This window comes from Chrysemys picta, chromosome 5, assembly GCF_011386835.1.
Source record: "Chrysemys picta bellii isolate R12L10 chromosome 5, ASM1138683v2, whole genome shotgun sequence".
Taxonomy (NCBI): Eukaryota; Metazoa; Chordata; order Testudines; family Emydidae; genus Chrysemys; species Chrysemys picta.
Window position 1 is genome coordinate 135207021 of NC_088795.1, and position 137660 is coordinate 135344680.

Below are 137660 nucleotides of genomic sequence, written 5' to 3' on the forward strand. Positions count from 1 at the left end.
TTAGTAAGCCTGCACACGGCTTTGGCTGGCAACATCCTGGCAAACCCCAGCATCCCGCATGAAATGGTGCTGGTAGTTCAGTTTCTGGGATTCCACCTTTTGAGGTGGCACTGGACAGAGTTGGTCTGGTCAAAATATTTTCAATGAAATCTCAGACATTTTGGTTTCAACAAAGTTTTCATCGAAAAGAATTAGTTTGGGGAAGTTCTCTGGCCTGTGTCATACAGGAGATCGGACTAGATGACACAATGGTCCCTTCTGGCCGTGGAATCTATGACTCTATAGAGAGTGATTTGGTTGAAAGGGGCTATATCAGTGGAAGTTATTACTTTTATCAGGCAAGGCTATTTATGAAGAGGAAGGTTTTAAAGCAGCAAGAGTTGACTCAAGTTCCTGTAAAATAGATGTGGGGTGGTGGATGGGGAGAAGAAAGAAAGTCTTACAGTTTCAGAGGGTGGGTGAACATCTCTGAATTATATGCTTTACAATATTCCATACAGTGAAGGAAGGACGTGTGGACTTCCCTCAATGTCTCCTAATGAGAAAGACAGGCTGGGGGTTGGATGTTTGTGTCCCTTCAGGGTGATGTTCTAATATAACCGCTACAGCCAGAAAAATGGGTGCCCCCATGCCCCGACCTGCTCTGCCCGCCCGCTTGTCCTGCCCACGTGCCCCTACCCCATTTCCCTGGAAGAAGCACCGGAGGGGGGAGCACGGGGGGACTGCAGGTGGAAGGGGTGGGGAGAGTTGGATCAGGCTCTGCATTTGCCCAATTTAACTAGGGAGAAGATTTCATTTTTAAAATACCAATGTTGCTGCTTTATCCTGGGACCTGAGATACAAACCGTGCAATACCTCACTCTCAGAATGTAATTGTTTTGCTGATACACAAGACAGATAGAATCCAGCTTGCCTTCCATGGCTTTGTTGTCTTTGCTGTGTATAAGAGCTGTCAAAACTTGTTTGTATTTGTCCCATAAACAGATCTAACTCACAGAGACCCAGGGAGCAGGGCATTAAGGAGGAAGGTGCCATTTTACATAGGGTATATCAATACTGTAACCTAGTGAGGTCTGGCACAAGTCCACCTGGAACCCCGGGGTAATTACTTGTGAGGCTAGCCTGCACAGAACCCGATGGTATTGCAGCGTTGCTGCTCCAGGATCTGTGCTAGCTAGATTAAAGCTAGCTCCGGTATGTCTACATGAGCTGCAATCAATACCCTAAGTCATTTTTCTGACCACAGCCCCGCTTTAAAGGTGCAATAAAAGCCACAGTCCTTAGTGAATATTACGCTGTTTACATACATGATGGGGTACTTGCCTTCAGAACTTGATCCATGTCATGTGACTTGTGCTGGCAATTAAAGTACAGTCCCGCCCAAGCACTCCTGCGTGTGTCACACTCTCATTACATAAGCTAGGCCGGTGATCAGGTCTAATCGACTCACTAGGGTCTCTTAAAGCACTTTGGCAACTCGCTGCTAACAAGCTCACATGGGAGTTGGAGTGCAACTGCTGTGTCATAGAGGGAGGCCCTGCTCCCAGGAACTGGGAAGGTTTTGAGTAAGATTTGGCGTGGCAGCTTGTCGTCTCTCATCCATTCAGAGGGGAGCATTCTAGAGCTGGAGTAGAAGTCACAGACAGGCTCCAGCTTTTCCCTTTCCCCAGTGTCCCAGACTTTGTTTTCACTTAGTCCAGGCCAGTGTGTGTAGTCCTGATTTAGTAGCAATTGGGTATCTAATACAAAGAATGCCAGTGAAAATGAGGTAAGCTCTGAGGTTAAAATAGGAAAAGAACAAGTTAAAAATTACTTAAACAAGTTAGGGGGGGAGGGATAGCTCAGTGGTTTGAGCATTGGCCCGCTAACTACAGCGTGGTGAGCTCAATCCTTGAGGGGGACACTTAGGGAACTGGGGCAAAAATCAGTACTTGGTCCTGCCTAGTGAAGGCAGGGGGCTGGACTCAATGACCTTTCAAGGTCCCTTCCAGCTCTATGAGATAGGTATAGGTAAGTCACCAGGGCCTGATGAAATGCACCCTAGAACACTCAAAGAGCTCACTGAGGTGATATCGGAGCCATTAGTGAGTATCTTCGAAAAGTCATGGGAGCGATTCCAGACTACTGGAAAAGGGCAAATCTAGTGCCAGTCTATAAAAAGGGAAATACTGTAAGGACAATCCAGGGAATTACAGACCAATCAGTTTAACTTCAGTACCCAGAAAAATAATAGAGCAAATAATCAAGCAATCAATTTTCAAATACCTAGAAGAAAATAGGTTGATAAGTAACAGTCAGCATGGATTTGTCAAGTACAAATTGTGTCAAACCAACCTGATAGCTTTCTTTGACAGGGTTACAAGCCTTGTGGATAGGAGGAAGTGATAGATGTACTATATCTTGACTTTAGTAAGGCTTTTGATACTGTCTCGCATGACCTCATAAACAAACTAGGGAAATACCACATAGATGGATCTATTATAAGGTGAGTGCATAACTGGTTGGAAAACCATTCCCAGAGAGTAGTTATCAGTGGTTCACAGTCAATCTGGAAGGGCATATTGAGCGGGGCCCCACAGGGATCAGTCCTGGGTCCAGTTCAATATCTTCATCAATCATTTAGATAATGGCATAGAGAGTATCAGGGATGGTGTCCCTAGCCTCTGGCAAACAGAGGCTAAGAGAGGTAGCGGGGGATGGATCACTTGCTGATGGCCTGTTCTGTTCATTCCCTCCGAGGCACCTGGCATTGGTTGCTGTTGGAAGACAAGATACCGAACTAGATGGATCTTTGGTCTGACCCAGTATGGCCGTTCTTATGTACATTTATAAAGTTTGTGGATGATACCAAGCTGGCAGGGGTTGCAAGTGATTTGGAGGATAGGATTAAAACTCAAAATGATCTTGACAAACTGAAGAAATGGCCTGAAGTAAACAGGATAATATTCAATAAGGACAATTACAAAGTACTCCACTTAGGAAGGAACAATCAGTTGCACACATACAAAATGGGAAGTGACTGCCTAGGAAGGAGTGGTGGAAAGGGATCTGGGGGCATACTGGATCACAAGCTAAACCTGAGACAACAGTGTAACACTGTTGCAAAAAAAGCAAACGTCATTCTGGGATGTATTAGCAGGAGTGTTGTAAGCAAGACACAGGAATTAATTCTTCCACTCTACTCCGCACTGATACGGCCTCAACTGGAGTATTGTGTCCAGTTCTGGGCACCACATTTCAGGAAAGATGTGGACAAGTTGGAGAAAGATCAGAGAAGAGCAACAAAAATGATTAAAAGTCTAGAAAACATGACCTATGAGGAAAGAGATTGAAAATTTTTTGGTAATTTAGTATGGAGAAGAGAAGACTGAGGGGGGACATGATAACAGTTTTCAAGTACATAAAGGGTTGTTACAAGGAGGAGGGAGAAAAATTGTTCTCCTTAACCTCTGAGGCTAGGACAAGAAGCAGTGGGCTTAAATTGCAGCAAGGGATGTTTAGGTTGGACATTAGGAAAAACTTCGTAACTGTCAGAGTGGTTAAGCACTGGAATAAATTTCCTAGGGAGGTTGTGGAATCTCCACCATTGGAGATTTTTAAGAGCAGGTTAGACGAACACCTGTCAGGGATGGTCTAGAGAATACTTAGCCCTGCCATGATTGCAGGGAACTGGACTAGAAGACTTCCCAAGGTCCCTTCCAGTCCTATGATTTCTCACCAAACACAAAGGGCCAGCCATTGGCTTTATATCAGGATGTGCCATAGGACTACCTGCATGCAGGGCCAGCTCCAGGGTTTTGGCCGCCCCAAGCAGCCAAAAAAAAAAAAAAAAGCCGCGATCGCTATCTGCGGCGGCAATTCGGCGGAAGGTCCTTCGCTCCGAGCCGGAGTGAGGGACCGTCCGCCGAATTGCCGCCGAATAGCTGGACCTGCCGCCCCTCTCCGGAGTGGCTGCCCCAAGCACCTGCTTGCCACGTTGGTGCCTGGAGCCGGCCCTGCCTGCATGCTAGGCAACGGACAGCAAATCTGACCCCATGTGCCTTTGGAAGGACAAGCTCATCCCTGTGCTGCAAACAGTCCTCAACCCAACAGGGGGTGAATAGCGAAGTCCAGTTACGAAAGTCCCAGTCCGGACACAGAGGTATACTTCAGAACAAGAAGCGAGAGCCTGCTAGAAAACCTAAAGCCGAGTGGGGTTTCTGGTCTCCAGCAGCTTGCCCTCTCTCACCTGCCTGCTCCCTGTAAGGTTTCTGGGCTATTCTCTCAGTGTAGATTTCCTTCTAAAATGTGCTCTCTGGACAACAAAGTTAACGCTGCAAAAGAGGCTGGGAGGCGAGGGGCCATCAGCGCTAGGAAGCCAGTTTCAGTAGTAACAGCTGAAGTTAGGGATGGGCAAATCACCTCTCAACAGGCATCAGGTGCTCTGCTGCCCTTCCTTCCTGGACCCTGCCTGGGAGGCTTCCCTCGCTCAGATTAGGCAAAAATCTGGGATTTCCAAGGGGCAGGGGATAGGACACCAGACTGGGAGGCCAGATGCTTGGGTTCTATTTCTGGCTGTACTATTGACTCAACGTGTAACCATTGGCAAGCACCTTCATCTCTCTGTGCCCCACCTCCGCACTGGAAGAATGGGGGCAATGAATCTCACCTGCCTTTGGAGAGCTGTGGATGGAAAAATGTGATTTAAGTGCTAAATGTTATTGGCAGGAAAGTCCAAGAGGCCAGATATCACTGCAGGGGAGAGGAATTAGGCTAGAAAAAGGGGCCCAAACTTGCCCAGAAAAGCTTCAGACTCCGTATGAGGAATGGGCAGAAGTCCGAGTCGGCTCTTATTTTAACCCGACAGCCATTGTTAATCAAATGCCCGGTTGCCACTAGTCAGGAGAACAGGAACTGTGCTTAGCAGATGGAGCACACCCATTGTCCAGAGCGGTCTGAACCGCTGTAAATTCCCTAACCGCGGGCACGAGAGATTAATCACACACTGCTGATTGGGCCACTTAACCAACAATGTGATACAGCCACCGCTCCCAGCCACTGGGGCTGGCCAGGCCCAACGGCTCGTGGGAGAAAAAGGACGGGCTCTGTTGAACTCTGCCAGTTTCCGCGATGCGGAGAAGCAGCCCCTTTGTGTCCCACAGGTTCTCAGTACAGCCCCACAAAGCATGCATTGTGCATGAGCGGCAGCCGCAGCAGAGCTGTTTCCACAGTCCGGGACTCAGCACTCAGCTGCCAGGACGAAGTTATTGTGCTTTCGCCGTTTCATTTCAATCCAAACAGGAAGAAAGCCCAGGAAGCTGGTTATGGGTTCCTGTGTGTAAATCTCAATTGCCTCCCTTGAACTAAGTGCTTTATCTGCCACTTAAGCCAGCTGATAATTCAAGAAGTGACTCTGGCTAGAAGGCTGCTCTGGACAAAAGGAGGTTGGGGCAACACAGAGCTTGGCAGGGTCGCTCCGAGCAGGCGGGAAGTGCATTGCCTGTGCTAAGAGATTGTTCGGGGCACTTTCTGATGGGTCAAGAAAGGAATCAGCAGCAGAGAGGTGGAAAGGTCAAACACAATATTCTCTGGCTTGCTTCCCCATAGCCCGGGCCCATCAGGGCAAGGGACGGGAAATCAAACTCTCTTTAGTATTAATAGTATTACAGCAGCACCTAGCGTTCTCAGACTGAGATCAGGGCCCCCCATGGTGCCAGGCATTGTACACAATCCAGTGAGAGGCAGCGCCTGCCCTGAAGAGCTTAGAGTCTGCACAGACACGGGAGAAGGGAAGTATTAGGCCCCAATTCACAGAGGAGGAACCGAGGCACAGAGGTCATATGACTTGCCAAGGTCACACAAGACATCAGTGGCAGGGCTGGGAAATGAAGAAAGGCAGCCTTGAACTGGCAGCGGAAATGCCTTCTAGCTACTAGGATGTTTTTTCCTTTTAATATTCATTTCCTAAGTCATTTCAGAGGCAAGTATAGGGCTGGTGATCGGCACCAGCCCTGAGCATACAGAACAGGCAGTGATAGCAAACTCCCCTCCACTCACTACCCCAGATGCTTGCTGTGCCTTCCAGGGAAGGGATGCCAGCAACTTAATTTCATGCCAACTCAGCCCTTGGTGTCTCCACTGAGACAGCCAACAATGGTGCCAGTTACTGGTGGGTTCATTTGTCCTCCAGTAACGACAGAGACCCCACACACACATTTCACTTAGGCCACCCCGCAGGTGTCAGATACCAAAGACTTTGGGTCACCATCATCCTAGAGCTGGATTTGAACCGCTGCCCGAGAGCTGTTTGAAGCAGTGACCTAGAGGAACGCTGCAGTAGTTTATCCAGCATGGGTCTTTGGAAGGTGTGGTTTAGATAAGGGTGTCTGCCCTGGAAAGGAAAATCAAGGCATCCTCTCTGGAGCCCAGTGTGCTGCCTACCACTCAAGCAGATGGGCGGGAGCCAGACAACATTGTGCAGATGGGCAGGCAGTAGCAATCACATGTCCTGCAGAGGAGCTCAGATCAGCTGCTTGTGTTACCACACGACAGCTTGTCACTTTATTTTTAGCCCGTTTGGGGCTGGATCACGGTTTGTTTGGATCCCTTCGATGTATTTTTAGCTTCATCTAAGAGGGGTTATAAACAGAACTAATAGCTGGTTAAATGGTGTGTAAACACATCCCAGCTGTTCTGCGTACGCATGTGTTTGTGTGACTGGGAGGAGGAAGTGGGTGTTAGGATAGCTTCCCAGCAAGGGGCATTATATCAGGCTCATGTACAGAGCAATGTCTAGGAACTTAGAGAACTCTGCTCCCGGGAAGTATTTGGTGAGAGTACACCACATGTGGGGGAAGGAATAAAGCTGGAATATTGCACTAGGGTTGCCACTTGTCCAGGTTTTATCCGGACAGTCCGGTTTTTGGCTGCTGTGTCCAAGTGCCATTTACGGTTGCCAGGTGCCTGGTTTTTGATTGGAAAGTCCGGTCGAAAAGGGGACCTGGCAAACCTAAATGGCACCTGAACCAAAAGTCTGGTTACCGCAGGACGGAGGGAGGTGCCAGGTCATCAACCCATTCCAGCCTCTGCTCAGCTAGGGCCACCTCCTACCAGGGACAGGGCCCTGGGGGGAAGAGGCGGAGCAGAGGTGGGGCCTTGGAGGAGAGGCACAACAGAGGCGGGGCCTCAGGAGTCTGATTACCAGCAATTAGAAAGGTGGCAACCCTATATTGCATGTTCTTGGCCCTGCCCTTGTGTGCTTGAACAGTGAGGAGTAAAGCCGAGGACTGACTGTTGCTCGTGAAGAAACTCGGGCACCTCTGCAGATGCAAGCCACATACTTGGGATTTAGCCTTTGCACCCTCAAGCGCCTTGGCTGTTAAAATCCAGCCTTTTGTTTTGGGTCCCTGTCTGCTCTCCAGTCTTGCGCTAGTCTGCTCTGGCTGGGAGAACCTGAACAGACTGGAAAGCAGCTAGCATTTAAAGGGGAAGAGGGTCCGGAATTTTGACTCTGAAATTCATAATGAGCTCAGTGTTTGTGGCAGATTCCCGCTCCCATCAGAAGACTGATAAAGGAGAGTACAAAGGCAACAGCTACTGGGAGGAGGGACACATGGAGATCAGTGAAAGGAAGGCAGGCCGGAGTGGCTGGGATGGAGGCTAGCTTGCCGCACACAACCCGGACTGGGAACAGGAGAGCTGACCAGGAAGGAGATTAGGTGGGCCGGGTGGATGTTTCAGGGCAGCTGGGAGGATAGTGGGGGCTGCCAGGAGGGGCAGAGGGACTGGAAAGGAGTGGTGGGAAGCCAGACAGGAAGATCACAAGGCGCGTGAGGAGTTAGAGAGCTGGGCATATGTTCAAAGCCACCAGAAAGGCTTTGGCCCATGGGCCAACCCACCAGGAGCAGGCAGCAGGAGGAGCTGACAGCAGTATTCTAAGCATGCTAGACGGGTGGCACATGCCAGCATGAAGCAACCACTTTAAACTCCCCCCAAGATTTGAGGATTATTTTGTCCAGCCATTAGTGAAAGGCCTCTGCTGTAGGGAGCTTGAGAATTCCCAGACTAGCCAAAGAACAAACACCAGTCGTCCCAGATGTTGGCTGAAGTTTGGGCGTGAGGTGCCAATGGAGTCCTCTTTCCTGTGTGTATTCCAGAGCATGTCCCTTGGGCTAAGGGGAGAGAGCAAACATGTGCCACTGTAGCCACTCTAGGGAAGGCTTTTACATTGCCAGGATGTTCTCTTTCCCCGTGACCCGCTGCAAGGTAAAAACGGCTGGGCCGGTGAAACACCAGGCAAGTCACAACCCTAAGAGCAGCAGATATACAAAGCCATGTTTTTCTCCCAAATGAGCAGCGAAGCAAAATTCTGATCTGGTCTGTGCCCTGGGTGAAGTGAGCTGGGGAGGGGGACCTCAGCCCAGCGCATATGGAGAGACATCCCCATCACAAAGCAGCCGCATCCCACTTGGCAATAGTCTGCCCCTTTGTTGGCAAGCTCAGCAGAAAGGCCAAAGACTCAGTGGGCCACGTAGACTAAGGTCCCCTGCTGCTCAGAGAGGTGGCCCCTCTAGTTTGTGGAGGAGGCAGGGAGGAAGCTTAGGCTATATCTATTCTCTAGGAATGGCCACACTGATCCTAGTGTGGCAAAAGGGAGTGCAGCGCCGTATAACGCTGGGAGCCAGGGCTGGAGATCTCACAAGAACAGGCTTTCCTATGACACTGGGCCAGAAGGTTCTGAAGAGCAAACCGTCTTTCCTGGGGTCTTTCATCACTTTTTACTTTGTCTCAGCTGGACCCAGGAAGGACTGAGCTGTATGAAAATGAAAAACCTCCATAGAGGTCCAGTCCTGATCATTGTGGTGGATGAAGCTCTGGGCCAGTTCCTACTTTATCCAGGAGCTTTGCACATCTCCACTTCAAGCACCAGCATAAGATGCTCCAAGAAACTTTCAAGTAGCAACTGGGTTTCCTGCCAGAATTCAGATTGCCGAGATTTCCTTATACAGATTGCACTGCCTCCCAACCCTGACGTTCACGGATATTGTGTCATCTGTGGGGCCCACACAGTTCGCTGCCCTGACTTCATAGTTGGGTTGCTGGGAATACACTTTTCATAGTATGTAAATTCAGCAACTAAAGAGTTAGAACAGAAGAACGGCCATACTGGGTCAAAGCAACAGTGCATCTAGCCCAGTATCCTGTCTTCCGACGGCAGCCAGGTGCCCCAGAGGGAATGAACAGAACAGGCATCAAGTGATCCATCCCCTGTCATCCACTCCCAGCTTCCGGCAGTCAGAGGCTAAGGACACGCAGAGCATGGGGTTGCATCCCTGCCCATCTTGGCTAATAACCATTGATGGATCTATCCTCCCTGAGCTTATCTCGTTCTTTTTTGAGCCTCATTATAGTTTTGGCCTTCACAACAACCCCTGGCAGTGAATTCCATAGATCAACTGTGCGTTGTGTGAAGTACTTCCACTCATGGGCTGCACAACAGACAATCAAATATTGCAGCAGTCACTGAGGCCTCCATTAAAGGTATGCAAAATAAGGTGTTTGTAAAGTGCTCTCCTTTTCCCCCAGAAGCGAAGGCCTTTCAGCTGTAAGGTGCCTCATCTTACATGCAGCATGTAATTATTGTGTTTTGCTTCCCATATAGAAAGTGCTCTGATGGAGCGAAACTATTGTGAAGTACTATACAGCTGAGATGATCAGCCGAGGAAGGGGAATGCAAGAGTTAGGAAGCTAAAGTTCTACTAATTTCTAGACACGGCCCAGTCCTAATTTCAAAGCTGCTCTTATATTTCATGTTTGTGACATTTTATGGAAGTCGTAGCTGGGACAGGATCAACCAGAAGTCATTCCTGTCTGATGGCTGCATATTTTCCCCAATGTGAAAAGATCTGATGTCAGTTCAGTATCCTTGGCAAGGGCTTTGGATGAGTAATAAATCGTTTACAATAATTAATCGCTATAACAGCAAGATACGAATAGGAACATGTTTCAAAATGAGAGAGAATTCATTGGTGACAGGAGCCCCTGCTCTTTGTGACCTCCGTTAATCCTTGCTATTACTGCTGATAGGAGAGAGGTGGTTGAAGGGTTCAGATAAGAAACCTTAATTTTCCTCCTGGAGCACCCTCGAGTCAGGCAACTGGAAGGTGAAAACTGCTCTTAAGGTAATTACAAATTGAAGATGTAATTATGATGCCAGGTCAGACAGAAAAAGTTAAAAAGAGCCTCGTCCTAATTAAAAGGTGCTTCTGTCTCGCTTTTCATCTCTGGACGTCTACATGCTTGGCAGATGAAGGAGCCTCCCACCATCCTTATAAAGTAGTTATTTAACTGAGGGAAAGTTCTCTCTGACTATCTGCTTGAAATTGGATTCGCTTCACCCATCTTCTTTCCCCTATCTGTGTGAATATTTTGGCAAGTGAGTTCACCAGCAGGAATGTTGGTGGAAATCCTGAATTTTAAGAGAATATTTGTGGAAACCCAAAAAACTTGCACCATAAGCCTGAACTAAAGAGTTACATTCATCCAGCCAGAGAATCAAAACACCAGCAACAACACATGGCCTCTGTGTCCAATCAAAATGTACTGATGTAGCCCACATTTGGATATCAAAGAGTACCAGCAAACTCCTGGCCAAGAATTTGTCTCAATCGTTTATTCAGGAAATACAGTTGAGAAAATTTGTAAGTGGCTCACACAAGATATAACCAGGGAAAGTTAGGCAAAATCTGTCCAAAAAGTATTCGCTGAATCATTTGATGATTACCTGTTCTGTTAATTCCCTCTGAAGTACCTGGTACTGTCGGAAGACATGATACTGGGCTAGATGGACCTTTGGTCTGACCCAGCATGGCCGTTCTTATGTTCTTATTCATGCAGTGCTAGTAAAGACTGTTGTGAACTGGGGCTGAACAGAGGCCCAGAGAGGTTAAGTGACATGCCCAAGGGCAGAAGACAAGTGGGAATTATGTTTTTGTATTATGGTAGTGTCTAGAAGCCCCAGCTGAGATCAAGGCCCCAACCCATTATGCAAGACACTATACAAATACACAGTAAGAGACCGGCCCAAAGAGTTCCCAATCTAAATAGAAAAGACAGAGGGTGAGAGGGGAAACAGAGATGAAGTGACTTGCCCAAGGACTCACAACAAGTCACTGGCTGAGCCAGAAATAGAGCCCAGGAGTTCTCGTTCCCAGTCCTTCCGTTTTAACTACTAGACAACACTACCTCATCAACAATTATTTCCCCACTATCATGCGGGCCACACACTGCAGGTAGCACCTCCTCCTGGCAGCTCTGGGGATTAGCTGTGGCCAGGCCCTGCCCTCCTCTGGCAATGTCACTACCCATCATCTCTTTCACCCTGCAGCCCCCTCTCACTCCTGGAGGGGCAGCTTTCCTGTTTGTGGCTTGACTCTCCAACCAGGTCACTAAGGTCCTCTCCTTCCGGGGAAATCAAAGTCCTTCCAGACCATCCATCTGGCTGGTGTCCCCAACACTCTGTGCCACTTCCCAGTGCCTGGTAGGGGAACCCAGGCCCACCCTCTACACTGGGTTACAGCCCAGGGACCCTATAACAAGCAGCAACGGTCTGTACAGTGCTACCCCTTGCTGCTGTTTCCCTGGGCTTTTTCCTACCTACCTGGCTTCCCCCTCTTTCTAGGTTTGCCAGCCCAAGCTCCCTCCTCCCACGGAGTGACTGTAGATGACTTTCTTGCAGCCCCTTGTTGCTTACAGCTCCTGGGCTTTATACAAGCCCCTTCTCTTCCTGCCCAGCTGATCCCAGTTCCAATTAGTGACCTGCTCCCTGTCTCCTTCAGATGTAGCCTGGGCAGTTAATTGGCCTGCCTACCCACTTTAACCCCGCCAGACCTTGTGTGGGGTGGGCACCCCATCACACCCACATATGAATGTAAGTTACTAGACTGTCCTCTTTAAAAACAAAATGAAAAAGATTTGTTTGGGTGAAATATATTAAGTAAAGTTGTACCCTTATGAAGTTCCTTAACGTACCTCCTGCCTCTTGTCTCCAAATATATGGTCATATTTCAACACACGCTCCCATGCCTGCATCTGAACTGGTGGCTCAGGGTAACTGTACATATCAAAAACTGCTGAGCTTGTAAAACTCATAAAGCAGTGAACATAGGAACATCAGTGGCCAGATCACACCAGGAGTCCATCTAACTTGGTATCCTGTCTGACAATAGCTAATACCAAATTCCAGAAGGTAAAGGAAACCTCATCATTGATAATTATGGAATAAGCTGCCCACAGGGGGAAATTTCTTCATATCTCCAGGCAGTCAGTGGTGTAATCAGTTTCAAATTCTTTCCTATTGAAGCCTAATTAGTGGCAGATGCACAACTCCAACCCTGACTGTACCTAGTAGGGTGATGGAACCAGCGTCCCCGTTCCCAGCCTTTGGCCGGAATTGTTCTAACGGTGTGTGTCTAAAAAAAGAACTTTAATCGTGTGAACTTCCCAGAGGAAACATAGTTTCTACTGGAGAGGATAGAAGATGTGTTCCCTAGGAGCAGTTATAAAAATGCCACCGGGAAGTTCCTTCAGGGCTTCCTGTGCAGGAAGGAAGATGCTTTGATCTATTCTAGGTGTCAAACTTGGCAAGGCAGACCAGCCAGATGTTCATGTTGGCTTCGTTTCCCATCTGACTGTGCTCCCCTCTCCCTCTCAAGTCATACACTTCTGAGTCACATTAGGAAATGCCCTTTGAAAATCCGGGGGCGTGCGCAAGAGAGGGCAAGCAAAGGCATGGGCCCCCCAATCAGCAGGGTCATGGCTCAGAACTTCTCCGGGGTGGGAGTGAGCTCCTCCGACTTTGGGCCGGGGCCAGAAAGCCCGTTCCTCCAGCTGCCAGGGGAGAGCAAGCTCCTCCGGCCCTGGGGATATGGGGCGAGGGGCGGCAGGGAAAGCCAGCTCCTCTGACTGTGGGGAGAGAGCCAACTCCTCCGGCAGCGGGGAGCACAGAAAGTGCCCCTCCAAAAGCGGCCACATTTTTATTTCTGTGCACACACCTGAAATCCACTAAAGAATTCAAGTGGTCCACAGGGTGGGCTACAGGAAGATGTGTTCCATAGTGATCGGGACTCAGGTCTGGGAGCCAGGAATGCCCCAATTCTGTTCCCAGCTCTGACACTGATGCCCTCCTCTGGCCTAGAGTCAGTCATTATGGTTAATGTGGGACTTGTTAGGGTGAATTGTGCGCTGGAGCTCCAGCCAGGTGGCAGTTCTGCCTGCTTCCGGCTGAGTTAGGCAGAATGCAACTGCGGGAAGAGCGTTTCAGCTGAGCTGGCTAACTAGGGGTCGTGTTTATCACCTCCTGTGAAAGTACTTATGGCTGTCTCCGTGGAACCAGCTGGGATAAATCTCAGCCTTTCAGGGCAGATTCATGTTGCCAGAAATCCAGGCCAGCCCTGGCTAATTGGAACAGCAACATGCTTCCTCCAGAGCAGGAGGGTCAGGGAAGCTGGCAGTGGCAACCCCATGGGGACTGACAGCTGGAAATCAAATGCCTTATTCTGCTAAATGCACCAGCAAAGCCTCCGATAGAGATTTAACGTTCAGTGCAGATATCAGATGTATCAGTCAGTCACTGGGGTGAGCGTAGCTGTTGCCAATACGCCATCAGGTATGGTACAAAGCCACCTTCGGCTGAGCCTGGCGTCACGGGAGTCAAAATTCTCTCTGGTTCCTCAAAAATTGCACATCTCCCCTCCCCCAATTCTTTCCTCTTTTGCTCACTAGCCCTGCACAGAGCTGTTGGCAAGCACCTAGAAGAGGACAGATGTTTCCAAACGGTGCATATGGAGGCAGCATGCGGCAGTGGTTCAAGCTGGGGACTGGGAGTCTGATTTTATTCCCAGCTCTGTACGGTTGGATGAAGAGCACTATCTACATCAGTCGTTATTACTGCTACAACCAAAGTAGATTTATTTATTGGGATTTTTTTTTTATAAAGTGGCTACTAGGCCTTTGATCCTCATTTATGATTTCTGCTCTCTCCAGGCACCTCAGTCTCTGTGGTCCTTTATTCAAAATTAGTAGGCTTCACCGGGATTAATAAAATTTTATAGTCCCTAATACTTTCTGACCCATGCCAAGCTCTGGCAGAAATGTTCTTTGTTGGAGAGGAAGAGAGGGGACTGAGAGAGTCTCTTATCAAAGCTGAATGCAGTCACTGCAGATCAAATCAGTGCTGGGAACAGTAGAGCTTTGTTAGAAAGGATGTGATGCTACCATGGAAAGCTACATTTTCTGGGACATTTTGTGTTTAGAAAGACCTAAATTGTGCTACACTGCCTGCCTGAGCGGCATGTTTAAATTATATTTCAAATCATTTTGATTGCATCGAGTGCAACCTAACAAGCCACGCCCGGCAAGTCGTATTATGTACCGTTCTTTCAGCTCCTCAGTGCTAAAATCATGTATTTTATAGAAGCACCCAAAGACACCAGTCAAGGTTGGGGCCAAATTGTGCTAGGTACTGTACGTGCACATAGTAAGATAGTTCCTATTTGCACTCTACATAGACAAAGGGTAGGAGGAAAAACAGAGGGACAAATAGGGGAAGCGACTTGCCCAAGGCATACAGCAGAGCAGTAGCCAAGGCAAGCATAGATCCCAGGGCTCTCGGCGCCTGGGCTGGTACCCAAGTCACAGTGTCTCCTCACTCTGCGTATGTTTTTCTATGCTGCCCTCTATGCATAGAACTCCTGCCCTTATCCCAGTTGGCCAAGCCGCCATCCCGACACGTGTCTGGCAGCTAGCAACGTTCTCTGGGGCCTCACGATGCCAGCTGACAAGCAGATTCTTGTCGAGCGGACAAATGGGAAGATTGGGCCAAAAGAAATCTGATGAGGTTCAACAAGGACAAGTGCGGAGTCCTGCACTTAGGAAGGAAGAATCCCATGCACTGCTACAGGCTGGGGACCGACTGGCTAAGCAGCAGGTCTACAGAAAAGGACCTGGGGATTACAGTGGACGAGAAGCTGGATATGAGTCAGCAGTGTGCCCTTGTGGCCAAGAAGGCCAACAGCATATTGGGCTGTATTAGTAGAAGCATTGCCAGCAGATGGAGGGAAGTGATTATTCCCCTCTCTTCGGCACTGGTAGGCCACATCTGGAGTATTGCATCCAGTTTTGGGTCCCTGTGGCAGGTTTTGTACCTCATCACCCCTTTGATTCAATGGCCAGAGTCCCTTTACACTCTCTTCGCCCGGCGGGATAGCGCAGCCTAGCGGCCGGGGTCTCTATAGTGCGCTCCTAAGGCAGCGTGGCCTAATGGCCAGAGTATCTCTAAATTCTTCTCCCCTCGGGGGATAGCGTGGTCCAACGGCCAGAGTTCGTCTACCATCTTTGGGGCGAGAGAGAGGGGTCGGTGAACTATGTCATCCCCCAAAAGGGGAGGGAGTTAAAGAGCCCCGGTAGGGGAGCCCGGGCCCACCCGCCTTCACCGGGCTCTGACCCAGGGCCCTGTCAGTGATGGCATGATCCACCATGGGTCAGCGGGGAATCCTACCGCAACATGCTGCCCTCAGCGGGGTGGGAGATACCACTCCCTTCCCTTCCCTGGGTCACTTCCTACCAGTCCTTCAAATGTAGCAGTCCCTGTGGCATTAGTGTCTCCAGGTTCCTCCGCACCCGGCGCTCCCTGGGGTTCCCACAGCTGCCAGTCTCTGGGCCCGCTTCCTGGCTCCTCAGCTCCCTCCTGTAAGGGTTGCAACTGCTCCTGGGCTGGAGCTTCTGCTGGGCGTTCTCCTTCCCCAGCCGCCAGCCCTGACTGAGTGGTTCTGCAGGCTTTTATGCTTGACTCCCGGTTGGAGCATGCCCAGCAGAGCCTCAGGGGCGTGGCTTCCTCTGCCAGCAGGGAAGGGTTAACTCTCTCAGTCCCAGTGCGGGGCCAGTCCGCCCCGTCACAGTCCCCCATTACAAAAAGGATGTGGACAAATTGGAGAGAGTCCAGCGGAGGGCAACGAAAATGATTAGGGGCTGGGGCACATGATTTATGAAGAGAGGCTGAGGGAACTGGGGTTATTTAGTCTGCAGAAGAGAAGAATGAGGGGGGATTTGATAGCTGCTTTCAACTACCTGAAAGGGGGTTCCAAAGAGGATGGATCTAGACTGTTCTCAGTGGTGGCAGATGACAGTACAAGGAGTAATGGTCTCAAGTTGCAGTGGGGGAGGTCTAGGTTGGATATTTGGAAAACTATTTCATTAGGAGGGTGGTGAAGCACTGGAATGGGTTCCCTAGGGAGGTGGTGGAATCTCCTTCCTTAGAGGTTTTTAAGGTCAGGCTTGACAAACCCCTGGCTGGGATGATTTAGTTGGGGTTGGCCCTGCTTTGAGCAGGGGGTTGGACTAGATGACCTCCTGAGGTCTCTTCCAACCCTAATCTTCTATGATTCTATGATTCTAAAAGAGGAAGGAGTCAGCTAGTGTGCAGTTGTGACACTAAGAGAGCTCCATTACCAGAAGGCAAGGGGCTCCCGAGTTGGTAGCAGCGATCCTCAGCTGGCCTGACCAGCTCAGTGTACCCCACCTCACCGTTGTCATAATCTGTCTCTAAAATGTGTCATGTAAGGTATCACATGCAAAGTGGCCACCAGCTGGTATTAATATTATTGCATGGTGTGTGTACAGGTGATATATATGCAAAAACATAAGTATGTGCTGGAAATATGTTCTTAAAAAGGGGTTGGCAGGCAGGGCTTAAGTCACTCTGTCCTAGATAAAGGAATGTGGCTCCGCCTGTGTGCATGTGTCTCCAATGTAAATTGAGCAAGGAGAGACAACAACATTACATTGACATACAAGGTAGACAAAGCCATCAGGCAAACCGGAGTGGGGGGTGGCCATTTAATACCCTCACCAGGAGATAGAAGTGGCCACTCCAGGAAACCTCCCTGCCTCCTGAAGCAAGGTCATTGAACTTTGGAAGATATAAGCAGAGAGAAAAAGCCCCTTTGGCATCCTTCATCTGAGGAGACAAAGAAATCCAGCACTTTGGTCTGCATGTACTGGACCCTGGCTAAGAACTGGCCCGCCATGGTGGAAGAATGACAGGGGTGAGAAAAGTGCTTTGCACAAAAACCTCTAGTGGGTTGTTAGGTTTTAGTCTTAGAAGCATATTTTTACTTTTGTTTGTTTGTGACCATTTCTACCCCAGTTCTTCCTACTTGGTATCACCTAAATGTCTGTTTTTTGGTGATCAGCTTATGCTGGTTTTATTAGCCAACCATCTCGGTGCAGTGTTGCAAACTGAAGAGTGAAATCCTCAGCCAAACTACCAGGCTGGTGCTGTCAAAGGAGCAGCAAATGTGTAATGGTTTGTGAGGGTCCAGGGAGAGGGACTGGATGCTATCGGGGAGACGGTTTGTAGGAAACTTGGGGCTGTTGGGGTCACCCTGAATGGAGTAACCAGGCTGGTGAGAGGCCATTGTGCTGTGAGCGGGCTGCTGGTATCAGGGCTCTGAGACACAGCTTCATGGCATAGAAGGACCCAGGGTTACAGCCAGGCAGTGACACAGCCCCTTACTGGGCTGGGTTGAACTAGCAACCCATTTCATCCACCACCTCTGAGACGGAGTGTGGCAGCTGTTGAACAACGCAAACAACTCTAAACAGTTAAGACAGGAAGTGAAGAAGTATCCTGTATCTAGTGGAAACTGCAAGGGGAATTTAGGAAAGCAGAATAAACTACCCAAGTCTTAATACTTGCACAAATATGCCTTCTTTTTTGTGACGAGATTATATACAGTGAGTAGGCATGAAGAATCATGCATTTAGCTCGGACACCTGCATTTAGTGAGGCACATGTAGGGTAAGTGTTGGCTTCAATTACTGGCTTTATAGCTTTAATGTCAGCCCTTTAATGTTATAGAATTATATTGACATGTATGGTGCTTAAAAATCATCCCACTTCTACTGCTACAGCTTCCAGTGAGCTTTGGAAAATGGACAGTAGGCACGTACTCGGGGTGGCTAGCCCCTCCCGCAGCTCATGGCATCACGGCTCCACTCTATTTTTAGCACAATCGCTCAATCAGAGCTGAAGCCAGGATGTCTCCTTGAGCTGGAATCTACGTCCCCGCTGGAAGTGCAGACGTACCCTAATAGGGAAGAGGCTCCATATTCTACCACCAGTCCCCTGAGCTAGAGTCATCCAGTCAGTGCTTTTCATTGATTGCAGCAGTTAAAGCTCCAGGAACACTGTCTCCAAGACTCTTCCGGTTACGCTCTTGCTTCGCCAACATTACATACACACCAGGGATGGGCCAAACCAAAACCAGTAACCATAGAGGAGGCAGGTGCAGCCCCAGACACTTGCAGTAAACTCTCTCTCTCTCTCTCCCTCTCTGGCCAGGGGTTTATACTGAGCTGTATGCGCTGGATTGTTATTGTAGGGTTGCTCATGGAGACACAGCTACGGTGGCTGGTTTGTTATTGTGTTGATTATGTGGATGGAGCTGCGCATACTGGTTTGTTATGGTAGGGTGATACATGGCATTTTCTTTTTTCTTTTAAAAAAAAGTGATGAATACAAACAAACAAAAAGTGGCCTGCATTTTAGAGTATTAGGGAAAAAACAGAGTAAAAAATCTGGGCTTATTAGTTTGGACATTGCCTCTTTAAGATAGCGAGACCCTACAAATATTAGAAATACAGGCTATTATCCAGCCAGCCAGCATCCCGTCTCTACCAGTGTCCGGAACTGGATGCTTCAGAAACTGTAAACCCTCCATTTTATACCTTTTACAATATTACAGCAGAAATTCCTTCCTGAACCCAGCTAACGAGGAGCAAATGCCCTGAAGCATGAGGATGTCCAGGGTAAAAATTGTAAGAACCATTCAGTGTAACTGCAGATCCTGTTTGTATCAAAATATTGGGCATTTATGACATCTGCCAAGCCATTTGCCTCGACAATACGTGGCAACCTGTTACATAGTTTAACTATATTGTAAAAAGTATCTCTTGTCCAACTGTGTTTGCCTTGTAATTTCATAGAGTTCTCTCTTGTTCTTATATTGCAGGGAAGGATAACATAAAACCCTATTGATCTGAACACGTTACAGAACCAAACCAGAAGAAGTTAGTCATTTAGTTGGATTACATGAGGCCCAGAGTCATCACAGAGATGCCTAGCTGGGCACTCTCTTCATTTTCCAATTGTGTTTGTACCTGAACCCAATTCCTGAGAAATGTAATGTTAAGCATGAGACCATTACAGGAGCAGAGCATGCCTGAATGCATATAATCTTCACAGTGCTAATGGGAGGCAAATCCTATTATCTGGTATCGAGCACTGATTGGTCCCTCTGCTACTGCTAAGCCTATGGGATTCCCTGAACACCAGCCTTTGTACAAGTGTGTATGTGGGTGCGCACACATGGCACAGATTGAGGGCCCCGATTCCTACTGGTAGTGTGGAGAATGGCATGAAGCGCCCAATCCTTCCATGGCACACTCAGGACACTCAACAAAAGCCCATGGGATTTTGAGGTCGGTTTCTCTGGCAGGACCAGTGCATAACTGACCAGGCCCCCACTATAAAATAGGTCTGTATTTTTGCTACTGGATAGCTAAGGGCAGAGAGACTCTGAAGAGGGTGGTCTAGTGACCCAAGCATCAGGTTTTAAATACCTAGACTTCACAGGTTCAAATTGCAGCCTCAGTAATAAACTGAGTTCCACCCGGTTTCCTGTATGTGGAGCCTTTCAGATGAGACCCTAAAAAACAAGGTCTTGTCTGCTCTGCTAAAGATCCCACCATGCTGTCTGCTCAGGGGATTTCCCAGTTTCCTTCTCTCCCAGCAGTGAGCTGCTGCCCTCCACCCCAGAAGTGGCTGCATTCTAATTGGTGCTCTGTACTGTTTAGGGAGGTAGAGTGTATCAGTCTGTAAGGGCTATAAAATTCTGTCTCCTATGACTGACATGTATGCATGTCAAGTATCAGGGGGTAGCCGTGTTAGTCTGTATCTACAAAAACAACAAGGAGTCTGGTGGCACCTTAAAGACTAACAGATTTAGTTAGTCTTTAAGGTGCCACCAGACTCCTTGTTGTTTATGTATGCATGTGCTGCTCACCCAGCTGATCAGAGGGTGGGTGCCACCCAACACCAGACAGAAGGTGAAGCCCCTCTCAGTGTGGGGAGAGGACATTGTGACAGAGGAAGGGCTGGACAGTCATCTCTCAAGCCGTAAAATTCCACACTAGATGATGATACAGCAGGAGAGGATGTGAAATCAACGTGGGAAATCTGCTGGCGGCCAGCAGGGTTCTGCATGAATGCACGGGAAAGAAGGTAATGAGCCATGGGTCTCTGCGAACAATAAGCAGGTGGAAAATCCAGCCCTTGAAAGAGATGTGGGACTTGGGGAGGTGCAGGACTGCGGAGGCAGAGTGGGGACGATGCTGAGCCCGGGCCCAATAAACTATGTGGGATGCAGTCTCCAGTAGCAGGGAACCCTGGAGGCTTGGGGATTAGAACAACGCACCATGGAGAGAGAAGGGGCTCTACTCTCGTCCCCTGCCCCCAGAGTGATGAAAGAGAAGGAAATGAATCATCCCCCTCCCACCTACCAAACCCCTTCCTCTGTGAGGAGACAAATGAAATCCTGCGCTCCAGGATCCCACACCGGAGAGAAGGGCAATGACTGGCGCCAATCCTCCCCTCTGACACAAGAATCCCAACCTCCTGTCCACATCTGCCACCCTCTATCCAGTTCCTTCTACGTGACAAGAGATCAAGCATGACATCTCCCCACTGTCCGCCTCTCTACTCCAGTAACCAGAGCCTTGAGTCATCCCAGAGCCAAGTTTGGACCTGAAGCCGCAGCTCCAGCGGACAAGCCAGCTTGCTCCTTGTCCCCTGCAGATGAACTGATGCCTGTAGACAAGTCTAGTCTCCTGGAATCAAAGTTTGGACCGTCTGACCCCTGGAGCCCCATTCCCACCCCTAGCATGTGGGCATGTGCTGAGGGCAAACCACATGAGAGAACAGCTGGCCAAGAACTTGTTCAGGACGCCTAGCCCTAGGGATAGGCAGGAGCAAAACGGTGGCTGCATGAGAAAGCTACTGACAGATGTTTCATGCTCCTGGGCCCATCCCAGAAGAGCAGGGAGGAGAAGGAGCCGGGTGCACAAAAAAGCAGCTGGCAAAGAGTTTGAGTCCTGGAAGCCCATCCCTGGAGCAGAGGGTGTGCCCGCTGCCTTTTCATGTTCATGGAGCTCATCCTCTCAGAGCGGGCAGGAGCCCTGAACCAGCCATCGGAGAAAGCAGGAAGTTGCCACCTATTCTGAGTTTGCCAGGGCACGCCCACACCCTTCAGGCAGCGGGTGCAGGACAGTTTTACTAGCTCATCAATTATTTCCAGCTTGGAAAACGTCACCACATCTCAGCACAAGAGTTTCTCCTTCAGTAAACACTTCCCTTAGTGATGAGCGGGGGAAGGTGGGCAGCCCATCCTCAGAAAGGGAAGAGCAGAGGGCCAGCCTCTTAGGAGAAGGATGCTGGTTTGGAAGGCACCACACCAGGCAAATAGGGGATCGGCAGGGAGAGGTTGCTCAGATCTGGGAGCAAAGAGCTCTTACCACTTTTGTCCTTACTGTAAAAACTACCCTAGCAGGCATCCTGGAGACAGAGATTAGGTTCCCGTCTCATCACAGAGAAAACCCCTGGCCTCTAGGTTCTTTTTCAGCACAAGATCCCCTCTCCCATGGGAAGTTTGGTTTTTAAAAACCGGAACAGGTGGCGCAGCCATTCCCTGGCTCGTTTGGTTGGACTGGGATGAATCAGAACACATTGGTTTAGATGTTTACGAGTCCCACCAGCTACCGAACTGTTATTTTTAATAAGTGCCTTTGCTTCCACATCCATTTACAAACAGATCCGTCCAGGCTTGTGCAACGTGGGTTTGGGAGGCGCCAGATATTTTATTGAATTTGGGCTCAAATGAAGACACGAAGCAGAGAAAGATAAAAATATCAAAATGAAGCTGCTCGACTCGGAGAATTGGAAGCATAAAGGAATCAAATCCAGGCAGCATCTGAATCACCTTTACCTGGCTGTTTTATGATTAATAGTGTAGGCTTTTGCTGCATCCTGTCCATTCTTCCTCCATCACATGGTACCTTCAAAATCTGTCTTTTCCTCACTGTCAAAACTTTGACCCATCCCCTGGTTATCCATAGCCTTAACTCTTGCAGCTTCCCCCAAGACTGACCCTGCATCCCTCATATCTGGCTGACATGCTGCCGTTAGAAGCAGCCTCCTCACCAGCCATGTTGAATGTGGTGTCCCTGCACTGGTTTCAAGAGTCCTTCCATGTCACTTTCCAACTTCTCCTCCTCTAGACTCTGCCCCTTGGTCCCCAGCCACTCCCCACATTGTGTCAAGTAGACTCAGCTTGTTGCTTCCTTGGTCTCCTTCTCAGATGCTCCCCCGACGGCTGGACCACATTCCCTGACTTGGTGCGCCGAGCAGCTTCAAATCCTTCCTCCAAACTCACTTTCTTCAATATTCCCCTATTTACCATCTTCCATTGCTGTGTTATGTCTGATTTAGGATGCAAGCTCTTTGGGACTGGTCACTTTTATTTGCCTGGAAAACCCATGCACATCTTTAGCGATCTATTAAAGTTAATAACTGTTATCACCCAACCTTTCAATAGCCTCTCTAATTCTCAAAGCTCCTAAAGCACTTTACACTGTCTGTATAAGAGTGTAAACAACAATATTACCATTTATACCTTCACGCGACTTGACTTTACTGTGATATCTGCACTATTTCTTATATCTGGAGTAGGACCCATTAAAACACCTCAGATAACAAAGGTTTACTGGGCTGTGGTATTAACGCGTGAACACTGCATATACAAGCACCATTTCAGCCACCCTGCAACATGCAGGGTAGAAAGCAATCACCTTTGGATGCCAGCAACATGACACGAGTTAATGGAGAGTGAAGGGAAGAACAACTTCACCTGAAACAGCTTGGGAAACGCGCCGAGAGAGAATGCAGCTACCCACCTGGGGACTGACCAGGACGTTGCAGCTAACACCTCCACTCTTCTGAAGAGTGCCAGGGGACCTTTTATGACAGCGTCAGGGCCTCCCGACAAATCCGTGATCACCCCTAGCGTCAGATTGCCAAATGCTCAGGATCCGCAACTAGGGCCAGATTTGCTAAACGGCTCTGCACCAAACATGCTGAGCTGCTTGGAAACGCTAGCCGCTGTGGCGATGCCTAAAAGAAAGCAGAATTCACTTTAAAAGCCGGCCCCAGTTGTGCACGCTGAGCTTTTTTGCTACATGACCACAGCTCAGCCACACTAGGGATGAAACCAGCAGGGCCGGCTCTAACTTTTTTGCTGCCCCAAGCAGCAAAAAAAAGCGCCGCCCCCCGAACCCCCCCCCCCCCCGCCGAGCGCCACGCTGCACCACCCCACCCCCTGAGCGCCGCGCCCCCCCGCCGAGCGCCGCCAGAACCCCCCCCCCCCGAGCGCCGAGCCCCGCGCCGCCCCCCCGCCGAGTGCCGCGCCGCCGGAGCCCGCCCCCGCCCCCCACCGAGCACCGCCGGAACCCCCCACCAGCGCCGCGCCCGCGCCGCCCCCTCCCCCCCGCCGAGTGCCACGCCGCCAGAGCCCGCCCCCCCCCGCCGAACGCCACGCCGCCGGAGCGCCCCCCACCCCGCGGAATGCCGCGCTCCACCCGCCGCCCCTTACCAGGTGCCACCCCAAGCATGTGCTTGGTTGCCTGGTGCCTGGAGCCGGCCCTGGAAACCAGACACCTCCGGCTCTAAAAGCAAAGCCTATCTAGGAACATCTATGCTTCCCATCCCCATGGTATTAGAGCACTTCTCCATCCAAGCTGAAAGGAACCCTCCAGCTGTCACTACTAGTAGGATTTTCCTCCTTTGGGAGGCCAGCCACTAATGAGCAGTAATATAGGGCCTGGTGCAACCTCCAGCAAAGTCAATAGAAAAACTCCCGTTGACTTGAGAGGACATTGGATCAGGCCCCATATGCACTGTGGTCACTATGCTACAGTTGCATCAGAGAGATGTCAACACTGTGCCATCTAACTCCTTGCTGGGGTACTGGTTCAATACCAGGGAAGAGGAGCAACTTCTAATCTTTGGGAATGATTTTCCTGGAGAAAGTCAAAGAAAAAGGGACTATTAAAGAGCCAACGTGTGCACTGACTGAAATGAGTGCGATACTGGTGCAATATGAACTAGGAGAGTGAAGGGTGAGTCAGCCTTTGACATGACTGATCATGAGTAATGTAATTACATGGCCACACAGCTCCAATAATCTTATTGGATTGGCCTGGTCTTTTCTTTTGTTGATGGGAGAAAACCACCTTTCCAGTATCTGGCAGCCCTTTCAAAGAGCCAGGTTGCATAGCCTGCAGCAAACTAGAATGTAAGAAGAGTGCTGCTTTCCTCCAATCTCACCTGACTGCTTGAAGAACAGCTGAGTCAGCCTGTATGTTGACAACTGTAGCTTCTTCTGGCCCAAACCTACTCCCACTGAATTCACTAAATGAGCCTCTGGCCACCCCAGTTCTGGCACCATCCCCAAAGCAGGAGATCACAGGTGGGAGTTCTGATAGGAAACCAGCAACTAAAGCAAAGACTATTTCCTTCCATTCTTCAGTGTTTTTTCTGAATGTCTCCTGAAGCTAGCAGGTCTACAATGGTGCACTCAAGGAATGTAGGCCCAGATCCTTAAAGGAATTTAGGCACTTCATTCCCATAGAAAACAGTCTGAGTTAGGTTACTAAGTAACCTTGGGGATCTGAACCCTCATCCACATGTTTAGGTTTGGAAGATATTGAGTAAAATCTTATATTCTCTTTTTGAATATGAAACCTAATTAGTGTTATCAGGAACACATACCTCAAATAAAATAGTTTTGGAAGTTAAGTAGACTTCAGTCGGCAGCAACAGCTTTGAGCTAGTGCAGGACACCCGCAAAACGATCCTGTCTATAACAAAAGTCAAACTGACCCATCTACTCTGTGAAATATGAAAAAGAAACACATGGGGGAAAAGTCAGTTGGATTTTACAAGTTCTTTCAGCTTTAATCATCCAAAGTGTTGTTTATAACCCTATTAAGAATGGTTTCAGAGTAGAAGCCGTGTTAGTCTGTATCCGCAAAAAGAACAGGAGTACTAGTGGCACCTTAGAGACCAACAAATTTATTAGACCATAAGCTTTCGTGGACTACAGCCCACTTCTTCAGATGCATGGAGTGAAAATTACAGATACAGGCATAAATATACTGGCACATGAAGAGAAGGGAGTTACCTTACAAGTGGAGAACCAGTGCTGACAAGGCCAATTCAGTCAGGGTGGATGTGGTTCACTCCCAATAATTGATGAGAAGGTGTCAAAAGCAAGAGAGGAAAAATTGCTTTTGTAGTGAGCCAGCCACTCCCAGTCTCTATTCAAGCCCAAATTAAGGGTGTTAAATTTGCAAATTAATTTCAGCTCTGCAGTTTCTCTTTGAAGTCTGTTTTTGAAGTTTTTTTGTTGATGTATGGCTACTTTGAAATCTGTTATTGAATGTCTAGGGAGACTGAAGTGTTCTCCTACTGGCTTTTGTATGTTACCATTCCTGATGTCTGATTTGTGTCCATTTATTCTTTTAAGTAGAGACTGTCCAGTTTGGCCAATGTACATGGCAGAGGGGCATTGCTGGCACATGATGGCATATATCACATTGGTAGATGTGCAGGTGAATGAGCCCCTGATGGTGTGGTTGATGTGGTTGGGTTCTATGATGGTGTCGCTAGAGTAGATATGGGGACAGAGTAGGTAACGGGGTTTGTTACAGGGATTGGTTCCTGGGTCAGTGTTTCTGTGGTGTGGTGTGTAGTTGCTGGTGAGTATTTGCTTCATGTTGGGGGGCTGTCTGTAAGCGGGGACTGGCCTGTCTCCCAAGGGCTGTGAGAGCGAGGGATCGTTTTCCAGGATCGGTTGTAGATCGTTGATGATGCGCTGGAGAGGTTTTAACTGGGGGCTGTATGTGATGGCCAGTGATGTTCTGTTATTGTCCTTGTTGGGCCTGTCCTGTGGATACAGACTAATACGGCCACACCTCTGATACTTGGCGGCATAAAGTCAGTGGAGCTTTGCTGTTTTACACCAGCTGAGCCTCTGGCTCTATGGTCTCCATCTTGTCAGTATCCCTTTACAATTTCCAAACATCTACATTTGATTTGATAATTATCTTTCACCAACTAGACCTCTTAATCTCCTCCTGTATTCTGACATACTTGTCATAATCTCTTAATCTCCTACTTCGTAGTAACATCTGGAATCGGATAAGTGGCAACAAAGGATTACAATTTTTGAGGAATAAATAAGTAGCGTCTGCAGTCACACTCGCTCAGATGAAGCTGCAAGACCTGTCAATCCTTACACTTTAGGGCATAGTAAGGTGCTCACAGGAAGATATTTCCCCCTGTGGTGATGAACTGCACATATAGATACTCAATAAGGGTTTTAAGCCTTCCTCTGAGGCATCCAGCATTGTGCAGGGTATTGACATTGGTCCAGATCCTGCAAATACGCATACGAGTGGTCCCATTGAACATGTGGAACTGCTTACAGGCTCGGGCCTGGTCTACGCTACAAAGCTAGGTCAATGTTAGCTGCCTTGCACTGACCTAATTGTGCATGTGCCTACACTTAAATTTGTCTCCAACCGATGCAAGTGCCCCGGTAACACCACCTCCCTGGGCACCGTTGAGTCATGGCCAATGTACTGAGGTCGACACAGTGTGAATGTAGACACAGTATTGCCTCTGTTGTTCCTAATGGTCCACCAGCAGCTGTCCCACATTGCTCAACCCCGAATGCTCTGGTCACCATTCTGAACTTTACTGCCAAGGGGTCAAAGAGACAGGGCCAGCTCCAGCTTTTTTGCCGCCCCAAGCGGCGAAAGAAAAAAGAAAAACCCAATTGGGCCGCCGCTGAATTGCCACCGAGGGCTGGAAGCAGAGCATTGAGTTGCCACCGAAGTGCCGCCGCTGAATTCCCGCCGCAGACCCGGACGTGCCGCCCCAATAACGGACGGATTGCCGCCCCTTTCTATTGACCACCCCAGGCACCTGCTTCCTTCGCTGGTGCCTGGAGCCGGCCCTACAAAGAGACCAGCCGCACCTTCCTTAAAGCCCTGCCAAGTTTTGTACAGCCTTTTCCCGATTGTCCAGCTTGCATGCAACTTCCCAGCTGACCGTGCTGGCTACACGCTCCAGACACGCTCTGCCCTGGAGTAGACAGGAGACATTGGATCTCCTGGGCCTGTGGGAAGCAGAGGCTGTGCAGGGAGAGCTACAGAGCCGTAGAAATGTGGACATCTATCAGCAGATTGCACAGGGGATTCAGGAGAAGGAAGGAGTACAACAGGGGTCATCAGCAGTGCCGCACGAAAGCGAAGGAGCTGTGACAGGTATATCAGAAGGCCACAGACTTGGGCAGAGTATGGAGGGGGTGTTGCCTCCCCAAACTGCAGGGCCATAACCAGAGTGGGGCAGCTGCGCAGGGCGCAAAGCTGCAGGGCGGCTCCATACACACACACACACACCTCCTCTTATCCCCAAGGCCCAGGACGTCATGTTCAGTGAGATCCTGCAAGCCAGTGCTGCATCAGACCGTGAGCGGAGGGCCTGGAGGGTGAATACTGCAGACTGTGTGGAGAAGGATCCTTATTGCGGTTGCAGGAACAAACCATCCCGATGTGTAGAAAGAATAGTAAATATGGCAGGCGACCAGCTTGGCTAAACAGTGAAATCCTTGCTGATCTTAAACGCAAAAAAGAAGCTTACAAGAAGTGGAAGATTGGACAAATGACCAGGGAGGTGTATAAAAATATTGCTCAGGCATGCAGGAGTGAAATCAGGAAGGCCAAATCACACTTGGAGTTGCAGTTAGCAAGAGATGTTAAGAGTAACAAGAAGGGTTTCTTCAGGTATGTTAGCAACAAGAAGAAAATCAAGGAAAGTGTGGGCCCCTTACTGAATGAGGGAGGCAACCTAGTGACCGAGGATGTGGAAAAAGCTAATGTACTCAATGATTTTTTTGCCTCTGTCTTCACGAACAAGGTCAGCTCCCAGACTACTGCACTGGGCAGTACAGTATGGTGAGAAGGTGACCAGCCCTCTGTGGAGAAAGAAGTGGTTCGGGACTATTTAGAAAAACTGGACGTGCACAAGTCCATGGGGCCGGATGCGCTGCATCCGAGGGTGCTAAAGGAGTTGGCGGGTGAGATTGCAGAGCCATTAGCCATTATTTTTGAAAACTCATGGTGATCGGGGGAGGTCCCAGATGACTGGAAAAAGGCTAATGTAGTGCCCATCTTTAAAAAAGGGAAGAAGGAGGATCCGGGGAACTACAGGCCAGTCAGCCTCATCTCAGTCCCTGGAAAAATCATGGAGCAGGTCCTCAAGGAATCAATTATGAAACATTTAGAGGAGAGGAAAGTGATCAGGAACAGTCAGCATGGATTCACGAAGGGGAAGTCGTGCCTGACTAACCTAGATGCCTTCTATGATGAGATAACTGGCTCTGTGGATGAGGGGAAAGCAGTGGATGTGTTATTCCTTGATTTTAGCAAAGCTTTTGATACGGTCTCCCACAGTATTCTTGCCGCCAAGTTAAAGAAGTATGGCCTGGATGAATGGACTGTAAGGTGGATAGAAAGCTGGCTAGATCGTCGGGCTCAACGGGTAGTGATCAATGGCTCCATGTCTAGTTGGCAGCCAGTTTCAAGCAGAGTGCCCCAAGGGTCGGTCCTGGGGCCGGTTTTGTTTAATATCTTTATTAATGATCTGGAGGATGGTGTGGACTGCACTCTCAGCAAGTTTGCAGATGACACTAAACTAGGAGGCATGGTAGTTACACTAGAGGGTAGGGATCGGATACAGAGGGACCTAGACAAATTAGAGGATTGGGCCAAAAAAAACCCGATGAGGTTCAACAAGGACAAGTGCAGAGTCCTGCACCTAGGACGGAAGAATCCCATGCACTGCTACAGACTAGGGACCGAATGGCTAGGTAGCAGTTCTGCAGAAAAGGACCTAGGGGTCACAGTGGACGAGAAGCTGGATATGAGTCAACAGTGTGCTCTTGTTGCCAAGAAGGCTAACGGCATTTTGGGCTGTATAAGTAGGGGCATTGCCAGCAGATCGAGGAATGTGATCGTTCCCCTTTATTCGACATTGGTGAGGCCTCATCTGGAATACTGTGTCCAGTTTTGGGCCCCACACTACAAGAAGGATGTGGAAAAATTGGAAAGAGTCCAACGGAGGGCAACAAAAATGATTAGGGGTCTGGAGCACATGACTTATGAGGAGAGGCTGAGGGAACTGGGATTGTTTAGTCTCCAGAAGAGAAGAATGAGGGGGATTTGATAGCAGCCTTCAACTACCTGAAGGGGGGTTCCAAAGAGGATGGAGTTCGGCTGTTCTCAGTGGTGGCAGATGACAGAACAAGGAGCAATGGTCTCAAGTTGCAGTGGGGGAGGTCCAGGTTGGATATTAGGAAAAACTATTTCACTAGGAGGGTGGTGAAACACTGGAATCCATTACCTAGGGAGGTGGTGGAGTCTCCTTCCTTGGAGGTTTTTAAGGCCCGGCTTGACAAAGCCCTGGCTGGGATAATTTAGTTGGGAATTGGTCCTGCTTTGAGCAGGGGGTTGGACTAGATGACCTCTTGAGGTCCCTTCCAACCCTGATATTCTATGATTCTATGATTCTAAGGAAGGAGTGGACAAGAGTCCCAGCAGGAAAAGGAGAAGGAGATGCACCAGGACATAGTGCAGCTTCTCCAGCAACAAACACAGATGCTGCAGGCTCTTGTGGACCTACAGATTCAACAAACACAGGCTTGCCTCCCTTTGCAGTCCGTGGAGAACTCTATTTCAGCACGTCCCTGCACCGTCCCTTATCATTCCATGTGGCATCCATAGGGCCGCAAACCCTAACCCGACCACTTCACTCTACCCCAGGAGACAGTAAGGACAACCACAGCTTCACATACACTGACCTGTGACAGCCATGGTTGATGTGTGTGTAGGTAAAATGAACACGAATGTTCTTTCCCCTTGTTAAGTTCTGTTCCATTAATTTATTACGTTTTTAATGCAGTTGCTTTGAAATTGTACCATTTTTGCAGTGTTTGGATAATCATTCATCCTTATGAGTTACCGACGTATGCTACAGAATGCCTACCAGTACTGAAAGCAGCCGCTTGCTTGTTATTGTAGAGTGCAACACAACTCATCGGATCAGTGACAAACACAGTGTAAGAATCATAAATGTACAGTGAGAACCACAAAAGCAATAGGGGCATTGACAGTGTTATATTCATGGATGTGCATCAAGCACCACACAATGCCTTACAGGCCCCCAATCTGAAGGCCCAGGTAGAGCACAGTCCACCACAATGCATTACAGTGTCTCACCGTTAAACTGGTCTTTCAAGGCTTCCCTCAGTCATACAGCTCTGTACGGGGCTCTTCTCTCTTCTAATAGCTCTTGTGTCTGGCTGGTCAAACTTCATCCCCCACCTTGGCGACAACTTTCCCCCCTTTGCCTCACAGATCTCATGCAGGACACAACAGGCAGCTATAGCCATTGGGATGTTTTTCTCACAGAGATCCAGTCTTGTGAGTAAACAACACCATCATCCCTTCACTCTACCGAAAGCACATTCAACTGTCATTGTACAGCTGCTGAGCCAATCTCTCCTTCGTGCTGTCGAGGTGGCCGGTATGCAGCTTCATGAGCTGGGGAGCCAGGGGTAGGCGGGGTCCTCCAGGATCACTATTGGCATTTCAACATCGCCAGTGGTCATCGGCCAGTGGGGTAAGAACGTCCCTGCTTGCAGCTTTCTGAACAGTCCTGTGTACTTAAAGATACGAGCATCGCCTACCTTCCCTCACCAGCCAACACTGATAGAGGGGAAGCGTCCCCAGTGATTCACCAACACTTGCATTGAGAAGTAGCCCTTTCTGTTGACGGACTCTGTGGCAAGGTGGTCAGTGCCAATATAGGGTTATGAGCGTCGTCTATCGACCCACTGCAGTTTGGGAACCCCACTGCCGCAAATCCCTCCACTGTGTCCTGCACATTACCCAGAGTCACAGTCCTGCGTAGCAGGAGGCGATTCATGGCCCTGCTGTCAGAGGCCAGACCAGCGAGGAACAGCAGCTGCTGGCCTGCTCCCTGACTAACTACACTTGCTAGGCAACCAGTGAACCCAGCTGCTCTGCCTTAAAACCCCCTTCAATACATACAACGCCGCAGCTGTGCTCACACTTGTTCCAGTCCCTGCTTCAGCCTGCTTCCAGCCCTTGTTCCAGCCCCTGCTCCCACCTCTTCCACCCCTGCTCCTGCTTAGTGCAGCCTTTGCTCCAGCCCTGCTCGCTCCAGCCCTTGTTCCAGCCCCTGCTCCCACCTCTTCCACCCCTGCTCCTGCTTAGTCCAGCCTTTGCTCCAGCCCTGCTCGCTCCAGCCCTTGTTCCAGCCCCTGCTCCCACCTCTTCCACCCCTGCTCCTGCTTAGTCCAGCCTTTGCTCCAGCCCTGCTCGCTCCAGCCCTTGTTCCAGCCCCTGCTCCCACCTCTTCCACCCCTGCTCCTGCTTAGTCCAGCCTTTGCTCCAGCCCTGCTCGCTCCAGCCCTTGTTCCAGTCTTCCTGTCCCTGGTGCTGATCTGCTCCAGGCCCTTCTCCTCTCTGGCTTCAGACTTGTGGCTTCAACCCCCTGCTCTGCCTCTGGCTTCCAACTCTGATGGACCCTCTGGTTCTGGCATTCAGCTTCTGTCTCTCCAGTACTGATCCCTGGCTCCGCCTCTGGCTTACGACCGGTTTACTCCCTCTGGCTCTGGCATTTGGCTTCTGCCCCTCCTATACTGAGCCATCAGCTTGTTTCCTAGACTCCGCCCACCCTGGACCCAGCTCTAACTGGTAGGCCGAACTCTCTCCTTCACTACTAGGCCTGACCACCCATGGCCCAGTCAGCAACACCTGCACACTTGCATGACCACGGCCCCCACCATGGATTTTCCAGCTGCAAAATGATTTCCCAAGGACGGATAGCAATCCACCGTTGCAAGCTTCCACAGTGCAATCACCACTTGCTTCTCCACTGTCAGCGCAGCTCTCATTCTGGTGTCCCCAGGCTGAAGGGCTGGGGCGAGCTCAGCTCACAGATCCAGGGATGTGGCTTTTTGCATCCAAAAGTTCTGCAGCCACTGCCCATCGTCCCAAACCTGCATTACAATGTGATCCCACCAGTCAGTGCTCGTTTGGGGGGCCCAGAAGTGGCGCTCCACCACTCCACCATCTGCAGCTGCTCTGTGAATGCCACCAACAAACTTGAATTGGATTTTGCTATGCCCCGCGGCAGTTTGTCCTCCACAAAGTCATCATGTTCCCTGCTGAGGCAGTTCTTCTTGCAGGTCTGCAAATACTAGAGGATTGTGCGTCCTGTGCTTGCAATGCTCGTGACAACAGTGCAGAGCTGTGCAGGCTCCATGCTTCTCTCAGCGAGGGGGACCACGCAGATTCATGGGATTTCTGAAAAGGCACAAAAATTATGGGATATAGATGGCATTGTGGGATGGAGAAAGTTGGCATGCTGGGAAGTTGACCCCTTGATCCCAGTCACCCCAGCGTGACTCATTTTTGCCCAACCATGCATTGCAAAAACTTCCCAAAAGACAGCGCACTTGATGGTGACAAGTTGCACTCTGGGATACCTACCTACCTACCCCCTGTGCATCGACACAAAGACTCCTGGTGAGTATGCACAGCACCAAGGCAAGGAGCCAAGTATGCACACACACAAGCAATATACTAACTGCAGTGGCTTTATCCTGATGTAACTTGCGTCAGCCAAAGTTTGTGGTGTAGTCATGGCCTCAGGGCTTGTGTGCATTAGTCACTGTTGCCTTTTAGAGGAATACAGACTTAGTACTGCTGCCACCCTAGGGAGTTTTCCTCTGGCTCTAGAGACTGGTGGTTTTGGAAGGACCAGGGTTCAGGTTCTAGCTCCAGTTCCATCTATTTGTGAGTCATTTATACAGTAACTTAGTCTGTCGTCTGCAGGACACTGATTTGTTCCAGTTGGCCATCATTATGGGCAGGAAGTTGGGCCAGAAGTCCAGGCATAGCCCAGGTTGTATTTTTGTTGCAGTTTTCATGGGAATCATGGCTTCTGTGAGCTATATACACCTCTTTTGACCTCTTGCACGAATATGGGTATGATGGTCACATCTGAGGGAATGGCACTGAGAATTTTGAGAACCACCAAGTGAAAACCCACATGGGAGACTCAGGGAGAGCAGGAGCTTAGGTCTGGTGGTTTGTCTTGGGGAGGAAGGTTCACAAGTTCCACTTCTGGGACTTTTTGGAAATAGTTATGTACCTGGTTGATGCGGTTCAACACTGCTGGCACCTGCTGCCATTGCAGAGGCCGAGGATGGGATACAGCACTGAGTAAGAGGCAGCAAAGGTGCTCTCCTCCCCACCAGCCTCCCTGCACTAGGGTTGCATGGAGGTCACAAAGGCATGAGTCGCTGTGTCTACATCTGCATCAGAGATGCCAGGACTCAGACTCCTGATTGGCTGTGATGACAAAAGTGCTTCCTATCACGGTTGTCACCTAGGAATCCAGGAACATTGATGGGACCAAAATAACCCAAAACCAAAAACTTCTCTTGACAAATGCTGGGTACATACTCCGAAAGGAGGGTGCACTCACAGCCTCTGTCCTTTCCTTCAGATGCTTCTCCTTTAATGTCTGAGCACCAGTTCTCTCTTATACAGACTGAGCCAACACCAGATTGTTGCCATCCTCTCTCCCAGTTCCATCGAGCACCAGGACAGCAGCGAACCCACAACATCCAGGTTGAGTGAAAAGGTATAGATTTGAGTGCCACTCACATTGGTGATGCTGCACACCCAAATCGTTCACCATCACTGTGATGGCTCTATGTGCACATTGAACAGGATGGAATCATAGAATGTCAGGGGCCTCAGAAAGTCATCTAATCCAACCCCCTGCTCAAAGCAGGACCAATCCCCAGACAGATTTTTGCCCCAGATCCCTAAATGGCCCCCTTAAGGATTGAACTCACAACCCTGGGTTTAACAGGCCAATGCTCAAACCACTGAGCTATCTCTCCCCCTCCCATGTTGACCCCAGCATGTGAGAGTCCTTGGCACGTCTCAGACAGGAAGTAATCCACTTAAAGGCCTTGCTGGCCACTCCCACAAGTCTTAGCAGACAAGTCAATTGAATCACCTGGGTCAAATACTGCCGACAGATCTAATAAAACTAGCACAGACTTTTCTTGTGTCCATCGCCAGGAGGAGATGGAATTATCTGAGAATGATTCTTTCCATTCTAAAAACCCATACATAAAACTAAATTCACGAGGAGTATGGAAACCCATGAGATCAAGATGTGCCCAGGATAGCGGCAATGTCACCTTCTTAATAGCCTTTCCCAAAAAAGAAAAAGTAAAGATTTAGGCAGTAATTAGCAAGGCTGAAAATGTCAAGATGATTCCTGGAGCAGGGACCTTGCCACTGCCTAAGGACCTAGGCCTTTTGCAATCTTTGTCAATAATGAGCAAAAATAAAACCTCACTATATTCTATCAGTCACAAGGATCTAACTTGCAGGTAGTCTGTTACAAATCTGAGACCGTAGGATGAAACTCAACCTGAGAAGGAGTTTCAATCATAGCTTTCTCCCCCGCCATTTATCCAAATCGGCTGGATAAAACTAATCTTTTAGCAAAACAAATGGGAAATTCTTCACAGCAAGAATAACCCGATTATGTAATTTCCCTTCTGTAACAGCCTGGCCCAACTCTGGCGGGGGGGACGGCGGCTTGGCCCGGATAGGCACTTGGGGGTTGGGGGGGGCCAGCAGCTAGGCCCGACGCTGGGGCCAGCCCAGCACTGGGGGAGGCCAGCAGCTCAGCCCGTCTTGGTGCTGAGGGACGACGGTGGCTAGGCCCGGCGCTCAGGGAGGCTCGCAGCTTGGCCTGGTGCTGAGGTGCGGGGGGGGCAGAGGGGCCGGGGTTCGCCCCAATGTGGTTGGGGCAGGCGGGCCGGGGCTCCTCTGGTTGCAGGGGCCCCTCAGAATCAGGGCTTCTTCTTTTACGGGGTTAAAGGGGGGTTTCAAGGCTCTGGTGTGTGGGGGAGCGGGGCCTTGGGCAGAAGAGGCAGGGCTGGCGGACCATCCCCCCCAAAGCAGGGGTTCACCCGCCACCCATGGTTGCATCCCTGACCATCTTGGCTAATAGCCATTGATGGACCTATCCTCCATGAACTTATCCCGTTCTTTTTTGAACCCCGTATTTACATCTAACAGGCTGCATTCTCGCTAAATATTTATGGTGTTTTCCTGTCTGTAGATTTTTCAAACAATCACTCTCCAAGTCTTCTCATTTTAAGGTGTACCCCAGCTCCCAGCAAGTTTACAGCATGAATGACACCTTAGCAACCGCCCATCAGGAAAGCTTATTGCCAAAAAACATTGGTGTCATGTTAAGATGCAATTAAAAGCTATCCTGGGGCAAAGAATAGACGGAAAGGTACAAATTCAGCTGAATAAATTTCCTTCCCCCAGAACTGCGGTCTCATATTTCTGTACACTTTTTTTTTTTTAACTCACAACGTGCTCAGAACCATATAAACTAATAAATTCCAATTCCTGTTGGCTTCAGAATACAGAGAAATGCTTTATTCATTAGAGCAGATTAAAAGAGAGCTCCCTTTGTTTTAACATCGATTTCCTGCAATTACTTGAATGAGGAGCCCAGAGCGAGAGTCTGGGACTGGCTGGGTAACAATATCAGAATTGGGGGGCAAGGAGACAGAACTAGCACCAGGGCCGGCTTTAGGGGGGCAGACAGGTCTATGTCCTCTAGAGAACGCACCCCTCCAGAAGCTGGAACGGAACCCAAGATTCCAGAGTCTTTATGTTCCTCTACATCAGCAAATAGCTACAAAATCCAGTGTGTGTGTCTCATCGCCCTCTAGTGCCTGGTCCACACAGAGGACGATACTCGATGAAAAGAGCTATAGAAGACCTAAGTATTATTTCAGAGTGTTGCATCTGAAGAAGTGAGGTTTTTTACCCACGAAAGTTTATGCCCAAATAAATCTGGTAGTCTTTAAGGTGCCACCGGACTCCTTGTTGTTTTTGCTAAGTATTATTGTTACTGCTCTGAGTTACTCTCTTAGCTCAAGTGGCAGAGGTCTGTGTGGTGAACTAAAGGTTGCAACCCTGCTCGTGACCCATGTAGGGGTCAGTATGATTCCACATGCTGGAACGTCTGTGTGTTCTGTTTGCTTTTTTTGAAAACCTAGGATATTACAGGCACCCAAAAAAAAAGCTGTGTTAAAAGAACCTTAAGGTTGTAAAGTCAAGCACTCAATGTTAGGACATTTCAGAGTGAAGGTTGACTATGCAACCTTATTTTAATTACCTTGTGTATATGCATTATGATATGGTCTTTAATTATATGATCGCCTACTATTTTTTCCATAGGACTTGTGCTGGGGATGAAACAGGGTTGTGCTCTTGTCTGTAGCACCCCTACTTCATTTACTGCAGAAGCCGGAAGATGTGCAGCTAATGAAGCAGGGGGCTGCAGGAAGAGAAAGGGTGGTCTCATGGGTAAGGCAGTTGAATGGTGCCCTGGATTCTAGCTCTGCCTCTGCCGCAGAGTTTGTGCGATACCAGGCAGGTTGTTAAAACCACACTTTTCACAGGTGGTCACTAATTGTGTGTTCCTCATTTTCTGGGTGCCCCACTTCAGACTCTGGGGTCTGCTTTGCAGAAGGGCTGAGCACTCACAGCTGCACCCAAAGTTAATGGGAGCTGAGCTTTGGACGTCCAGAGTGCTATAGACCGCTAAGTACTTTGAGGCCCTAGGCATCTCAAATTGGGCACCCAAAATCGGGTATACTATTGACTTGAATTTCTCTGTGCCTCAGCTTCCCATCATTTCACAGGGATGTTGTGAAAATACAGTATCTGGATGCATCACAATTATTAGCGAGGAGCACCACAGAAAACCCATAAGGAAATTAATATTTCCATCTTCAGAGCAGGGTTTGAATAGTGTGCAGTAAATAAGGCCTAGAGCCAGGGGTCCTGTAGAAAAAAATAGCGTGTGACCATGTAATTGAAGACTATTATAATGCATACACACAAAAGAGGTGAATTCAGGTTGCACGGGCAGCCTTAATTCTGGCATTTCCTAACTTCGGAGTGCTTGATTTTGCAACCTTAACATTTGTTGGAAGGATTTCTGTGTGTAATATGTATAATGAGAACACCCAGAGATATGTTAGGTAGGAGGCGATGGAGTTACAAGGGATATAAATGCTCATGCTTCAGGATATGAGCTAGCCACTAACTGATGGAGACTAAGGAGAAATGTAGCCTATGGGTAAGTTATTTCATAGTTTTCCCTTACAGGGTTCTTGCACTTTCCTTGGAAGCAACTGGCACCGGCCACCTGCCAGAGAAAGGTTTCTGTGCTAGCTGGACCACTGGTCTGAATGCGTATAATTATTCCTTATGTACATGGAATAGACAAGAGCTTAATTTTGTCCCAAATACCAAGAAAGTGAGGCAACAGTGGCTGTGTTAAGGGAGAGTAAAAAAGCAATACATTCTTTTAATTACAGTATTTGATAACAAAACTGAGATAAAGGTCTGACCCTGGTGGTTATAATTAATGGCTAGTGCTTGCCACTTTCCTAACCTAATCCCAAACCGGGTGAAACTCACCGGGGTGGGCTTTCATTACAAACCCTGAACGCAGGCCAGATTGTCAGAAGAGCTTGCTGACCTGAACCTGGGGTTAGATGGTGAATTGAGCCCAGAGCCGGTTCATTTTTGGATGGCTTCCAGTCAGAAATCTCCATGCTTTTGACCACAAACCAGGCACTTTGATCAATGTGAAACTTGAGGGGGAGGGGGAGTGAGAATCTGGACTGTAGGTTCCCATGGAACCAGTTCCACTTCTGCATCACACAAGTTGGCTACAATGCACATGACTAAGATAGCAAAGGTCAAGAAGTGACTGAACACACGTGAGAGGAGAGTGAAGGAACAAAGGAGCAGAGGACAGGGATGGTGGAAATGCCTTTCTAGCCCTTGGGTACTGCCTACTAGTTGTACAGTGTGCAACCCCACTTCAGACGCTAGGGGCATCCTACTTGGGAGTCTAGAGGGATTGCTTCTCACTGAAGATGTACAGCCACCTTCCACAGGCGCAGGAGAGTGGTTTCAATGTCCCTATTAACCCTTTCACTCCTCCTCCAACTCCCGAACTTTGGCAGCATCCTGGAAAGTTTGCTTGTTCATTGCACGGGCCAAATACATCCAGATAATAATACTTAGCTCTTATACAGCTACCATTCATATGGCCAGATGGTACATTAAGAGCAGGGCCCAGCAGCTATGGAGGGGTTCACACTAGGTTACTGGATTCACATACCACTATGTGCCTTCTCCTTTTGGCCTGGATCACAGAGCCTCTGCAGGGGCAGATTCCTTGCACAGCCACAGATCACAAGGCCTGATGCCATACCAGCGCATGTTCTGATAAGCTAAGTTGGATCGAAATTTGGCTGGGAAACCTAGGAGCACCCAGGTGCTGCAGGAAGCAATGCTGATGAATCAGCAGTGTACCTCTGCATTGGCTTGGAGCTGGCACTCAACTAAGGCCCCCTTTGATAGTGGGGGCTCCATGGTGCTGGGCTGCGACTGTCGGAAGAGATTCCAGGTCTGGAATGACAGATGCTCATTAGAGAGCGCAGCAGTAAGAACAGTATTATCTCTGCTATCCCAGATCGATTCCGAATCAGATAATTACACTCTGTCTCCTTAAAATCCAACCTGTGGTGCTATGGTGTTGCTCTTCCCTTCTTGTCCCAAATTTGGGTACTATCTCAAAAGCAACGTCATTTCAGTGACAAGCCAAAGGATCCCTGTGTCTCTCAGATTTAATTCATTTTCTATCTGTGGTGTTTATATAATGCCTATCTATTCAGCCTTGGAATAGCATTTCCAGATCCTCAAGTGAGACGGTGCTATGTTATTACATAGGAAGAAGTGTACAGGATTATTAATGCATTGCAATATTGTGTCATATTTCTATCAACCTTCAATGTGGGGAAACTCTTCTAATTAATGTGGGTTCTAAGTTAAAGGGATTCAGCTTGGAAACTGACATATTTTTCACTTCTGCCCAGCAGGAAAACCATTGTCCTATAATGACAACAGGCTAGTCTAGGAACATTATCTCTTCATAGCATTAATATCTATCTGAGAACAAAGGCAAATGTCAGGAAGGGGAAAGATTAATTCAGTTTTAAGAGAGGTCAGCTCCCCTTCAGGCATCTACACCAAGTGGCCATATTTTCCAAGAGTGCTCAACAAACAACGTACTGAGCAATTTTGATAAGCTAGCCTGAGTTGTGGGAGCCAAGCCCTTCTGAAGACCGGCCTTACTGCTGACAACTGTGGCCAGATTGACAGCCCTGAAGATCCTCTATTGAGCAACAAAGCAAATAAAACACAGACAATAGCAGTGCAAGTTCCCCCCACATTTATGAACTCTGACAGGGCAGGATTGCCTTTAGCCATTTATGTGTAGTTCAATTCTTGTCTACTAAGATAGTCAATATTGGGATGACTGTGGAAATGTAATGCCCGGCAGGGGCGGCTCCAGGCACCAGCGCACCAAGCACATGCCTGGGGTGGCAAGCCGCAGGGGGCAGCCTGCCGGTCGCCATGAGGGCGGCAATCAGGCTGCCTTCGGCGGCACGCCTGCAGGTGGTCTGCCGGTCCTGCGGCTTCGGCAGCGGGTACGCTGAAGGCACGGGACTGGCGGACCTCCCGCAGGCATGCCGCCGAATCCACGTTACCAGCGGACCTCCCGCAGGCATGCCGCCGAATCCACGATACCAGCGGACCTCCCGCAGGCATGCCACCGAATCCACGTTACCAGCGGACCTCCCGCAGGCTTGCTGCCGAATCCACATTACCAGCGGACCTCCCGCAGGCATGCCACTGAAAGTTGCCTGACTGCCGTGCTTGGGGCGGCAAAATACATAGAGCCACCCCTGATGCCCAGTCACTGAGGCAGGCTACGGGGCAGTCCAGAGCAGTAGTCAAGTGTGCGTGGGTAGCTGGCAGGTCAACCTGTATCAGGGGCAGTCTGGGGCAATGGTCAGAGTTCTCACAGGGATCACTAGCCAGAAAATCCAATGCAAGGGGTCAGGTTGGGAGGGAGATTGGGCAAGGCAACAGGGCAACAAGGTAGAGTCGGGCAATGTGGTCTAGGCAGCAAGCAACCAGCCAGCAATGGTCTGTTGCTCAGACAGCTTCCTTTTCCTGTTGGGGCCTTTATATAGTCCAGGTACCCAATGAGAGTGTTGCCTGTCCATCCAATCAGGGACCGGGGGTGTGGCTGCTGTGAGCCTTCAGGCCTTTAGCAGTTAGGCTGTTAATCTGGGGCAGTGGTTCAGTACATTGCTGTAGTGAAGCAGCTAAGGATGCTGCCGGTGGGCCTGCGTTCAATACTTGGGTCCTGACAGGAAGATAATAGTTGAAAGGCAAGTGTGGCCCAGTTTATAGGGTCTGGGTTCAGGAGACCTGGGTTCTGTTTACAGCTCTGCCATTGACTTGCTGGGTGACCTTTGACAAGTACTTCACTATGTGTGTCTGTTTCCCTATCTCTTAAGTGGGGCTGGTAATACCTGCCCTCCTCTATGAAGCACTGAGACCTACACCTAAGAAGGTAGTGTGTAAATACTAGGTATCATCAAAAAGCTTCACACACTCCTGTATAATGAACAATCCCCTCTGAGTGCTACAGATCAGAATACTATGACTGTCGAAGACCATGCAGAACCCTTTTGTGTTGTTCAGAGACGCCAAGGCCAGAAAGGATCCTTGCCATCAGCTAGTCTGACCCGCTGTGTAACACAGGCCAGAGACCTTCCCCAGAATAATTTCTAGAGAATATCTTTTAGAAAAACATCCACTCCTGATTTTAAAATGGTCAGCGATGGAAAGATACACCGTGCCCCTTGGTAAATTGTTCCAACGGTTAATTTCTCTCTCACTGTTAAAAATGTACCCTTTATTTCCAGTCTGTATTTGTCTAGCTTCAACTTCCAGCCATTGGATCATGTTATACCTTTCTCGGCGAGGTTGAAGAGCCCATTATTAATTTGTTCCCCATGAAGGTACTTATAGACTGAATCAAGTCATCCCTTCACCTTCTTTTTGTTAAGCTAAACAGACTGAGCTCTTTGAGTTTTTCACTGTAAAGCATGTTTACTAATCCTTTAATCATTCTTAAAGGTTTCAGAGTAGCAGCCGTGTTAGTCTGTATCCGCAAAAAGAAGAACAGGAGTACTTGTGGCACCTTAGAGACTAACAAATTTATTAGAGCATAAGCTTTCGTGGACTACAAGAAGTGGGCTGTAGTCCACGAAAGCTTATGCTCTAATAAATTTGTTAGTCTCTAAGGTGCCACAAGTCCTCCTGTTCTTCTTTAATCATTCTTGTGGTTCTTCTCTGAACCTGCAACAATTTATCAATTGTGGACACCAGAACTGGACATGATATTCTAGCAGTGGTCACACAGGTGCCAAATGCAGAGGTAAAAGAACCTCTCTACACCTACTTGAGAGCCCCCTGTACATGCATCCCAGGATCGCATTAGCCCTTTTGGCCATAATGTTGCCCTGGGAGCTTATGTTCATCTGATTATCCACCACAACCCCCACCGCTTTTTCAGAGTCACTGCTTCCCTGGGTAGTCTCCCATCCTCTAAGTATGGCCTGCATTCTTTGCTCCTAGGTGTATACATTTAGCCATATTAAAATTCTTATTGTTTGCTTGCGCCCAGCTTCCCAAGTGATCACTGTATCAATGTCCTGTCCTCTTCGTTATTTACCACTCCCCCAATTTTTAGGTCACCTGCAAATTTTATCGGTGATCATTTTTTTGTTTTCTCGCAGGTCATTCATAAAAATGTTCAATAATATAGGGCCAAGAACTGATCCCTGTGGGACCCCACTAGAAACACACCCTGTTTACAGGTGAGGTTTCCCTGTTTATAATTACATTTTGAGACCTAGCTGTTGGGCAGCTTTTAATCCATTTAACATGGGCCATGTTAATTTTATATCTTTCTAGCTTTTTAATCCAAATTCTTGCATGGTACCAAGTCAACCACCTTACAGAAATCTAAGTCTATTACATCCACCCTATTACCTTTATCAACCAAACTTGTAATCGCATTAAAAAAAGCAAGTTAATGTGACAGGTTCTATTTTCTATAAACCCACGTTGATTGGCATTAATTACATTATCCTCCTTTCAATTCTTTATTAATCAAGTCCTATATCAGCCGCACCATTATCATGTCCAGGATCGATGTGAGACTGACAGGCCTATAATTCCCCAGGTCATCCCATTTGCCCTTTTTAAAGATTGGCACAACGTTAGCTTTCTTCCAGATTTCTGGAACTTCCCCAGTGTTCCAAGACTTATTGAAAATCAACATTAATGATACAATGAGCTAGAACAAAAGAATCAGGACTTCGTGCTGTGAGAAATCTAATACAGGTACTGGGAAGAGTCAAAAGAAAGCAAGCCAGGCATCTCAGTATTATGGGTCATTATCTAATACTGCATTGACCAGGAAGGCAGCAGATGAATGTCTTTTGAGACCCCATGTGGTTTGAAATTTGTAGGGAATAAACTAATGTGCATTCCTGGTTTATACTGTGTTCTTTTAATCACTTAACTGTTTGGTCCCAGTTCACCTCTAACTTACACAGAGCTGGATTCTGCCACCTTTACTCCTTCAGTAACCTCTTACTCCGTTGATTTTAATGGGACTACTCCAAGAGTAAAGTATTTATTCAACACAAGGGTAGCAGAATCCAGGCCATTGTCTTTTTACCTATGTAATTCCATTGGCTTGTTATGCAGTTACTTCCAATTTACACCAATTTCCATTGACTTCAATAGGCTTTGGATCTGTCCGTAAGTGAGACGAGAATTGGGTCCTTTGTTTCTGTGTGCATTGTGGTAAAGGCTGATTGACATAAATGTACTACTACTCCAGTTATTAGCCAGTGGCTTCCAGAAGATCCCTTAATTAAACACAGAGAGAGGAAGGGGGCAGGTATTCATATCACATAAACACAAACACCTAACCCAGACTGCAGGTGCTTCCTGCAGTTCTGCCAAGTGGATCTGTCTGGCTTGCAATGATGCCAATACAAACCTCAGACATGACTAAAATAATCTAATCCGAGCCCCTTCCTTTCAGATCGATAGCCCATTGTTGAGAGTGCTGGGCAAAGTTCTCTCCAGAGAGTCCTGTCACCCCCATGCTTTGTTTGGTTGTGATGGCAGCCAGAGCAAACAGAAATGGAAGTCACAACAATCAGGTTAATTGTCATCATCAAGGAAGTCAAGACAAAACTTTGCAGGTTGGGCTGTACTTTAAGGTCTGGCTTTTGTGAACCCTATTGCTGGGGGGGGAGGGGAAGTAGGAGACTACACATGCCAGCCTCACTCTTAGTGAACAAGAAATATTCATCCAGTGGACCAGGGACTTACCCAGTCTGACGTTGGGACCATCCACTGCCTCAGTTTCCCTCTCTCAAATGGTCAACCACCAGCTCTGAGCTGATTTTGCTTTCCAAGTAAGTTATGAAAGTCCACCCCTTCCAGAGACAACTAGAATCCAAAAGGAAACAAACCCAATCCTCCACCCGACTCCTGCCAGGCACAGCCCTTCTTCTCAGGGTCTGTCCTCTTCCTCAACAGCCTTTTCTTGGGCTCAACTTCCAGCCCTCATTGGCAGGAATCAATCCCCTCTTCCCCTTGATGGCAAGGGTGGCAGCATGAGGCAACCTGCATCTACACTTGACAATGTCATTGTCAACTCTCATGATTTCCTCTGGAGGAAGGCAATTTTGGCCACAGCTGGAGCCACTCTGGTGATGATGGTGAAGGTCCAGCCATGCCCAGTGGAAGACCTGCAATGATTGGCTGCCTTCCCCACATCCCCACCTCTTCGGGAAAAGCAACCAATCAGGGCTACTGAAGGAGGCAGGCAGCACTCCACTCTGGAGCTAAAAGGAGTTTTTGGTGTTGGCTTCTTCTTCCCCTACCCATTTTTTCTTCTTCCCCTACCCATTTTCATAGGAGGGATGGTGGGGAACAGAAAGACCCCAGCAGCTCAGGGAAGATCTTCTCCTTCCTCCTGTGAATAGTGGGTCAGTCTGTTGTGTGCTCCTCCCCACTGCATCCTTGCAACACCAGGCCGGGGATGGGGAGAGAGTGTGAAGAACCTCTTGGAGCTGCACCCCATCTCAGGCCTGGAAGGAGGCAGAAGAGGACCCACCATGGTTAATCCTCCAGATCTGAAGGCGAGGAGTTGGAAAAGCCTCTGGAAAAACAGGAGGAGCAGATGTAGGGCTGAGGGGCAAGAATTGATGAGGGGCTCATAATTAATTACTGGGCTGAAGGGTGGTAGAATAATTAGATTGTGGCGGAGAAGGTGGAAACTCTGCACCATCCAGCAGCCCACGAGAGCTCCTGCAGCAGGGGCCAATGGGATCTTACTCTAAAAACTTGGGGAAGTTGGCAACCCCGTAGCTATCTCAGACATAGACCCACATAAAAGGGGGGTGAGGAGTTGGGCATTCAAAAAATCTCAAAAGAAAGACCAAAACCAAATGATAACCTTAAAAAAAAATCTCATGGGTTTGAACTTTTGAGTGTTGCAGTACTGGGGTCCCTGCCCAATGTTTAATTCATAATGAAAGAGGTGCCGGGGCTCAAGCAATTAGGTGGTGGGGATCAAGCCAATTTATTACATTCATAACTGACGCAGCAAACCCCGAGGTGCCAGGGTTATGAACTGCCAAACCTAGAGGTGCCAGGGCTCAGCCCTGGCAAACCCTGGCACAAATTAAGCACTGCCCCTGCCCATGGGACCCCACCCAAGTGAGCTGTCTATCCCATAACTCAAACGGCCCTGACTATCCTTCCCAGAGCGTCTTCCCAGGGCCCAGCCTATACCTCCCGGCTGGGCTCCTGCTCTTTCATAGGCTACTCACAGCCAGGTCTGCTCTCCCTGCAGTATCAGTCCTGACTGAGCAAAGACTGCTCTTAGATCTCTCAGCAGGCCTGTTCTTAGTCAATGCTCCCCGCACCGCAGGACCCTTAAACTCATTCCCTCCACCTGGGGACATTGTATAAACCTGGTACAGGTGAATAAGGCTGAGCCCCAACCCCTTTCAAGGGCCAGTTTTCCCTGCAACATGCAAATCCAGCTCAGTCCTGCTTGCTAGGGAAGGCAGTGGGGATTTTGCTATTGAGTTCAATGGGAGCAAGCTCATGGTTCGGTTTTATTATTTCTATAATACCAGGGAGTACATGATGGGTTGCAGATATCAGTGAAGACACTGCCTGTCCTGAAGAGGGACACGCCCTGCTAACCTAGTCCAAGACTGTCCTAAGGTTTCCAGACTAACCAAACTCAAAAGCCCAAGTCCCCTCACGCCCCCTTTGTAGGTGCTTCATGCCTTTGTCAGGTGACTCGTACTTACATTAGACCAAGTTTGTGGAAGGCACCAACCGGAGGGGAGCAAACACGCAGTCAATTTTGCCAACACTTTAAACATTTAGTGGGATCTCCCCTTTGGCCCAGGAAGAACTTGTAAGTAGCCCTGAGCCATCCCAGTAATAGAAGTTCTCCAACCATCATCCAAGAGATAAGCAGTATATGGCTGCTGTACCCAGATTACAGAACCCAGCCTGAACAAGACACGGACAGTGAGTCAAGGGGTTAGTAGGTCACGGTTTTGCTGCTAATATTTTCAGTGATTCTCAAAAGGTTGCTGGACCTTTACACTACACTCATTCAGCCCATTCATTTGTACCCCTTCCTCTAACCTCCCCAAGATCCTCTGAGATTCAACCTCCATCTTCCTCTGTGTTTACAAGCAACTCTTCCTAATCAAATATCACCTGCAATTTTGATCAGCCCTGTACTATGTATTTCTTTCTTCAGCTCATTCAACAGTATTTGATCACTGCACACTCTACGAGATCGGCACATCCCACCGCTTTATGTGGCTGCCGTAGACGCCAATGGAAGCTAGGTGCCTAAACACTTTGAGGAGCTGAGCCCTACTGACTCGAACAGGGGTCTGGGAGTCAGTGTTCCTGAGTTTCATCCCAGCTTGGTCACTGACCTGCTGAGTGACCTTGGGCAAATCAATTATCAATTATTTCCATTATCATAGCACCTAGAAGCCCCAGTCACAGACCAGGACTGCATTGTCCTAGGCACTGGACAACACAGAACAAAGATGATTCCTGTCCCAAAGTGTTTATGATCAAAGTATAAGACAAGAGACACTAGGTGGATACAACAGGCAGATGGGGGAGCTCAAAGAAAGGATGAGACAGTGCTGGTGAGCATGCCCGGTTTACCCATTTGTAAAATAAGAATAATCATTGCCTCCCAGGTGTGCTGTCAGACTCATCTAGTTAGTGTTTATGACATGGATGAAAGGCAACTAATTAGAATTAAGCTGTGGCCCATCAGCCAATTTGGAATCTGTTCTGTTTCTCTCTGTCAAACAGCAGGCAACGTTGCACAGTTACTTAAAGCCCCAAAGTAGGAGTATTTACCCACTGATCACGGCTACAAAACATCGCATTGATGGCGAATTCAGTGTTGCCCGGTGATCCTGGAAGCTCTGCAGCACAGCCGCTGCTGATAAATACTCCTGGATGAGTGTGAGACTCAGAGATCCATAATCAGAGGTGACAGGTTGTGCTTAGAAGAACAACCTAAATACTCTGCAAACTTAGCGGTGACCCAAAGAAGTTAATATAATAAAGACACACGTATAGGCCAGACATTGGAGAGGGAAGGCACCTGTTACAGATCGCAGGCTGGTACTCCCATTGGCATTTTGCCTTCATTGGCATTTTGCCTTCATATGGAGTATCAGGGTATGTCTACACCCAGCCACTAATTCAGCGGCTGGCACTCGAAGTTCTGGGTTCGACTTATCGCGTCCAGACAAGACGCGATAAGTCGAACCAGGAAGTGCTCGCCGTCAACTGCGGTACTCCAGCTAGACGAGAGGAGTACCGCGGAGTCGACGGGGGAGCCTGTCTGCCACGTGTGGACCGAGGTAAGTTCGAACTAAGGTACTTCGAACTTCAGCTACGTTATTCACGTAGCTGAAGTTGCGTACCTTAGTTCGATTTGGGGGTTTAGTGTAGACCAAGCCTCAGACAGGGCCCTATGTCTTAAGTCTATTCCCCCAACCAGTGCAGGATTGATCCCTTCAATGAATTCCACAGTGCTTTGCCCAAATCAGTTTTAAGGGTATCATTTAAATGCAGCAATGCATTAAGTACATCACTCTAGCAGATTTCACCCTTAATATTCAGTACTGGTTTTCGTTTGCTCAACTTAATCCCCTTACTCCTAGTTATAACCTCATACCATCCTGAACAATTGTCCTTCCTTAGGGCCAGAGTGTGAACTGCCAGATGAGTGGCTACTTACATGAGGAGTTGCGTTGAAGTTAATGGTGAACTGGAGCATAACCCTCCCTCAACATACACATAATACTTGTCATTAGCCTGTATCACAGCAATGAACTCACACATCCTAGACTGCACAGCTGCTGTCTGTAAACATTCACAAGGCTTGGCACATGCAGAAGGATTTAGACTAAATTTGACATTCTCCTGGAGAACATTCAGGGCAGGTGATACTGAGAGCAAGACTAGAAGCCCTGCAAAATAAGCCTCTTCTTCTCAAGTGTCCCCACTGCCCAGCCAAGTTTTTTAAAAAGGGAGGGTCTCCCCGTGGCCCCATTGAGGGACTGCCATTCCCTGTTCTGACTGAAGTAAGACAGCCAGGAGAGTGGGGGTGGGTGTAGAGTTTCTTCCTGACTAAGAGTTTTCTCTGTTTAAATGATTCCCTAGGTGGATAACAGTTAATGAGGTCACAGAAGCACCAGTCCAGTTGCCCATGATCTCCTTCCTGCCTGATAACATCAGCAGCCTGCCCTCAGAAATTGTGGTAGAGAGCTAAGGCTAATAATCAGAGATTCTGACAATAGTGTGTAGGGTGTGAATACAGGGGTGCACTTGATCACACCCCAATTCTTCTAAAAGGTGCTTTAATGACCACAGGTTTTATGGCTTGTTTCTTTGTGGAGGATCACTACCCTGTTTTATGCCTTCTTGCACAAGCTCATTTTGTGCAATCTGAAACACAGAAGTCATCACAAAACTGAACCTCCATACAGTCCCTGTTTCCCCTTACATCTGATGAGCTGAGTTCAAGTTTCTTAGCTGTCTGGCTGGTATCTGCAGGGTCCATTTGATGACCGAGATGTTTTTGCAGGCCAGTGGCTCCAGCTGATCTGGCTGTATCTGGGGGAAAGAAAGGGAAACTAATCTAAGAGCCATATGCCACTATAGCTAATTTTGTACCCTTTCTGAATAGTGAGGCTCAGTCTTTAATCTAATCCTGATTTACACCCCTGCCATCTTTGCAGGGAGCAATAGAGAGATCACTAAGCCATAAAGCACAGTGGGATAACAAAAGTCCTCTTCATTTTCACATAAAAGCACCCAAGGGCTTATCTGAATACACAAGTCATACCGCTTTAACTACATTGTACAACTCCTCTAGCACGGATAGTTATACCAGTATAAATGTGCTTATAGCAGGATAGCTTATCCCCATATGGAAAAGGAAATAAGCTGTATGGGTATTAGGCATCTTTATAAGGAAGGGTGTCCACACTAGGGGTAGTCCTGACATAACTATATCAGTCAATAAGAAAAATCACCTCCCCTCTCCCCATTCTGAAATTGTTATACTAGAACAAAATCTGTGTTTAGACCAGGCCTGAGTGATTGTGGAGAACAAGTGTGATTGAAAGGCAATGGGACTCGTGCTCCTAAATCACATAAGTGTTTTTGAAAATCCCATTCCTAATGAACACCCAGGTATCCAATCACTCTTCCCTCTCCCCAGCCTCTAAAAGGTTTTCAAACCATCAAGGATCTCTCAGTTTGTACATTTGACTTTCTCCCCACTCCACCCAGCTATGCTCAAAGGGTGGACAAAGATGTGGGTCACTGTGAACTTATCACTGCCACTCCAGAATTGACCAGAGGAATCACTATAGAGCAGTGAGTCCTTTCCCACCACCTCCAAGAGCTAAGCCCTAGTGCTTAGTGGGAATTTTTTGATGAAATGGTTTTTCAATGTAAAATGCTGATTTGGCAAAACCAAATCTTTTCATGGGAAAAGGTCGATTTTGACAAATATCCTTGCAAAAAAAAATTTGTTTAAACTTTCAAAATTGTCTTTTCAATATTTTGTAAACAAAAAGTTCTAGTTTTCAGATTGAAACAATGTTTCACTGTCAAATTTAAGAAAATTTACAGTAAGAAATATGAAAGAAGATCAAAATAGAAGTGAAACATTTTGAAACGATCAAAACAAAATATTGTGATGGATCCGATCCAAAAATCGTATTTATTATTTTTTTTGGATTTTAGGTTCACAAACATTTAAGATGTCAGGTTTTTGTCCTGATTTGAGATGGGAAATTTTTTATTATTATTTTTCTTGAAAATTCTCACAGGATGGGAAAATTGTTTCCTGTTCAGCTAGTCTCAGCGCAGTTTTTTGTGAGATTCCTGGCCTATGCCTGGTTGGGACCAAAAGCTCTAACTCGCTGATCCTCATCCCCATAGACAGCATGGGCAGCAGCAGGACAAGTTCCCCTCATGATACCCTCAGCTCTATTCTGGAAAGCTCACTGGACCACAGGCTACTCCCCATGGTCCAGTCAGTGTCTGGCATTCCTTCTGAATCAGCGTAATGGAGCCAACTCATCATACCACAGATAAGGAGATGGTGTGTTTTGCAAGACACACCTGGTCATAAACATACAGCACAGGGTAGCATAAAATCTCTCCTTTACCTGTAAAGCATTAAGAAACTCAGATAACCTGGCTGGCACCTGACCAAAAGGACCAATAAGGGGAAAAGATACTTTCAAATCTGTGGGGGAAGGTTTTTGCTTTGTTCCTTTGTTCTCTCCGGGTCAGCGAGGAATCAGGGCAGGGAAAATACATCTCCTAAAGCCATACCTAAACTAAGCATCTACAAATTGTAAGTAATAGGAAGGAAATGCATTAAATTATCTTTTGTTTTAGCTTGTGAATTTTCCCTGTGCTAAGAGGGAGGTTTATCCTTGTTTTTTGTAACTTTGAAGTTTTGCCTAGAGGAAAATCCTCTGTGTTTTAAATCTTATTACCCTGTAAAGTTACCTTCCATCCTGATTTTACAGGGGTGCTTCTTTTACTTTTTTCTTTATAATAAAGTTCTGTTTTTAAGAACCAAGGGTCTGGTCTGTGCTCACCTTGGTTACTCTCAAGGCATCCCAGGAAAGGGGGTGAAGGGGTTTGGGGGGATATTTTGGGGAAACAGGAACTCCAAGTGGTCCTTTTCCTGAATCACTTGGTGGTGGCAGCAATACCGTCCAAGGGCAAGGAAGAATTTGTGCCTTGGGGAAGTTTTTAACCTAAGCTGGTAGAAATAAGCTTAGGGGGTCTTTCATGCAGGTCCCCACATCTGTACCCTAAAGTTTAGAGTGGGGAGGGAACCCTGACACACTCATAGACTTTAAGGTCAGAAGGGACCATTATGATCATCTAGTCTGACCTCCTGCACAACACAGGCCACAGAATCTCACCCACCCACTCCTGTAGCAAACCCCTAACCTATGTCTGCGTTACTGAAGTCCTCAAATTGTGGTTTAAAGACCTCCAGCATCATTCCACAGTGTCTATAGCCAACGCTAGCTGGAGCAATTTCAGGATTGGTTTGTTTTTCTGTGCCAAAGTTCCAATTCTGTTTTTCCCAGGCTTGGGTAGGGATTCAGAGGCTGGAGTGGAATGGAAAATGAAGTGTTAATCAAGTCTGGCAGAGGACCTCTGGGAATGCCCACCTGCAGCTTTGAGACTGAAGAAATCAACAGACTGAAATCGACACTGTATCTTTCCATACTGAAACTGCCAGGAGAAGCCAAGAGGACTTGTCATTGTACAGCTACTATTAGACTTGATGACAGGAAAGCTAAGAATATCAACATCCTGTTTACCAAACACCATGTAGTTGTAGCATCGAGTGTGGGATCAGCAGGCTGCACCCAGGCTGTGACTGCATGGTCTGAACCAGTTGCTAAACAATACAATAGCTGCATAGAAGACAGCCTAACTTGTCTCTCTTTATCCCAAAAGGGAGCCTTAAGATTCACCCAGGTATTTGGCATCTAAGGGCAGGTCTATACTTACCTCTGGGTCCGGCGGTAAGCAATCAATCTTCTGGGATCGATCCCGGAAGTGCTCGCCGTCGACACCGGTACTCCTGTTCTGCGAGAGGAGTAAGCGCAGTCGATGGGGGAGCCTGCCAGCCGCGTCTGGACCCACGGTAAGTTCGAACTAAGGTACTTCGACTTCAGCCAAGTTATTCACGTAGCTGAAGTTGCGTATCTTAGTTCGAAGTGGGGGGTTAGTGTGGACCAGACCTAAATAACAGCTTTCTTTTGGTTTTGCAGGGAAGACATTTCCCACCCCCAGTCTCTTACTGGGATTTTTGCCAGTTCTCCCTATACCAGAATAAGGATCTGTGGCAGCAAACCCCACAAAGTACAGCCATCTTAGTTCACGCTGAGAATTCTTCTGGAAGCCTAAACACTATTTACAGAGAAGTGTGGGGAAGTGTAGAGGAGAGATGGGCCCCAGGCCACAAAGTTCAGACCAAGATCCAAAATTTCTCAAATTCTGGGTTTGGGTTGGGTTGGGCCCATTATATAGAAGAGGCAGGAGTGAAGATCAGGTCTAGATGCCGATCTGAACTTCCTCAGAGTGTTGGAATCCAGTGTTCTAGGCTGGGCCTTGGGGGCATTAATCCGCACTCACGTCACACTCCCCATCAGTATCCTGCCTGAGCCGAGAAAGCTAATGATCCAACCAAGGACCAAATTCAGTGATGAATCCTGGTCACATGCCACTTGAGGCACATTGTGCATACGCTAAGAAGAAGAGGTTGGGCGTGTTTGGTTCAGAGGACAGAGTCCTGCACTTAGGACGGAAGAATCCCATTCACTGTTACAGACTAGGGACCGAGTGGCTAGGCAGCAGTTCTGCAGAAGAGGACCTAGGGGTTACAGTGGACGAGAAGCTAGATATGAGTCAACAGTGTGCCCTTGTTGCCAAGAAGGCTAACGGCATTTTGGACTGTATAAGTAGGGACATTGCCAGCAGATCAAGGGATGTGATCATTCCCCTCTATTCGACATTGGTGAGGCCTCACCTGGAGTACTGTGTCCAGTTTTGGGCCCCACACTACAAGAAAAATGTGGAAAAATTGGAAAGAGTCCAGTGGAGGGCAACAAAAATGATTAGGGGACTGGAGCACAATGACTTATGAGGAGAGGCTGAGAGAACTGGGATTGTTTAGTCTGCAGAAGAGAAGAATGAGGGGAGATTTTGATAGCTGCTTTCAACTACCTGAAAGGGGGTTCCAAAGAGGATGGATCTAGACTGTTCTCAGTGGTACCAGATGACAGAACAAGGAGTAATGGTCTCAAGTTGCAGTGGGGAAGGTTTAGGTTGGCTATTAGGAAACACTATTTCAGTAGGAGGGTGGTGAAGCACTGGAATGGGTTACCTAGGGAGGTGGTGGAATCTCCTTCCTTAGAGGTTTTTAAGGTCAGGCTTGACAAAGCCCTGGCTGGGATGATTTAGTTGGGATTAGGTCCTGCTTTGAGCAGGGGGTTGACTAGATGACCTCCTGAGGTCCCTTCCAATCCTGATATTCTATAAGAGAGGTTCAGTTTCTGACACGTTGCTTCCTGCAATAACTACTGCATCATCTGCAGTTGGGCTCCCAGGTCACTGTCTGCCAATTTATCTGCTGACTCAAATTACTTCCTTCACCAGGTAGAGGCATCTTAATCTCATTGGCCAGCCTCATATATTCACTTTCCTGTGTCTGCTTTGCCCTTTCCAGGACTGCTTCTATTTGCCTGGTTCATTCCCACTGTTTGGTCAGCCCAACCTCATTTCTTGGATTTGGGCCTCCTGACTCTTTGTCCAACCATCCAACTGCCGGTAGAAAGCCTCCAAACCTGCAGTCTATTGAATTGTTTGGACAGCCACATCACAGTTCTTGTTGCTAGCATTTCCCTGGCTGTCCAGATCTCGTGATTAAAGGGCTCTTTTTTTTTTGGCATGCTCAACCCCAGATCTTGTCATCCCCCAGGGCAGTTGCTTGAACCCCTCTTGAGCAAAATAGCTTCAGGTCTTGGGTCTGACCTAGTTCCTTTACCAGATTATTTGAGTTCCCCAATCTCTCACCCTGACATCACTTTCAGCCCCAGAGGGTATCTTCCCTAACCAATGGGAAGAGTGAAACCCATGGCCGTCTTCCCACTTTTAATTTTACACCCCAGCCTATTTCCTGGACTATCCACTATTCATCTAGTCTTGTAGGTTCTAGCTTCCCCCTAATTACAGTCCATTTGCCCAACATTGAAATTCTTAGCAGGACAACACCTTTCTATGTGCCAGTTCTCCCCACTACCAAAACAGTCTGTCCCCAGGGCATCATCCTTCCTTGCCCAACTGGATCCCCTCAGTCCTTTGTTCAGACTTCACAATAGGCCAAGCCTCAGCAGTTTGTGGCCCAGTGTCTTGAACTGCTTAGCTCTCCCCAGTTCCTCTAGTGCTCTGTGCAACCAGGCCATCTTTATCATCTTTGTTATTGTAGGGGCAAACCTGTCCTGATCGCCCCACTTCGCAGTCAATTCATTCAGTTGGTCCAGCCTGGTGCCTTTGTCCCTTTCAGTGTCAATGACTATCAATTCTCACCTCTCATGGAACGTCCTCCACAGGCCTCTTCCGTTTTTGGGCACTCCCAAAAACTGGAGCTGGAACTGCTGCTGCTCTGGCTGGCCCTCCATATGCTGATGCTGGAGGGTAACTGTATCACAGCCAAGGAAGAGATCTGCACCGTGCTGCTTGGGCATCCCTCCTTGATGGGAGGGTGTCTCAGAATTCCACTTGTAGTACCGCTTGTCACAGGGTGGCGCCCTCGAGCGCACCCCTCTGTGGCACAATGTGGCTTTACCAGCTGGATTCCTTCTTTCTCTCCTGGTGGTCTTGCAATGATTTACTCAGATCCAGGAACTGAGAATAAGGTGCACATGGTCTCATTTATTATCTCATTTTCCAGAATTACCAAGAAAATCCATCCTCATTAGCCCCTCAGGTCCAACACTTCTTCAGCCCTGGACTTATGCTGACAAGCAACCTCTCCAAAGTTCAGGTGTCCCCAGCCCTCCTCATGGAGCTGGTGTATCAAGGAGTCTTCCTCGTCTTAATCCAGGAGTCCCCCAGCTCTCCTCCCAGAGCACGGTCATGCTTCAGGCCAGCTGTAGGCCTCAGGCAGCTTTTCCCCCTTTGTACTCATTCCTTTCACCTGTCAGCTTAGAGAGCTTGACAGGCTCCAGTCCCTCTGCTAGGGTCTCAGATAACTTCTCTCTCTAGCAGGGCCGGCTTTAGGAAGTGTGGTGCCCGATTCGAACGGTTTCGACGGGGTCCTGACAGGGATAACTAAGTAAAAAAAAAAACCACGTGGGGCTTGTACTCACCAGGCCGTGCTCCTAGTCTTTGGTGACGGGTCCTTCATTCGCTCCGGGTCTTCGGCAGCACTGAAGGACCCGCCGCCAAAGTGCCGCCAAAGACCCGGAGCGCCGCCGGGTGAGTAAAAATTAAAAAGGCGCCTCTAGCCAGGGAAGGGATTCTCTGCCACTTGCCCCCCCCACACTCTGGGCGGCCCTGCCACTGGGTGCAGGGCCCTCTTAGATGCGGGGCCCGATTCGGGGGAATTGGCCTAAAGCCAGCCCTGCTCTCTAAGAGCACCTCCCTGCAACTGAGCCCTGATAGCCTTTCATCAGGCCCAGGTGCTCATTATTCAATTAACTGCCCAGATGGGCTCACTCCCTTTAAATGATCTCCTTGCAGGTAGCCTGGGCCCAGATTCTCCTTAAAAGGGCCAGGCTACCCATGACATCTTCCTTCTGAAATGCACCTGTTTCGCAGAGCATTCTATCTATCTATCCAGCCAGGTACTTATACGGCCTTCATTCCTCTTGAATCAGAGCCCATTCCAGCTGCAATGCATCACTTAGGTTTCAAGAGTTCATAGTTGCTGTTGAGGAGAAATTATTGTTCAAAGGGAATCACTGGACTATGGGTGAACAACCTTTTACAATTAGAAAATAAAGAGAGAGGGTGACACATTAGGCAGAGATGTTCACCCTGTGATCTGGGAATATGTAACTATTTATATACTAATTCAAGGCTGCAGCAAACAAAACTATCCGGATTAAATTTATTCTGGGACCAGAGACAAACCAAGCCTGTCTGCCCAGGAAAAGGCAGGTAAAGAGCACAGATCTAAGGGAATCTCCCCTAAGGACAGGGCAGCGCACAGACTCAGGAGCAAACCCGAGCATGTGCCATCGATCTCCAGGAGTCAATGTGAAACGCACTCACCCTGAGCATTTGCGTCCGAAGTGGAGTTAGAGAGCAGCAGTGCACACAGCACGCATCAGTGTGCGCTGGCATCAGTGGGGCTTATTAATTGCTTTTCCCGAGCCTGTGTGGTGAAATGACATTTTCAAACATTTAACGATCTCCCTATCGCCACGCTCCAGGCCTGGCAGCTGCTCCCTCCACTACACCCCCATCCCCAAAAAATGCTGGTAAACAAACAGCGCCTCCTGATCTGTGGCATTGACATTTATTCCATATGAACTGGTTTATTTATGTTGAGCTTGGCTCGGAAGCTGAAGAAAGGGCTGGCTTTGAAGTCTGAGTAAGGGGAACGTAGGGCAGTGCTCCCTCTGCGTGACCTGGGTGGGGCTCCATCGCCCCCATCTCCGCTTCGTACTCCTTTTACTATAGTTCTTGTGTTGGTGTTGAGACAGCTGCATCAATTGTTCCAGGAAATCCTGTACTGAGAAAGGACCGCTCCTGTATATAGGAAGGAAGACAGGGGAAATGAGGCTTTTTGGATTCTAAACAACAATATCCTGTGCAAGTTGCATCTTAGGCTGGGTCCAGTGACGTTTTCACCTTCCACTAGGCCCTTTAGCCAGAGCAATCTGGGATTCAGACCAAAGATTTGGCAGATTTTTTGCTTCACTTCTTTGGTGGCTTTATTTTGTTTTTTAAATACCTTCACTACACAGCTCTGCCCCCAGCTACCTCTCCAGGCCCAATCTCATCTCTTCCCCCTCACCCTTTTGGCTCTGCCAGCAAGTCCCACCAAACCTCCTTTCACTCTACCCTGCCTGCTTTCTTCCCTACTGCTGTGAACTCCCCCCTCACCCCAATGTACCAGGCTGGCACCCATCCTCCTGTCAGGGCCCGCTCCAGGGTTTTGGCTGCCCCAAGCAGCCAAACAAACAAAAAAAAAAAAAAACACAACAACAACAACAAAGCCGCGATCGCGATCTGCGGCGGCAATTTGGCAGGAGGTCCTTCGCTCCGAGCAGGAGTGAGGGACCATCCACCAAATTGCCGCCAAACAGCTGTATGTGCCGCCCCTCTCCGAAGTGGCCGCCCCAAGCACCTGCTTGGTAAGCTGATGCCTGGAGCCGGCCCTGTCTCCTGTTCTGAAATCCCTCCTCAAAGCTCACTTCTCTGCAGCCTGCAAGCCCAGCCCAGCATTTTATTCTATAGAAGATCAAGGTTCTAAAGTACAGTTTTCTGCCGAGTGTCCCATGTGTTTGGGTTGTCTGCCTAAGCTGCGTGACAGGAACCTTCCCTAACTCAGCGCTGTGTCGTTACCACTCCACCTTCTCCCTCTGGGGATAGGGCAATTCAACCCTCCACCTAAAGTAGTAGTATCCCCCTTTCTGGGCTAGCAAGGTTCTCAAAGAAGACAGGGCTCCAATAAGCCATTCTTGGCCCTCTCTGAGCCACAGCTACTCCTGCAGAGTCCCCCAACAGTCCTTCACCCCTCCATGTGGCCACAGCCCCCCACCTCAAGTGTCTGTGCAACCATTCCCTCCCCTAAGGCAGGAGAATAAAGAGCTCGGAGGGGCTTCTTTTCACTCTCTGCAAGCCAGCCCAGGACCCCTAAACATTATGCAGTGCCCACTCAAGGTCCCAAGCCTACACTGCTTCATTTGTCCCCCTTCACTTCCAGGTTAAATCACTCTCCTTCCCTTGGTGCAGAGCTCACCAGCACCACTTAGAGTCCAGCTTGTAATTATCCCTCCAAGGGCACCTTATTGTCCTACCTCTCTCTAGACCTACTTCCCAGCCAAGACGTCCCTCTCTGCTGAGAGCACCATGTCATTCGTGCTCAGCCCTAGTCATCTCCTTTCTGGATCACCTCATACGTCTCTCTAGTGGGGGAAAGAAGTGACACTGACTCTATCCCGCCCCTTTTCCCAGTGTCGTGCTTGTCGTTTGCACGTCTCAGTTCCTAAATGACCCTCGTGGATCTTCTGTAGCATTTCTTTTCAGAGGCTCATTGGAATTACAACCTTACTGCCCTTGAAAATCACCCCATCTACCTTAGTAAGTTCATGGCTGCAGTTGCAATGGTCTCTTATATTTAGAGAGCAGCTGCTTATTTCTTCAGGCCACCCTTTAATTATCACTTTGCTAAGCAAGGGCGGCAGAGACTTCCCAAAAGTGGGGGAGTCAGGGGGCCCTGCCCCCACTACCACCCTTCCTCTTCCTCCCAAGGCCCTGCCCCCACCACTTCTCTTCCACCAGAGTCCCCACCTCAGCCAAGCCGGAAGCCACAGCAGGGTTGGCGAGCCCACCCTTGCCACCCGGGGGCCGAAAGCAGCCCCCCTGCCAGTGTCCCCCTCCCAAGCCCTCTGCCCAGGGCAGGTGGAGGAACCCAGGCTCCCCACAACTACCTGCCAGCTCTTACCCTGACCTGGCTTAGGCCAGGGGGCAGGGCCTTGGAGCCGCAGCCAGGCCATGGTAAGATCTGTGTGGGCAGCTGTGGGGAGCCATGGCATGGACCCTCCATCCCCCTGGGTGGGGGCTCAGGTGGTGGGGACATGGGCCGGAGGCTGCTCAGGGTCCCGGCACCACGGGCAGGTGGAGGGTCCACTGTGGCTCCCCACAGCTGCCCACGCAGCTCTTACCATGGCCGGGCTGCGGCTCCAAGGCCCCGCCCCTTGGCCGGAACTGGCTCGGGGTAAGCACCATGCAGGCAGCTTTGGGGAGCCGGCACAGACTCTCCACCTCCATCTGCCCTGGGTGGGAAGCCCAGGGGGCAGGGACACAGGAGGAAGAGGAGGGGAAGGGGTCTGCCATGGCGAAAAGTGAACAGGCCAGGCCTGTTCTGGCGCCACCCTGTTCTGGCACCACTGTCTCTAAGGATCCCCGATTCATCTTCTCCGTTTCCCCTCTTATTTGTTACAGTTTCCTGTTAGCTACAGGAATTGACTTTACAATCATATCTACATAGGCTTGCATCTCTATCTCTTTCGTCTATTTATCCACTGCAAAGCAGGGCAGTGCTATTCTCCCCATTGTACGGATGGGGAACAGAGACAGAGAGACTAAGGCCCCGATTCCCGGTGGTATTTGCTGTCAAGGGAAGTTAGGCTCCTTTGAGGATCTGGACTAAGCCACTTGCCCAAGGTCACACAGGGTGTTTGTGGCAGAGCAAAGATTTTAAACCTACTCTCCTAAATTCTAGCCTAGTGCCTTCACCACTGGGCCATCCTTTCTCTGTAAGCCCTAGGTCTGCAAAACCCCTTTTGCAGCCTGTCCCAGTACCTCAGCATTCCATCTGACAGCTCCCACACACACCGTGTCCCTCATTAAAATGCATCTACTGCTGTCCGACCAGCAGAGGCAAAGGGAATAGGGCTGGCTCAGAGATTTCTTCAGCTACCTGGAGTAGACATTTTCCTAGAGTAGAGGCTGCAGATTTATTGCAATAAGTTGTGGTGTGATAGTAGAAGATATATAATATTGCCTGCTATAACTGAATGTTAATTACATTTCTTAATTGGACCACTAGAGGACGGCAAAGGATTATTTTAGTTTCTTATTGGCACACTCTGTAGACGAGCTACAAGTGGGTTCCCGCCTTGGGTCATAGTGTATGTCTACACTGTAATAAAACACCCATGACTGGCCTGTACCTGCCAACTAGGGCTGCAGGGCTATAAAACTGCAGTGTAGATGTTCTAGTTCAGGCTGGAGCCCGGGCTTTGGGATCCACCCCACTCACAGGATCCCAGACCCCGGGCTCCAGCCTGAGCTCAAATGTCTACACTGCAGTTTTATAACCCCGCAGCTGGAGCCCAAGTCAGCTGACACCAGCTGCAGGTGTTTTGTGGCCGTGTAGACATACCAATAGAATTTAAGGCCAGAAGGGACCATCAGATCATCTAGTCTGACTTCCAGCATATCACAGGCCCCCCAACACCACCCACACATTAAGTCCAGCAAACAAGGAGTTCAGAATTCACTATAAGGATAATCTGGTGGCAGACTGGATAATAAGACACATAACCTTTCACCCTGTACAAATTGGGACCAGGTCAGTAAGGAATGAAAATTATTGCCATCTAGTATAGCCTGAGCAGGCCATAGACTGAGCTACCTACCTTGCTTGGAGGTGCGCATCTTAGGGTTAAAGGCTGAGTGTATAGGTAGGTAGTGTGGGGGGAATTGCATTGCTGATGACTCTACTGTTCCAGTTCCAAGCACGTCTATTAGACCTGCACTGACTACACATAAAAGGGAAAGAAGTAAAGGGCATTCCTGCTCAGTAGTCATCTACTCCCCAATAATGCAGAGCAATGTGTTTTACTCCCCTTCTCCCCACAAGATATAAATAGGGTTCAGCACTAGCTCCTTCGGAAGGCGTTCGGAATGACAGTACTTGCAAAGCTGCGGCACCCTATTGAGCTAGCATAGAACCAGCGATTGGGAAAGCAAATACATTTTGGGTGCCCTGGGCCTTTACCAGCCAACTGTTGTAATTTCAAGCAGATCTAAACACTCAAACTCGCACCAGAACATAAGGGGCGAATTAAAACTGATTTTGTTCGGCTGGTTCCAATATGTGTGTGGACAATTATTTTGGAATACAAGCGGCTAAAGAAAGAATGAGGCCATACCGGTCAAGGTGACAGGCCATGGTGACTGTTGTAAAGTTTTTTTGTAGGCCTCACGACCAGGGTTGCCAACTTTTGACTCGCACAAAACCGAACACCCTTGCTTGGAAAGGCTTCCTTTCGGGAGGCCAGTTTGCTCTGGGGTTATTGATAATGGAATTTTCATCTCTAGATCACTGGGTCTAATTGAGCTCAAATCAGCAGTGATGAAAATAGGGTGATCAGAGAGCAAGCGTCAAAAATTGGGACGGGGGTAGGGGGTAATAGGTGCCTATATAAGAAAAAGCCCCCAAAATTGGGACTGTCCCTATAAAATTGGGACATCTGGTTACCCTAGATGAAAAGTTACTATTCATTATTTGTATCAAGGTGAACCCAGAGACCCTAACCGAGACCAGGGGCCCTTTGAGCTGGTGCTGCACAAACACAGTGAGAAACTATCCCTGCCTGAAGACAAGATATTTATAGCTAGTACAGCATACTGAAAAGACACAGGAGGAGCAGAATGTGGGTCCGCGCAGTGGCCTCATGCCGGCAGCTCCTCCGGCACAGCTGTACCGCCCCCAGCCCTTCCACGCAGGGTCTCCTCCGTCTGTACAGCAGCCTCGCCGGAGGACAGGGCTGGGGCCAATACAGCCACACCAGAGGAGCTGCAGCGTTCTGCTCCTTTCCCCGCTGTGGTTCCCAGGAGAGCCCTGAACCACAGGGGGGAAAGGAGCAGAACATGGGGCCACTGGACGGCCCCAAACTGGCAGCTCCTCTGGCGCAGCTGTGCCGCCCCAGCCCTGTCCTCCAGCGGGGCTGCTGCTGTACAGATGGAGGAGATCCTGCATGGAAGGCCTGGGGCGATAGAACCGCATGGAGGAGCTGCGGGCATGGGGCTCCCCAGTGGCCCCATTTCTGCTTCTTTCGCTGCTGCGGTTCTGAAGTCTTCAGCACAGCAGGAGGAGGACAGAGCCCCTGTCTCCAAGTAAGGGGGCTGGATCATGAAGAGGGGACAGGGAGAGTGGGGGGGGGCAGGCTGGGGGTGTGATGGGGAGGAGTCATGTGGCCCCAATTAACTGCTGTCCCCCTGTACTGGTAAGAAATTGATTCCACTTGCACCACCAGACCTTGCCCCTAGGTAACAGGGCCCAAGTACTGCTGCATCTTTTCTGTCTTAAATGCCAAGTTTATAATATATGGAGATATACCTATCTCAAAGTCTAGTCCCCTGCCTTCACTAGCAGGACAAAGTAGTGATTTTGCTCCAGATCCCTAAATGGCCCCCTCAAGGATTGAACTTATAACCCTGTGTTTAGCAGGTCAATGCTCAAACCACTGAGCTATCCCTCCCCCGGTTCAGCCTTAAGAGCCAGGTACCTCGGGGACAATTGGAAAATAGGTAGCTCCCTTTGTCTGATGATGGCATTTTGAGATCCTCTGACAGAAGAGACTATGGAAATGCAAAGTGCTTTGCACCCACCCTGCCACAGAAGAACTATTGTACTCATCTCCCTGTATCGCCAGGGAGACAGACTTGAATGCAGGGTCATCCCTTCTGCTGAAACAGCCTCCTTGCTTGTCTCCACCTCTTCATTTCCTTTCAGATTTCATGGGGGGGGGGGCCCAGAGCGCCGGGGGGAGGGCGGCGAGTCCCGCCACTCCCCCTCCAGGTGCCGCCCCAAGCGCAAGCTTGGTGGGCTGGTGCCGGCCCTGTGTGCTGCATCTCCTCATCCACAAACACAGACCGCTCTGAGACCTTCTTGTTGGTAAACACTGGCATGTACTTGATTTACAGTGCCTCAGTCCCTCGACCAATACATATCAGCGCTTCCACACCTTCTCCCACAGGATGGGGTTTGAAGTGTCTACTCCGAGAACTCTCCTTTTCAGGTTCCCCTAGCCTTCTCATTCATTCATTTCCCTCTCTCAAGCATTTCCTTCCAGTGCTCTTTTTAAACCACTTGCCTGTTAATGGGTTAATTACCTCTGTCACACGCCTGCAGCAAAACAGTATAGGGAAGGAAGTGATAACACTCGGTCTTAAAACTTTCTAATGCCCTCTCTCACCTCCTTTACTTGTACCACTCAAGTTTCTCTCTCCCTCTGCTATTATTTCTTATTCACTTCTGTAAAGTGCTTTGGGAATAACGAGTATGGAAAGTGCTATACAAGATAACGCTGGATTGATTGAGTTGTTGCAATTTACAGGGATAGAAAGGAGGTCAGGGTGGGTCTGTGTAACACTAAACCGCAGTTCTCTTCTAGTGTTTTTCATCAGTCGATCACAAAGCGCTTTCCAAAGGATGGCAGTGTTGTTAGGGCATAGGACAAGGGTAACTTACCCCTCGCACTCATAGTTCTCCTCCCAGGGCTGTACAGACATTAACTGATTAGTCCTGGCTCCTTTGTGAGGCCCAGAAGTATTTTTATCCCCATTTCACCAAAGAGGATGCTAGAATAGAGAGATTAAATGAAGCTGAGAGGCTGAGCAGGGCCTTGCCCAAGACCACAGGGGGGACAGTTACAGAGGTTCTGCTGGCCTCAGCTGTCGCATAAAAACATTTTGGTCGATGCTCTGCCTCAGGCTTGGCTGAACATTGAGTAATTAGCAGCGGTGAAGGCCAAACAGTAACAGTTCTGAGTGCATCTGTCAAGTCAGGGATCCTTCCCCAGAGCTTACCCTGAACAGTTCCCTGGCCGAGATCTAGCTGTATCAGAGGGCTGATGTGTCAAAAGGAATGCAGGCCTGGCTGCATCACCTCGCTCAGAAGCCCCAATCACTGGCCCCCTGTTGTTAGTGATGAGAAGTCAGCTGACCTGGCTACCTTGTTGGCGCTGCAGAGACATTAGTTGAGCTGACCGCCCTTGCTGGGAAGGAATGTTTCTAGCTGCCACTCTGTGCACAGCAATTACCGTAAGCATTATGTAAGGCTGAATTCTCCACCAGTGGCCTGAGCCCTACCCCATCCTTACACACAGCTCAGATTCTTATTCTGAAACCACTCCAGCAACAGTCAGATGCTTTAACAATAGTTACAATCAAACATCTGTATTTGATTAACAGAAAGCAGCAATCAGTGGGAACTATCTGGATTTAAATGTACAGTCCCTAAGAGACTGGTACACCCAATAACTCCCACTGATTCTAACAACTCTTTCAGATAAGCCGTTAGTAAGGCTTTTGATACGGTCTTGCATGACCTTCTCATAAACAATCTAGGGAAATACAACCTAGATGGAGCTACTATAAGGTGGGTGCATAACTGGTTGAAAAATAGTTCCCAGAGAGTAGTTATTATTAGTGGTTCACAGTCATGCTGGAAGGGCATAACAAGTGGGGTCTCACAGGGATCGGTTCTGTTCAATATCTTCATCAGTGATTTAGATAAGGGCATGCAGAGTACACTTATAAAGTTTGTCAAGGATACCAAGCTGGGAGGGGTTGCAAGTGCTTGGGAGGATAGGATTAAAATTCAAAATGATCTGGACAAACTGGAGAAATGGTCTGAAGTAAATAGGATGAAATTCAGTAAGGACAAATGCAAAGTACTCCATTTAGGAAGGAACAATCAGTTGCACACATACAAAATGGGAAATCACGGCCTAGCAGGTCAACAAGGACTTGTTATCTCAGTACAGTATCACCCTCCCCTCTTACAGGTGCGCTATAATTAGTCTGCTTAGGAAACAGAGGAGTCTGGGGCCATTGGGAAGAGATCAGTATTTGCAGCCAGGGCTACAAGGAACCCCAAGATGGGGTGTTTGCTGCTTCTCACTTGCTCAGGTTATTGGTACACCTTGCTGCCTGCAGCTGTATTTTTCTTCTGGCTCAGCTTGCAGAAAACAAACATCCCTGAAACCAAGACATCAAGCAATAACATCATATTAGAGGGAAAAGACATCAAGAGAGTAGAACAGTTCACCTACCTGGGCAGCACCATGCTAGCCAATTGAGACCTCACAAAAGAAGGGACATAAAGGATAGAAAGGGCAGTCACAGCACTCACTAAACTCAACCACCAACTGGAATGAGGAAATGAGGGCTCCCAGGAGAAATGTTAAGAAGACCCCTTAGCAGGGAGGGCAGAACAATTGATCTCAACCGCATAGAGCAGATGGAAGCAGCAGCTAGTGACAGAGAGGGAAGGAAGAGACTGTTTTCCTACACTGTGTGCCAACATTGGTGTGAGAAGCATGTAATCACCTTGCAGGGTGGATCCATTGGAGAGTCCCTCTTGGATCCACCCTGGAGAGAATCAATGAGCAGAGAAGAAAGTCCTGTTAGATTAGTTTGCCCCTATCAGCAACTCTCCCCACCATGTTGTTCCCCGTACTATGTTCCCTGTATTCTTTTCTCAGGCTTGCTTCAAGTCACTGCATGACTTTCAGTAACAAGACACTGGACTTTTGAATCTAGGACATATTCCTTATGGTAATACATAGGATCAGGCAAGATACAGAACATGTAGGGTAGTGCAAGGGGTGGGGAGTATAGGTGAAAAAAGGATGTAATTAAGGGGGGGAAATCAGACTGGTTATCACAATGTTTCTTTTTATTATTATTCATCTTTATTAATTTTTCCATACACCAAAATACCAGGTTTCTTATAATATGCAAAGTAAATAAAGAGGGTTAGGATAAAGGGAGGGGAGGGGAAGTGACATATCTATCTTCAGGGTCTACATTAATCATAAACCTCTAAGAAGTCAGCCCAAATTGCTTTAGATTTTTCAAGTATTCCCTTTCTGCAGAATGCCAGTAACTCATTAGCGGCGAGGTCAGCCATGTCACTCAGCCAGGCATCAATATTTGATAGGGATCGACTTTTCCGTTTTTGCAGGATTAATTTTTTAGCAATGAAAACTGCACATTGGAACCATGCTGCCTTGTTATCAGGTAACCTCCAGGTATCAGGAATATAGCCAAGAATGAAACTTAAGGAGAAGGGCTCCAACTTAGCATCCTATATTAAATTACTCCTTAGCCCACCTCACACCAGAAATTCTTGATACAAAATATATGGAGTTACCTTTCCAACAGCAGTCTGCATTTATGAGGCCCATTACCATTAGTCTATGTGGGGACCAGTATATTCAAAAAAGTGTCTTTTGGTGAATAAGCCAGAGTCTCAGGCTTGGTGTAGCGGGGTGGTCACCTGTTCCTGCCTGGAAAGGGTTAAAGCCAGCCCTGAGAGAGGGCTGAGGCTGTGAAGGAAAGACCTGGGCTGATTGGAGTATTAATTTTACCCCACAAACTGGGGATTAACAAACTTCATCTCCCCAGATCCACTTGGGCAATAATTAGTTCTATATTTGCCTTAAGGATGTCCCAAATATTTTGGGGAATCAGTATTCCTAAATATTTCATATAGGAGGATTGCCATTGAAAGTCCCAATTTGAGAAAAGGCCTTTGTGGGCATAGTTGATAATTCCTAAAATTACTGATTTACCCCAATTCATTTTATATCCTGAGAGGAGTCCAAACTTATTAACAGTGGTTAGAAGGGGAGGAATGGTAACCTCGGGCATAGATACAAATACAAGAGCATCATTCACATAGAGCAGCGTTTCTCAAACTGAGGTCTGTGGACACCTGGGGATCCATGAGGGTACTCCAGAGGGTCCACGGGCCCTGCTGATCAACATCTCCCGCTCCCTCAACTTCTCCCCCTCAGCACCTCCTGCACACCGGGTAACAGCTGTTCCCTGGCATGCAAGAGATGCTAGGAGGGAGAGGGATGGGGGGGATGGAGGCACTCAGGGGAGGGGACAGAAAGAATGGGCAAGAGGAGGGGCAGGGGGGGAGCGTGGGCAGGAAAAGGTGGGGCAGGGTGGGGCCTTGGGGGAAGGGGATGTTTCTACAACTAGATCAAACAGTAAAGGAGAAAGGGGGCAGCCCTTCCTAGTACCTCTATGTAATGGAAAGGGGGCAGACATAATATCCTTGGTGACTACCCTGGAAGCTGTGTTAGAATATAAAAGTTCAATCCAAGTATAGCAATGCACAGACTCACCCAGTGGTGCCTCCTGCTGGTTGTCCTCAGGAATTAGCTCTCCCAGCCTTGGAGCACCCTCTGTCAGCCAGTGGTCCGCTACCGCTGGGCCCCCATGTCCCTCTGCCTTGGTGCTGCCCCCTGGCAGTACCCCCACAGTTCTGGGTCTCCCCCTCTCAGGGGTACCCCCACCCACTAGCCCCACTTCACCTCTGTCTTGGTGACTGCCCAGTCTCCACCTAGCCCCCGTTCACTAGGGCAGACTGCAGTATAAGCCACTCATCATAGGCAAAGGGGGTTTTGGACCTGCTGCCTTTGCCTACCCATGGGCTGTCCCCTGCAACCCAGTACCTAACAGGCCTTAGCAGGCCTGCAGCTTTCCTAGGCCAGAGCTCTCCAGCTCCCTTGGCCTTTCCCCAGCCCTGCTCCACTCTAGGCACTTAGTTAAGCTCCCTGCAGCCAGGCCCTCCTCTCTCTGAACACAGAGAGAGACTGAGTCCTTGCTCCTGGCTCAAGCCTTTATAGGGCCAGCTGGGCCCTGATTGGGGCGTGGCCCAGCTGCGGCTGCTTCCTCCAATCAGCCCAGGTCTTTCCTTCACAGCCTCAGCCCTCTCTCAGGGCTGGCTTTAACCCTTTCCAGGCAGGAACAGGTGACCACCCCGCTACACCAAGCAATAAATTGTTTACCAACTCCAAATTTTGCTAATATATAAAAAAGATTGTCCCAGGCTGTGTGGTCAAAGGCCTTTTCAGCAGCTAAAGAAATGACAGCTACGGGTTATTTAGAATTTCTCAAAGAGGCAATAATAGCAATCTGTTGATGCAAATTCTCTGAGCCACATCTATTATGAAGTACGCCTACCTGATTTATGTGTAAAATGTGTGAGAACTTTGTCCATTCACATAGCAAGAGCTTTAGCTAAAATTTCCATGTTCTTTCCCAGGTTTAGGAATAATTGACATTACAGTTTCTCTCAAAGTCGGTGGGAAAGTTTGCTCATTCTTGGCCTCATTGAACATATGTAGTAACCTAGTGTGAAAGTCTCAGATAATTTTTTGTAAAATTCAATTGGGAACCCGTTGTGATGGGTTGGATCACAGAAACCCCCTTGGGAGCTGCCACCCGATGTGCAAAGACTACCCCTGCTTCTGTTTTCCCTGCCAGCTCAGGACTCCAGCACCCTGTCTTGCTGAGCCAGACACTCCCGTCTGGCTCCAGACACAGATCCAGGGTCTGAATCTCCTGTCCCAAAGCTGCAAGTTTACCTGAAAACAGCTCACAGAAGTGCGCTTGTCTTTAGCACTCAGATGCCCAACTCCCAATGGGGTCTAAACACAGATAAATCCGTTTTACCCTGCATAAAGCTTATGCAGGGCAAACTCATAAATTGTTCGCCCTCTATAACACTGATAGAGAGATATGCACAGTTGTTTGCTCCCTCAGGTATTAATACATACTCTGAGTAAATTACTAAATAAAAAGTGATTTTATTAAATACAGACAGTAGGATTTAAGTGGTTCAAAGTAGTAACAGACAGAACAAAGTAAGTCACCAAGCAAAATAAAATAAAATGCGCAAATCTATGTCTAATCAAACTAAGTACAGATAATCTCACCCTCAGAGATGCTTCAGTAAGTTTTTCTCAGACTGGACACCTTCCAGGCCTGGGCACAATTCTTTCCCCTGGTACAGCTCTTGTTGCAGCTCAGGTGATAGCTAGGGGATTCTTCATGATGGCTCCTCTCTCTCTCTGTTCTCTTCCACCCCTTTATATATCTTTTGCATAAGGCGGGAACCCTTTGTCCCTCTGGGTTTCCCCCCGCCCCCCCACACACTGGAAAAGCACCAGGTTAAAGATGGATTCCAGTTCAGGTGACATGATCACATGTCACTGCAAGACTTCATTGCCCACTTGCCAGCACACATATACAGGAAGACTCACAGGTAAACACAGCCATCTGCAGACAATGGTCCTTGTTAATGGGAGTCATCAAGATTCCAAACCATCATTAATGGCCTACACTTTACATAATTACAATAGGCCCTCAGAGTTATATTTTATATTTCTAGTTTTAGATACAAGAGTGGTACATTTCTACAAATCGGATGATCATCCTCAGTAGATTATAAGCTTTGTAATGATACCTTACAAGAGACCTTTTGCATGAAGCATATCCCAGTTACGTTATACTCACTTATTACCATATTTTTCTAAAACTATCCCAGTTACATTACATTCACTTATCATGTTTTTATAAAACCATATAGACTGCACAACGTCACACCCGTCTGCGCCAGGAGACTTTTTGACCTTCATTTCTTTTAGAGCCTGAATCAGTTCTGCGATTTCTAGTGGGGCATCGAAAAGTTCCTTCTGAGAGTCAGAGACTTGTGGAAGAAACAATCCAATCAAAAAGTTATCTTTACCAATTCCCTCTTCAGCTAAATAAATATTTATTAATATCTGACTGCAGGGGTGCTGGAACAGTTTTTATAGTCGGGGTGCTGAAAGCCATTGAACCAAACTGTAAACCTTGTATATAATGGAAACCACCCCCCAGGTCCAGCACCTATGTCTGACAGTGTAGTATGTAATTTATTGCTACTGTTGTGAATAGCAGCAATCTTATTTCTGTTAGCCTTTTGTTTAAGTCTGTATGCCAACAGCTTGCCAGCTCTCCCACCAGATTTCTAATAGTTTTGCTTCAAACAGAATAAAGCAAACTCAGCCTTTTGGGACAGAAATTTGTTGAGTTCATATCTTAGATTGCTGAGGGTTCTGCGTTTCTCTGGGGAGGGGGCAGAAGCAGAGTATGTCCAAGGCCTTAATTTCCTTTGCAAGGCTATCAATTCTATGGTCTCTTTTTAAAGGTGGCATAAGAGATGATACAGCCTCTGATGAAGGCTTTAAAGGCTTCCCAAAGTGCGGCAGCTGATGAAGCAGTGGGGGCATTTGTTTTAAAAAAAGAACTTCAAACTCCTGCTGGATGGAGTTAACAAATGATGCATCAAACAGCAGAGAGGTATTTAATCGCCACATTTTAGTTGGGGGTGCATACCCTGGGGGCCTAAAAGACATATGTATAGGCACATGGTCAGATATAACAGTACCAATGCCACAACTGGTGACAGAATTGATCAAGTCTTGTAACGATATAAGAAATACCTGTAGTTCAAATCTTAAATATGTTGAATGAGCTGTGGGGGAAAAAAACTGTAGTCCCTGGCTTTAGGATTACCCAGTCTCCACACATCCTGTAAACCTAAATCAGCCATGTATATGTGAAGTACCTGACAAATATTTGTGCTTTTATATGAAGGAGAAGATTTATAAAGGACAGGGTCTAGATTTCCATTAAGCTCTCTAGCTATAATAATAGGATGGTGGCCCATGTCATTAATACTCCTAAAAAAATTAGGAAAAAAAAATGGGATCATCTTGGTTTGGCCCACAGAGATTGGCAAAGATGATTATAGAATTGCCAATTTCAGCCTTGAGCACAGCAAATCTGCCCTCACTGTCAGACCCTGTGCTCAGAATACTAACATGCACCTTTTTATGTGTTAGTATAGCAACACCCCTCGCTTTCGAATTAAAGCAACTAGATATTGAAAGGCTTCTCCAATTGCTCTTCAGTTTACAAGCTTCAGGTTCTGTCAGATGTGTCTCCTGGAGCATGGCAATGTTAATAGTATCTTTTTAAAGCATTGAGTACTTTTTAATAAGGTTATTAAACCTTTATATTCCAAGAGACACATTTAAATTATCAGAGGCACCATTGTTAAAATGTACTGGATAACATGTAAAGTTGCTTTGTGAATAAATGAGACATTGCAAATTCTCCTGAGCAGCATATAGTTCTTGCATAATCGAAGCAGCGAATGTTATATAATCCAGGGGTAGGGTGTCGCTTCCCAGTACATATTCTACAGGAGTGGGAAGGAAATTCCCAGCATGGGAGGGTAACAAGGAGGGACAGAAAGAGGAATTAAATAAGTGAAAAAAACAAAACAGAAAAGACAGTGGCTCGAGAAATACATATTAGTAACTGTACTCCATTGGGGGAGAGGGGCTCCTCCTGGTCTGTGGGCGGCCAATTTGCCCCACTATGTCTCCGGGGGTCGCCTGACGTGCGGAATTAGTGGGGCGATGGGAGACGTGAGCTTGGGCCTGTGATCAGAGCCGAACAACAAACACAATTATGGAGCCAGAGCCCCTGGTCAGGGTGGGGCAGTAAAGAGTCTCGGGCTCAGGCCTGTAATCAGGCTGAGCAGCAAACAGTTGGGCCTCCTAGCTCTGGCGGAGGGCCGACAGGCGCAGGCTTCTTGCCTAAGAGACAGGGAGACTGCCCCCCATAGCTTGGGGTGGCGGGGGACGCAGGCCCACCACTCCACTGCATCCCGGCCCAGGGCCCTAGCAGTGGCAGAGCGGTCTGCCACTGGGTCAGTGGGGTCCTGACCGCAACACGCTGACTCGCTTGCTGTCAGCGTTGCAGCCAGACAGGGATCGGCTACTCCTGGGCCACTTCCCAACTCCCCCTCGGGGTGTACCTGGCTCTGGAGAGGGTCGTCCTGGTCATTGGGGAAGAAGGCCTCTGTCAGCACTTGCAGTTCCTCCGTGCTCGGGTTTGTAAATGGCCCTGGTGGTCCTGGCCAGTCCTCGGCTCCCTTGGGGTCTGCAGCAGCCTCCCAGCTCGGGAGCTGACAGGAGGGGTCTGGCTCCTCCGGCGGCTGCCTTCCAACTGAGTTCTCCGGCCCGCCTTTTGTATATCTGGTCCCGCCCACTAACTTCCAGTGGGAGGGTTGAGCGTGGTATGGCTCCGCCCACCAGGGTTCAATGAGGGGCTCCTCCCCTTCCCGGTCTGTGAGCGGCCAATCCACCCCACTACGGTAACATACAATCAAAAAGAAGAATCTGTTTAAAGTGTCCAAAATACACATTTGCCACCCAGAGGGGGCAGCTGGATCAGGTGAAATTTGAAGATGCTCACAGCTCCTGGGTCCCCAAACATCTCAACTATAGTAATCACCTATTACCAATAGAACCTTGATACATTAGCCCATAAGGAAGCACCATCTAATAAAGCAATTATTATATATAATTACTTATCAAATGATAGATTTTACACTGATGCTCCTTTTCAATGAGTTAAGGCAACGGGAAGTAAATTGATAATATCCCTTTAACCCCAACCATAGAGAAAAAAAAGAAAAGGAACTAAAATATCAATATCAACTAATGCCCATCAACTTGTTTGGAGCAGCCATATCAGATCTCAGCAAGCAATACATACATTTGATATGGTCGGATCATTCCATAGATGTCTCCTTTTGCAAGGGAGGAGTTTGCAGATTTTTGAGGTATTATTCTGCCTCAAGAAGGGAACTGAATGATACTATCTTCTCACCATTCTTAATAGGGCACGTGGCCGGGTATTTAATAAAATACCTCCAGTCCATCTTCCTGGCCAATTGTTTTTCTTAAGGAACCAGCCTGCTGAGATAGAGGTGGGCTGGCTTACCTTCCATCGCTAAACTTCCATGATTCGATTCACTGAAGGAGTTAAACCCTGATGAATCTAACCCAGGTGACTTGAAATAATCAGAACACTTGTCTACAAAGCTCCTGGTCTATGTGGCATGTCTTCTTTGAGCTGAGCCCCTCTCACCACTCACCCCCCGCCCCCAGTTGCCCAATTCCCTGAACAATTCCTGAGGTTGGACAGTATCCGTGGACAGATCTCACAGTAGTCACGCTTGCTTGGTCAGCACTGTGTTCTGGCTTGGCGTTCTGATGTCAGGTATCTGTCACAAACAGAATAAGGCAACTACCCTGCAAGATCAAGAAATTCAGTCTAGGGCATCTAGCCAAGGAGCGGTATGAAGCTGGTTTATCCCTCTGAAGTGCCAAGCGCAGAGAGAAGTATTGAACAAAACGTTGGGAAAGGCAATAATTTGTACCTATTTAGTGCTTAGGCACTATAGGGCTTCCCAAATGCTGGGATCATTTCAGCAAAAATCCCAGTGGCTTGAATGACATCAACAGGAACTACCAGCCGGGTCTACAGAGGGTGGGCAGTTAGAGCACAGCACATCCACTGTCACTGCAGCCTGTGGCTTGCCCCAGAGCAAAAGAACAAAGCTCAAGAGTAGAAGCAGCTGGGGCCCGTGGAGATCTGCCCTCAACAGCACTCCAGGCAGGCTCAGTGAGAAGTTCTCTGCCTTCCAGGAGTTTACCACAGACCAAACGGGGGCTTGGTTCTCCTTCAGAACCCAACTGACTCCCCTTTGAGTTAATTAACGTACCCAGTGAGTTTACAGATGGAGAAGCCTGCAGCTTCCTCAGAAGCATCCTGTGATGGGTTGGATCACAGAAACCCCCTGTGAGCTGCCACCTGATATGCCAAGACTACCTCTGCTCCTGTTTTCCCTGCCAGCTCAGGACTCTAGCACCCTGTCTTGCTGAGCCAGACACTCCCGTCTGCTCCAACAAAGACCCAGGGTCTGAATTACTTGCCCCAAAGCTGCAGGTTTACCCGAAAACAGCTCACAGAAGTGTGCTTGTCTTTAGCACTCAGATGCCCAACTCCCAGTGGGGTCTAAACCCAAATAAATCCGTTTTACCCTGTATAAAGCTTATGCAGGGTAAACTCATAAATTGTTCGCCCTCTATAACACTGATAGAGAGATATGCACAGCTGTTTGCTCCCCCAGGTATTAATACATACTTTGAGTTAATTAATAAGTAAAAAGTGATTTTATTAAATACAGAAAGTATGATTTAAGTGGTTCCAAGTAGTAACAGACAGAACAAAGTAAGTCACCAAGCAAAATAAAATAAAATGCGCAAATCTATGTCTAATCAAACTAAATACAGATAAGATCCTCACCAGTTCCAGAATGCTCCCTTTTACAGACTAATCTCCTTTTAGCCTGGGTCCAGCATTCACTCACACCCCCTGTAGTTACTGTCCTTTGTTCCGGTTTTCTTCAAGTATCCTGGGGGGTGGAGAGGCTCCTTCTTTAGCCAGCTGAAGACAAAATGGAGGGGTCTCCCAAGGGTTTAAATAGACTTTCTCTTGTGGGTGGAGACCCCCTCCTTATCCTGTGTAGAATCCAGTCACAAAATGGAGATTCGGAATCACATGGGCAAGTCACATGCCCATGCATGACTCAGGACTTGCAGGTAGCAGCCATTACCCACATGCTACCTTGAACATCCTCAGGTAGACGTCTTATGTGGATTGGAGTCTTCCAAGCTCTTTTGTCTGTTAAGTGCTTCCTGATTGAGTACTTAACTTGCACATTCCTTTCCCAAGCAGTGACCAAATGTTCTAACTAAGGCTACTTAGAAATCAAGCAATTATACAGCCAATGTTCATAACTTTGAACACACAAATGGTGCCTGCATACAACTAGGATGAACATAACCAGTAGATCATAACCTTTACACAGATATGTCACATGGCATATGTAGCAAAACCCTATTCCAGTTATATTATACATACATTTATGAGCACCCCTCCATAAAGCCTTCTGGGGCACACTGTCACACATCCACTACTGGTTGCCCTCAGAGGCAGGATTCTGAACTATGGGACTGATCTGGTATAACAATTCCTATCGACTGACGCACAGAGGTAGCAACTTTCCCCAGACCACCAACCAAATCAGCAACAAATGACAGCAGAGCCAAGGAATCTCTGCTGTAACCATTCAGCCACAGTCCCTCCCTATCCACATCAGACCAGGAGCAGTGCATCATTCTTACCTAATATCTAATATGTAGACACAAGTCTCCTACACTTAGATTCTGCCTCTTTCTAGCCTCTGCAGCTCTCCCACGTGCCTGTGCGTGCTTTATGTGTTTAGATTCTGCTCCCCAGCAGGTGAGCTGGATGTGAGAAATGTTGCCAGGTTACACTCCCTCTTTGTCTCCGAAGGATGCTGAACTGTTTGTTCATGTCTCTGCTACATCTTGGTAGAATTATGGCATCTTATGGTCTCCTTGGGTGTCTCCCAGCAGGACAGTCAATTGGAAATGATAGAGTTTAAATACTTCTGCCTTCCTTTCAGCCAGACATGACAAGTTGGTTTTTCCTCTTGTTTTACCTGACTGTATTTCACTAGAGTGGGGTAGCATGCTGGCCTATCAGAGTGTCAATGGATCTTGCATTTTGTGTAGGACATCTTGACTTTATTGGATTTGTATTGGGAATATTCCTCTACCTAGGAGACAGAGCTCCATTAGTGCAAAGCTCCGGCTCTCTGCCTCAGTTTCCCCTCTACCATGAGGATAACATTTGCATCCTTCATTACTATGTACGTTTCATATATACGGGCTCACGTCTAGTCTCACTGGAAGTTTTGCCAATGACTTCAATGGGTGCAAAATCAAGGCCTTTGTCTTAAACTTCTACCTACTGGTCACTTGTGGGTGCCATTCAGTTGTCTTACAAAAGCTACATCTATTTGCATTCCAACTAGGACCTACTCTTCCAGCCTGTCTATCACTTCTATTGAATGCTGTTACAAGTCCGTGGACAGAGTTACCACTACATACTGGGGCCTTTTGGAACTTCAGGACAACAGCCGACAAAGAACTCAGCTCCTTCTACTCCCAAACCAGAGAGTCCACCACTCTGGTTAAGGGAGCATTAGCTGCTAACAGTGCAGGGTTCATGACACACACTTGAGCAGTTCTGGTTCCATCCAGCAGCGGGCAGTGACCCACCCGCACAATTCTGATTTTTTTTCTAAGGGGTCTTGCAAGGACCAGTTAAAGTTTACAAAGCGTCTGGAAGATTACGAAAAGAGTTAAGGAATAGGATGATCACTTCAGAAAAGCCCTGGCTGCGGTGTGATCAGAGGAAATACTCCTGTTAATGCGGAAATTATCAAATGAGGTGGGCTCCAGAATAAAATGGGCTTATTAAATGCAAATGGGGAAGCATTTTAGAATAAAACGTTTCTCAAATTGATTTTAAATGAGATCATAGACTCTCTGTTACATGTTGGCTATTAATGCTTGTGCGTGGCTCCATTAACCCTCCACCACTATTGCCTGGGGATCCAAATGGATTAATTAGGAGGCTGGCCTCCTCAGTCACCCAAGGGTTTAATGCTGGCCGGTGCTGAGAGCGCTCCACACCAAGTAGAATCAGTCGGGACAGATGGCATTCAGCCCCTTTGCAGAATCAAGCCTGAGGTGCAGCTGTAATAAGAGCACACCTAAAGTGTGGCTAAAAATTCCCTATCTAAAGCTATATAATAGTCCTTTGGCTTCCTCAGCTGGTGAATTTTATATAAGCTTCTTTGGATTATAAAAGCCACGTAATATAGTCTTCCTAACAGCTAATTAACTGGCAGCATGTGGGTAAAAATGGTTCTGCACAGTTTTTAAGGATCCTGAGCTCTGAATGGCAATAGCTGCTTCCATTTACTAGTTCATAGACCCGTAGGACTGGAAGGGATCTCGAGAGGTTGTCTAGTCCAGGTTCCTGCACTCAGAGCAGGACTAAGTATTACCTAGACCATCCCTGACAGGTGTTTGTCTAACCTGCTCTTAAAAATCTCCAATGATATAGATTCCACAACCTCGCCAGGCAATTTATTCCCGTGCTTATCTTCCCTGGCAGGAAGTTTTTCCTAATGCTCAACCTAAACCTCCCTTGCTGCAATTTAAGCCCATTGCTTCTTCTCCTATCCTCAGAGGTTAAGGGGAAATTTTTTCTCCATCCTCCTTGTAACAACCTTTGATGTACTTGAAAACAGTTATCATGTCCCCTCTCAGTCTTCTCTTCTCCAGATTTAACAAACCCAGTTATTTCAATCTTCCCTCATAGGTCATGTTTTCTAGACCTTTAATCATTATTGTTGCTCTTCTCTGGACTTTCTCCAATTTGTCTATATCTTTCCTAAAATGTGGTGCCCAGAACTGGACACAATATTCCAGCTGAGGCCTAATCAGCATGGAGTAGAGTAGAATCACTTCTCGTGTCTTGCTTACAACATTCCTGCTAATGCATTCCGGAATGATGTTTGCTTCTTGTGCAACAATGGTACACTGTTGACACATATTTAGTTTGTGATCCACTATGACCCTCCAGATCCCTTTCCGCAATACTCCTTCCTAGGCCGTCATTTCCCATGTCAGTGGAACAATGCTTGACACAGGTTCAAGCCATTTTCTCAGCAATAATAAAGGGGAAACATAGTTCGCTACGTACCAGCTGGTGCTTCTGTCACTTGCAAACATACCCTCTAGTCAGTGCATCTGCTTGATTCTGCCAGATTGAAAGAGCCTACCAGAGAGAGGTAGGCTGGGAAAGCATCCTTTTGAAAGGGCAATCGTGCACTGGGGAGAACTAGCAGGTACCAAGAAGTTACCGGAGAAGTAGCTGCTTTGGTGATGTACCTATCATCACCCTAGTAGAGTGAATCTAAACACCCTCCACTTGGGGTGGTAGCTGCCAGCTTGAACAATGGATCTCCAGAGCTAAGCCATGACCTGCTGCAGCATGAGCTCAGAGCCACTGCTCCCTGGGAAGGGCTCATCTTCACAGTGGATCAGGCACAGCAGGAGAGCAGGAATACACACTCAGCAGTGGGTTGCAGTTGGTTCTGGGATGGGGGTGGAGCCTGTTACAGACAAGGGGGGTAGGATTTTCAGAAGTGCTCAGGGCCTGGCCGAAGCCTGCTCCCACTTCTGTCAATGGGAATTTTATGACTCTTGTTTAACATTTATATTATGGTTGCACCTGGAGGCCTCCACCAGGCCACGCCCCCATTGTGCCAGGGGCTGTACAGACATGATAAATGGCAATAGCTGCCCCAGGGAGCTTAGAATCCAGAACATAATTTGTGGATGAGAAAAACAAATGAGAGGGGCCTGGGTGGGGTGGGAAAGATGGGGTAAGAAAATAACAAGCTGAACCCAATTTTTAGCCAATCAGGAGTGCTCACATTTGGACATTTATAGACTCATAGACTCATAGACTTTAAGGTCAGAAGGGACCATTATGATCATCTGGTCTGACCCCCTGCATGCTGCAGGCCATAAAACCGTCCCCACCCCTTCCCTGGACTCTGCTGCCGAAGTCCCCAATCCTGTTATTAGTGACTTCAATCGGCAGAGACCCTCCTGCTAGAGATCCCTGCCCCATGCTGCGGAGGAAGGCGAAAAACCTCCAGAGGCTCAGCCAATCTGCCCTGGAGGAAAATTCCTTCCCGACCCCAAATATGGCGATCAGTAAGACCCCGAGCATATAGGCAAGAGTCTCCATCCTGACCCCTTTTAGCCATTATGCTATTTAACTACCATTGCTTGGTTTTCCTTGACTACTATGTTTTACCATTAAACCATTCCCTCCATAAACTTATCTAACTTAATCTTAAAACCAGACAGGTCCCTCGCCCCCACCGTTTCCCTCGGAAGGCCGTTCCAATATTTCACCCCTCTGACGGTCAGAAACCTTCGTCTAATTTCTAGCCTGAACTTCCCCACGGCAAGTTTATATCCATTCGTTCTCGTATCCACGTTAGTACTAAGCTGGAATAATTCTTCTCCCTCCCTTGTATTAATCCCTCTCATATATTTAAAGATAGCAATCATATCCCCTCTCAGCCTTCGCTTTGTCAGACTAAACAACCCAAGCTTCTCTAGTCTCCTTTCATACGACAGGTTTTCCATTCCTCTGATCATCCTAGTGGCCCTTCTCTGCACCCGTTCCAGTTTGAGTTCATCTTTTTTAAACATGGGAGACCAGAACTGCACACAGTACTCCAAATGAGGTCTCACCAGCGCCTTGTACAACGGAAGCAGGACCTCCTTATCCCTACTAGATATACCTCGCCTAATGCATCCCAAGACAGCATTGGCTTTTTTCACCGCCACGTCACATTGTCGACTCATAGTCATCCTGCGGTCTACAAGGACCCCTAGGTCCTTCTCCTCTTCCGTTACTTCTAACCAATGCGTCCCCATCTTGTAACTAAAATTGTTCTTAGTCATCCCCAAATGCATCACCTTACACTTTTCACTATTAAATTTCATCCTATTTCTGATACTCCAATTCACAAGCTCATTCAAGTCTCCCTGCAGAATATCCCTATCCTCTTCCGAATTTACAACGCCTCCCACCTTCGTATCATCCGCAAACTTTATCAGCCCACTCCTGCAATCGGTTCCGAGGTCAGTTATAAATAGATTAAATAAAATGGGTCCCAAAACCGAACCTTGAGGCACTCCACTAGTAACCTCCCTCCAACCTGACAGTTCACCCTTTAATACGACCCGCTGCATTCTCCCCATTAACCAATTCCTTATCCACCTCTGGATTTTCATATCGATCCCCATGTTTTTCAGTTTAACCAATAATTCCTCATGGGGTACAGTATCAAACGCTTTACTGAAATCCAGGTATATTAGGTCCACCGCATTTCCCTTATCTAATAAATCTGTTACTTTCTCAAAGAAGGAGATCAGATTCGTTTGGCACGATCTGCCCTTCGTAAAACCATGTTGTAATTTATCGCAATTGCCACTAACCTCCAGGTCCTCAACTAGTTTCTCTTTCAGAATTTTCTCTAACACCTTGCACACTACAGATGTTAAACTAACAGGCCCGTAGTTACCCGGATCACTCTTTTTCCCTTTCTTGAAAATAGGAACCACATTAGCTATTCTCCAGTCTAACGGGACCACCCCCGAGTTTACAGATTCATTAAATATTATCGCTAACGGGCCTATTTCCCGTGCCAATTCCTTCAATATTCTCGGATGAAGATCGTCCGGTCCTCCCGACTTAGCCCCATGAAGGTGTTCGAGTTTTGTTTCTACCTCGGATACGGTAATCCCCCATCCTGAACGCCCCTCTGTAGTGGTGCTAGTATCCCTAATCCCTTCGTTGGCCTCATTAAACACCGATGCAAAATATTCATTGAGATATTGCGCCATGCCTAGATTGTCTTTAATCTCCTCTCCGGCAATAGTCTTCAGCGGTCCCACTTCTTCTTTCTTTGCTTTCTTCCTATTTATGTGGCTGTAAAACCTCTTACTATTGCTTTTAATTCCCCTCGCTAGGTCCAACTCTACACGGCCTTTGGCCTTTCTCACTCTATCTCTACATTCTCTGACTTCACTTAGGTACATTTCCTTACTGATCCCTCCCCTCTTCCACTCTTTGTACGCTTTCTGTTTTTTCCTAATCGCCCCTTTGAGTCGGTCGCTCATTCAGCTCGGTCTAAATCTCTTGCTTAGTAATCTTTTTCCCTTTTTTGGAATACAGGCCTCCGACAGCTCATGCATCTTTAACTTAAAGTAATCCCAGGCTTCTTCTGCCTTTAAATCCATTAATACGTTTGCCCAATCCACTTCCCTTACCAGTCCCCTTAATTTGTTAAAATTGGCCTTTTTAAAATTATAAACCCTAGTCTTTGACTTAATTCTGTTACTCCTTCCATGTATTTTAAACCGAATTAGCTCATGATCACTGGAGCCCAAATTGTCCCCTACTACCACTTCCTCAACGAGGTCCTCACTACTTACCAGAATCAAATCTAAAATGGCCTCCCCCCTCGTCGGTTCAGCTACCACTTGATGGAGGAATTGATCAGCAAACACATCTAGGAACATCTGAGCCCTATTATTGCTACTAGCGTTTGTTCCCCAATCTATGTCCGGGAAGTTAAAGTCCCCCATAATTACACAGTTTCTATTAGTAATTACTTCTCTAAGCACATTAAATAGTTCCTTATCCATATCCTGGGTCGATCCCGGCGGTCTATAGCACACCCCAAGCAGTATCCCCGGAGAGGCTCTAGTAGTCCTATTACCCAGTGTGAGCATTGCCCAGACAGACTCTGTGTTGTCTAATCCATCAACTATTATTTCTTTACAGCTTATTTCACTATTGACATACATTGCCACCCCCCCACCTTTACCTTTGTTCCGGTCTTTCCTAAACAGCGCATACCCCTCCATACCTGCGTTCCAGTCGTGACTGCCATTCCACCACGTTTCTGTTATTCCTACGATATCTGGACATTTGCATGGGCACTGTCAGGATCACCCTTGGCCAAGGCTGAACACTTCTAAAAATCCCACCCCTGAATCTGAGACCTGGAGTTTGGGTTCAGGCCCATCTCAAGTGTTGGGTGCTGAGGTGACAGGCACCATCCTGCTTCCAGTGAAATCACTGGGGCCACAAAAGTCCTTAGGCACCCGGTAAGTGGCTAGACTCACTCAGGGCCTCAGCTTTGCAGTAAAGGTTCCCGCCTCCGAGCTTGCACGCTGAAGGCTGCTGCCTTCCTCTGGGTGCCCAGGCACCTCTCTCCCACCTAAGCCCTAGAGCAATCCACGAACCAATGGGAGGTCGGCGTTCAGAGGCCTAACTCGCATGTGAGGCTCCAGCCAATAGATGTGCTCAGAGGTTCCCTAACCCTACACAAAACAGCTGGGACGAGACACATAGAACCTTTAGCCCAGTGTTAAGGGTACTCCCTGGCCACGTAGGAGAGCCCTGGTTCTAGTGCCCCCTCTGCCTGATGAGGAGACGGGCGCTGCCACCTGGCCGGTGAGGGCCCTAACCAGGGGGCTATAGAGCCATTCTGGCTGAGGCAGGTGCTCAGGTCTTCACTATGCAGCAGCCATCCCAGCTCTTTGTTCTCCAGAGAGTTTGCAGACTTGGAACTAGCAGTGTCAGTACCCAGCAGCAAACCACCACCACTCTTCCCATTGGGTCCATCCTTAAGAGGCGGGGGGGCGTCAGAGCCTGATTTCTCGGGACTCAAGAGGTTTAAATGCTCCCCAGACTAGTTTCTGGGTGCTTGTTTGAACCCAAGTTTATGGGGTTTGCTCATCCCTAGCTAGACGGAAGAATGGAGACTTAGGGGGTTGGGGGAACCAAACAAACAGCTAGGTCAGCTGTCAAAGCTCCCACAAGCCAAAGGCCCATCAGGCTGATGGAGTTAAGGCAACAGTTCATACGGGAGCAACAGGACCGGCATCACACCAACCATGCTACCGCAACGGATCAGGTGCCCATCTGCAGCAGGGGGTGACCTTTCAGCGTGAGATTAACCACTTAGCTACCAAACCCGCTGGGCCGGTGTGTGGAGTAAAACTCCAGCTGTAACAGACCAGCCTGCCAGAGAGGCCATCTACACAGCTGAGTGGGGGAGACAATGGGTGACCTGAAGCCCTGCCAGGATCCCGCTGGCATTGAAACACTGGGAATGGTCTGGCTCGCTGGAAAGAGGCTGGTTTTCTTTTTTGCTGGTTGGATAGTTTGGCTGCACAACTCTAATCTCACAAATCCACCCCCCCAGCTACCCAACCCACTAGGCACCTATTTGGAAGAATTATTGGATTTGGAGTTTCTTACTGACCCATGATATTTTGGCAGCTATCGTACTCCTGCTTCGCCTCATAAACACACAGATAAAGGCTGCAGTGCAGCAGAATGGACAGTAGGTGGCGATTAGGCACCATCATGATCCCTTCATTCCAATTCCTGGATAACACCCCTTTGTGTCCCTCAGCCAATGATCTCCAGCTACTTTCCCAACATTAATTCAACCCTCTGAGTTATGTCTTCATACCCCTTGTATAAGTGGAGAAGCCACACAACACCTGAGTTCATCCAAAGTCTCACAGGTAGAACTAGAACCCAAGAGTTTGTTCTCCCAGTCCCTGTTCCAGGCCAGTCTTCTCTGGTCTGAGCACATGTGTGCAGCCATATCCTCTGAATGATCAATCCCTCTTCCTGTGTTTCTAAAGAAAGACAGAAAAGGACACTGCACTATAGGAGAGGGCTTCCCATGCAGAGAGGGGCAGTACTTAGTTGGTAGCACAGAGGGGATACTACGCGCCTGCTGCCATATGGATTTCAGTCACTATGCCCTATAATAGGATTTCCTCAACTAGATTCATTTAACGGTCTGGATGGAGACCCCAGCTTCTCCATGCAGAGGGGCACTTTCTCTCTCACTCTCCCCCTCCCCTTAGGGCAGTGGGTCCAAAGGGTTAACCAAGGGTCCTGTCCTGATCCAGCAAATCTATCTCTTCTCTCCCCACACCCTCCCTCTTGGAGAATTGGGGCAAGAAAGGGTGACCAGCAGCTCAGCACTGTCCAGCATGGCACGGTCAACCCCCCCACCCAGGGATGACCTCAGCCAGCTACACCAAGGTAATGATTACAGTGCCCGCCCTGGGGCTGGAGATTGAGCCAGCTAACTCAATGTAAAGACTCACCTCTTTTTGCAGTGAGGACAGCGCCTTAGCAAAGAAGGGTCACAAGCGTTCGGCCTTGTCTGCTCTGAAATCCTACGCCAGCAGAGCTATGTTGTCTAGAGGAGTGGGGGTTTGTAACCAACGTAGCTCTGCCGGGGATAAGCCCTAGAGGAGGTGCAGTCATACCAGCATGAAAGTACTTTTGCTGGGATATCTTAGGTCTCTGGGGAACTGATGTATATTATGCTGGCAGAAGCACTGCTATGCCGGGGTCAGCTGGGTCTCCACTAGGAGATTTTGCTGGTATAGCTACGCTGGTATGGCTCTGCCAGCAAGACTAGTCTAGTGGAGACAAGGCCTTGGAAAGAGTGCTTTCCTGGGCGATGCTCTGCCTTGCTACAGCATAGGGAGCTCAGGTATAGGGGGACTCTAGCAGGGCCAACTGCCTCCTGAGTGTCCCCTCATGGCCAGTGGTGGCTCACTGGCACTCTGCCTCAGTTTCCCCACTGGGGTAACCCAAGGATCCTATGCCAGGCTCTCTTGCTTGAATAATACCCCTCCTGGGGACAGTTTATTACAAAACATAATGCAAATAGTCTGTAACAAAAGTCCCAAAATGTAGCCCCTATCACCCCCAGTGCCTGTAGTCCTTAAAACCCTGTTCTTCCCTGCAGGAACATACACACCCCTCCGCCTCTGTGCTGGGCATGCATAGTCCCCTACCCCAGTGTCTTCCACCACACCTAGGCTCCTCTGTCCCTCTCCCAGGACAGCTAGAGCGCTACCCCACTCTACCCAGCAGGAACCCCCACAGCCTCTCTGCTGGGAGATCATCTTTACCAGGGGAGCACCCCTCATTCCCCTTGGCCCTCTCACCCTCCCCCTGGTCCAGCTGTCTAATGTGGAGCAGGTAAGTTCCCCTGCTGCTCCCTTTGCCTTCAGCCTTTCCCAGGAACCATCTCTCATCTCCTGCCAGGCAGCCCTCGCTGCCCAGGTCTCCCTTCCCTCTAGGGCCCATCTGCCCTCTGTCCAGCCCAAGTGGAGTGAACTGAAAAGACACAGGGGCACCAGCCCTCCTGATTCAGCCTCCTGGCTCTGGCAGGGGTTGGAAGCATGGCGGAGGTGACCAAACGACCAGCCAGGCCAAAGCGATGCTGCGCCTGTTTGAAGAGTGAACCACCCCCAGCAGTTCGGAACCAGGAAGAACCGCGCTTGTTCTCCTGATCCAGCCCAGGTGCTGTCAAAGCGATGCCCAAGATGGCGACCGCCAAGCCCTGGCCCTGATTATACCTTGAATCCAACTCCTCTCCCTGGACTGGATGTCTGTATTCAACCTGCTCCGCCCATCCCGCAGTCTTTTCAAAGCGCCAGTATGTTCTTGTGAGACGATGGCCTTCTCTTCTCAGCATGTGTCCTCCCTGCATCCTCAGTCCACAGCTGGCAGTAGAAGCAGGAACAGCCATCTAGCATATAGGAGTGAGTGTCGTCAACAGTGATCTTTCTTGCCACTCATCGGAAAGACAGAGGCAAAGACTGTGGCTCAGTGGCCTGTGAAAAGGATGCAGCGAGAGCCATGTGAAGGGTTGCAACAAAACCAGGTGGATCTGCACTGATCTCCGGTTCAGTTACAAATCCTAAACTCACCACGTGACAATTGAGGACGTCATGTCACTGTTCGGTGCCTCAGTTTCCCCGGAGGTTAAATGAGGATCACGATACCTGGCAGGACATTATGAGCATAAGGAAGTGCTCATAAAACCATGGGCGGATTATAAATGTCAAGCATTATTACATAAGCAGAGGGGCTACCGGTTTATCCAGACTCAACCAAGCACAAGCAGGAAAAATACAAATAGTGCAGGTACGTTGTAGCCATTAGATGATGGTGAATGAAATAACAGAGGTGTGTCGGAGGGAGCCTTACATTGGTTACTTTCTGACATGTTGCTGCTGGTTGCCTAGTTACACCACCAGTAACTAATCCCTGACACTTCTCTTGTAGATTTTATCTCAGAAGTTATCAAAGATTTATCCATGCATTAGATTACATGGGCATATAATCATGCACATAAAAGCAGTTGTTCCACTGCATGCAGAGGGGAAGGATTGGATAAGCAGGAGACCCAAACTCAGTTCCTGAATGTGTCAGACTCTGTGTGACTTTAATCTCTCTGGCCCAGGTCCCCAAAGGTATTGAGGTGGCTAAATCCCATTGTAATTAATTGAGTTAGGCACCTGAACACCTTTGAGGATCTGGGTCCCTATGCCTTAGCTCCACATCCATCAAATGGGGCTAATACTTACCTTCTCCCACCCTTTGTCTTGTCTAGTTAGACAGTCAGCTCTTGGAGAGGCAGTTGTTAGGGCACTGAACTGGGGGGCCGGACACCTGGGGTCTACCTCCAGCTGGGCTCCTGAGGTGCTGTATGACCTTAGACAAGTCACTTCCTCGCTCGGGCCCTGAGTTCCCCATCTGTAACATGGGGTTCTGGCACTTCCTTGGGCTGCCTGGTCTATTGAAAGCGTAAGCTCTTCAGGGCAGGCACTGTCTCTCATTGTGTTTGCACAGCTCCTAGCACAGCAGGGCCCCATTCTCCCTTGGGGCACTGTTGTAGTAGAACAATACCAGCACTGACACAGCACTTCTCATCTTTTCTTTAGGTCTCACAGCGCTTTGCCTAGGAGATCGGTTTCGTCAACGGCCCTTTTGCAGATGGGAAAACAGAGGCACAGAGAAGGAGATGACTTGCCCAAGGTGACCCGGCAGGGCAGTGTCAGAGCAGGGGATGGAATGAGGTCTTCCAAGTCCCAGTCCCTAGCCACTAGGATGTACTGCCTAAATAATAACCACACCCAGACGAAATGCAGCTCTCAAGGCAGGCGGGGGGGGGAAGGGGGGGAGGGAGGGAAGGAGGGTTGCAGCAGTTTGAACAGCTCCCAGTATCTCTGTAGCCTGGAAATCAAGACTAACTCATCAGGCTGAAATTACAGGGCTTTCTTCTCTGGGCAGAAAGTCACTCCTCGCGTTGGAATGTGATCGGTGCACGAGGATCAAGGCCCTTCCCTGCTCTTGTGAAAAGGGCAATGGGATCCTGACACCCAGTCAGGACTTTTGGTCTCTGTTTCACGTCAGAGACTTGGCATCCCGAGCAAAGCGGTGTTCCCTCCTATCATGTTTGGGCCCGGGTTCAGCGCTGACACAGCGGGAGGGAAGCCACCTTCTGAATCACCCATACCAATTCCTAGGCGCTCCTTGGAGATTTCCTAACCAAATCCCAAGCCAGCCGAACCCTGCTTGGCTGGGGAGAGCTGCTAGGAGGCTAACACAAAGGGCTGGGGCTGCATATGTAGAGGCTATTTTCAGTTGTTCATAACTCCCCACCTACAAATTACCTCCTGGGCTGAAATGGCTCATCCCTGAGCTTGGCTATTAGTATATTTGTGGGAGGGGAGGGGTATAAGTGCTAAGAATTAAATCACCCTCCATATCATCCTACGGATATTAATTTAATTAGGAATATGAATACTTAGCCCTTACATAGCCTCTTCTCTCATTAAGGTGTGGTACAAACATTACCTCGTGAACCTCCCAACATCTCTCTGAGGATAAATGGATAAGTATGAACTCCACTTCACAAATGGGGAAACTGAGGCACGGAGCTGTGACATGATTTGCTGAAGGCCGCAGAGTCTCCAACACAACCATCATCTAAAACCCTGGCGCTTGTGCGACCCAGTCCTGTGCTCAGGCTTCTAGCCTGGGACTGCAATTCAAAACAAGCTCTTCTAAAAGCGTGGGCTGTGAAGCCTGGCCTAGCAGAACCCAAAGGCGCTCTGAGCTCCTGCGCTGGGAGGGCTGGGCAGACAGCTTGCTCACGCCCTTTGAGAAGGCAGCATGTCCTATCCCTGAGCTGTTGCTGCCCATCAGTGTAGGGAGTGGTGTTGAAGGGCTGCAGTTGAGGCCTGTGGCCAGCGAGAAAGATGAACTAGCACTTAGGGCAGTGGACTGGGGTGTGGGTTTAAGTCCTGCCTCTGCCACAGCCTCCCTGTGTGACATTGAGCAAGTCACCTAGGGCAAGATGATCAAAGGTATTTAGGTGCATCTAGGGTGACCGTAAGTCCCATGTTAGCTAGGACAGTCCCTTTTTTAAGCCCTGTCCCGGCCGTCCTGACTTTTCTGGCAAAACTGGGCCTTTGTCCTGTTTGCTCTTGCCAACTGACCATCAGTTCACAAGAACTAACTGGACAAGTGCACAGTTTTGCCAAAAAAAAGTGGGGTGCGACCCCTATCAGGAATGTGCAGGGGGGTGGGGACGAGCAGCAATGCCAGCCTCACGTGGGAGGGAGGGCATGGGAAAGCGGCTGCACTATTGGTGGGCGGGCGGCAGGGGGGGCCTCGGGACGGCCCCACAAAGGGGGGCTTGGACCAGCCCTGTGGGAGGAGTGGGAACTCGGGCAGGCCCCACGCAGGCAGGAGGCAGGAGCCAGCCACACGGGGGAAGGAATCAGCGAATCAGGGGGAAGCTCTCCAATGGATGGCGGTATATATGCTACCTTCTCCCTCAAAACAGGGAGAAGAAAACCAGGAGGATGAACTCCTGCTAGGAAAGGCAGGACTGGCAGCTCCGTGAAGGACAGTCTGAGGCTGAATAAGAACTGTGCGTGCAGCAGAAGAGCCGGAGACATCTACGAACTTATGTAAACAACGAGGAGTCTGGTGGCACCTTAAAGACTAACAGATTTATTTGGGCTTAAGCTTTTGTGGGTAAAAAAACCACTTCTTCAGATGCTGTAATGGGTGTTATTTTGGGGACACTGAACTATTTTGAACTGTGTTTGGCTATTAACCCAGTCCCCTGGGGGAACAGAGTTGGGGTGCTGCACAGACACTCCTGGTCACAAGGGGGTGCTCAGTAAATGACAGCCTTGAAATACCCACACATCTGTGTCAAGGTAGACTTCTACCTGTTTGTATTAACTTGTATTTTGACTGACCATGATGGTTTTGTGGTGCGATTTTTCTCCTTTATTTTTTTTCTCTCTATCCTAAATTACTCCATTTCCCCATTATTATTTTTTAATCTTTTTTTTAACCTCACTGACTTCAAGCTTCCAGTTGCTTGCAGCCTGCGTTGGGAATGAGTTAAAACTATTGCTAGCCTTAGTTGACAACTGGATCCTAGTCTTGCGTGAAACTTACGACAGCACTTTCTTGTCTGCCAAGTCTTCGCAGAAGCGTGGAAGCTACCACTCCTCCCTCATTATGTAACTGCGTTGATTACAGTTGAGATTCAGGGTGCCCTTCCTCCCACATGCAGTCTAGTGATGTGGCTACCTGCATCATTAAGTCCTGATTTACGGAGTGATACCAGAAGGGGAGGGATAGCTCAATGGTTTGAGCATTGGCCTGCTAAACCCAAGGTTGTAAATTCAATCCTTGAGGGGGCCACTTAGGGATCTAGGGCAAAATTGGTACTTGGTCCTGCTAGTGAAGGCAGTGGGCTGGGCTTGGCTCGATGACCATTCAAGGTCCCTTCCAGCTCTAGGAGACAGGATATCTCTATTTATTTAATCCGGCTTTAGGAGTTAATCATCTCTCATTACTTGGCCCCACTTTCTCATTATATCTCAGTTGCTCTGTCATTTGGGATCATTTCCCACTGTTTGCCTAATGACTTGCTTGGGTTTTTCCTTCCGTGTGTTTGGTTTTATGTAGGTTTCATAAGCAAACACAGCTTAGCCATTACCTAGTATTTTCTCCTGCCACTCAGCCTGAACCCAAAGGAGCCCAACATTCAAGCATGGTATTTACATTTTAGGGGTGCTTGGCTTCAAGTCCAACTCCAGGTCTGAAAGCCACAGCCAGGGCTGGCTCCACGCACCAGCTCAGCAAGCAGTTGCTTGGGGCGGCCAAGGGGAAGGGGCGGCACGTCGGGCTCTTCGGCGGCAATTTGGCGGCAGGTCCCTCGGTCCCTCTCGGAGGGAAGGACCTGCCGCCGAATTGCCGCCGAAGAAGAAAGCGGCGTGGTGGAGCTGCCGCCGATCACGGCTTTCTTGTCTTTTCTTTTTTTTTTCCACTGCCGCTTGGGGCGGCAAAAACCCTGGAGTTGGCGCTGTCCACAGCTGGCTCCCATGTCTATTACAGGCTAAAACAAAAGTCTGGATCAGAGCATTCCTGAACAGGGATTTCCCTACAACCCCCCTGAATTTCCCCAACACCCCCCCCCACACACACAGTTTTGTGAACTGGTTACAAGCAGTGTTGCCAATTTAGTGATTGTTTGGAAATGTTAATTGAAATTGAAACAGTGATACATACTTTAAAAGCATATAAAGTGTATGATAAAATATGTGTATCTGTATAAAGTACAGTATAATAGATTTAAGAAGTATGAACATAGACTAGCTTCCTTATACAGCTTCTGTTTTTATGACAATGGCAGTGCGTTCATTTCGGTGATGTTGGCCAACCTAATAATTTCAAATGATGATTTGTAAGCAACGTCTGAATGATGAGCCAGTGATGAGCTGGAGGGAAAGGCTTCGGGACCAGATTGTATTTACAGTCACACCTAATCTACCTACGTATCCAGCAAACAGAGCTGTGTTGCCAAATCACTTGAATGCGGGGGGGGGAGGGGTAAATGAAATTTTGTTATTCTTATTGTAGGAGTAAAAGGCAGTAGAACTGTACTTAGCCTGTGTTGATTGAGGGCATCAAGAGAAAGGGTGGGGACAGATGTTTTGCTTGATGGTCTGCCTGAGTCACAAGTACTATTTGACCTGCCCCTCTCCACTGTTTAAAGACAGAGCTGATTAGTCTCCATAGAGAGTTTTTTGGTTTGTTAAGTGACCACTACAGCTGAAATCACTGATAATCAGGTCTAAGCACTTAGACCTGCTGTGGGGACAGTGTTTCTGTGGAAGAGAGGGCCCAGCCTGCACTAGCAGCGAGGTTCCCCCACTGAGAGCTCAGCTGAAATCACTGAGAGCTGGGTGGAACCTCCAGAGACCAACTCGCAGAGGTCACGGTGGCAGCAGAAGGTGATGGCGCAGGGCCATTGGCAACAGAGCAATGGAGTGAACAGTGGCACAACAAACAACAGTGGCCAGAGCGAACAGTGAGCAGCTGGAGGAATGAGCAAGGTGCCTCCTTGCCCCCCACCTGGGAGGTGAACTCATCTGAAAGCACCTCTGAACTCTGAGTCTCCACTGACCAAGGACAACACCAGTGAGGGATAATGAGGCTGTCAAGAATGCTGGAGACACAACACAGTTCATGCAAACAAACGTGGGTGTGGCATCATACTTTCTATGTAAGCAAGAGATACCACACACTACAAACTGGAGGCCAATGTTAAGTACGTTGTCACTTGTTCATCCTGAAGTTGAACACTGGTTCCGAACAAGACCAGCAAATGCTCAGTATCTTTCTGCAAGAAACTCAACTGACTGGCTAGAAGCATGAGGTGCAACAGTGAAAGACTCAACAGTTGAAAAAGTGAAGAACTTTCTCACCACATTCAAAAAATTTGCATACATGGCTGATGAATGCACCGATGCAAATGGGCATCTAGTATTAAGTCATTGTGCACGTTATCTTGATGTCAGTGGTAGGCCAGTAGATGCATTTCTAGATTTTCAAGTTATAGAAGACATATCGGCTGCATCTGTGACAACCCACCTCTTAGAAGAGTTAAATTCTTGTCAGTTGGACCCCAAACAGATGGCTGCTTGTGCATTTGATGGCACTGCAAACTTCTCCGTAAGACATGGTGGAGTACAAGCTTTGCTCAGAGAAAAGTGTAACCCTAATCTCTCCTATACACACTGCAGAGGTCATCTATTCCAACTAGTGCTAGTACAAACTGCACTCTTCAAAAGACATTTAAAAAGCTATAAATTTAATGTCTTCATTATATTCTTTTTCAGCAAGAGTCCAAAAAGACTGAATATCTTGGAAAATATATAAGATACACTGGGACTGAAGTTCAAATTTGTCCAACCTGGGAAAACCCTCTGGCTTTCTTATGAGCGATCCTTGGCTGCTGTCTTAAAATTACTCCAGCCATTATTACTGACTTTGGAAAGTATCTACCAAGAAGGGATGGATCTAAGTAGTGAGGCTGGTGGATTACTTTTGCTACTACGTTCAGAGAAGACTATCGCCATTCTCTCTCTTGTAAGTCTACTGTTGAAACCACTTGGGTCATTAAACAATATCATCCAGGCATCTGCTACAACAGTAGTAGATCTTTGATCCAAATGTAGCGTCTATTGCTGGACAATCCGAGAGCTATCCATTGAAAAAGTACTGGAAGAAGCAAAGACGTCAGTCCAGAAGTTGACTAATGAAGGCATTTATATTGAATCCTTAAGTGAAGAGGACAAGAAGTGTTTGTTAAGACAACTGAAAAAGTACACAGACTTGATTCTTAAAAATCTACAACAGTGACTTCTAGATTCTACTCAACCTCTACGTAGCTTTTACAGATCCCTGTCCTATAAAACACCAATAGTTGAGTGGAGTGAGGTACTACCAGCAATGGAGCTGCCATATGCTCAGGTCAGAATAGAGAATTTGAACACAGAGTGGTATATCATATGACGAATGAATGAAGATTTGACTTCAACTTCTTTTTTATCATCACTAGTAGCTTGACCCGATCTTTATGCTATGTTTCCTGGGATGAAAGAAGTAGGAATTCACAACAGCTTATTTTTAGCTCTTTTTCATCATTGAATAGAATTTTGTGTTCTGCCTGATCATGTGAATGAACTAATGAGCATATCAATTGAAGGAATGGAAGTACTGGACATACGAGAAGCCACCAAAGATGAACGCGTTGCATTCAAGAAGTTCATTAACAGAGTTGTTCACGATTATAACAAGAAACCAAGAAGGATGTAGATGTAGTGCTTCATAGAAGGCTTGAGTAGCCAACTTTAATTTGTGTGATTTCAAAACATAAGTTAAATCTAATAAAATGGTCATGAAACAGTTTTCAGTTTTTACTATGGTGCCAGCCCACCTTCACCCTCACGGTCTCACCCATCATCGGCCCCGACGCCCCCATAAATGCAAACACCACCCCTAATTTCAATTCCTGGGGAAAACACTGTTCCTGAACCTGAGAAAATTCAGGTTCTGACCCGGCAGCCTTGGAGCCAGTTCTAGATAGACCGCGGGACCAAATTAAAGGGCAGATCCAGTATGACATGGATTTTACTCCTCCCATCAGTGAACGAATGACTAACACTCTGTATTATTATTATTAATCCCCATCAGGAGGGCTGCTATGGCCTTTTTCTGGAGGCAGGTGGGATTTGGTGGATTTACTGTGAGACCAGGAGCTAGTCAGGAATTTATATCCCTGACTTGGTCATCTGTCTTTCTAGGTTCTTATGTGGTGTCCATCACCATGGTGTCTGACCACCTTTGTGGTACCTTTACTTAATCTCTTTGAGCCAGATCCGTAGAATGGAGATAATTCATTTCAATGGGAGCTACAGGCACTCAGCCCTTCTGATATAAGGCCACTTGTATTTATGGAGTTTAACTTTAGGCACCCCGGTGTGAACACTGTGGCTAATATTGTTATTGGCATAGCACCAAATAGTGTGCATGCTGCTTTCCAGACAGATATACAGACAAGGCCCCCAGCAGTTTCCATGCTAGGCAGAAAATATGCAGACAAGGGGGCTTGAGAAGGCAAATCAACAGTAAAACGGACTAGAAACAGACTATGAACAACAGTAACTGACTGACATACTTTTATTTTCCAAGTGTGTTAGGTAAACAACCAGCTCGTAACACAATAAGCTCTTTGGGGCAGGGACTTTCTCTTTTCATACGTTTGTACCGCTCGTTGGTGTAAATGTACCTTTTAACCGAGCACTGTGCCTTCAAACTTCATGATTTACCTGCCCATTCTATCCAAGGTGAAAGGGATGATATTCGTGGATCTCTTGTTAAATGTTTGGATGTATTTGCTTGGGGTGCCGATCTGCAATAGCCTGTTGCTATCAATACTCATTATTCTACCTGCTCTTGCAATATGTAATGTGTATTAAGGAGGGGGATTTTTTTCTCTCTTGGCTTAGGTAAAACTTCATAGGAACACCCCATGTATAATTACTAATAAGAACGGCCATATCGGGTCAGACCAATGGTCCATCTAGCCCAGTATCCTGGCTTCTGACAGTGGCCAATGCCAGATGCTTGATCCATCCCCCATCACCTCGTCTCAGTGTCTGGCACAGGGGTCTCAAACCCAATTTACCTTAGGGCCAGTGCCAGTCCTCAAATCCTCCCAGCGGGCCAATCATGTCACTGAAGATGGTGTTCAGAAAAGAAAACATTTATATTAGTTTTATTATTTCGAAGAAATTCGCAATAAAAAGTACGTCATACAACTTTATACAATTCTTCGCCTGCCAGAGAGTTGTTAGTGTTTGCCAGACACCTGGCAACGCTTCAGTTCTGTCCGTTTGTTGATGTTTGGCCTCAGTGACTGAGCAGTTGAAACCTTCGGGATTGCAGCAAGGGGTGCATCAGATAGTTGTGTTCTGCATTTTGACTTGTTTATATTCATTGTGGAAAAAAGTGACATGGCCTCCATGGCTGACTCTTCCCGGCAACTAATGATGGTATTGCTGTCCCTCTCCCCCAGCCAATGGGAGCTGCGGGGGGCAGCGCCTGCAGCAGACTTTGCCGGCAGCATATCTGCATGCCTCTTTCTTCCATGGGGAGGTTCTTGGGCCGCAGATGGCCCGCAGGCCGAGACTTTGAGACCTCTGGGGCAACAACTAAACGGCGTTCAAAGGGACACAACTAAACGGGACACAACTAAACGGCGTTCAAAGGGACACAACTAAACGGGACACAACTAAACGGCGTTCAAAGTCCTGCCCCATGGGCAGCAGCAGAGGAGGGAGGGGGTATGTGGGAGCAGAGGAGCTAACTCTGATTTTGCTGTTCCATCTCCTAACCCCAAACCTCTTGTTGGAAGAGCGAATGATGGAGGAGAGAAGGATGGGGGGAGCGGCATGAGCTGTGCTGCACAGGGGGCCGCTTAGGTGAAATGTAAAGCAAACTCCTGTTTTACCTCTCTACCTGGGCTGGGCTCTTGTGGGGTTCTACCACCTATCTCTGCTCTCCGCCCTGAGAGCCACTGCTCGCTCAGCCTGCACCCCACTTCTCCATCCCCTGACCTCGGATCCCCCGACTCCTCCAAATGCCACCCTGTCGCCCAGATCATACCAGTCTATTCAGCTTCTCCTTGGGCTTCCTTTGGTTTTCCCAGCTGGGTCCTTCAGTCCCTTCTGGGAGAAATGAGGCAGTTAACTAGCATACTTGTTCGGGTCTAAACTCACTGCATAGACTCATTTAATGGTAGGACCAATCATTTCTCTTTCTCCACTCCCCTGCCAACCAGACTTTCACCCCCAAGGCAGCCGCTTTGCTTTTCTCCTGGTTTTACAGGGGGGAATTTTCTCTTCTCCCCGTTCCACCGCCCGGCCCAATCAGGAATCCCACCCTCTTCCTGACAGCCTTTTACTACCTTGGCCACCATCCACATGCACACGGCCCTTCTGTACTTTCCCAGGTGTGGCCTCTCTCTGCCGCTGACCCTCAAACACCGTCCAGCATGCAATCTAACTCTCGGCAAACCGCGCAAATGGGATTGCTGGGGAGAGTTGTGCATACAGCTCAGAGTTCTGCTGTGCCTAGCGATGGTTTTGTCCCACCCCTGCCCAGCACCTTTCATTCAAAGAGCTCCAGGCACTTTACAAACCATCATTAGGGCTCATGACATCCATGTAGGCTAAAAAAACTCAACGGTACTTCCAGCTGACAGACCATAGGGCCAAGTTCACCCACTGAACGGCTCTGGGCTGATGCCAGGAATGAATCTGCTCCAGAGACGATACGGCATGTTCACCCTGGAATTCACATCCCCCGCTGGCCTTGCAGGGGCACAGCTTGTGCTGTTTGACATGGTGTAAAGCCCGTCTCCTTGAAGAGGTGCTGGGAGCCAGTGAGGATGTGGGTAATTGCATTGGAAAATGCACTTTGGCTCAGGACAAAAGTAAAAATGGCATCCTGGCATTCCATGGATATATATATTTTTTACATTGTTTTTACTCCAGATCAAATGTGACCAGTCTTCATGTAAAAAGAGAGAGATTTACTCATTGCCAGCCCTGCAAACACAACCAAGGGGACCAGAGTAAAGCTGGAGTCTTGCCATCTCCTGCATCATCCCCAGGAATTCCATTGCACTGGACTGGGATGTAGGAGATCTAGGTTCAATTCTCAGCCCTGCCACAGACTTCCTGGGTGGCCTTGGGCAAGTCACTTAATCTACTCTGTGCCTCAGTTGTCCAATGGAGACAGTGCTTCCCCCGACTCAGAGCTGTTGTGAAGGTGCTTAGAGACAGTGACGACAAAGGCCATATAAGTATCTAGATAGATTCATGTTACTGGAGTAATTGATCAGGCTTGCAATTGAAGCTTTGCATCCAACTCTGTTTATGAAACACAAGAAGGAGAGGAATCCAGCTCCCGCTGAGTTACCAGGAGTAAAAAGCATTAAGAAATTGAAGTCAGCAGCTCTGACCCTGAACACAGCCAAGTGGCAGTTCAAGCAGCTCTGACCCTGAACACAGCCAAGTGGCAGTTCAAATGCCGTTATTACATAGTCCCCTTTCACAGTAGAGCTTCACTTCAAACGCCACTTGTAACCTATTTTGTATTCAGCATTTTAAAAACTGAGGGGAGGAAAGTCCGTGATAGGCTGGAGATAGAACCCAGGAGTCCTGGGCCATCCCAGGCCCCTGCTGAGCCATTTTACAGAACGGGCAAGCAAATTGCAATGAAAATGTTGCAGGTGTTTTGGAAGTTAGAGGGGCACCAACTTAAAATATATATATATATATATATATCACAATGGCCTGCACTATATTTACCTGCTACTGTTTCAAGCAACACCAAAGCTGACAATGGCCCTGATCCAAATCACATTTAAGTCAATGGAACCGCCCTGTTCATATTAGTGAGCTATGGAGCTATGCCTTGTAACTGAAAGGGCTTAGAGAGAGACAAATTTGTTTTTAGTGGATTTATTGTGTGTGGTTCTTAGTCACCTTCACCTGTGTAAGCGATTTCCTTTGTTTGGGTGGGAGATTTTTCTTACGAAGGAGAGAGATATCTTTACAAAGAGGGAAGTGTGATTGTAAAACCACAAAACTGGCAGGGCGCCTTCCTTAGACTGGCAGCTCATTGGGGCAGGGAGCGTCGTCTTGTTCTGTGTTTGTACAGCCGATAGCAAACGGGGCCCTGGGCCATGACTCCTAAGTGCTATTGTAATACACATCATAAATAAATAATAATAAGTATAGGGGCAGAGGGAGGGGGTGAAACTCTTAACCCTGCCTTCTTTTTTTTTTTAATTGAATAGGTTTCAAGTTGCCGGATTCCCTTTCATAATATTTTACATGGAATTATGAGGGCAACGTCACATTTTCAGGGCTGGTGCCATAAACAGACACAACCCAGCTATAATTAGCCCCAGCTCTGAGAGCACGCAGCTCACACGGCCTCCAAACAAGGCTTTGCCCCAAACCACGTGGCCTTCCTGATCTCTAGGCAGAACTGAACGGTTCCTGCCGCTGCAGAGCTGCCCTGCCAAGGCAGTGGTCACTTAATAACCTTGTGAAGCGCCTGAGAAGGAAACATGATGTCCTAGAAGCATGACTGTCCTGTCAAAACACAGGCGTGGGGCTTAAAAAGGCTGCAGGTGGGTTTGGAAGGTAAAAAATCAGGAGCCAAGTGGGACCAAGTAAAGTCAGCTCAGTTCTATGTGTAATAAGCCTACAGTTGCTGTATGAGACTTTCAGCTGTGCTATGATCAGCTAAGCAGCATCAGATCTGGTCAGTTCTTGGCTGGGAGCCCTCCAAGGAGAATCCAGCTGGGAGTGGACTTGGTAATTCAGTAGCCACTGGTCTTTCCTCTGAGTCCGTGCTCTCTCTGATCCTCTTGGTGCAGCCCTATTGATATTCATGAGATTGCATCTGTATAACTCAAAGGACAATAGGGGCTTGCATTGCCAAAGCAAGGTACAAACACTGTCTGACCCCAACACCACTGCTGGGGAGATCAGCAGCAGCATCTCAATGTTAGAGATGGGGAAACCAAGATAGGTTCAGTGAATTGTCCAAGGCCACAGAGCCTATTGGCAGCAGAGGCAGGACTAGGAACTCCTGGCTCCAACCCCTGTGCTCATTCTGAGTCTTCTTAGACTAGGGGCGGGTAAACTTTTTGGCCTGAGGGCCACATCGGGTTTCCAAAATTTTATGGAGGCCCAGTTAGGGGAGGCTGTGCCTCCCCAAACAGCCAGGCGTGGCCCGGCCCGCGCCCCCTATCCGACCCCCGCTGCTTCTTGCCTGCTGACAGCCCGCCTGGGACTCCTGCCCCATCCAACCACCGCTTCTCCCAGACTGCCCCCGGAACCCCTGCTCCCATTCAACCCCCCTATTCCCCGCCCTCTGACCGCCCCGACCCCTATCCACACCACCGCCCCCTGACCACCACCCTGATCTCCCCTGACCTCTTACTGCGCTGCCTGGAGCACCGGTGGCTGGCGGCGCTGCGCTGCCCAGAGCACCAGGACAGGCAACCGCGCTGCCTGGCAAGAGCTCACAGCCTCGCCGCCCAGAGCATTGCACCAGTGGTGCAGTGAGCTGAGGCTGCAGGGGAGGGGGAACAGCAGGGAAGGGGGCGGGGGCTAGCATCCCGGGCAGGAGGACCGGGCAGGAGGGTCCCGCAGTCCGTAGTTTGCCCACCTCTGTCTTAGACCATGCAGGGTGTTGTGTTTTATGGGTGTATTACATAACCAAAGTCCTGGCCAACTGTTTTCTCATGAAAAATCAGATGGATTTTTTCATAGCAGTATGTGGGCTTTAGCCCTGAATTCCTGGCCAGAATTGAACCCCTCTACAGTTCTGTTATGTGCAGATCTGGGGGTTAATTTGGGCCCCATTGCTAGGGGAGTCCTTGCCATTCCGGGATTTGGAATGTCCCCAGTCTGACAAGTGGCACTCAGCCAACCTGGCCTATTACAGCTCCTCCATTGATTCCAACTGCTCTACCGTCTCTCCAGTTGGGGTGGCCAGATATGCTCCTTTGCGGTGGTCCTGACCCGCTTCCCAGTGAGCCAGCATACATTGTGCCTGCCCTACTGGAGAGGAGATTCACGCTGAGCCCATGGAAAACTTGCTCCCCCGCGTTGCGTGCGTTTATAGAAGAGCGAGGTGAGAGGTGATGAGCAGGACAGTGAGCAGAGGGGAATCCAATCCAGACAGATGTGAGAGGACTGTTGTGCAGCCACCCAGTTACTCCTGCTTAGGGACGTATTTAGCTAAGTGCCTCATTGACACTCTCAGCATCACACTTAAGTCAACGCCTCTTTAGAGATGCCCATTCTAAACCCCCCACCACGCCCCCGGCTCGCCCTGGGCACATGCAAGTAAGCCATCAGGTGTCAGGGGATTGAGACATTTTTAGTGCCCAGTGCAGAGAGGTATGCCCCAAATTTTACCTTACTAGGGCCAGCAAGCAAACTCCATTCACACTTGGGTTTGACCGCAACAACCTTGCACTCTTGCAAGATCAAAGCAAATTGTGTAGCTTGATACAATACTGTCCCGAGACAGTGGCTTTGTGGCTTCACCTATTGCAGGGGTCGACAACCTTTCAGAATTGTGCCGAGTCTTCATTTATTCACTCTAATTTAAGGTTTCGCGTGCCGGTAATACATGTTAACGTTTTTAGAAGGTCTCTTTCTACAAGTCTATAATATATAACTAAACTATTGTTGTATGTAAAGTAAATAGGGTTTTTAAAATGTTTAAGAAGTGTCATTTAAAATTAAATTAAAATGCAGAGGCCCCCGGACCGGTGGCCAGGCCTGGGCAGTGTGAATGCCACTGAAAATCAGCTCACGTGCCATCTTCAGCATGCGTGCCATAGGTTGCCTACCCCTGACCTATTGTGACCTTGCTGTTGTATTCACAGAGATTTTCCCTGAAGATACATAACAGTGCAACTGCTTTTGAAAGAGAGAATCATATAATAGAAACTGAAGATGGACAAGATCTAGTAGATCATCTAGTGAACTCTCACCGGGATCAATGCAGAATTTTCTACTACAATAGTTGTGTTCTATTAAACCCTCCATCAGTTATTCTCACTGTGTGTGCTTCAGATGCTCTCTGGAGTTTCACCCAGTCTAGTTTTAAAGAGACACTAGCTGGTTAATTTAGGTCCTAGGATGAGGTTTTATAAAAAGGTTTAAATAAAATAACAATGAGACATTGCATTTCTAGAGCACCTTCCATTTAAGGCTCCAATCCCATGGAATTTACATGAACACATTCTGATTTCTCAACACTCCTGTAAGGCAGGTAAATGTCATCTTTATCGTACAGATTGGTGGGGGAAACAAGCAGAGCCGCTAAGTTATTTGACCAAAATAAGACACCAAGTCAGTGGTGGAGCTGGATTAAAAACATAGCTGTCTTTGCTCTAGTGTTTTGACCATAAAAATAATGGAAATTTTGCCTCAAAACTTTTGTTTTAAAAAAAATCCTCGGAAAGCAGTGTTTTGTTTGGATATAAATAATGCTTTGCTGTGTTTGCAACCCAAACAGTGCAGCATTGTGCAAGGGGCAGAAAAAGAACAAAAGTGAAACTGACTATTCAATTTTATTGTTCTGGCTGAGAGAAATGAGCAAGCATTCAAACAAATAGCATCAATGGTAGAAAGTCAACTAGATTTTTAAAATTATTTCACTGGTCATAAATCTTCGGTGGTATTAGTATTTTAGAGAGGAAGTTCAAGTCTAGACTAATAGGATTGAGGCTCTGTGGGAGTTTTGACTGAGATAGAACTGAAGGATTTAGACCATGATTTTTAGTGTTGTTTTAAATAACCCAAGCGATGGGGCTCAAATGATCTCCTTTGGGAAATGACTGCACAGTCTAATAATTCTTACGGTTAGGCTGAATACCAGGAATTTTTTCTTAAGCTGGACTGCGATTAACTTCACTCCAGTACTGCAAGTAATATCCACATCAACATATTGGCAGCTCCGCTAGAGTTAAGGCTGAAAGTCCCTTACTGTTTAAAAGACGGATTCTGAGTGCTCTAAAAGCCACATGCTGACTCAGGTTGTCTTGAAATTTGCTACGCTCATGGGGGTGCAGGGTAGGGACAGTGGTCCAAATTTGGAGTCCTATCAAAGCAACTTTATCCTCTGATTCACAAAGGTCTCCATGTGGACTCTGGGTTGGCTTTCGGCTACGCACTCTGGTTTAATGGTTGTCCTGGATAATTCTAGTTACAACTCTAGACCCCTCATACAGCTGAGTATCTTCCAATCAGATCCAAACCATTCGAACTGCAATTGAATTATACGCACAGTGAGACAGTTAGTGTCTATATAGAGAGCAGAGTGAGGGACAGTTTTGAAGAACTTTGAATTTACAACATTCCATTCTCTTTAGGGTTGATTATATCCAGATGGTCCATATTGCAACCTATGTTTAGAAGTGAACTAATATCCCAGGGCTAAGAGTGAATTCCTCTAATCCCCAGATGTCTTGCTCAAGCAGTCAGTAGTTTCAGAACGGTTCTTTATACATCTTGAGATTTCTTATTTTTGCATAAGAACAGCAATACTGGGTCAGACCAATGGTCTGTCTACCCCAATATCCTGTCTTCTGACAGTGGCCAGTGCCAGGTGCTTCAGAGGGAATGAACAAAACAGGGGAATTATTGAGTGAGCCATCCCCTGTCGTTCACTCCCAACTTCTGGCAGTCAGAGGTATAGGGATACCCAGAGCATGGGGTTTTATACCTAACCATCTTAGCTAATAGCCATTGATGGACCCATCCTCCATGAACTTATCTAATTCTTTTTTGAACCCCCTTATAGTTTTGGCCTTCACAACATCCCCTGGCAATGAGTTCCACAGGTTGACAACACATTGTGTGAAGAAATACTTCCTTTCGTTTGTTTTAAACCTGCTGCCTATTAATTTCATTGGGTGACTCCTGGTTCTTGTGTTATGTGAAGGGGTAAATCACACATCCTTATTCACTTTCTCCACCCCACTCATGATTTTATAGACCTCTATCCTATACTCCCTTAGTCATCTCTTTTCCAACCTGAGCAGTCCCCGTCTTTTTACTCTCTCCTCATATGGAAACGGTTCCATACCACTAATCATTTGTGTTGCCCTTCTCTTTACCTTTTCCAATTCTAACAAAAAAAAAATTGAGATGGCATGACCAGAACTGCACGCAGTATTCAAGGTGTGGGTGTACCATGGATTTATATGGTGGCATTATGATATTTACGGCCTTATTATCTATCCCTTTCCTAATGGTTCCTAATATTCTGTTAGCTTTTTGACTGCTGCTGCACATTGAGCGGATGTTTTCAGAGAACTATCCACAGAACTATCCTCTGTTTGTCAGAGGGTGGAGATGGATGGCAGGAGAGAGTTCATTACCTGTTAGGTTCACTCCCTCTGGGGGCACCTAGCATTGGCCACTGTCGGTAGACAGGATACTGGGCTAGATGGACCTTTGGTCTGACCCAGTATGGCCGTTCTTATGTTCTTATGTTCACAGCAACTTCAAGATCTCTTTCTTGAATGCTAACAGCTAAAGATCCCATCATTTTATATGTATAGTTGGGATTATGTTTTCAAATGTGCATTACTTTGAATTTATCGGTAGTGAATTTAATCTGCCATTTTGTTGCCCAGTCACCCAGTTTTGTGAGATCCCTTTGTAACTCTTTGCACCATGGGGCCAGCAGCCCGGAGCCCCTGGACTTCCAAGAGCTAAGCAGATCAAAGCAAGCCTATCTATCACACTGAGGAGATTTAAACTTCAAGACTCCTTATAAGAAATGGAAAGGGAGGTGGATATTTTGTGCTGTTTTTAAAATTAAATAGGCAGCTAGTATAGTTTTTTAAATTATGATGAAGAACAAGTTTAAGCTTTGTTGTAAGGTGCATTGTTTGCCTGGACTGCTCAAGACCTGAATGCTTGTGTAGGAGAAACTCTTTAAGTTGGCTTCTTAAATACCTTCATGCTGGTTTCACATCTGATACTCCTTGATGAAACATAGCAGCCTTGTCTTATAACAGGCTTATTCAAAGTGATACAAGCTACGAAAGTGAGATCTTGGAAGAGTGTTGCCATTTTCATAATATAATAAAAATACTGTAATGATTAATAATAATAAATAGTGTGTAATAAGCATGGCATCAAAACAAATTTTATATTTCCAAGATCACTGTTTTTATAATTTATACTCAGGTAAAGGAGAAAATCCCTGGAAATATTCATTTGTAGGAGGGGGTTCACGAGATTTGACATTTTAGTGAAATGGGTTCATAGGTTGTTAAAGTTTGGGAACCACTGGCCTAACTAATGCTAGAAAGAAGTTTTTTGGAGGCATCGCAGCAGGGGCAGAATGATCAGAAGATCCAACTGTTTTTACTCTTGTTGTATTACTGACTCGGCTCTCCTTGTGCATTAATATTAGGTACATTTTGAAAGCCTGCCAGGAGACAATGGCTGTTTTATTGGGTTGTGTCTTTTTCTTTTAAAATGTTAATGGGAGGAGAGTGCTCAAAAAAATTGCCAGCCAGGGAGTGAAATCTTCAGAAGAAGTGTAGCATAGACAGCAACAGTTATCCCCTGTTAATGTGCTTCACATGACCTCCAGTTACTGAGTACAATACAGGGGTAAGTAGGTGGAATGCAATGTCCTATGCTGCACAGGAAGTCAGAATAAATTACCTAATGGTCCTCTGTGGCCTGACACTCTGTTAATCTAACCATGGGAAGGGAATTCCTTCTCCATGCTCCTTCAGTCCTCAGCCTCTCTGCTGTGGTTACCATCTAAAGGTTGCTCTATGTGCAATGAGTTTGGCAATTCTCAGTCTAGGTCCAAGTGGACGAGTATCTATGCGACAAGAAAACACCCCCCACACTTGGAATGTTTTTGGTCTGTGCCAGCAAAGAGGACAAATGGGCCACAGAGAATGAATTACCTTCTGCCCCCTTACAGCTAGCTAGTTCTCTCCAGGACAGGGCTGGGATATATTGGCAGGGCAGTCTGGTGAAGTTTGGGCTGCTGCTGCCAGCTCTGTGTCTGTTCTGGGGTGGGTCAATAGAAGCCTTTGTTCTTCCAGACTGCCACTCTGACACCTTCAAGGCCAAAACAGCTTTTAAAGAACCAGACGCTGGCCTGCACAGCTGCTCCCCACCTGGATGTGGTGTAAGGGAGGCTCTGTATCTGGATTGACTACGGAATCAGACTCCAAAACATTCCATCTTCTGATATGGGTCTGTGGCTAGAATAACTGAGATAAATCTGAGTGCAGCATTCTGTGCGCGTTAGTCACTGGCCCCTGGAGCCAACTTGCACATTGTCTAGGACAGCGGCCTTCAGATAGGGAACTTCCACATCTTCTATCTTGATCTGAGTGCTTTCAAGGATGTTGGTGGGTGGTTCTGTTTTGTTTTGGGGGGGTTTCTCCATTCGTTACATACTTTAGCAAAACGGTAACAGCCCCTCTCGCTTAGATCCCTCGAGCATGGTGTGCAGCTGTTGGGGGGAGGAGGGGGGATTGAGGAATCCACAGAACAGCTGGATCGTTGTCATGAGTTCTGGGCTCTGTCCCATGTCTTCCTCAGCCCTCCTGTGTGATCTTGGACCAATCGCTGAGGCCCCTAAGTCACTGGCCTGATGCTCAGAAGTGCTGAGCTGATTTTGAGGAGTGTTTCCTGAATCTGGACAGTTTGCAGGGTCAGGGACCCCAGAATGCCAGTAACATAAACCCTTCCCACAAACGGTGGGAGCAGGGACTGCCAGCTCAGCTCTTAATGAACCCAGGCTCCTAGGAGAAACCACCTACAAACCAGCCAATGAGGACTGCTCGGGGGGAGCCCGCGTAGGGGGATCATACATCCCCTTTTTTAAGCCCTGTCCTAACTTTTTTGGCAAAACTAAGCATTTGTCCTGTTTGCTTTTGCCAACTTGATCAGCGCATAGATTTGCGCATTTTATTGGGCAGGGCTTGGACCAGCCCCGTGCAGAAGGGGGCCTCAAGCTAGCCCCATGCGGTGTCCCGTTTTCCCTTGGGGAAATATTGTCACCCTAATTCCACGGCATAACCAGCCAGGGGACCTGTGGAATTGCTCTGTGCTGTGCCCTCTCGTCCCTAGCGGAACGGATTCGGGGGAAACTTGCATAGCAGCATTCTTGTAGCTATAGGGTGGGGGCAGGAGGAGATGCTGGGAGGGAAAACTGACAGAGAAGAGAAAGCACCCTGCTTTCAAGACTTATTTGTAAAACCCGCAATCCCAGCATGCTTCACACCCCTGAAGGGAGCCAAACCCTGAGCTCCTGGCTGAGATTTCATTCAGACCTTAGTCAAATGAAGCTCCCACTGACTTCACTTCTTGGGAGTTTCAGCAGGACGGAGCAGGTGAGACCTGGGGATGTGGCCCCAGGCGATTAAGGGAATAATAATGAGTCACCTTCCAGCAGCTGATATCTGGGCTATAACTGAATGGACAGCTACATCAACACTGCAAACTTCCTGTCTGAGTCAGTGGTGGGAGAGAGATAACGGGGCTCTGAGCCATAATGCTGATAAGCTCTGGGACTGTGAAGGGAAACAAATGTAGGTTCAACTGTCTGTTTGTTGCTATTCTCCACCCACCTGATCATGCCCTTCCTGATAGGCAGTGCTATGAAACTTACTGCAGCACGCGGACTGCTCTGCATGGTCTAAAGCCATTGACTTACCCATGAGTGATGTGTCATCTGTAATTCAGTCAGCTCATCACTTACAGCAAGTGCTTTTTCTAGCCATTACCCTCTGCCTGATCCTTCCCCTGCTCCACACAGGGCACCCCATCCACACCCAGCACAGCGCTCACTCCCTTCTTGCACCATGCCATCACTAACCTGCCTGACCCAACTCTTGTTCATAGCACTGGGCGTTGCATCAAGCCCTAGGTGTGTATAAACTTGCACAAGACATTTCCTGGACAAGTGCTGCTTGCACAGTGTTACTCAGGGAGGTTTCCCTGCAACATATGCAGCCTGTGCACCACCAGAGTCCGATCAGGGCCAAGTGAAAAGAGTACCAGGATGAGGCACAGTAAAGAATCAGTTGTCTGCACTTCCTATGTCCATCTCTTTCTCTCATATTCAGAGCAGCAGAACTGGTGCTCTAACTCTATCCAGGGCTTACATCCTCATACAGTATTTCCCGGAGCCCCCACCCACACTCTGCATTTGAGGCTTCTGCTGCAGGGCACCAGGGCTTGGGGCTTCAGCCCTGCAAGTTTGAAAATATTTACTGGAGTTCCGCTCTGGACAGCTCCAGCAGAATTTAAGCCCTGACTCTATCCTTCCGCCCAAAGCCCGAGCCTTTATCCCTTGAGCTATAACAGGGGTAGGCAACCTATGGCATGCGTGCCGAAGGCGGCACGTGAGCTGATTTTCAGTGGCACTCACACTGCCCGGGTTCTGGCCAAACATTTTTAAAACCTTATTTACTTTACCTACAACAATAGTTTCATTATATATTATAGATTTATTGAAAGAGACCTTCTAAAAACGTTAAACTGTATTACTGGCACGCAAAACCTTAAATTAGAGTGAATATATGAAGACTCGGCACACCACTTCTGAAAGGTTGCCGACCCCGAGCTATAACAATCACTCTAGAGAGCTGTGAGCAGTATCAGGTCTGTTATCCTAGAAGGCAGCCTCACTCACTCATTCACACACGGTGCTCACATGAGAGCACATGGCTCCAGCTTGCACCAACTTATTTTGACTCTTGTTAATTTTTGTCCCTACGCTCTTCTCTTCCCTAGCGCTCTGTTCTCGGTCCTCTATCGCGCTCCGCTCTGCCCACTCCAGAGGGAGCATGTTCCGGCTGACGGGACTGGAGTCCAGAGACTTTGTTAGTTTCACTTTTTTTTTTCCTCCTGCTGGCTCGTGCAGTAGTGCAGCAAAATAGAAAAGAAAGTATGTCATGACAGAAGAGATGCATTGTCCTACCTGACTCTCCTGTTGGTATCAGAGGGTGGGAAGGGAAAGTTTTAAAGACCATCTTTTTGGGGGTGGAAGAGCCATCACTAATATTTGGAGTGCAGAAGTGACGAGCTGATAACTGTTTGCTAGTGGTTATGTTCCTAATGGGATTCCATCGTTTGGGGAGAGTACAAGGAGTGTACAATCCAGACGAGACATGTAAAGACAAATGACAGGAAGGAGCAAAGGCCAATGTTGCCCATCCCTGCTAAATTACAGGAAGTTGACTCTGTGTAATCATAGAATCATAGAATATCAGGGTTGGAAGGGACCTCAGGAGGTCATCTAGTCCAACCCTCTACTCAAATGTACCCGTTTGATCTGACCAGGCGATCCCTGCTCTGACAGAAGACAGAAACCCCAAAAAAGTTCCTGCCAATAGCACTTAGAGGAAAATTCCTTCCCATGCCCAGATTTGGCAATCAGGTCCACCCTGCAGGTGAGTGCAGTCCTGCAACGTGCAAGTCTCACTGAACTCAATGGAGCTGGGGTTTGCTCAGTGCTATTCCCCGAGATTTTTTTCCCCATTGAATCCTGTTTAAACTCTGCAATTCTCTGTGAGCTTGTGCCATGGCTAAGAGCACACAGCCTGCAATTGGAAAGGAAGAATTTGCTGCATTTTTCTTATCCACCCATAAACAATACCTGTTCCACTTGTTAAGCTAGATGTGACACAATACAACATCACCCTGAAATTCCTTGGCCCTGTGTGTGGGGTAGGATGCATAGATTCCGCATTTCTGCAACTATTTATAAAATGTTCCCAGTCCACCATGGCTGTAGGTGCACATGACATCTGGTTGAAAAAACAGCCCATCTCTTGCCTCTTCCAAGGAGCTAGAATAGCTGAGGACTTTCCCCTAAAACAAATAAGCAAATGCTGGAGAATAGGGCTTTAAACAGTTGAGACCAGCAAAGGAGGCAAATTCCACAAGGGAGAGCTGTTCCTTGAGCCAGCAGCTCCCACACGTTTAATTACAGAGACTGTGACAGATATGGTAATTTCCTGCCATATCCTTAGGAGACCTTATTGAATTAAGCTTAAGTATCTTTGGTGTCCATCATATTAAATGAATGGTTAATATATTATTGCAGGCCAGGAGCATATGGAACCTCTCCAGGGGGAGATGTGAGACGTAGGAATTCCCCGGACTATACTGAACAATGTGCCAGGCAAGAATGGACTTTTGGAACAAGAAGTCTTAAGTAGTTTTCCTGGGTAATATCTAGGGGAAGGTGAATGAAAATTCCCCACCTCAAGTTATGCAAAAACCCAGCCTTTTCAAGCAAGGCCCTGAGGAGTGGGCCTTTGTCTGCTGATCCCCTGTTACATGGGCCCAAGATCAAAAGCCCAAGCAGTATAAAGGAAAGACTGAACAGTTCATGGTGGTTCTGGTTCTGAATCTGAGACAGTTCTGAACTTTCAACCATGGGGAAAACCTAGTTGCGGACTGGTCTGATGACAGTTTGAAGGACTGACACCTACCAGAACCTGAGGTTGGAGGTGGGGTGCGCTCTGGTAAGCTTTTTAGCATGAGTGAGGGTTCTTTGACTGCTTTTAGTATATTTTCTCTGTACTGCTTTCCCTTTAAGAATAAATGTGCTTGCTTAGAAAGAGCTGCTTGGTAACGGACAACTCTAGGACAGGTAAAGTGGGGCAGCAACTAGGCTGAAGCCAGAGTGGGTCGGTGGCGCTATGGTAAGACTCCAAGGAGAGTGCTTTTCAGTAATCCAGGCCTGAGGTGACAGTGCTATGAATTAGTAGTGTGATACGGTGTGGGTCTAGACAGACACCAAGAGGAAAAACCACTCTTGGCCATCCAGGACAACTGGGATTCCAGGAATAGCTGGAGACACACGAGCACACACACAAACGGAAAACTTCTTGGACAAAGGCTGGGGAACTCAACGACAGGGACGGGGATATCCTCAAGATTCCCACCAACAGCTGCTCCTCCAGCTCCATCCACCCACTAGCAACATCTCTGTTGGGTCTGGACTGAGCCCCAGCCAGCAAACTCTCACCTAAATCCTAATCTCTGCCAAACCCTGGGAAAGCACCAGCTGGGTATGATGAAAGCACAACCGGGCTGTGTGTCATCTGCACAGTAATAATGCTGCAGCTCTGATCTCACCATGAGCCATTGTCCCACTCCACCCCCTGAGCCCTGTCAAAGAGGGAAGCGTGGAACCATCAATGGACTCCGCCTACCCCAGCGAGGGACGGCAGGAAGGTTAGCAAAGCCGCACAGGAAGTGGCATCAGAGGCTGCTGTGGACAGCGCTGGAGGATCAAGATCAGAACATGCTCCCTCAAAGCCAGCAGAGAAACGCAAGGACTCCCAAGCTGCCTTTCCACCATGGCTTAATAACCTTCTTCTAAAAAGGCAAGATTAGAGACAGAGCAAGGACTGGTGAGAGCCAGTGACACGACTTCCTGAGAGCAAGGATGATCCACAAGCACTACTTTGGAGACTTAGATTCAAGCTTCTGCCCTGCCACAGGCTTCCTGTGTCACTGTGGGCAAGTCACTTACTCTCTGTGCCTCAGTTTCCCATCACTTCAATGGGGATAGCAGCACTGCTCGACCTCACAACAGTGTTGTGTGGTAAATACACTAAAAATTGTGAGGTGCTGAGCTAGTCTGGTAATAGGGGCCATGTACGTACCTTAGACAGTAAGGGCCTAATGACTGCCATTTGAGCAATTGGGGGTCACAGCATGTTAAAGGGCCCCAGGATGACTTTCAAGGAGGCCCAACGCTATCACGTTCGGAATGGTTCCAAATCCAAACCTTGATTAGGATCAGAATTTTGCAACTGGTCTTATTTTTTTCCCCCAGTGTTGCCCATGGTGTGATAAATGCTTCCCACACAAAACAGCTCCATCTTTAAAATGGGTCGGATCTGAACTTTGGAACGTCTGAAACCCTGATCGGAACCAAGGAGCATTTCCCTATCTCTAGGCACAAGAAGGGCAACAGGGAGTGTGAGGAGTGTGTGGCACCATAGCCGATGGAGGAAGTACCCATCAGAGATATCAGTACAATGCGGTTTTTATCTCCCTTTTCACGTTGACATGTTTGCCCGCTTGTAAAGTTTGGACAAAGGTTGGATTACCTTTTGCAGAATTGGCATGAGGCGCTTACCCCGGCAACGCTGGCTCTTTGCTTTGTGTGGTTTATAAGAACATAAGAATGGCCCCACTGGGTCAGACCAAAGGTCCATCGAGCCCAGTATCCTGTCTTCCGACAGTGGCCAATGCCAGGTGCCCCAGAGGGAATGAACAGAACAGGTAATCATCCAGTGATGACCCTGTCGCCCATTCCCAGCTTCTGGCAAACAGAGGCAAGGGACACTTTTTCTGAGTCCAGACCCTCTTAGTCCATTCACACCTGCCGCTGCCACCGAATCCATTCCTGAGTGACGATTATCTGCGGGGAGAGAACTTCCACCTCTAACATCAATTAACGATGGAACCCTGCTCTAGGCAAAAGAGGAAGAGATGTACCACATTCTCCTTGCTATGTGCCATGGCGATATTTATAGTGCTCAAAAAGGGTTAGGGAGTCTCACACAGAGGAAGCTTTGTCTCATGGCTCAACACAGTACTGGGATCAGAAGACCTGACTTCTATTCCTGGCTTTGCAATAGATTTCTAGGGTAAGCTTAGGCAAGACACTCTGCCAGCCTGCAAGCCAGCTTCTCCCTCTGCAAAGTAGGGATGGATACTCCCCTCTCAAGGGCATGGCGAGGTGAAGTTATCTACTGGCAAGGTAGTGTCACCTAGTGGATAGAGCACTGCACTGGGACTCAGGAAACATGGATTCTATTCCTGACTCTGTCGCTGTTGGATGACCTTGGGCAAGTCACTTCCCCTCTCTGCTTCAGTTTCCCCATCTGTAAATTGGGGCTAATGATACTGACCTCCTTTTGGAAAGTACTTTGAGGTCTACTGATGAGAAGCGCTGCAGATGAGCTTGGTTTATTATTATTTGTGCAGCGCTTTGAGATCCTCGAGTAGAATGGGTTAGAGAAGTAGAGAATGATGTCCGTATGGTTCTGATTCAGCAGGTCCAAAATAGGGTTGAATGCCTTTGAATCTCTAGGTTGCTGGTCCAAACACAGACCAGGGTAGTAGTGTCTGAAAGCTGTTGTCCTCTCATAACTGTTTGGTGGCCTGTGTGAGCTGAATTTGGGTTTCAGCCCAGTTTCCAGATGACAGGTGTTTGTCGCAGACACTCACTGTGGCAGCTGGCACACTATTTAGCAGCCTCATGAGAGAGGCTGTCATTCCTGGTTTTAAGGTCTCCTCCATGGGCAGCAGGTGAACCAGCTGTTGGGGGAGGCCGGAGCGCCGGGCAGCCGGCGCGGTCCTGGTCCCAGCGCCCCCGGGCCTTGCGAGCACCAGTCTGTCTGCCCGCCCCAGCCTCAGCCTGGGTTACAGAAGAGCAGAAAGGGCATTGGAAGCAGGCAGGAGGGCGTCTGGGACTGGAGCACGGGCAGGGCCACGCCAGGCTGTCTGGGGAGGCTCAGCGTCCCCTGGCCTATGATACCCGTCACCCATAGTCTCCTCTAAAAGACCCCTCTCATAGCAAGCTGCATGGAAATGAATTTATCTACCTCAGAGACAAAGGGCTCCGTTAACCCTGCCAGGATTTGAACCTGAAGGAGGCTAAGGGTACGTCTACACTTACCTCCGGGTCCGGCGGTAAGCAATCGATGTTCTGGGATCGATCCCGGAAGTGCTCGCCGTCGACGCCGGTACTCCAGCTCGGCGAGAGGAGTACACGGCATCAACGGGGGAGCCTCCCTGCCGCGTCTGGACCCGCGGTAAGTTCGGACTAAGGTACTTCGAATTCAGCTACATTATTAACGTAGCTGAATTTGCGTACCTTAGTCCGAAGTGGGGGGTTAGTGTGGACCAGGCCTAAGCAACCTAAACCTGACACTTAAACCAGGAAGTTATCCACTCCATCAAGCAAGCACATTCACTCTCCCCAAGTCTGAAAGTAATCCTCTCTTCCTCTTCTTTTCAATGCCTCCCCGCATATCCACTGTGGGCTGTTCCGCTCTTAAACTGAAGTTTGTTGCTGTGCATTTACAACCCTGCTCATCAGGGAAACCCCTAAAGGAAATCTTTAACAGATTTTTGCAGAGGAAGATAGATTTGGAGCGGGGGAGTATCTCGTGGAGCAGAGAAAGGTGATGGGAATACATACAGTGGAGGCAGGCGGGGGATGGAACAGTGAAGGAATTCATATTTTAGAAATCCTAGAAGCTCGTTTTACTTATAAGCCTGCCTTGCTGCTCCATTTATCAACCAAGATAAACACAAGCGCCACAAAGCTTCTCTGTTGAACCAGAGAGAGGATGTAGCTGACAAGCAATTCCCAAACAGCCAGGCACTCCCAAGGATATCACATAACATCCCCCTTACGTCATCCTAGGAGCAGAGCCAGACCAACTGTGTTACATTACTTCTTTTGCCTGTTGCACATGGCAACAGCCAGTGCGATGTGGCCGGGCCCATTTTGCCCACTGGCCTTTCATCTGGAGCCCTGCTCAAAATTCCACTCACTTTATAAAGTGCACGCGGGACTATGAATATTTTGTGCTTTTGCAGCATCTATCTCAAAGCACTTTCCAAATGGGAATGGGAGCTCCCAGAAGTGAGACGGAACAAGCCTGTGAGCTCACCCAGTCTTTCTCCCTGCTCATGCAGAATTGTTCCCTTTCCTGATACTCAGTTTACATGTCCCCATTATTACTGATTTGTAATAGCACCTAGGAGCCCCAGTCGTGACCAGGACCCCATTGTGCTAGGTGCTGCACAAACACAGACCAAAAAAACCCCAGTCCCTGCCTTTCTTAAATTCATTATATTAGTCCCAGTATTCTGTGTCACCCCAGTTCCTCTCCCTCCTTGGAATGGCCATCACCATTGTACAGAATAGGAAACTGAGGACCACTGAGTAGCCAAAGGGCATAGAAGTCTGTAGCAGAAGTGGGAACAAACCTGTCTCCTCATCCTTTGCCTTAGCACCAAGTCTGACCTGCCCCTTCCTGATTTGTGTATGTATACCCAGTATCTTACCCTCTATGGGTGAATTTCTGCCCCCTGGGTACATCATGCAATTCTGCTTGACTTCAGTTGGATGCACATATCTGTGGACAAAACTGGATCTTTCCTAAAACAATAATAGTTCCCACATTATCTTGCACTTACAGAGAACTTTTTATTGCAAAGGACTCCAGCGCTCTCTACAAGCTTCACAGATGGGAATCACTGGGCAGGAATGCAGCATCTGTTTAACATCATGCAACACTTCACTATAGTGTGGGACAGGCAGTGGGGAGGAAACAGCATATACAGCTGAAACTGTAAGTGGTATTTCAGGAGCAGTAGGCAAGAAACAATTCCCCACACTGGGCTTTGGCCAGAACATTTTGGTCAATGACACTATTCCCAGGGGATCTTTAGTAAGCACATAGTCAGGGCCTTGGTTGTACATCTCATCCAAAATAGAATCCCCAATTTACCAACCCTCTGCGAAGGTATCGAGATCACTGGCCGCTCTGAGGAGGGAGTCAACATGGTTATTTCCTACAGACCTCTGAGTCTTCCATCCGATCCAAGTACTGACCAGACAGAAGACAGTTTAGCTCCTGAGGTGCCTCGTCCCTACCTGGGAGAGGCTGTCTCTGTAGGGGCAGCAGAAAGGAGTAACCCCTCGGACCAGTTACATCCTGGATATTTTCCCTGAACCTGCCAGCAATGGTTAGGGGTTCTGTGATGTGGACACATGTCCCCAGTGGACACCTTGAGATTGCTAGATCCTTTTACAGAAGAGGCCCTAAACAGCTCTCAGATGGTAACACCGTCCAGTCACTGCCACGTGAGTGTAGCTTCAAAGGGACCAGCCAGAACTAACAGGTGCTGCGGTCCCCGATAATGAATCTACGCTCTGCAAACGGACACAACTATCCTATAAACCACACACACACACGGGATCTGAAAGTTGATTTCTGGACCTGGGCGTTTGGGACACACACGTGCCCCCAAACAAGCTAATCCCCCTAGAGATCCTGTTCCGTTTGCAGCCCTCTCTTTATGGATTTTGATTTCTATCCACTTTGCTCAAGTTGAGCTATCTACCCAGATCACATCCACTCTAGGCTTAGACTTTTCCATAGTCCTTTGGGACCCCTGAAGTCCTGTAGCTATAACATCCACTTGCAAAACTGCAAGTTGATTATAGCGATGTACTTAAGGGCTCACGCCTGAGAGGTAAAGTAAGTTGGTACTAGCTGAGGATAATCAGAAGCTTGCTGGATTGGTCCCTTCCTCCGACATGATCTGCAAAAGGAGATAGATACAGGATTACAAAGGCAAATATTTGGGGGGGGGGGAGGGCAAGGGAGGATTGCATCAAGCTGTGAACTCCTTGCTGACACCTGGAACAAAGATGTATCTGTTGTGCCCCATGGCCTTGGTCTCAGGGATTTAAAACGCATGTGTTTATGTTTTGGTTTCCTTGGGTTAGGCTGAGTACATGGCATGGTGGTTTCTTTCTGAACTGTGACTGGAGCAGAGTTAGCCCTTTGTTAAACATCACCCCATCCTTCCATGCAAGCACCTTAAACACTCATTAATCCCCAACACCCTTGTCACCATTTACAGAAGGGGAAGCTGAGGCACAGAGCAGGTTAAGTGACCTGCCATAAGGTGAGTCACTGCAGAGCCAATAATAGAACCCAGGACTCATGACTCAAACTCTTCTGCTCTGGCCACCAGCCACGGTTCCCTCCTTCATCCCTTTGCGGTTAACCCCTTCCGTCCACAGTCAGACAGCGTGTGTGTTGGAGGCAGAAGCAGAACGTTCTGTGTTCCCTGCACTCCTGTGTTTGGAGAGCTAAGTGTGTATATGGCTTAAATGAAAACAGACCCAGGGAGAGAGAGTCATTTCCTCAGGAGGAGGGTTTAAAAAAAACTAATAAGAGCAGGCGCGGGAGCCACAGCTGTGGGACTGTAGCAGTCCAAAACATGCAGTCCTGGAAACCGGGGAGAAATAGTTTGGGCTTGACTAATTAAACCAAGATTTAAAAACTAGGAAGGCCAAAGGAGGCTCCTGAGTCCATATTTAGACATGTAAATAAGTGGCCTGATTTGCAAAAAGCGCTGAGCTCCTAGCAGCATCCCCTGCCAACCTGAGCCTTTGCAAGCAATTTCAATACTGGTTAGCAGGAGGAGTATCTGTCCTCCAGCATTTCACGTGCCATCACAACCTATCACTTCTAAGCACAACGAGGCAATACAGCACGAAAAATGTGGCACACGGTGACCCCAAGCTACAATCTTAGGCATTAGAGAGGGGTGAGAGGGTCCGTCTCCCTGCTAGGGCTGGCTTCAAACAGGTGACTGAGCCACAAAGCTGCCCTGCTCCCAGCATGAACCATGCCAAGCTCCCCACAAGATGGCAGTGACATGATCAGAAGCCACAATGATGGGCACAGCACAAGGCCCTCACTAGATGGATAAATAACAACAGAGTTGGAGAATCGGTAGGGATTTGAACAGTCCTAGATAAACAGTGGGAGGAGAGGAAGACAATGGACAATAACTGACTCCTAAACACAATGCTCCCAAAATACTGGCCAGATTGTTTTTGCACACACACATACTATCAGTTTTTTTAAATAATAAGTCAAATGGTCTGGTGGAGACAAGGTGGGTGGGTGAGGTCCTATCTTTTATTGGACCAACTTCAGTTGGTGAGAGAGACAAGCTTTCAAGCTACACAGATCTCGTCTTCAGGTCTGGGAAACTAGCTCAAAGTGTCATTGTTAAATATAAGGTTTGAACAGATTATTTCTAGGGACCATTGAAGGTGAAGTGGCCTGTTAACACCCCTCCATTCATAGGGAGGAAAGGGGGGGCAGCTGCGGTTGGGGGGGGTTAAGTGGGTTACAAATTGTTGTAATAAGCCATAAATCCTGCGTCTCTATTCAGTCCATGATTTTTAGCCCACAGAACCCATGAGATGCTCCCCTGATGCTCCCTGCAGTACGCATCCCCCTTGGGCCCCTGCCTCTCAGCTGCCCGGTCACACCCCGCTCGCCGCCCAGGGACCTGCCATTGCGGCTGAGTCATGCTCCCCACACTCCCTGTCTGCAGAGCGGAACCGTCCCTTGCTTCCATTGGCTTCCCTGTCCCAGACCACGGCTGCCGGGCTCACGGTCACACAGCCCGAGCTTGGCCGTGGGGCCCAACCCAGCTGCCGGGGGCAGGCAGCTGTTGCTGGCAGGGCGGACTCGCTCCCACCAGCTCTGGAACCCGAGGCCGTGAGAACGGAGCGACCCCTAGGGTTACCACATTTCAAGTTCCAAATAGAGGACACTGCCAGGGGAGGGTACAGTTGGGGGGCTGCTGGAGGGGGTGTCTCTCTACTGGGAGGGGGTATTGGAGGGTGTCGGAGTGGATATTTGGGGGGTGCTGGAAGGGGCTGTGTGTACTGGGAGGGATATTGTGGGCCACTGGAGAAGGTATTGAGGGGTGCTGGAGGGGGTATCTGTGGCAGGGGTACCCACTGCAGGTGGGGGGCAGTGTCACGCTCCCTGTTGCGGTAGCAGGGTGGCTGGCGCAGGCCTGGGACGCAGCACCAGCCCATCAGTCAGCACCTCCATGTGGGCCTCTCCCTCTCCCCAGGGTGGGGAGCTGGTGGCACTCAGTACCCTGCCCGCCTGCTGCCGCCATCGCAGTCCTAGCGGTGCAGGGAGAGCCTGCTCCGGCTGGGGTCACTGGGCCCGCTATCCTGTGGGGAGGGGGATGCTGAGCACCCGGGGCTCCAGCCGATGCTGCTGGGCCTGATCCTGGGGAGGGACGACTGATGCCGCTGCGCCCGATCCTGCTCCACCCATTTTTTCCGCCCCTACCAGCTTTGTGCACTGGGAGGCTGCCCTGCTCACCCCCCCAGTTACTGCCCTGCGCTCTTCCCACTGGGTTAAAGCTGAGTGCCCCAGCTTGGCATTAGAAGGCACTGTGCATGGGGTGGGTGAGGAGAAGAAATGAGAATTACTGGTTTCCCAAGGCTTAATTCCTCAATGTTTGTAAAACTCTTTGAGCATCTCCCACGCAAGGCACCACAGAAGCGCACAGTCCTTAAGACACTGCCATAAGCCTAATAGACTGGTTGTCATTAAAAGGGCACCTTTTGCCCCCAGGGACCAGACTGGTCTCTGAGATGCTGCAGTTTCCTCCTTCTACAGTGAACCCTCACACGTGTGTGCTTCTGTGACGAGGTCTCTCAGGCTTTCTCTGGAGACAGCAGCACCCAGGCACTCCCTGCCCAAGGAAAATCCACTCGGATTGGGCAACCAACGAGACAGTCCTCCAGAGGCCTAGATGTGCCAGGAGCAAATATTGACCAATCAGGAACCACCAGGCCCATTAAGAAGCCTTGCCTGTTTTTGCTCAGGGGTAGAGGTGGGTGAGATTGGGATGAGAAGGAGCCCTTCAGTGCTGACCCAGGCCAAGGCCTGGCCTTAAGTGCCGAAACGAGGTGCTTGTTTAAACGTGCAGACAGCCGACTCCAGAGTTGCTATTTTTGTTTAGAGACTGATGCCAAGTTTATGGCTACCCAGCCTAAAGCAGGTGGCCAAACGCTGCAGACTCAGGGAGGGGACTGGATGCTGTACTGCTTGTGTCCCTGAAGGGGGCACTGCAGAGCAGCCCTGCCTGCCGCAGCCCCATCTCATCACGAGACCTCCCTTGGAAGAACAGTGCCTTGTAGTAGTGGTGCATATCAGCTCCAGCCTCCTCACTCCCCACCCCAACTTCAAACAGCAGGGCTGATCAAAGCTCCCAGGGCGAGAGCCTCACAGCCTTTACCAAGACACCAACAAACCGACCTGTCTTAGGTGCTTACACGGCCTAGCGGCGCCATTCACACACACGGAACAAAATCAAACAAACCACCAACAGAGGGACCAAATGAACGACTCCCCAAGTCCTGCTACCTCCATGCATAGAGTCCACAGCAATTCCCTCTGAAGCTCTCCTGTTAGCTGACTCTGTTCGGGGCTCTCCAGTTCACCAAGCAAGTGACTTTTTATACTAAAAAGATCAATGTGAGGAGGATTACAACAATAATTTCAGCCCTCGGGGTGCACAAAAAAAGTTAGAACCACCAAGTGATTTTGTAAAGATATGGTTTTTAGTGGTCTCTATCTCAGGAACCCCTTAGTCAAATGACCCCAAATTTGGACCACTATCCTTACTCTGCACCTCTAATGGCGAGCAGCAAATTTCAGGACCCTGTGACTCACCAGGTGCGTTTTAGAGCACTTAGAATAAGCATCTTTTAAACAGTAAGTGACTCTCAACCTGCATTCTAGCAGAGCTGCGGCTCCGCTCTAATGTATTATCCTGACGTTTCCTCCCCTTTGAAAACTCTGCATCACCACTTGTGTTTTCTGAACCAATGGCAGCTTCAGGAATCCATGCGAGCCTGGGATGCCCCTGCTCTCTTGAAGTGGTCACACCACCTTTTTTCATCATGGAACTGTAAAAACTGGACTCAGAGAACATTGAAAGGTCAGTGGCATTTCCTGGGCTCAGCACGTAAGGTGCCAAGGAACTTGCCTGGGAGAAACTGGTGAGTCTGGGCTGCCCCATTTGCTTTCTCGGCTCCTGGGCATGAACATTTTAAATGTAGTGCATTGAAGATGATGCAATTCAGTGCAACTTGGTGCTACAGTTGACTCTACTTACTACCCCATGATTAACCATTTATTAATAAAGAGTCAAACCTACACTTCTGTTAATATGAATAACAAAGAAACGCAGGGCAAAGGCAGCATGTGCAACCTCTGGCAGCCCCGGAAAGCTGCCAGGATTAGATAATATCACAGCTGGGCTTATCCCGAGCAACTCACTTGGGCTACAAAATGCCCCAGGTTTGCAGATGTTCCCAGAATTGGGAAAGCTTTGGGTACTGCAAGAGAAGAAGAGCTTTAATTCAAGGATGTGCCCAGAGCAAACACTGACTGTGGCCAATAGCTAAGTATGAGCATTCCTACTGCTTGCACCATTCCCACTGCTAGGACCTAGCTCCAAGCTTCATCAATGAACATTTAGGATTGGCCAATATGTAAAGCTCAATATAACCAGTTCACTGTGGGCATTTAGCAAAGATTAGGGAGATAATCCACCCCAATCAGTTTTGTCAATGGGTATTAGCGTCACAAGTCATCCTCACAAGTCTTTACATGCTGTTTGTTCAGCATAAGCACATCTCAGGCATGTTTTGGCAAGTCCCTCTCGTCTGAGCTGGGATTCCCACAGCACTAAAAAGATTTAGATAAAACCCTCCAGTGTAACTCATGTAGCCTGAGGTTAGGAGCCGCTATCCCCTTCAAATATGCTGGCAGTCTTCTGATTAATCCTATTTCTGCTGCATCAGCAGTATCTTGACAATCCTTCATTGGTGGGGGAAATTAGATTATTGTAGGGCTGTTAATTAATCGCCGTTATCTCACAGTTTTAATCGCACTGTTAAACAACAGACTACCAATTGAAATGTATTAAATTTTGCATGTTTTTCTACATTTTCATATACACCTCTACCCCGATATAACGCTGTCCTTGGGAGCCAAAAAATCTTACCGCATTATAGGTGAAACCGCGTTATTTTGAACTTGCTTTGATCCACCGGAGTGCGCAGCCCCGCCCCCCCCGGAGTTCTGCTTTACCGCGTTATATCCGAATTCGTGTTATATCAGGGGTAGAGATGTGTATTGTATTCTGTGTTGCAATTGAAATCAAAGTGTATATTATTTTTATTACAAATATTTACACTGTGAAAATGAGAAACAAAAGAAATAGTATTTTTCAATTCACTTCAGACAAGTACTGTAGTGCAATCTTTGTCGTGAAAATGCAACTTACAAATGTAGATTTTTTTTTGTTACATAACTGTACTCAAAATCAAAACAATTCAAAACAAAAAAAATTCAGAGCCTGCAAGTCCACTCAGTCCTACTTCTTGTTCAGCCAATCACTAAGACAAACAAGTTTGTTTACATTTACAGGAGATAATATTGCCCTCTTCTTATTTACAATGTCACCAGAAAGTGAGAACAGGCATTTGCATGGCACTTTTTTAGCTGCCATTGCAAGGTTTTTACTTGCCAGATATGCTAAACATTCATATGCCACTTCATGCTTCAACCACCATTCCAGAGGACATGCTTCCATGCTGATGACACTCATTAAAAAAGAAAAATTGCATTAATTAAATTTGTGAATGAACTCCTTGGGGGAGAATTGTATGTCCCCTGCTCTGTTTTACCTGCATTCTGTCATATATTTCATGTTATAGCAGTCTCGGATGATGGCCCAATGCATGTTATTCATTTTAAGAACACTTTCACTGCAGATTTGACAAAATGCAAAGAAGGTACCAATGTGAGATTTCTAAAGATAGCTACAGCACTCGACCCAAGGTTTAAGAATCTGAAGTGCCTTCCAAAATCTGAGAGGGACGAGGTGTGGAGCTTGCTTTCAGAAGTCTTAAAAGAGCAACACTCTGATATGGAAAGGACAGAACCCAAACCACCAAAAAAAGAAAATCAACCTCCTGCTGGTGGCATCTGACTCAGATAATGAAAATGAACATGCATCGGTCCACACTGCTTTGGATTGTTATCGAGCAGAACCCGTCAATAGCATGGATGCATGTCCTGTGGAGTGGTGGTTGAAGGATGAAGGGATATATGAATCTTTAGCGCATCTGGCATGTAAATATCTTGCGATGCTGGCTACAACAGTGCCATGAGAACGCCTGTTCTCACTTTCAGGTGCCATTGTAAACAAGAAGCGAGCAGCATTATCTCCTGCAAATGTAAATAAACTTGTTTGTCTGAGTGATTGGCTGAACAAGAAGTAGGACTGAGTGGATTTGCAAGCTCTAAAATTTTATATTGTTTTATTTTTGAATGCAGTATTTTTGTACATAATTCTACATTTGTAAATTCAACTTACATGATAAAGAGATTGCACTATAGTACTTGTATTAGGTGAATTGAAAAATACTATTTCTTTTGGGGGGGGGTTCAGTGCAAATACTTGCAATGAAAAATAAATATAAAGTGAGCATTGTACACTTTGTATTCTGTGTTGTAATTGAAATTAATATATTTGAAAATGTAGAAAACATCCAAAATACTTAAATAAATAGTATTCTATTATTGTTTAACAGTACAATTAATTTTTTAATCACTTGACAGCCCTAGATTATTGTTTATTTTATGGTAGCACTTAGAGTGTAATTTCAGGCATTGGACACACACAAAGCAACAGCTACTGCCCCAAAGAGTTTACAAACAAGGTAATTGGGAACAGAACCCAGGCCCCCTGTCTAGGGATCTAGCCACTGACCCATGCTGCTATTTAAGGGATAAGAGAATAGATGACTCTCACTCACCCCTAGACAGCTGACTGCAATCGAAACGAATTTGGCCCCTTCTTTTTATTTGTTTTTTCCCCTTCCCAAGCAGCATCAGCAGTCATAACCAGCTACATTACGATCTTTACCTATGAACCAGCTGCCAGTGATACCTAATACATCAATGTAGCCTGCTCCTTTTCAAAGGTCACCATCCGCTGACCATCACATGATGGGACAGAAATCCGGATCCCATGAGTTCATCACCAAATGCTATGAAAAACAAACACAAAAGGAGGCGTTACCAGGCATAAAGTTCCCTTGGTGCTCAGCTCCAGGAGTCATTATTTCCAATTGTTGGTCACCTACAATAGCAAACAGAGAGAGAGAACACAAGCCTTTGGAAGGAATGGGATCACACAGGCTACACTTAAAAAGTTTTACCAGCATAGCTACATAGGAAAGAGGTGTTATTTTCTACCAATATAGTTATGCTGGCAAAAGCCCTAATGCAGATGCAGCTATACTGGTTGTGATGTTGCACTCCATATGTTTTAAGGAAATATGCTTATGAGTGTGAATATGATGTAACTGGAATATGTGTTATGCAAAAGGTCTCTTGTAAGGTATCATAACAAAGGTTATAATCTACTGAATATATTCCTCCTATTTGTATGCATGTATCATTCTTGTATCTGAAGCTAGAAATATGAAATATAACTCTGAAGTCCTATTGTAATTATGCAAAATGTGGGCCATTAATGGTGGTTTAGAATCTTGATGGCTCCCATTGACTAGGACAATTGGTTGTAAATGGTTTATTTACCTGCAAACCTTCCTGTGTACATGTGGGCCAACCCATGAAGAATGGAAACTAGGGGGGACTTATAGTGACATGTGACCATGTCACATGATACTGGAATCCATCTTAATCCTTGTACTTTTCCATTGTTGAGGCAGAGATGGGGACAAGCACAGACAAGATTCCCGCCTTGTGCCAAAGCTATAAAAGGGGATGGAGCAGGACAAAGAGGCTGCCAGTCATGAGAAAACCCCTGCTTACCATCTGAGATGTCTGATGGAACTAACGACGACTGTACAAGAGGAAAGGATTGGGCCCAGACTAGGAAGGAGTATAGTCTGTGAAAGAAGCTTATTGGAACATCTCTGAGGGTGAGATATTACCTATAATCAGTTTCTTAATGTATTAGGCTTAGACTTGCATGTTTTTGCTTTATTTTGCTTGTTGACTTACTTTGTTCTGTCTGTTATTACTTGAAACCACTTAAATCCTATTTTTTATACTTAATAGAATCGCTTTTGTTTATTAATAAAACCAAAGTAAGTGATTAATACCTGGGGGAGCAAACAGCTGTGCATATATCTCTATCTGTGATATAGAGGGCGAACAATTTATGAATTTACCCTGTATAAGCTTTATACAGAGTAAAACAGATTTATTTGGGGTTTGGATCCCATTGGGAGCTGGGTGTCTGGGTGCTGGAGACGGGTAACCCGCTGAACTGTTTTTAGTTAAAGTCTGTGGCTTTGGGGACGTGGCCCAGACCCTGAGTCTGTGTTTCAGCAGACTAGCGTGTCTGGCTCAACAAGGCAGGGTTCTGGAGTCCCACGCTAGCAGGGAAAATGGGCTCAGAGGTAACTTCAGCACCTCAGGCGACAGTCATAGATTCATAGATTCATAGATGCTAGGACTGGAAAGGACCTCGAGAGGTCATCGAGTCCAGTCCCCTGCCCTCATGGCAGGACCAAATACTGTCTAGACCATCCCTGATAGACATTTATCCAACCTACTCTTAAATATCTCCAGAGATGGAGATTCCACAACCTCCCTAGGCAATTTATTCCAGTGTTTAACCACCCTGACAGTTAGGAACTTTTTCCTAATGTCCAACCTAAATCTCCCTTGCTGCAGTTTAAGCCCCATTGCTTCTTGTTCTACCCTTAGAGACTAAGGTGAACAAGTTTTCTCCCTCCTCCTTATGACACCCTTTTAGATACCTGAAAACTGCTATCATGTCCCCTCTCAGTCTTCTCTTTTCCAAACTAAACAAACCCAATTCTTTCAGCCTTCCTTCATAGGTCATGTTCTCAAGACCTTTAATCATTCTTGTTGCTCTTCTCTGGACCCTCTCCAATTTCTCCACATCTTTCTTGAAATGCGGTGCCCAGAACTGGACACAATACTCTAATTGGGGCCTAACCTGCCCAGAGTAGAGCGGAAGAATGACTTCTCGTGTCTTGCTCACAACACACCTGTTAATGCATCCCAGAATCACGTTTGCTTTTTTTGCAACAGCATCACACTGTTGACTCATATTTAGCTTGTGGTCCACTATAACCCCTAGATCCCTTTCTGCCGTACTCCTTCATAGACAGTCTCTTCCCATTCTGTATGTGTGAAACTGATTTTTCCTTCCTAAGTGGAGCACTTTGCATTTGTCTTTCTTAAACTTCATCCTGTTTACCTCAGACCATTTCTCCAATTTGTCCAGATCATTTTGAATTATGACCTTGTCCTCCAAAGCAGTTGAAATCCCTCCCAGCTTGGTATCATCTGCAAACTTAATAAACGTACTTTCTATGCCAATATCTAAGTCGTTGATGAAGATATTGAACAGAGCCGGTCCCAAAACAGACCCCTGCGGAACCCCACTCGTTATACCTTTCCAGCATTATTGGGAACCATTAATAACTACTCTCTGAGTAGGGTTATCCAGCCAGTTATGCACCCACCTTATAGTAACCCCATCTAAATTGTATTTGCCTAGTTTATCGATAAGAATATCATGTGAGACCGTATCAAATGCCTTACTAAAGTCTAGGTATACCACATCCACCGCTTCTCCCTTATCCACAAGACTCGTTATCCTATCAAAGAAAGCTATCAGATTGGTTTGACACGATTTGTTCTTTACAAACCCATGCTGGCTATTCCCTATCACCTTACCACCTTCCAAGTGTTTGCAGATGATTTCCTTAATTACTTGCTCCATTATTTTCCCTGGCACAGAAGTTAAACTAACTGGTCTGTAGTTTCCTGGATTGTTTTTATTTCCCTTTTTATAGATGGGCACTATATTTGCCCTCTTCCAGTCTTCTGGAATCTCTCCCGTCTCCCATGATTTTCCAAAGATAATAGCTAGAGGCTCAGATACCTCCTCTATTAGCTCCTTGAGTATTCTAGGATGCATTTCATCAGGCCCTGGTGACTTGCAGGCATCCAACTTTTCTAAGTGATTTTTAACTTGTTCTTTTTTTATTTTATCTGCTAAACCTACCCCCTTCCCATTAGCATTCACTATGTTAGGCATTTTTTCAGACTTCTCGGTGAAAACCAAAGCAAAGAAGTCATGAAGCATCTCTGCCATTTCCAAGTTTCCTGTTACTGTTTCTCCCTCCTCACTAAGCAGTGGGCCTACCCTGTCCTTGGTCTTCCTCTTGCTTCTAATGTATTGATAAAAAGTCTTCTTATTTCCCTTTATTCCCATAGCTAGTTTGAGCTCACTTTGTGCCTTTGCCTTTCTAATCTTGACCCTGCATTCCTGTGTTGTTTGCCTATATTCATCCTTCGTAATCTGTCCTAGTTTCCATTTTTTATATGACTCCTTTTTATTTTTTAGATCATGCAAGATCTCGTGGTTAAGCCAAGGTGGTCTTTTGCCACATTTTCTATCTTTCCTAACCAGCGGAATAGCTTGCTTTTGGCCCCTTAATAGTGTCCCTTTGAAAAACTGCCAACTCTCCTCAGTTGTTTTCCCCCTCAGTCTTGATTCCCATGGGACCTTACCTATCAGCTCTCTGAGCTTACCAAAATCCGCCTTCCTGAAATCCATTGTCTCTATTTTGCTGTACTCCCTTCTACGCTGCCTTAGAATTGCAAACTCTATGATTTCATGATCACTTTCACCCAAGCTGCCTTCTACTTTCAAATTCTCAACGAGTTCCTCCCTATTTGTTAAAATCAAGTCTAGAACAGCTTCCCCCCAGTAGCTTTTTCAACCTTCTGAGATAGAAAGTTGTCTGCAATGCAGTCCAAGAACTTATTGGATAGTCTGTGCCCCGCTGTGTTATTTTCCCAACATATATCTGGATAGTTGAAGTCCTCCATCACCACCAAATCTTGGGTTTTGAATGATTTTGTTAGTTATTTAAAAAAAGCCTCATCCACCTCTTCCCCCTGGTTAGGTGGCCTGTAGTAGACTCCTAGCATGACATCACCCTTGTTTTTTACCCCTTTTAGCCTAAACCAGAGACTCTCAACACTTCCGTCTCCTATGTCCATCTCCACCTCAGTCCAAGTGTGTACATTTTTAATATACAAGGCAACACCTCCTCCCTTTTTCCCCTGTCTATCCTTCCTGAGCAAGCTGTACCCATCCACACCAACATTCCAATCATGTGTATTATCCCACCAAGTTTCAGTGATGCCAACAATGTCATAGTTGTATTTATTTATTAGCACTTCCAGTTCTTCCTGCTTATTCCCCATACTTCTCGCATTTGTATATAGGCATCTAAGATACTGGTTTGATCTTGCCTCCCTGTTTTGCCCTGACCCTCCTTTCTCTCTGACAATATAGCCCACACTCCCTCTTGTTTCCGACCCATCTCCCAGGTCTCCATGTTCCCCACTTATCTGTGGGCTTTGCTCACCTGTCCCCGCTGAACCTAGTTTAAAGCCCTCCTCACAAGGTTAGCCAGTCTGTGTCCAAATAGGGTCTTTCCCCTCCACGAAAGGTGAACGCCATCTCTGCCTGGCAGTCCTTCCTCGATTAGTATCCCGTGGTGGAGGAAGCCAAAGCCCTCCTGGCGACACCATCTTCGCTGCCAGGCATTCACCTCCATGATGCAACTGTCTCTGCCCAGGCCCTTACCTTTGACAGGAAGAATCGAAGAGAATACCACCTGCGCTCCAAACTCCTTCACCCGTACTCCCAGAGCCCTGTAGTCACTCCTGATCCGCTCAGTGTCACACCGCGCAGTATCATTTGTGCCCACATTGTGCCCCAAAGGGATCTCTGTGAGCGAACCAGTCACACTGGTATAAGTCACTTTATACTGGTATCGCTTATTTCTAACTAGAATAAGTTATACCAGTATAAGTAGTTTCATATTTGTATAGCTGTATCTTCACTAGGGGGAGTTTGCCTCTTTAACTGTTCCAGCATAGTTAAGGCAAGAAAACTTTTAAGTGTAGACAAGCCCTTAGGATCAACATTAAATTAATGGCAATTCCTTATATAAGGCTATATGCTACAGTAACTGGGACTGGGCCTTGTCTACACTACAGAATGTTGTCGACAAAAGGCAGCTTTCATCAACAAAACAGTGGGGGTGTACACACTACACTGCTCCTTCCACTGGCAAAACTCTCCTGCTTTGCCAACAAAATAAAACCACCTCGACAAGAGGCGTAGAGCTATTTGCGGCAAACTTATATCGACAAAGTGTCAGTGTGGATACTGCGCTTGGTTATGTCACCGTAAATGGCCTATCTGTAAATTTCAATGATTATTAATGGATATCTTTGTTTGTCATTTTGTGTGTGTACAGTAAAATTGACAGTTACAGACATTTACTGATAAAAATCTAATTCTTCCAAGCCTATGAAGTGCTAATAAGCATGTATTTACCTTACCGGCTATTTTTAACAGCTTCCGTATATATAAAGTGTTTTCCTTCTGTACTATGTTTATTCCTGATTTTCCTACATTTGCTGTTCTTATTTACCCAGTAATTGTGTATGTTAAATACAGTGAAGAACCTTCTCTTTTGAATCTTCTTTACCTTGTGACTACTGCTTTCTAGTCATAAGGACCATCATCAAGCAAAGATTGACCTGCCCTCCTAAGGAACTACTTTGTTACATGGGGTCTAAATTGGCTGTTAGCACTCAAGAAAGAGATCTTGCAGTCATTGTGGAGAGTTCTCTGAAAACATCCACTCAATGTGCAGTGGCAGCCAAAAATACGAACAGAATGTTGGGAATCATTAAGAAAGGGATAGATAAGAAGACAGAAAATATCATATTGCCTCTATATAAATCCATGGTATGCCCACATCTTGAATACTGTGTGCAGATGTGATCGCTCCATCTCAAAAAAAATATATTGGAATTGGAAAAGGTTCAGAAAAGGGCAATAAAAATGATTAGGGGTATGGATCAGCTTCCGTATGAGGAGAGATTAATAAAACTGGGACTTTTCAGCTTGGAAAAGAGACGACTGGGGGGGATATGATAGAGGTCTGTAAAATCATGATTGGTGGGGAGAAAGTAAAAAAGGAAGTGTTATTTACTCCTTTTCAGAACACAAGAACTAGAGGTCACCACATGAAATTAATAGGCAGCAGGTTTAAAACAAACAAAAGGAAGTATTTTTTCACACAATGCACAGTCAACCTGTGGAACTCCTTGCCAGAGGATGTTGTTAAGGCCAAGACTATAACCTGGTTCAAAAAAGAACTGGATAAGTTCATGGAGGATAGGTCCATCAGTGGCTATTAGCCAGGATGGGCAGGGATGGTGTCCCTAGCCTCTGTTTGCCAGAAGCTGGGAATGGGCGACACTTGATGATTACCTGTTCTGTTCATTCCCTCTGGGGCACCTGGCATTGGCCACTGTCGGTACACAGTACACTGGGCTAGATGGCCCTTTGGTCTGACCCAGTATGGCTGTTCTTATGTAATATCGAGGGATCAAGGAGCCATAGGCGCCGACTCCATGGATGCTCTAGGGATGGAGCACCCACGGGGAAAAATTGGTGGGTGCTCAGCACCCACCGGCAGCTCCCCACCCCCCCTGCCCAGCTGACCTCCACCTCCACTCCATCTCCACCCCTGAGCGCGCCGCATGCCCACTTTTTCCCCCTAGCTCCCAGCACTTGTGCCGTAAAACAGCTGTTTCACACGGTTGGGAGGGAGGAGGAATGCAGCACACTCGAGGAAGAGGCGGGGCTGGGGTGGGGATTTGGGGAAGGGGTCCAATGGGGCAGGGAGGAGGCGGATTTGGGGCGGGGACTTTGGGGAAGGGGTTGGAATGGGGACGGGGAAAGGGTGGAGTCGGAATGGGGAGGGCGCGAGCACCCACCGGCGCCAGGGAAAGTTGGCGCCTATGCAAGGAGCTAACCCTTTGGCATGAGGAATTTAAAAAGACCAAATAGTGGTTTAGTAGCAGCATGAACACATTTCAATTACCCTATAGAGACAACCCCCAAATTCAAACGTAAATTCTTATCCCACATTCATCCCTGTTGTGTCTGAACAACTTCCAGTAGTGCCGTAAGCAACATGACTAACAGCTGTCATGTAACCCAGGTCTGCTCTACACTACAGAGTTAGGCCAACGCAAGGCAGCTTACGTCGACCTAACTATGGAAGTTTCTACACTTATATTTCGCTCCCGCCAACATAACTGCCCTGCTATGCTGACTTAATAACTCCACCTCCACAAGCAGAGTAGAGTCAAGGTCAATGTAGTTAGGTCAAAACAGTATCAATGTAGACACTGCGTTGCTTACATTGACTGTTACTGGCTTTCAGGAGCTGTCCCACACTGACAGTACAATTGATACCAGTGCTTCTGGTGGGGACACGCACCGCTGCACAAGGAGCAAAGTGTAGACACGCACAAGCAATGTAATTACTGCGGTGGCTGTATACCAACATAAGTTAGGTTGACTTAATTTGTAGTGTAGACATGACCGCAGTTGGTTTTGACCAGAAGGAGGTAACCAGGACAATTGCCACCTATGATGGAACCAGAAATATAATTTAAAAGACTATAAATGTTTTCCAGTATATTTAACACGGGAAATGTCCTTTCCTGTGCTGTGGGATTAAAGTTTTCCAAAGATGCTAGAAACATTGACATGTCCTCAAAGTACAATCAAGCCATGGGAATTTGTTCTGATGAGGTAATGCTTGTTATCTGATGTTTCACTGATTGAGTGTGTTGTCACTTTATTTACAGCTGGAGACTTGTAGGGGTGGAGTCTGTGGAAGGTCAGAGAACTTTCTCTCCCCTGATGGAGCTCAGTGAAGCTCTTGTTAAAAATCACTCTCATTGGGCTTTCAATTATTGTTTCAAACAACAATTAGGCAGTGAGGGTGGGATCAATGGTTTGTTTTTGAAGAGAAAGGGGAAAGTACTGACCGGATCTTCAAGTTGTCAAGTGTGCAATTATGCTCCTAATTTGCACATGCAGTTACCATGACTGCTTGCCGAAAGTCTGTAACAGGATTTCCTGTAGCAGCTATCACTGTAGTATTTAAGCAATCAGATGATTTTCAGGTGTGCAAATCGGGCATGCAATTGTACATACGTTTTTGCAATCACTGGGCGCCAGACCTTTTGAAAACAAGATCTGTTGGTTTTGAAAGAGGCAGCAAATAGCTCGTTTTCTGGTTTTGAAAAAGACAATGAATAGCTTGTTTTCTTTCACAAGGAGACTAAATTGCTCTTTGAGGACGGCCGGCCTCCAACAATTTCTAGGAGGGCGTCAGGAAGAAAATGTTGTGCTGCCACCATCATTAGCAAAGGCAGGGTATTGGGTTCAGGCAGAGGATACATGGTGGCAGGGAAACCAGCTGAAACAGCGTTTAATATGTTCATTATACTCTTAAAGAGGCTTTTGAAAATTCACTTATAAAAGATCATCTTAACTAGAAGATATAGGGTCCCATTCATTTCCAGCATAGAATTCAGCCTGCAAACTCTGGGTGACTGAATGTCCCCTCCCCTCGGAAATGAGATCTCAGCAGCCCTCGCCACCACGTGCAACCTCTCTTTTGCCGGAGGATTCAGAGCCAGCTGGAGCCAGGACATCCAGGAGATGTACAGATTCTTCAGTGCTGATGCTGCTTATGATGAAACCCTGGTGGATAAAGTTCCTCTTCCCTGGTGAATTCCACCTTCCCTAATTCCTGCATGCGGAAACCAGATTAACCCCTGTGTATCCATAGGGGTGAATCAAACCCAAGGGTTCTATGATCACTGGGGTGAAGTCATCTGGAGAGCAGGTGTGAAGCATTTCATCCCGTTATAGTAAAATACAGAATATGCAAAGCAAGCCCAGGACCTGCTAATATTAGCGAGCTGTGGACTGTCCTGGCATTCACTCCATGCCTGGCTGCTCTAGTAAAACATCTGGCTAATGCAAGACCTGTGTGACTATTTGTCACCAGGAGACAACATCTCCACCTCTGGGAAGAAAGAAGTGTTTGGAATGTTGTCATGTCCTGCGCTGGGTTTGGTGAGATAAGGCTGAGCAATTTATAAACAATAACTCATTTGGGGAGCAGTCACTAGCTCTGTATGAGTTAAGTCCTGGCAAGCCTCTTTGAAGGAGGATCTGCGTATTATAACCAAAATAATGCTGTCGCAACATTCATTCATGTACATCAAAGCACTGTAACAACCATCCTTGCATTAAGTTTCACAACATCCCTATGAGCTAGGGAAGTATCATTATACCAGATTTACAGATAAAGGAAACTGAGGCACCCAGCGGTGAAGTTACTTGCCCAGGATCACCAAGCCAGTGTGTGGCAGAGCTGGGAACTGATACCAATCTTCTGCTTTATTCCAAACATTTTTCAGCAGAGCCTGATTTCATTAACCTTTGCACTCTGTCATCTTAGCATCGCTATTTGGGGTTTAACCGGCATTTCTGGAGAACTTCCCTGAATCAATCACTGTTTGAGCTAGAGCAGATCTTTTAGAAAAACATCCAACCTGGATTTAAAAATTGCCAGTGATGGAAAAGTTGGTTAATGAACTAGAGCGGGACTCAGGAGAGAGGTTCAAATCCTGGCTCTGCCACAGAATCCCTATGTGTCCTTAGGCACTTTACTCAATCTCCGTGCTTCACTTCCACAAGTCTTAGAGGGGGAGATTCCCCTACTTCACAGGCTGTTTTGTGGATATGTTCATGAGGTGTCAGATGTTACAATGAAGAGCCTGCACAAAGCATGGGTGTTTTCCCTTTGCTACTGCCCCAGACTGCTGGAAGCCACAATTAGTGTGAAGCCTAGAGTAGGTGCTCCAACTGAGTGACTTAATCCTTATGAAGTTGTTTCTTTGTAGTGGGATTGGCTTCTGTGCTACATACAGACTCCTTCACATCTCTGGGAGGATGCATGCTTACAGCACACAAAGACAACACCTTACTATGGGCATCTTCAATATTTTGAAGGGATGCTCTAATGCCCTACCTGGAAAAAAATTAATGAGCAGCAGATTCCCGCTTAGAAGGCCACGGATTCCACAGATGTCTATGGCTAAAGATCAGCAGTATTAAAAAAACCCAGTAAACCTGATTCTCTCTACCAACAGTGCTAGACTGGGACTAGCTAAACATAATATTTAAACATGTATGCATGGTCAACCTAAGGCCCTCTCTCCACAACTACCTCAACCAGGATTTTGCAATCAGTTTGTGAAACTCTCCTCTGGGCCAGTAACAAACGTGGTTTAGAGTGGTGTCCACACTGTAACTGGTCTGTCTGTATCTGCAGCTAGACAACATTTGGGCATCTGTCTCCCCATACTACAACAGTGCAATCTGGGAAAATATGGGCAACCATCCCATACTGCCTCAGCAGGGCATGCACAAAGAGTGGCAATAGCAACATGTGGGACCATGTCCTACTACACAGACAGCAGGGAGGAAGGAGGACTGGGCCACACTGGTTACAGTGGCATGACTGGGAGGGCCAGCTGCACCGCATAAAAACCCCAGAGTGCTGAACTGGTTCCAGGGAGACAGCCAGGTATAACGTTGGCTTCTGGGAAGGAACAAGACGCTGTCTGCAGCCACAGTTACTGAGGCCCAGATCCTCAAAGGTGTTTAGGCTCCTAAACTTAGGGTTACCATATCTCATAAATAAAAAAAGAGGACCCTCCACAGGCCCTGGCCCCGCCCATTTCCCCACCCTAGCCCCGCCCCAACTCCGCCCCTTCCCCACCCTAATTCCGCTCCCTCCTCCCTCCCACTCCCAGCCAGGGGGAAAGGGCTGCCCCAGCGCTACCGGCTTCAGGGTTTGCCGGGCAGCCCCCAGACCCTGCGCCCCCAGCCGGCGCTTCCCCAGCGCAGCTGGAGCCCGGGAGGGGAAGCGCCGGCCGGGGGCGCAGGGTCTGGAGGCTGCCCAGTAAACCGTGAAGCCGGTAGCGCTCGGGCTTTGGGCAGCCCCCATGCCTCCAGACCCTGAGCCCCCAGCCGGGCACTTCCCCGCCCGGGCTCCAGCGGCGCAGGGTCCGGAGGCACGGGGGCTGCCCGAAGCCAGTAGCGCTCGGGCAGCCCGGCTCTTAAACAGAGCCGAAGAGTCGGGGAGGAGCAGAGCCGCCATTTTCCCGGACATGTTCGGCTTTTTGGCAATTCCCTCCGGACGGGGGTTTGAGTGCCGAAAAGCCGGACATGTCCGGGAAAAAGAGGACGTATGGTAACCCTACTAAACTAGAAGCCTAAATATCTTTGAGGATCTGGGCTAAGTGCACACAAAATATGCTTAGGGCCCGCTAGGCAAGTTACAGTTGACCAATCTGGTTAAAAGCAACAGAGGGTCCTGTGGCACCTTTAAGACTAACAGAAGTATTGGGAGCATAAGCTTTCGTGGGTAAGAACCTCACTTCTTCAGATGCAAGTAATGGAAATCTCCGAGGCAGGTATAAATCAGTATGGAGATAACGAGGTTAGTTCAATCAGGGAGAGTGAGGTGCTCTGCTAGCAGTTGAGGTGTGAACACCTAGTTATCTCCATACTGATTTATACCTGCCTCTGGAGATTTCCATTACTTGCATCTGAAGAAGTGAGGTTCTTACCCACGAAAGCTTATGCTCCCAATACTTCTGTTAGTCTTAAAGGTGCCACAGGACCCTCTGTTGCTTTTTACAGATTCAGACTAACACGGCTACCCCTCTGATACTTGACAATCTGGTTAATAATCTCAAGGGCTCTTCTATCAGGGTCCATTCTTACCCATATGCAAAGCATGCAGCTGCGTAGGGCACCACTTCCTAGTGCCCTGCGCAGCTGCGTGCTGCTCCAGCCCCTGTTCCAGCCTCTTACCCAGGGCCCCCGCCCCTTCCCTACCCCAGCCCCACCTCTTCCCACCCCTGCTCCACCCCAGCCCTGCCCCCACACCCCTGAGGACTGCAGCAGGGCTGGGCCTGCACTCACCGGCGGCAGGAATTGCAGGGACCCGGCCCCAGCCGCGCCACCAGTGAGTGCTGGAGGGTGGCTCCCCCTGCCCCCCAAGCCAGCCCCCCCCCATGGAGGCCTGGGGCCCCACACACCCCCGCAGGGGGGCTGCGTAGGGCCCCAGAGTAGCTAGGGACGGCCCTGTCTTCTATCACTGTTCTATATAACTTCGTGATCCTATTGAAATCTGGCTTAAAATTTATCTTTCCATCTCAGCAACTTTTTTCTTTTTGGGGGGCGGGGTGCAGGGGAAGGGTGGAGCACAGAAGCAACTACTATTGGCAAAGATGGAGTCAGCTTCATTCACATCCTGGTACTTTTGTTGCATACACCCTAGTATTGTGACATCATGCTGATGCACTGCTCCAAAAACCTTCTTACATTCTTTTTTCCCCACTCCCTATAAGAATATTGTGATGCAATAGAACCTTAGTTGTCTTCAAAGACGGGGATGATGATATGTTACTTAATGTTATTTAAGGAGTGTGTTATTAAAGGCACATCGACTCTGTAATGCTAAGAGCATGCACGTTTCCCTATTGTTCTTAGTATGATGCATAGGGACACCATCCATACATGTTCCAATGGGTTTATTCCATTTTTTTCAGAGAGGATGGAGAATCTGTGGATCCACAAGTGCTTGGCGTGGGATGGGTCTGGGTCCCAAAAATCACTGTTGGGTCCCATGTAGTGCTATTGTAGCCATGTTGGCCCCAGGATATTAGAGAGACAAGGTGGGTGAGGTAATATATTTTATTGGACCAACTTCTGTTGGTGAGAGAGACAAGCTTTCGAGCTTACACAGAGTTCTTCCTCACACTTGGAAAACATACTCAGAATGTCACAGCTAAATACAAGGTAGAGCAAATTACTCAGCATATGTAATTAACACATATTTCAAGGCCATTCAAGGTGAAGTGGCCCATTAACAACCCTCCGGTCATGGGGGGGAGGAAGGAAGGGGGGAAAGGAAGGAAAGGGGGAAAGGCAGCTTGGAGAAGGGGGTTGTTCGTGGGTTATAGATTGTTGTAAGAAGGTGATATGGTGCTCTTGTCTTTGTGTGTGAGTTCATTTGTGAGTGCAGTGATTGTCTGGTTTCACCCACATAGCTGTTATTGGGGCATTTAGTGGGCTGGATGAGGTACACCATCTGTTTTGATAGGCATAGGTTGACCAGATAGCAAGTGTGAAAAACTGGAACACTTTTTTTTCTTGGGATGGGGGTGGGGGTATAGTTGTGTATATAAGACAAAGCCCCTAATATCAGTATGTCTGGTCACCCTAGGTAGGCATCAAGTATCAGAGGGGTAGCCGTGTTAGTCTGTATCCACAAAAACAATGAGGAGTCCGGTGGCATCTTAAAGACTAACAGATTTATTTGGGCATGAGCTTTCGTGGGTAAAAAAACACTTCTTCAGATGCCTAAGTAGGCATGTGTAGGACCCCTTTGAAAGCTGGGTTGTGGTGGGTGTTGATCACTCTAGCAGTAGAGATATATCTGCAGGTTTTGCATCTGCTGTTCAGGCAGGGTCTGTTGCCGCTTTGGTTTGGTATGTTGAGGCTAGTTTACACTGTAGCTTTACCAATACGTTGGCATCATGGACAATGTACCTGTGTGATATCCCACTAAGATGGGATGCCCCACTCTTGGTCATAACCAAGGATCGATCACATGTTAATGGGGATATTATCTAGGAGACATTACACCGTTCAGTCTTCATTGTCCCTTCTCCCCAAGTTCTTGCTCACATAACATTCCATGGCAAGTGCAGCAATTGCTTACACGGAAAAGCAACATTAGGAAAATATTTATTGTATTTTGCTTCTTTTAATGCAGTTTAGCTGCTGAAAACATGGCTAAGGAACCAGCACCACCCGGTCAGTTAGCTCTCTACCCACCATTAGGGAACCTCTGTACTGGGACACCCAGAAGGCAGCAACAGCATTGCCAGCCCCCAACACTCTGAGATCATGAGTCAATTCTCCCGCTCCTCCCCCCCCCCCCCCCCCGCCCATCCCTGCAATCTTGAGGCTGTCTTAAAAAAATCATGAGTTTGGGGTTCCTTTTATCTGCATTCTGGTTTCTTGAGCATTTCTCTGTGGTCACAATGGGCAAGGAACTCATTTTTTGAAGAAAAACAAAAGCCAAGATTCTCACATAATCACAGGACTCCCAGAATTGAGGCTTTCAGAAAAACACCAACTATCCCAAGGCGTGCCACAAGAGTTAGCAACACCAGAGCAACCCAAGCCAACAATGACCATGGGCAGTAGTTTATTGCTCCCCTTCAAGAAGTGCTCCTCAGTGCACCATTCCCTCCCACCCTTGGAGTGGGGTGCATGGGGGGCAGACATTGCATCCAGGCCCTATGGACGCTGCCAGTGTTTTCCCCAGGAATTGAAATGGGGGGGGGGGGTAATTTTGCACTCTTTGGTGTCTTCTTGTATGTCTTGTATGTCTACTTCCAGTCCTTCATGATATGCTCATGATCAGGCAGAAGGCGACTTCTTTTAGAACACAAAATTCTATTCAGTGAGGAAAATGAATGCTCAACTGTAGCTGTTGTGACTTGGAGTAGCAAGAGATTAATTCCTACTTCTTTCATCCCAGGAAACATAGCACAAAGATTGGGTTGAACCCACAAAGATTGGGTTGAGAAAGAAGTTGAAGTTAAATCTTCATTTGTTCGTTGTATGATATTCCACTCTGCGTTCAAAATTCTCTATTCTGTCCGATCACATAGCAGCCCTATTGCTGGTAGTGCCTCACTCCACTCAACTGTAGGTGCTTTATACGACAGGCATCTGTAAAAGCTACGTGGAGGTTGAGCAGAATCCAGAAATCGCTATTGTAGATTTGTAAGAATCAAGTCTGTGTACTTTTTCAGCTGGCTTAACAACACTTCTTGTCCTCTTCACTTAAGGAGTCAATATAAGTACATTCATTAGTCAACTTCTGGACTGAAGTCTTTGCTTCTTCCAGTACATTTTCAATGGATAGCTCTGATTGATCCAAGGGTAGTTTCAATGGCTGGACAAAGATCTACTACTGTTGTAGCAGATGCCTAGATGACATTGTTTAATGACCCAAGTGGTTTCAACAGTAGACTTACAAGAGAGAGAATGGCGATAGTCTTCTCTGAACTTAGGGCTGGCCCACACTAACCCCCCACTTCGAACTAAGGTACGCAAATTCAGCTATGTTAATAATGTAGCTGAATTCGAAGTACCTTAGTTCGAACTTACCGCGGGTCCAGACGCGGCAGGCAGGCTCCCCCGTCGATTCCGCGTACTCCTCTCACCGAGCTGGAGTACCGGCGTCGACGGTGAACACTTCCGGGATCGATCCGGGATCGATTTATCGCGTCTAGACAAGACGCGATAAATCGATCCCAGAAGATCGATTGCTTACCGCCAGACCCGGAAGTAAGTGTAGACCTACCCCAAGTAACAAAAGTAGTCCACCAGCCTTACTACTTAGATCTGTCCTATCTTGGTGGATACTTTCCAAAGTCAGTAATAGCAGTAATAGCCTCCAGTTTGTAGTGTGTGGAATCTCTTGCTTAAATAGAAAGTATGATGCAACAGCCATGTTGGTTCACATAAGCTGAGTTGTGTCTCCAGCATTCTCATTAAGTTCTTCTAAAATTGTCTTTGGCAGTGACTGGCTTATACGGCTTTCTGCATGTTGGTGCAGTCCAGAGGCATGGTGTTTTACAGCCTTTTCATATAGGTTGTCAGAATTGGCTTAGCTGATCAGACTGGCAAACCAAACTCCTCCTTACTATATAAATCCATGATATTCTGTGACTGGGCAAGGCCAGATGGCTATAGTAAAGTAGTGAGGAACAGGTATGTTAGCCCCAGGCTAAACAAATCCCTAGTACCATGGTAACAAAATGGCAGTTGCTCCAGGTTAATCAAGACACGTGGGGCCAATTAAGAACCTTCTAGAAGGCAGTGGCCATAGCTAGGTTGATTGGGACACTTGAAGCCAATCTAGGGCTGACTGGAACTAGTTAAAAGCCTCCCAGTTAGTCAGTGAGGTGCATGTGTCAGGAGCTATAGGAGGAAGCTGTGTTGTTGGAGGAATGAATCAGTACAAAGCCATATCAGGTGTAAGGAAGGGCCCTGAGGTAATGGTGAAGGAGTGGGGGCTGCTGTGGGGAAGTGGCCCAGGGAATTGTACATGTCCTACACCTCTACCTCGATATAACGCTGTCCTTGGGAGCCAAAAAATCTTACCGTGTTATAGGTGAAACTGTGTTATATTGCACTTGCTTTGATCCATCGGAGTGTGCCGCCCTGCCCCCCCTGGAGCACTGCTTTACCGCGTTATATCTGAATTTGTGTTAGATCGGGTCGTGTTATATTGAGGTAGTGGTGTATTTCCAAAAAGTCAGCTACCATAGCTGCTACTATTAGGGTCCCTGGGCTGGAGCCTGGCGTAGAGGGTGGGCCTGGGCTCCCCCCTCCCCTCGCTGATTAATCACTGAGACTGGGAGACAACAGAGACTATGTGAGGGAGGGTTGCTTCTCCTCACCTCCCTTGCTGGTTTATGATGAAAATGGCTCAGTAAGCTCTGACCCTGGCCTCTGGAGAGAGAAGGGCTATGTGGAGAGTCACAGTGAGCCTCTGAGGCTAGTAAAATCTGCCAGGAAATGCAGGACCCACGGAGTCAAGGACAGAGCTTTGTCACAATGCCCACATCTTGAATACTGTGTGCAGTTCTGGTCACCCTATCTCAAAAAAGATATATTGGAATTGGACAAGGTACAGAGACAGGCAACAAAAATGATTGGGGTATGGAATAGCTTCCATATAAGGAGAGATTTAAAAGATTGGGACTTTTCAGCTTGGAAAAGAGATGACTAAGAGGGGATCTGATAGAGGCTTATAAAATCTTGACTGGTGTGGTGAAAATGAATAAGTGTTATTTACTCCTCCACTTAACACAAGAACCAGGGGTCAGCCAATAAAATTAATAGGCAGCAAGTTTTTTTAAAAAGGCAGTATTTCTTCACACAATGCACAGTCACCCATAGAACTTTTTGCCAGAGATGTTGTGAAAGCCAAAATTATAACAGGGTTCAAAAAAGAACTAGATAAGTTCATGGAGGGTAGGTCCATCAATGGCTATTAGCCAGGGTGGGCAGGGATGCAACGCTATGCTCTGAGTG

At 47.7% G+C, this 137660-nt stretch overlaps 1 long non-coding RNA gene across 1 annotated transcript; it reads left to right on the forward strand.

The window, feature by feature from the left end:
• The first annotated feature begins 61091 nt into the window (after positions 1–61091).
• Positions 61092–86812, forward strand: LOC122174222 (uncharacterized). Its single transcript, XR_006175738.2, has 3 exons — positions 61092–61368; positions 85275–85368; positions 86173–86812. It is a non-coding gene; the product is annotated as an uncharacterized LOC122174222 (long non-coding RNA).
• Positions 86813–137660: the final 50848 nt, after the last annotated feature.